General features: G+C 43.5%; 2 protein-coding genes across 8 annotated transcripts in view; one reads left to right on the top strand and one right to left on the bottom strand.

Annotated features, from left to right (window-relative positions):
* Sgcg (sarcoglycan gamma) overlaps positions 1-21,893 on the top strand; it is a 69,547-nt gene extending 47,654 nt beyond the window's left edge. For all 3 annotated transcript variants that reach the window (XM_036199589.1, XM_036199588.1, XM_036199587.1), the window contains exons 4-8: positions 351-438; positions 4,194-4,313; positions 11,146-11,218; positions 17,565-17,688; positions 21,103-21,893. In XM_036199589.1, the coding sequence (XP_036055482.1) occupies positions 351-438; positions 4,194-4,313; positions 11,146-11,218; positions 17,565-17,688; positions 21,103-21,276 (579 nt within the window). In that variant the 3' untranslated portion in view covers positions 21,277-21,893. The remainder of the gene's footprint in view (positions 1-350; positions 439-4,193; positions 4,314-11,145; positions 11,219-17,564; positions 17,689-21,102) is intronic.
* A 6,498-nt stretch (positions 21,894-28,391) lies between these two features.
* Sacs (sacsin molecular chaperone) lies at positions 28,392-108,412 on the bottom strand. Of its 5 annotated transcripts, XM_036199617.1 has the most exons (11): positions 108,148-108,412; positions 99,585-100,064; positions 69,612-69,762; positions 64,628-64,715; positions 59,765-59,850; positions 56,641-56,752; positions 52,662-52,808; positions 49,789-51,286; positions 48,877-48,968; positions 45,292-45,318; positions 28,403-41,198 (listed from the first exon to the last, which is right to left on the bottom strand). In XM_036199617.1, exons 2-11 carry the CDS (start codon positions 99,602-99,604, stop codon positions 29,641-29,643), a joined length of 13,779 nt encoding a protein of 4,592 aa, XP_036055510.1. In that variant the 5' UTR covers positions 99,605-100,064; positions 108,148-108,412; the 3' UTR covers positions 28,403-29,640. The 5 variants fall into 5 exon arrangements, with proteins under 5 accessions (XP_036055512.1, XP_036055510.1, XP_036055511.1 ...); XM_036199619.1 differs by lacking the exon at positions 45,292-45,318 and having other exon boundaries at positions 28,392-41,198; XM_036199618.1 differs by lacking the exons at positions 99,585-100,064; positions 108,148-108,412 and adding an exon at positions 69,847-70,155.
* Between the last annotated feature and the right edge of the window lie 35,767 nt (positions 108,413-144,179).

Raw genomic sequence — 144,179 nt, 5'->3', positions numbered from 1 at the left:
AATAGCTAACATTCTCTGATTTATCCCCCTCAAATGCCTTGAACATAAATAACAATGACAACAAAGACTGTGAATGTCTTGGCAAAGATAAAACACTAATTAGAATCTATTTTCCTTGAGAACTAATCAACATGTTAAGAGCAGTATTTTCAAACATCATAAACTCAAAGGATTATTATAATCTATTCTTAAAAGCCAATGCATTTATACCCTAAACATAATATAGTTTTGGTTATTTAAATGTTTTTGCTGCAAGTGTATAGGATCCAAGGATCTAATGTAGAAAGTATAAATGTAAATTATATACAAACGTAAAGGTATACTTTGCTAATTTTGGAAATCCTTTCCAGGACTCATCTCTCCTTCTGCAGTCAACTCAGAATGTGACAGTCAGTGCTCGCAACCCAGAAGGGGAGGTCACAGGCAGGGTGAAAGTGGGTGAGTCCAACATGCTTCAAGTCCACGGAGGGTGTTGAATAGAAAAAGTTTCTTCTAAAGAATTATTTATAAGTAATTAAGCATGAACTTTCTACCTTTCATATTGTGCATAGAGAACAGTAAGTACTAAGAGGCAGAAGGGCAGTGTGAAGGTTTGTATGTGGAGAGGGGATAGTGTTAAACCTGAAAATAGTGAGGAGAAAGACCAAATACACAGTTATCTAATTAAAGCAAGCTTTATTAAACCCTGGCCAGGATGATGGACACTGGCCAGGTCCATACCCAGGATTCCCAGTGAATGGCGCTGAATTAGGCTAGTTGGGTGCTCATAAGGCAAAAATTCACAAGGTCATGCACTTCCCACCTTCATCCAGCAGGGGGCAAGCACATATCCTGACGTACTTCCTGTCTACATACCTCTCACCTATGTGTGTAGTTGAGCAACCAGCCTTATTTATAAAAGTGAAAACACATGCCATGTTATTTTACATGAACAACAGCCCCCCAGCATTCCAAGAAGTTATCTGTCCTTGGGCAAGTGGAGCTTACAGATTAGAGGCATTTCTGTTTTACAGATTCCTTAAGTACAGTAATTTAAACTTGAAACATAATTTGAGCGCTCACATTTTCCTCTTGTGTTGTATCACGAGTCAAATCCTTGACTCTGTAGTGGGTACCTATACATACTGAGATCTAATAACTATCAGTTTAATAGCACCCAAATGGAAATTTATGTATCCAGTTAAGGCATTAATGAGCAAAGGCCAACAGTAATTATCAGAAACAGAAGGGCCAAAGGCTCTGTGATGGTCAAGATTAGAGCTTCTATGAGAATGGAAACTAGTCATTTTTCATCTTGGGTACCCCCCCCCCCGCCTTTTTTTTTTTGCAAGGTTCCTGAGTGATTTGCATAGAAATAACAATTTCTATTAAAGTCACACAATACCTCCTTGTTCTACATAGAGCAGACCAAGTACCCTATCATATTGCAGAACTATTTCAGCTGATTATTCTATCTGTTGATTTATCTGGGTCTATTTGGTTTTAACAGATATCTTTCCTGGTATGCCAATAGGCACTATAGGTCACCATTTTGTTCCCTATGACAAGGAGTTTCCTTTTGACACAGGGGTCACCTAAGATCATCAGAAAACATAGATATTTACATTATGATTCATAATAGTAGCAAAATTACAGTTATGAAGTAGCAATGAAAATAATTTTGATGGTGAGAGGGTCACCACAACATGAGGGTCTGTATTAAAGGGTCACTGCATTAGGAAGTCTCATTGGAGAAAGTGGGTCACTGTGGGTGGGACTTGGGGTTTTCCTGCCAAGCCCCACTTCCTGTTCACTCTCTACTCCCTGCCCACTGATGCAATGTGACCAGTGGCTCTTGCTCCTGCCCCAGACCTTTCCTGCCACAACCTCCTAGAAGTGCAAACCAGAACAAACTTGCCTCAAACTGCCTCTGTCAAGACATTTTGTGGCAGCCACAAGACAAGTAGCCAGTGGCCTTTCTAAGACTGGCCCATGGGAGAAAACGCAGGCACGTGAGGGCACCTGCTAGAACCTGGAACCCACTCTTCTGAGCACCAAATCCCAGAGGTTACAGAACAAATTCCGAAACTAAACTACTGAGGCTTTTGTAGAAGGGGAGTGCCGAACATGGCGAGTGGGATGCTAAGCACTGCATCTCAGAAGGGGAAATTCTGGAATTTGAGAAAGGCAGAGAATGGTGAAGGTAGCAATGCTGGGGCAGGGTGGGATGCTGAAGTGGGTCTGTGGAGATGCCTCATTCTTCCATGAAGAAGCAAGAGCTTGGTAAGGAGCTGGCCAGCACCCTCCCAGAGGGACCACCGTCCTCAGCCCCAGGAGAAGTCTAACCCAGGAAGGGTTCTAGAAACCACCTTATAAAAAGGGGACAAACTCAGTGCTGCTCAGTAAGCCCCAACGGAAACGCCCACATTGCAATGCGTGCCACAGATGGGCCAGGAAACCAGTGAGGTACCTTCACCCAAGAATCCCAGGTTTGACAGGAAGACGAGACCAGCAATGGCAATGTTCAGAAAGATTGGCTAAAGAGGGTCTGTGGGGAAGAAAAGAAAAAGGAGCCCATTTTCACTCTCACAAATAAAGAGAAGAATATTCTCACACCGCATTGTCTCCAGAATCCAGGTGCAAGGAATGTTATGGTTTCTTCCCCCCGCCCCTCAAGGGGAAAAGCCACTGGGGCCATGATGCATGCTTTTAGGAAAAACAAAACAAAAAACAGAGCTAATGGAGCAACATAATAGATGAGTGTATTTCTCATTCTCGGGATAATGCTGGCGATAATCCTTTATGTTTAAAAGTTGAAAGGGAGCTGGAGAACAGCTCAGTGCTTAAGAGCACTTGCTGCTCCTGCAGAGGACATGTTGCCAGCATCTGGAGCAAATGGTTCACAACTGCTTGCAACTCCAACCCTAGGGGATCTTATACCCTTGTCTGGCCTCTCTGGGAACTCACACACATGGTGTTTATGCACAGGCACACACACACACACACACACACACACACACACACACACACACAACTTTTTTAAGCTGAAAGGCAACATATTTTGGAAAACAGTACAAATGATTCACGGGAATTTAAATGAAGGAGAACTTAATGTTTCAATGGATGTATGTAAGGATGGAATATGCACCATGTCGCTGTGGCTTGCAGAGACACCTCAGAACAAATATGGTTCTGGTCATGTGATGGCTAGCTTCATGTTTAAAAGTATAAAATCACTGTGCTTAAGAGAACTACAAAGATAAAGCAAAATTGAATTTCCAAACATTAAGGGATGTTAAGGGTTGATTTTTGTAATTGCCTGGTCTTATACAATTTTAACAAAATGATTATTTATACAAGGTAATAGGTCATAAGGTCAACCACTGTTCCTGCGTCTGTAAAGAAAAGCTTGTTCTGCTCAACAGAACTGTAACTTAGTGTTCTTTGTCTTTACAAACCCCTGTCTGACATGGCTGACTTGGCTGCTGCAGCATTTGGGGATCCTTAGTCCTTATTGTAGACCTGGTTCCAGTATATAAAGGGAAACCTCTTTGTTAATATGTATTTATTCATGGTCAGACTGGTAGGTCTCTGAATGACCCTGGACCCTTAACAGTCACTGTAGCTTCCTCCTCAGTCTCTGCTCTGTTCCTCCTTTTCATTGCCTGTGGGGAGCCGGGAATCCCTTGACTGTCTGTCTCACCTGACTTTGTTTTCATGGAAGTGAGTGGATCCATGTGCAAGGCCTTCCCTCGTTCTCATGTGGGAAGCAGTGAGCCTGCACTGCATAAGTTGCCATATTTTTCCATAATTTTTTGTCAGAAAATGCCATGTTTCATTCAATAATAGTCAATATTAATATAACATATATCTGAGATGCTAGTGACCCTAGATCTCTGGGTAGGAAAAAATATATATATAAATAAATAAATATATATAAATATATAAATTATCTAAAAGTAAAACCACATTTTCTTAAGAAAAAGAAAATTTAACAAACTGAGGGCTTTAGTTTCTAACTACATCTGCCACCCAAACCATTTCTTCAAGTTTATGTATTATTATTGTGGGGGGGATGGGGAGATGCAAGCCATAGTGTGCCCGTGGAAGCCAGTCATATCCCGTGGCTTGGTAGTGACCCAGCAGTTGTGAAAACAGGGAATCCACGCTGCTTACAGTAAACATCTAATACCCTGTGCTGATTGGCCCTTCAGGTGCCGAAATGGTACAAGTCCAGAGCCAACAGTTCCAGATCAGCTCTGAGGACGGCAAGCCACTGTTCACCGCCGGGGAGCAGGGTGTCATGATCGGCACGGGCAGACTGCGAGTCACGGGTATGTGGAGACAGCCGGCTGCCGCGCATCCTTAGCTCTGCTCTGCACCCGGCTAAGGAACAGTATCTGGCTGTTGGTGTTTCTTCCTGCCATTTCCTTTGGCATTCTGTTTGTATCTGAAGGACGATGTCTTCCTCACAGAGCTTTGCCCACCTTCTTCTTTCTCCTTTATCTCTTTTCTAGACACAGTAGCCAACAGCTTACGCATCTCTCTGTGTGGTTTACATATCTGTTTTGTCCCCATTACGACAGATACTTGAATACCCCATGTGTCTACAAAACATCCACTTTTCCTCTGGATGATTCAAAAGTGGGCTCCAACTCTCACCAGGTTCACCTTTAGTTTAAAAAAAATCTATGAAAAACATTTTCAGAACCTGTTGTAAACTTGCTTGCTATGTTTCTGGAAGTCTAGAGGTACAAGCAGAGAGGTGTGTTTAAGCCACTTCCAGGATTTTTCTGCACTAATCAGAAGATCAACTATAACATTATTCTCTTGAACAGTGTTACCAGGAAGTAGACTCAAGCCCCAATATACAATTTTATGTGACATATGCATCATTTCCAAGCATGCTCGATAGCGGTGACCTAATGCTGCATGCAGACTATGCCAAGGAAGCAGCAGCTTCCTTTCTTTCTAAAAGACTCTAGGAAAGCCAAAGATAAGAAATTAAAGCTGGTGGGAGGGGCGAGGCATGTGCCTGCAGTCCAAACATCAGGAGACACAGGCAGAAGATCACGAATTCAAGATTTGGGCTAAATGGTGAGACCTGTCTCCTCGCCCCCTCCCCCCCCCACTTTCTGCTTAGTAAGTAAAAGGGCAAGTAGCTAAGTATCTGACATAGAATTCACTGACTCAAAGTCTCTGACTTCTGATGGTTTAGCTCATCTGCCTTGTAACGATGGAGACACGACACACATTAGCAGGCACCAACTGGGACTTTTAATGTGCTTACTTTCCTGGATTAGCAGTACATCATCCCATCCTCATGGCCGGAGAGCTACAGTGGCCAATACTATACATCTTACCCAGTCCTGGATCACACACGATTGAACCACCTCCCTCACAGTGGGCTGCGCTGCTGAGATGGCATGGTTGATAGTCAGGTAGATAGATGTTCTCTTCCACTTGGGATATTCTCAGCTTATGACATGGTTCTTGGAACACAGCACCATTATGAGTTGAGGGCCACCTGTGTAGGAAACCTTGGCTTTCTTGACCTTGATGCTATTTCTGTACTCACTGCATGCAAGTCGTCAGTAGGTCTGTCTCCTGATGTAAGAGCAAGTTGGTACCACCAATCTATTCTTGCTGGTGGATCAAGATTAATGTGCGCAAAGTCAGCATAGCCCCTGGGACAGTACCATTGGGCTGCAGGGTGTAGAAAAAAGAGTATAAACAGAAACTTGGATTTCATCAAACCCAAGCCATCCATCACTGAGGATGAACCATCCCTTAGCCTGGGGTTTCTTTCAGATTATGGTATTATAAGTGAAGCAGATGAGAAACCTGATGCACAGTTACAGTATACGTTACCTGTGTGCATCGGAACCACCTGGGGGGGGCGGGGTTGTTACATCTGTATTTATTGTATTTAACCCTAGAATCTCTGGCTTGGCAGTGCGTCGGTTACTTTTCTTGTCCCTGTACCAAAGAGGGAAGAAAGTCTTGTCACAGTGCAGGGGATGCGGGCCATCGTGGGAGAGAAGGCACGGGGGCTGAGCCTGCTTGCTGTGCAGCTGAGAGAGCTGAGGGACTGGCTTTACACATCTCATAGGGTCAGCAAACAGAGAGAGCTCAGACCAGAGATTAGATGAGCAATAATCGTCAAGGTCTGCCCCTAGCAACCCACCTCCTCCTGCTAGGCCAACCTCCTAAGGCTCCACAACCTCTCCAAGCTGTGCCAACAGCTAGAGACATAGTAATGAAATGCCTGGGCCTGGGAGGGCATCTCACATCCGAACCATCAACAAGTAGGCTTGGCACAGGACTTAAGACTCCATTTCTAACCAGTTCCTAGGGGATGCCAGTGGTACAGTTCCAGGGGCCACAATGAGGACCTTGTCCCCATACTAACCTGACCAGAATCGGTGTGAGAAGCAGCTTGTTAGTTGCGTATAAATGCATTCTCCAGCACAACCTTCAAGCTATTCTCTTAGGAGACAATCTGAGCCCATGCTTCCATCTCAGGCACTAATTTCTCCCAAACTCCCCCTTCTCTCCAGTGATGCTAACCAGGGTATGTGAACCTCATCACCTCTAATGACCGTGTTCCTTCCCTGTCATTACAATATGGAGGTTCTTGTTGCCATAGTAATCATGAGTGGGGAGTGAATGACCAGACCTGAGCTTGCTGAGCTTTCCAAAGTGTTCTCGGCTTTACCCAACTCTGACAAATTGTAGAAAATCCCACAATTCTGGTATTTCTCTTCTGGGTGTCTCTCTATATTTATTGTCGAGTTGAGGCTTCCTCAACCTTAGTACTATCACCATTTGAAGTGGATAGTGTTGGAGTCTAGATGGGGTGTACATAGGAAAACTAAATAAAACCATCATGCAATTATAAATATGTTGAGGTTTCAACAAAAGCCCAAACTTGCTTTGGTCTCTATTTCTTATCTATTCATAGTAACTATAGTTATGACCATGTTTTGTTAAATAGAAAGTTTAATAGGATATTTTCATAAACCTTAACTTTTCAAGATAAAGTCTCATGGCAGCTTTTCTCCACTACTTCCTGTGAAGGTCCAGGGTCCACTAAAAAATATGAAAACAGATGTATCTGGATCACCATGCCCGTCAGGCCCATAACCAAAAGCATAGACGCTTTGTGGTATGGCTGACAGCTGGCAAGCCACAGGCACAGGCAGTAGTCTTTCTACTGAAAGGAATGAGGACTCCCCTGCAATGGCTTAGGCCTCATGGACACACAGATGTCACATGGGAAGCTGGAAGGTGCACCTCCAGGTTGACTCACACTGACTCCAGCTTTTCCTGAGTGCAGGAGCTCTGACATTTGCCTTTAGATGCACCCTCCCCTTCTGTGCGACTTTCTCTGCAAACATCTATGTGAGGATCTCAGTAGCTTCTGGGGACCTGGCTCTGCCAGTTAGGCAGACTAGGCTCTGCCATAGACTCCTCATCTCATTTATTTTTAGTCAGTTTGGCAATTGCTCTGTTTGGGCTTCCCTGTGTCACAGCAATATCACGGCTGCTCTGTTTGAATCATTTTGTGTTTTGTGTCAGATAGTGTGTGGTGAGAGAGAAAGGACATGTCACATACTCACTGGCTGCAGGGAGGAACTCTCTTCAGTGCAATGCAAAGATGCTGAATTTCCTGGATGGTGGTGTGCCTTGATTCATGTTGTAGAATTCTGACCTCTGGGTACCATTGAAATCAGAACAGCTATTGTCACCCAGGAGAGAGACCCACAAGATTGGGCCGATTAATGATTTACAGTTGTTAGAAAGAGACCCTGTGGTGGTGTAACTGTGGATGAGTCAACCATGCTCCTGTAACTAACCCCTTATCCACACTCCTGTAAATAGCTTCAGTAGACTCAGTGGTTCACCAAGCTAGACTTGGATGGAATGATTTCTTTGATCCATCATTGGGACAGATAGAAGTGTAGTTCCCAAGAAAAGTCACAACAAATCCATCGTACATTTTAAGGCCAGTCTAATCATTACAGGGAAAATAGATTGTTTAGAGGCAAGAATTAAAGCATAGAGCCAAGAAGGATGGTGACCTGCCGAGGTGGTGGCAGTGTTCTGGAGGAAGTGGGTCATTCCCAATTAATGTCTGAGATAAGAAGCTCTGTCAGGGTTCAAGTGGGTGGCAGGCATCTGGGGAAAGAATCAAAGGCCATGCTTGTTGGTAGGTAACGATGTTGTTCTGTGGGTGATGGAGAAACCTGGGGGAAGAGAAAACACCACACAACAGAGGGAGCCCACAGATAAGATTCTTATGTTGAGGATCAGCCATGAGGATGTCACCTCAGCTATTGACTGTGCATCCATGGACACTCGGAGTAGAAGCCTTGAGTGAGCACATGTGAGCATTACACACCAAATGAGCTATGAGAATGCCCATGAGGGCACAAGTGGGAGAGTGGAGAGAGAGCAGGGGGGCGGGATTATCTCAGTAGCCATTTTCCAGGTGCCAGAAGAGCTGATGTTCCAGAATTTGAGTTCAGGAAAGATAGAAATTTTCCTTGGACATCATCATGGAGGTTACTACTATCTTAGAAAGAGCATTTTCTGGGGGCAGGGGGAGTGAGGAATTCAAGGCAAGAAGCAATTTGAATTGTTTGCTTTGTGAGTAGAGTGGGAGGTTGTACAGATGCCATGCAGTGTGGCCGTGATGGGAACAATGGGATTATTTTACATCATCTGAAAAGCCTGTGACAGTCCACAAATGCTCAATGAATGTATGGAATTGACCTTAATAAATACTGGGCAGCAAAGATGCAGTAATTTAACAAGTGTCTGTGTATGTACTTCCCCTATTCAAATAGAAGTGTTACTATTGAATTCTGTGTATTGGAGGAGTCTAAAAGGAACCTGTCAGGAAGAATGGAGCCACTTGAAGCCACCTGGTACTGGGCTCTGTCTATGAACTCCATGGTTGTTGGACTCTACTCCATGAACCGTCTCCCACCATCACCACTGTAATCAGTCTAGTGCTCAAGGCTTACTGCAGATCCTCCCATGACTATCATTCATTAAAAAACAGGTGGGCACATAGGTATGTCTGCAGGCAGGGTTTTCTGTCTCTCCTACCAGCTCCCAAGTCATGACACAGAGACTCATTGTTAATTATGAAAGCTCGGCAGATAGCTTAGGCTTGTTTCTAACTAGCTCTTATAACTTAAATTAACCCATTTCTATTCATTTGCTTTCTGCCTCGTTGCTTTATCACCTTGATTCTGTACTGCCCATGTTGTTTTCTCTTTGTCTGTCTGGCAACTCTTTGCGACTTTGCCCTTCTTCTTCCCAGTATCCTCTCTGCCCTGAAAATCTTGCCTAGCTATTGGCTGTTCAGCTTTTTATTAAACCAATCTCATTGACAAATCTTGACAGTGTACACAAAGATTATTCCACAACATACGTGGAATATAGGACATTTACTTGATTGATGTGGGAGGACCCAGCCCACCATGGCAGTACCACTCCTGGACAGATGATCCTGGATTGTTTAAGAAAGAAGGCTGAGTAAACCATGGAAAGCAAGCCAGTAAACAGCTTTCTTCCATGATCTCTCCTTCAGTTCCTGCCTCCAGGTTCCTGCCTGTTATGAACCTGGAATTGTAAGCTAAGAAAACTCTTTCCTCCTGTGTTGCTTTTGGTCATGGCATTTATCAAGGCAATAGAAAACAAGCTAGGTCAGAAACTGGTACCAAGGTGTGCCCTAGGCATGGGGTATGCCTACATTGAGGGTGGGTCCTGGTGATAGGTGAGGTCCAGGGAGAAGTGTATCCTAAACCGGGGATGGGCCCAGTTCGGTTGGGGTCTAGGCATGAGTGGGACCTAGGCAGGAACTAAGCTTTGGCCTGGCAGAACTTAGGCCAGGCAAAATCCCTGGGTAAATCTTAGTGGGTGTAATAGATAAAGCAGTGCTGCTAAATTCTAGGCATATGCCCATAAAACTTAAGAAATACCTTAAATGTAACCTGAACAATGGATTCGCGTTGCCTCTGTGCCCAGTACAGCGGATTACCCATTTGTTCTGCGGCCCTGCTGCTTTGCTTGAATCCTGACCTGCAAACTTTGAATGTCACAAACGACTTTATCACAAGGTGGATAAGGAGCTATGCTTTAACCACAGCAGGACTTTCCAGCCAACGTTGCTCATTTACTTAGGCAATGAAGCCCCACGGCATGCAGATTTAAAATGTGAATGCTGGTCTCAAGTGATAGCTGAACGTAGGATATGACAAACAGTGTGTTGCCTGCTCCTTGTATCTCTGCACCCTGGGCACGTTCTTGCCTGTAATCAAGTTCTCTGATAAATGAATTGAGAGAGATATGCTAGTTCCAGAAACACAAGGGGGCTATTTTAGATGTTTAGAATTCTTTAAAACTGTTCTACTGGGCCTTAGAAACAAATGACATAAGACATAACTGTTACACACACACACACACACACACACACACACACACACACACACATACACACACACACATACACACACACACACACACACACACACACACACACACACACACACACACACACACACCAACAGTATTACTGAAAAAGACAGATGCAATGTCAATGTGAGTTATTTCTCTTTTCATTTGGATGAGTAATATCATTCTCTAGTTTTAAAATAAGCCTGTTAGTTTGCAATAACTTGGGTCAAAAAAAAAATCACACTCTGTTGAGAAGCTATCTTGGTGGCCTCAACATGTACAGAAACTCTTGTGCCCCTTTTCCCTGAATTTTGAACCCATGGCAAATTGGGCAAAAAGGAATATACTGTACAGGCTGAGCATCCCTTACCAAATGCTTGGGACCCAAAGTGTTTGAGATCCCAGACATTTTAGATTTGGAACATCTGCCTATGCACAGCCACCCGAGGGATGAGAATTCCCTTGGGCTGTAGCGTGGAGGTAATCATCCATATTAGAGTGGGTTTCATGAGCTAGCATTTTGACTGCAGCCCATCACCTGGGGTCAGTGTTGGAACTTCTCAATGGTTAAGCTGATTCTTAAAAACTCTGGATTCTGGGATTAGGGATGCTCAGCCTTTTGACTGGACTGGCTGTTTAATTTGGCTGATTCCACGCCTTGTATTTTGTTCTGATGCATCTCTGGGCTTTGTTTAGGGCCGGAAGGAGCTCTTTTTGAACACTCAGTGGAGACACCCCTTGTCAGAGCTGACCCATTTGAAGACCTTAGGTAAGGAGTTTGCTTCCAATATAAACACGCTTTCTTACAGCGAACACTGAGTGGGCCTGCAGATGGATGCTCAGTGTCCCCAAATCACTTCTTCCTGCCTCAGTCGCCTTTACTTTTGAGGCTTTCAGCACATAACTAACTGGTTATTACTTATTAGAACCCAAGGCAAGTCCAACCCTGTTGAGTTTAAACTTTGTTATGGTTTCATGGTTTTTCCTCTCTTGTCCTTACTGCCTCTGTTCAGGCTCCATAGGACTGTAGGGGTCTGCTTGTCACACTCAGTCAGAGGGACACTGCTCATTGGACACTGTTTAAAATGCTCTGCTGCTTCTGCATCAGCGACGGGATGACAGGTGTGTGCTCAGAGCTCCCATGGGTAGGGCTGTGCCTGGCAGTTCTCCCCCTTCACAGGCCTCCCCGACCTGAGCATCTACTACCCAGGCTTTTGAACAAACGCTCCCCTCTGAGGGGGGTACCTTCTGTTACATTATCCATCCCTACCCACCTAAAACAAGCCAAAGGCTCATGGAAGAGGACAGTGCCCTACACAGACTTTGAAATTTGAAATCGGCATTCTTGAAAGTGTCTGTTTACTCAAGTAGTAGGTGCCCTCCTGTGTGTGTGTGTGTGTGTGTGTGTGTGTGTGTGTGTGTGTGTGTGTGTGTGTGTGTGTGTGTGTGTGTGTGTGTGTGTTATTCATTAAGGAAAGAATGGTATAAATGCAAGCACAGGATAAATTCATATTTGCAAAAAGTGTTAGAAAGCTTTGGAATCTTTAGTAAAAATCACATCATGTATAATTTCCCCTCAGCCATTTTTAGTGTGCAGTTCAGTGGCGGCGTTAAGTACATGCCAAGCGCTTTTTGAACCATTGCCACAGTCCATCTCCAAAGCCTTTTTTCTCTTTGAACTGAAATTTTACCCCCTTAAGATGGTCTTCATCCTCCCCTCCTGCCTTATCCCTGGTAGCCACCACACACCTTTCTACTTCAGTGGACTTGACTGCCCTCTGCACCTCATGTAAGAGGAATGTACTGTGATTCTGTTGTGACTGTTTCCCTGGGTACAAGGCCCTCAGCCTTTGATGTATTTGTGCATGATGCCTGAATAGTTTTGTACATAAGTTTCCTCTTACAGAGTCTATCTGTAATTCTGGACTGTTGGCTATCACGTATCCACTGTTAATTCCACTAGTACTTTTTATGCCAAAGGCCAAATAATATTTTTGAAATAAATGGTCTATTAGAGTAAGGATGTAGAATGTCCCCCACAGGTCCAAGCATCTCTGCGATGTGCTGACAGGATCCTTTGGGTGTATACTCCGGCATGGTCTAGCTGGGTCATGTGGTCATTTATTTTCAGAACCTCTGTACTAATTTCCGGTGACTGGACTATTTACATTCCTGCCAGCACTGTATGTGTGTTCCTTTTTCTATGTACCTTCACCATCGCTTTCTTTTCTTTCCCCCCACAAGGTCCGATCATTTACTTGTTACTATTTAAGACTTGCATTTTTGACTGGACTCAGTCGTAGAAGCTCTCAGCAAGGACAGTCTAGGTGTTTTGGCAACCTGCTCCTGCAACATTTCTCTGGCTCCCTTCATTTTCTTGGTCAAAAGTTTAGCATGTTCTGCAGCCCCCTATTCATTTTTCTTAGTGTGTTGTTTCTTCAGAGCAACATGTGGGCATCTGTGTTGCTTACAGGACATGCAGGGTAACAAGACACTGAGTCTTTGGTGCCTTGATCCTAGACTTCTTACCTTTTTTATTTAAGGGCTTTCAGACAACATGTCAGCAGACATCATCATCTTAAGAGAGACCAAAAAGTTTTCAGATTCTGCTATCTCTTTTTGGGCCCCAACTGCTGGTGTCCCAGAAGGAGATATTCAGCTTCATCTTGACCCAGTGGACCACCTAGGAAGCACCATGGAAAGGGGACTTTGTTTTCCTTGATCACTGTTCTGGTTGGAATCATATGTAGTTGTGATGCTATTTTAATTTACATTTCTCTTTGGGTGTTGCCTTGGTTTCTTGTCTTGTTTCTGTGATAGACTATCCTGACAAAATCAGCTCAGGGAAGAATAGGTTTGTTTCAGCTCGTAGTTTGGGAAGTTGGGGCCACAGATGCCTGAAGTAGTTGGTCTGATTGTACCTACCCACAATTAGGAAGAGGAGAGGAGCAGATGGCTTTGCTCAGCTTCCTGGATTCTTTGTATCGCCTAGGATCCACCCCAGGGAATGATGTCATGTTCAGTGAGCAGATCTCCCCACCTCAATTAACCTAATCAAGATAATCCCACAGGCATGCTCACAACTGCCTGTAAGTCCAACTCCAGGGGATCGAATCCCCTCCTTTGGCATCCTGAGGAAACCATATACATGGCAAACAGACAGACAGATAGGCACGCACAACCCTTCCCCCAACAACTCATCTTACTGGGTAAGAAAGTAGGTGTGTGGGCTAGAGAGATGGCTCAGCAGTTAAGAGCACTGCTGCTCTTTCAAAGGACCTGGGTTCAATTCCCAGTACCTACATGCTAGCTCACAACTGTCTGTAATCTCAGACCTAGGGGGATCTGATGCTCTTTTCTAGCTCTGCAGACACTGCACTAATATATGTGTATTCATAATCATGAACACACACTCATAATTTACATTAAAAACAATATCTTTAAAGATATGATTCACTGTGGAACATTTGATTTTATATGAACAACCTACTTTTCTTTCTTTTTTTAAATACTTTTCATTTATCTCACTGATCTGTATGATGTGGGGGTGGGTGTATTTTAACATAAGTGGGGATATTAGTGACTAACTGGGACCAGCAGGTCATGCTTGGGTGACAGGACCCTAAGGCAGCTGGCCAGAGATGAGAAAATAAAGAATATAGAAAAGTTGGAACCAGGAAATTCTGCATACACTGATGGTTTATGCCAAGCAAGTTGATGAGAAGTGCAGTCCCTTATATACAGTTTGCAGGAGGGTGTGGGTAGGACAGAGAGCAAAACACTGTCATCAGATGGGATGAGGTCAGCAGCAAGCTAATCAAGCAGGGTTGCACAAGGAGAACACATGTATCTCAAGAATGTCACACACGGAGCACGCAGCAGCCTGGAATTGATAACTCGGGTCTCTTCAGGGAGAAAGGCCAAGTTCCCAGAACGGAAACCTTAACTCCTTAAAGACCCTGTTCCCAGCACTGGAGCAGACCTTGGCAAGTCTGCCCCTTGGCAAGGATACAGAACTAGGTTCCCTTTATCTTTCATGGGGGCTCTGAGAACACCTGGGATCTACCTTGATCTCAGCAGGAGACCGTCTTCAGTCCCAGGGGCCCTGCTCCTTTGGTGATTCTGGAGAACCCAGTGTATGTCAACCTCATTCTCTGGAGGTGCTTCTGCCTTTACTTCTGCCCTCGGACTCCTTGGGAGAACAGGAATAGGATTCTGTGTGTCAGTGAACGTGGCTGAAAAAAGCGTCTTTCGTTTTCATGGATCTTCAGCTGGAGTTCCACGTGCCCCTTAGGTGGGTTTACAGCCACAATCCTCAGTGGCCTCATCAACAGGAGTCACGGGTATTTCATTTGAAAATTGTGGCGGGTGTCTCAATATGCTGCCTGGCCTCTGCATGAGAATTTTAATTTAACAAACCCCGCTGCTGAATGTTACCAAACGCATAGCTCAGTGAGCTCTCAAATCACCGTGTCATGATTTTGAAAATCTCAGTCTTGCACTTGAAAGTGTGCAAAGTCCTCTGCATTTCTGTTTTATTTTATGTATGCAAAGTATTAAATCCTTGGACTTCACTGGAATGCCGAAGACTCCATGCCGCACTGGCACCATTGCAGAGCCTTCCCCTAAAGCCACCCCACTCCTCACCTCCCTGGCATTGTAATGTTTTGGAACATGCTTTATCTGCACTTAGTAACCTATCTTAGGGAACAGACCCATCTTCACTTCTTCACTGAAGCTGTCAAGGTCAGGCGGGATTTGTCTGAAATGCAGCAGGCCCATAGGAGCTGCCTCAGTGTTTTTTCTCCGGCAAGAAAAATGCAGGTCACAGCAGAGCACCAGTGACCCAGACACGTGGACAAGCAGATGGAGTAAGCAGGAGAAGATTCACCAGCGCTCACACAAATGAAGCCAGACCGAATTAGACCAATCACCTCCATAGATGTCCTTTAGGGGTATGTTCATTTGCAAAGCAAGATTTCAACCTATGCAGGACTCAGATTTTACATGCTCTGATAACTGAACGAAAGTGAAATTTTGTCTTGTGTTATCCACAGTGATGGAGGGGCAGGGTGCCGAAAGAGGCTGATGGGAAGTGAAAATGATCAGAGCACATTGTAAGTGTGCAAAATGACATAGCAAAACCCACTACTTTGTGCAATTAAGACATGCTAATTAAATGTAGGAATTAAAAAAAAAGACAGAAATTTCCAATCTAACATGTATCCATCTGATTTAAAAGTCTCTCCAGGGCTGGGGCAAAGGTTCAAAGGTCAAGTGCTTGCTCAGCGTGCATGAGGTCCTGGGTTTCACCCCTAGCACTGAAAACACGCCACCAAATCCATTCCTAGGGCCTTTGTGAGGCTGTGCCACACCTTCCTGATCCTCACGTGGTCAGTGCTACCCCACAGCCGGCACAGTCCCTGAATGGCCCAGCTTTGCCTTGCCTGCTGTCCCTCTGCCTGGTCTGAGCTGAGATGTTTCTGTGAAATCAGGTTTGTAGCTGTGCGGCTGGACCATCCACCAACAACTGCATTGTGCCCCCTGGTGGAATCCATCCTTTTCCAGGTGGAGGCAAACACGAGATACTTTCTGGCACATATATTTATGGTTTGTTCTTACGTTTGGTCCAACCCCAGGAGAGCCTGATCTACTGTACTGAAGCCAAGCCGGGTGGGGCCAGCAGGCATCCTGTCTCCTGACCTCATCACTTCGGTGTTAAAAAAAAAAAAAATACTCCCAGTTACCCTCAGATCTGGCTGAACTTAAAGAGACTTTGAAGGGGTGGGGGGGGGGGCAGCTGGGGAGATAGCTATCAGTAAAGCATCAGGCAAGACAACGTGAGTTCAATCCCCAAAACTGCATCAAAGAACCAGTCACAGTGGCCTGTGTGCCTGTAACCGCAGTAATGAGGAAGTGGCGGGGACATCCGAGGCATCCTGGCCACCCAGCCTTCCCTAGTCAGTGAGCTCTAGACCAATGAAAAGTGAACTGTTCCTAAGGACCAACACCAAAGGTTGTCAGCTGGTTACCACCTTCATGTGCACACATGCTCCCTACTGTGTGTTAAGAGTGTGCCATCATGAGAGCATACACATGTGCACACACACACACACACACACACACACACACACTAAACAAACAAACAATTTTAAAAGATTTTATTTTTTAAGAAGTGAAAGCTAGGCCAAACATTTTCTGCTCTCATGGGAACATGTAGCAAATAATTTTCCTTAAATCTTTCTCCCTTCCTCTTCCCCAGGATTTTGTAAATTAACTAAGTGCTATCATTGTTTAAGCTGTTCACCAATGGCAGTTCCTTCTGCAGGGTCATCTGCACAAGATTACAGCTGTCTGCCGACTGTACCCGTGGACAGAGGACACTAAGTCCATAGGCTGTCACTTGTGGGGTGCTTATTTCTTTGCTACGCACTGTGTTGGTTAGTTGTTGTCAACTTGACACACACTAGAGTCGCCTGGGAAGAGGGACCCTCAATGGAGAAACTGCTTTCATTCGACCGACCTGTGAACAGTTGTGTGGGGCATTTTCTTGACTGATGATTGATTTGGGAAGACCCAGCCCACTGTGGGCGTGCCATCCCTGGGCAGATGGCCTTGGACTATGTAAGACAGCAGGCTGAGCAAGCCATGGAAAGCGAGCCGGCGAGCAGCATTTCTCCATGGCTCTGCTTGAGTTCCTGCCTTGAGTTCCTGCTCTGGCTTCCCTCAGTGATAGACTGTACACTGTAAACTGAAATAAACCTCTTCTTCCCCTAGTTGCTTGTGGTGAGTGTTTCATCACAGCTATAGAGAACAAACTAGAACACTCATTATTTCTGGATGTATGAGTACAGAGCACGTCAACATTCACGAGTGACATCCAGTTTCTTGGAGAGTCTGCATCCCTTGTTCGCTGCCCTTTCTATATTAAGCCATGTGCTGAAGGTTTGTGGGGTAGTTTATTTTCCTCCTTCAGTCTGCTGGTCCTTCTTGGCCCAGAACTGCTCACCTGGAGCCATCCTCCTGCCTCACGCTTCTGAGTAGCTTGAGCTCAGAAGCATCTTACTGCTGTGCCCAGCTCAAGGGTGACTTTTAACATTTTTCCCTCATTTCAGGTTAGAATCCCCAACCCGGAGTCTAAGCATGGATGCCCCAAGGGGGGTTCACATTAAAGCTCACACTGGGAAAATGGAGGCCCTTTCTCAAATGGACATCGTCTTGCAGAGTAGTGACGGAGTGGTGAGTATGTGCTGCTGAGGCATCTGAGTGTGGCATCCACCAGGGCATGAGGATGCAAGCCTTCTGCTGGCTTGTACTGAAACATGATGAAAGGCATAGCATAGCCAGTGTGGGAAGGACTGAGTTCAGGTAAGGACTGGGGAAGGGCACAGAAGATTAGATTCATGCCACAGTGAGCTCACTTTTGTACACTGGCATCTGCAGCACCAAATCACTCATTATTTTCCATTGTGAAAAAGCGCTGCAGACTTTCAGGACATGCAGACACCAATTTTTGCATTTCCTAGTGACTCAGTGTTTCACAGCATGGCTATGGTTGGGGTTATGTACAAATGACAAGTGTCCCCTGTTGTTGCCCAGAGCACTATGCTTGCTTGCACAGAATTTAGTGCAAAATAAAATGAATGAAGAAAAGAAACATTTTTCCAAAGGTCAACTACAGTAAGGTTCCTTTCTGGGACTCAAGTCCAGAATGACAGTATAGCAGATATACACCTAATAATAGAAGGCAAAAGCTCAGCTTCAGTCAGTGGGGAAACCAGGCACTCCAGACTATCTATGGAGTCCACAGTGAGGTGACAGGTTGGAGGAGAAGCTGACTGTAGTCATTACAGTGATACTGCACAGATTGGGACCTTGCTTCTATGTTCAAACAATGCACAGATTTACAAAGTCTCTTAAACAGACCTGCCAGAATGTCCTTTTGATGTGTAAGTCGAGCTGTGTGCTCTTGTGCTCCTGCTTCCTGGGTGTGTGTGTGGAGTGTTGTCCTAAGTCACTAGCACAGTGGGGGTACATGGTTAAGCGCTCCCTCCCCAGCTCTGCCCCAGGCTTGCCCCAGGAACAGTCAGCAGAAACTATAAAGCATGGTATAAGGAGTGCAGGGCACAGGAAAACCCAGAAGCCTGGGCCCTGTTGGTCACCAGTCCTCGAATTCAAACAGGGATTTGAGTTCTGGAAAGTTCGCTGGCCCTATGCCTGTCTCATTAGACAAATGGAGGAACTGTTTGCTTAATTGTGTCTTGTGGTCTGAAGGCACTAGTGTAGCATTTTGAAATGATGTTCATTTAAGAGGAACAGGAAAATGTAGTTGAGATGCACCTAAAGACAGTCATGAGAAGCCACTCTGGGTATATGGACAGAAGCCAGTCAATGATCACCCACAGGGAAGACATGAAAGTCATCTACAAACTGAAACTTAGAAGCTTATGAGATCCAGAGCTGGCAAAGTCAGAGATGAAGTCAGGGATACTGACATCTTAACATGGAGACACGGTGTCACCACACACTGCACAAGGCTTCAGTTACTATGGAGACACGGTGTCACCACACACTGCACAAGGCTTCAGTTACTATGGAGACACGGTGTCACCACACACTGCACAAGGCTTCAGTTACTATGGAGACATGGTGTCACCACACACAGCTTCAGTTACTATGGAGACACGGTGTCACCACACACTGCACAAGGCTTCAGTTACTATGGAGACACGGTGTCACCACACACTGCACAAGGCTTCAGTTACTATAGAGACACAGTGTCACCACACACTGCACAAGGCTTCAGTTACTATGGAGACACGGTGTCACCACACACTGCACAAAGCTTCAAGTTTTAAATGGTCGTATTTCCTTCTGTGACTCAGGCAGCATTTTTTCAGGTAGCACACAGTGGAACTTACAATTCCAGTTGCCCTTCTCCATGAGTAGGAGCTGGACACAGGGAGGACAGATGTCTGGACTCCAGCCTAACATGGCGAACAGAGAAACAGTGTGGGCTATCAGTGGAGGAAAAGAAACGACTGGACAAATTAACCTACTAACTACAAGACAGGAAAGGGCAGAAGGGCCAGTAACAGCCTCCCGGGAAGAGCAAGCACTGGAAGAATCCCTGGCATGGCACAGTGCCCGCTGGGTTGCCTCTGCTCTGCCGCGATGCAAGGCCACACAGTGCAAGGTGTCTGCCCTGCAGCCAGCAGTGCCCTAACAGCCCATTAGGAGATGGGAATTCATGGACGAGAGCTGTAGGAATCAAAGAGAGTGCTAAGCTGGCTGACAATGAAGACACTATGCCAGCCTACAAAGCTCTGAAACTTCTTTTGAATGAGTGAATGTTGGGAGAAAGGGGCAAGCTGCTCAAGGCGACTGTTCTCATGTCCTTAGCAGAGTGGTTCCCCTGCCTCATCAATGGCTCTTTCTTAGGTTCCTATTTAACAAACCCGGTGGTTTCCATGGTGCTTGCCCCGGCTTCAGTCTTGAGGCCTACTGCATTCAGCACTTGGTAGAAGACAGAAGGGTGTCAAATAATGGCAAGAGTTTAGGGAAATAGTTGGCAGCTAGTAAGGAGAATTCGGTTGTCTCTCCTAGGAAACAAATCACAGATAAAGTCAGGATAAAGTCGGACATCCACAAGCAAAAATAAAGATGATCCCATTTCTGTGGACTGCTTGTTATCCCAATGGGAAGGAGACAATTTAGCATAAGCTCCACAGGATCACAGTATGAACTGGCATAACAATTCTGTCAGTTTTGTCAGATAACTTCAAAAGACATTGTTTTTTAGGAGTGTGTAGTTGGTTGTTTTTACTTTTCTTTGGGGGCCCTCCACCCAGCTCCCAAATAAATACACAGAGTCTGATTCTTACTTATGAATGCCCGGCCTTAACTTGGCTTGTTTCTAGCCAGCTCTTCTTAACTTAAATTATGCCATCTGCCTTTTGGTTCTGGGCTTTTATCTTTATCTATTCTATATACTTTTGTTTACTTCTTACTCTGTGACTGGCTGTATAGCTGGGTGGCTGGTCCTAATGTCTTCTTCTTCCTTTTCCTCTTCTGACTCCTCATCTTCTCTTTCCAGATATCTCCTCTTATTTATTCTCTCCATCTGCCAGCATGCCTATCCTTTCTCCTGCCCAGCTATTGGCCATTCAGCTCTTTATTAGACCAATTAGGTGTTTTAGACAGATAAAGTATTACAGCTTTACAGAGTTAAACAAATGCAGCATAAAAGAATGCCACACATCTTTGCATCGCTAAACAAATATTTCACAACATTAAACGAGTATAACATATCTTCAACTATATTCCACAACAGGAGGGAAGCAACGCAGAATAGAAAAGCAATCTAGTTTGCTGAACCAATGGTAAAACAATTGGTCAGTTTTACCAGCTGGGGAGTAGAAGAAAATATGGCCTCTCTACACATTGGAGGAGCGTGTCAGCCCAGCCTGCACAAAGAATGGAAGAGGTCATTTTGAGAGGACTCAAGTACAGGCAGGACCCAGCTGCTCGGTACCCAGCTGCTTGGTACCCAGCTTGCATTCAACGGGAGGAAACCATCTTTCTAGAATATGCTGGGATTTCCCTTGGTGCTCTCTGTTCCTCCTTCCTCATGTCTCACATTCTCCCAAACAGCTGGTGCTTGATGCTGAAACTGTGGGTTTGCCCAAGCTGAAGCAGGGGACACCGGGTCCCTCTGGCAGCTCTACAGGGTCCTATGAGATTTGCGTGTGTCCTGATGGGAAGCTGTACCTGTCTACGGCTGCTGAGGCCACCACCTGCGCGGAACACAGCCACATCTGTCTCTGATCACTACCTCTTGTACAGAGCACGATGTCGTCTTGATGAGCGGAGAGCTGTGGCCTCAGCCTTCATGTCCATGGCAGCTGGATGGCAGCTGGAGGCTCACTGCTAAAGCACTTAGATGCATGAAGGCGGAGAGGGGTGTGTGCCAACAGAACTGTTGGGCCCAATCTGCCTGGTTTTGGAACGGCACGAAGAAATGTCAAGAACTTATTCACTGGATTTTCATCTTTCTATTCTCCCGTGTTGAACTGCTGTCTGGAAACAGGTTATAGTGCTCGGCTATCTCCTCACGTGCACACAGCTGGCTGGTGGGTTCTAAAATGCCCCAACTCTGCACAGCCCTTCCTTAACATTGAACCTCAAGTGCTCCCTTTAGCCAAGTATAGTGTGTGAGGTTTTACCAAGAGATCTCCAGGGTTTGAAGGGAATTTGAGGTTGATGGGCTTTCAATATATAGTTAAGGAAAGAAACCATACAAAATTAGTCATGCTTTTTATATACATACCAGCAATAAAAATTACATTTTTTTCAGACCAGAGTTTAAAAGTGTCTTACTTTCTTTAATCTCACAACTCTCCAGGGTAGGTATTAATTTTCCTCATATTATTTATGACAAAGACTCAGGCCAGTCAGTCATAAGGCACAGGGTCCCAGGTAACTACTGAGATTAACTCAAAATGTGACCCTAAAATTGTATGGCCATTTTCATTTGGAGAACTCTGATATAACTCACTCCACCCAAAACACCAACTATGGCAGCTGTACGCATAGATGTATAATGTTAATTTGACAGATTTAGAAGGTGCCAAGGGCTTTTGTCTCTAGGATCAGAGGGATCAATGGCTCCAGGGAGTGGTGAGCCTCTGCCTTCCAGGCCTAGTGCTGACTTCCACAAACAGGGGAGGCTGGATGCAGCGGCATGGGAGCAGTCATGCAGTGTGTGAATGCATGCAGTGCCCATTGTTGCATAGGTTGATAAAAACAAAACACAGCACATACCTAGGATTTTGTAGAGGCCACTCACTGACAATGACAATGTCCATCATGGGAACTGAGAAATGGCTCAGTGGTTAAGAACACATACTCCTCTTGCAGAGGACCAAGTTTATAGACAGCGGTTCACAACTGCTTGTGACTGCAGGTCCAGGGGTACCTGCCACCTCTGGCCCCCACCGTCACTCACACTCACATGCTCATACTTCAACACAGACACATCCAAGCACCTATAATTTAAAAAGTGTTAAGGTCTTTTTAAAATGCCCACCACTTAAAAAAAAAACAACAAGGTGTGGAAGTTGCTTGCTTATTTTTAACTATTTTGGAAGAATCTTTGACAGTTTAAGATGGAGTGAGACCAGCTGTCCTGTAGCTTCCTGACCACAGATCTATAACACTAACACAAGCCAAATGTGCCTTCTCATCTCAGAGTAGGAGAAAGAAGAAAAGCGAACTCTTTTTAAATGCTGTTTTAGTAAGGTGTTTATCTAATGCTCTCTTCCAAACCCCTTTTTAAGGGCTAGCATACACCACACAGGAAACAGCACAGAAAAAATACAGTGCTTTCTATGAAGATGGGAGCAAACACCTGCATGCACAGTGCTCCTGGATCACAGGGGTGGGCATTTTCATTTGGGTTAAATTTTGATTTTTTTTTTTTAAATCTCTGATTTCTGTGGCGTGTCTCTTGTCGAGGTCAATCAGTCAGCTGTTTTGTTGTTATTTACCTGGCTGTCCCATGTCCCATGCTTGTGCTTAACCAATGTCTTCAAGCCCACATGACCTAACAGGACCACATTTATAAGTGAACTTTTCCCTATACAAGTCCACAAAGGCTCCCGTGGTAAAGTGAGGTCAAAGAGAAAGCAGGAGGATGGAAGATAGATCTGGGGAGGTGGCTCAGAGGACTAGACTCCAGATTCCCAGAACCCACGAAATGACAGGTGGCCATCCACCTGTAACACCAGCCTTAGAATGCAGAGGTGGAACGCCCAGAGCAAGCTGGCTAGTGAGACTAGCCCTACCAGCGAGCTCTGGGGGCAACTGAGAGACCCTGCCTCAAAAAATACAGTGGCCAAACAGTCAAGGAAGATTCCTGACATTAAAAACTTGAGCCTCTACAGGCAGATGCACATGTACTTGTGTATATACACACACACATACATACACACACACACACACACACACACACACACACACACACTAAAAGGTATGAATAAAATGTTTAATTTTTTGTGCTCCTTGGCTTTAGAGACTCATTAGAAGATCCTGTGCATAGAGTCCATTCTCCAGAGTGTTAAGTACTTTATCCTTTCTTAGGATAAAAAATTTTAGATAGACCCTAATATAAAATTATAGATATATGTAATTTACAAATTTCTCACATTCGTGAACATACCCATGCTTATAAGGCCTAATACTTGCTCCTAGGTTTGTTTTCTTTTTTTTTTTCAACTTGACACAGGATAGCATTACTTTAGAAGAAAGAATCAGACCTGAGAAAATCCTTTCATAAGATTGGCCTGGGGGCAGAAAGGTTGTAAGAGCCAGAGATCTAGGAGTTTGCTATGAGACTGAAAGAATGTATGAGTTTGAGAAAGCAAGGAGGGACTGAAGAATCACCTGTGACTAAGAAGAGACCAGCATCACTGAGGCAAAATCTAGAAAAAACTTGCTTTGCTCCAGATCACTGTGTGCGCTGACACTGAGGAAACATCTCCTAGAAGATTTTGTTTCAAGTACGCCTCTGTCTGTCTCGGTCCCAGCCTCTGCCTCTGTCTCTCTCTTAAATCAAGATCAGCAAACAGAAGCTGTGACCCAGAGGAGGCCAGGCTGTACCTGTGCTGGCAACTGAAGTTGGTGATGTGTAAGAGTCTCCTGGGTCTCTTCTCCAAGGCATGAGGATGATACAGAGAACAGATATGGCTTGGTACCAGGAGAGGCCATTGGTGAAGGTGCATCCTTGATTGCAGTAGATGTCCCAGTATTTAAGGGGTCATAGAGAGAAGTTGAGGTTTGGCACTATGTGGCAGGGTCAGGGTCCCTGAGCAGAGCCCAGCAGAGGTTACTGATGAAAAAAGATACAACTCAATTGCAGTAGACACCCCAGAATTTTGGAGATGCCAGTACCATGAGACAGCCACCAAGGACAGCAGCATATGTGGAGTGGAGCCAGGCTGAGCCTAGAAGACAAGTCACATGTACTGTGGATGGCAGAGCTGAGATGGTTACACAGGCAGTGCTTTTATAACCCTATGAACACAACAGAATTCAGGCTCTATCTCCCATAGCATCCTGTGTAATGAGCACTATGGTGGTTTGAATAAGAATGGCCCACATAGGCTCACACCTTTGAACGCTTGGTCATCAGAGAGTGGCACTACCTGAGAGGGATTAGGAGGTGTGGCCTTGCTAGAGGAAGTGTGTCTCTGGGGGTGGGCTTTGGGATTTCAAATGCCCAAGCTAGGCCCACTGGCTCTCTTCCTGCTTCCTGTGGATACAGATTTAGAATTCTCAGCTACTTCTTCTGCATCATGTCTGCCTGCATGCCACCAACTTCCTGCCATGATGATAATGGACTAAACCTCTGAAACTGTAAACCAGCCCCAATTAAATATTTTCCTTTATAAGAGTGGTTGTGGTCATGATGTCTCTTCACAGCAATAGAACCCTAAGACAGAAGTCACTGACTAAGACAGACACACAGTTTTCTGAAAGCTGCCAAGTTCTATGATAGGGCAGAGCTATGCTGGCTAAGCCCTCCCTCAATTCACCCATTGGCCATCTTGAAGGCAGAATGCCTGACGATGGTTTTCAGTGTATCTGTTTTGTGTGGGTTTGTCCCTTCCCTGAATTAAAATAGCAGGTGGTCTAGACTGGCTTCAGTCACACACCCCCCCCACACACACGTTTTAAATTTCACTATCAACATTCTTATAGCTTGGAACACAATGTACTTCGCATCAAGTATAAGTCAACAGTTTAAATAGTGTGAGCAGTGTGTATGAAAAGAACACTGTTAACAGATTAGAGCACAAGTTCATTCCTGGCTTCTTAGAGGCTATGGCTTGTATGTAGTATCCTCTTTTTCCTCACAGTCCACTGGCCACCAGTCCCACAAGGACAAAGGGGCAGAAAAAGGGTCACACTAGAGATACATCAGGCATCCAGACCTAGAGACATTCTCCAGATAAGGTCAGGTAGAGAGCAGGAAGGCCCCCACCTAGGGTAGAGAGAGTCCCCCAGTTGCTGAGCTTGGAGAGAACTGCCAGGCCATGGTAGACTGTAACCTCTAACCAGCAGGGCCTCCCAACAATGGCTTTGTCTTCAGAGGATGTAGGAGAGGGTATTTCCTGAACCTTCTTCTACTATTTCCTACTTACATTCATAATCTTTAAATAAAAGTAAACTAATTTGGCTTTAGAAAGTATGCAGATTAGTTTTATCATGTTGCTAGGTAAATCATACCAAGCTTTGATCTGACTGAGACAGACAGGCTGGAATGACCTCACCATATCCTCAGATCTAACACAGGGAACACCTACAATGTGTTCAGAGGGTCTGTGTGATAGCTAATCTTGGTTGACAACTTGATTATATCTGGAAACAACTAAAATCCAAGCAGGTGGGTACATGGGGGATTTTTCTTGGATTATTTGAGGCAGAAGACCCACCCTGAATTGTGATCACCTTTGATCAGAAGACCCACCCTACATCTAGGCCACATCTTCTGGTGTTAGCCCACATAAAAGGACACAGGAGGAAGCTTGTATTTTGTCTGCTTACCCTCACTCTCACTGGAATGCTCGCCTATCCTGTCCCATCCCTTTGCTGGTGTTAGAATCTACTTCTTTGGGATTCCAATGTGGACTGAAAACTAGCAGCTCTCTAGGACGCCCCAGGGACTCCAGCATCAGATTGGGACTGTAAGACATGCAGTCTCGGGACTGAACAACTGCTGGATCACTGACCTTTCCGTAGAAGAGAGCCATTGTTGGACTACTCAGTCCACAGCCTGTAAGGCACTCTGATAAATCCCTCACATACAGGTATGTATTGGTTCATTCTATCAGTTCTGTTCCTTGGAGAACCCTAATACACTTCTTCCAAATAAGTGAAGTATAACCTTAAGTCATGTTAAGACAAATGGGCAACAAGTTTAGAAATCAAAGTGTTGAGAAATTCTATCTGTGGATTGTTCCTCAGCTTCTACTCAGCCTTTCCAGCCCTTAGGTGGATTCTAGATTTCTGCCCAGTTACCAGGCACTGCCAGGCAGTCAATCTCCTCACATACACTCTACTGGTTCCGACTAACACATGATAACTAAAACCTAGCATGACTGCTGCCATTTTCTCCCAGAACTACGGATGTATCATGGGGTTGCATAAGATTTCAAGAGCACAGCTTACCAGCAGTGTTGATGGAATAAATGTCACCCACACCCAAGTCAACTAAACATCTTACTGGAATAATTCTTGGGCTCAACACCTTTGCTCTCCTGTACTGACTGCAGTGCACAGACTTGCCTGTTACAGCCAGGACACTCATCCTTGCTGGGTGCCCTGTCTAATTCCAAGTGAAGGCCTTATTTCTACCCCATCTTAACCAAGAACAAGTCAGGAGCACCTGCTTCAGGCATTCAGTTTCCATTATCATAAAGAAAAAAAAAGAAAGAAAGAAAAGGAAAAGAAGCAAATAGGTATTTAAAAGCTTAAGCTAGTAAAAATATACAATTTTATTCAGGGCAGAAATTCTTTATTCTTAATTTCAAACTCTAAAAATATCTAGGGGAAAGACTTTTCAAATATGCTTGCTGCTGCTGTCAAGTTAGTGTTGGAAGCTGATTCAATTCTGCAAGGCTATTTATAAAGACTCCGTAGTCAAGTTAGGGTGGCTATTCACAGGCTTACTGCAGAGGACTGCAGGGTGTTGTCAAACCCCATGAAGAGTTTTCATTAGAAGCATACATGATCTCACAGACCTAGAGAGATGGCTCAGAAGTTAAGAGGCCTTGGCTGCTCTTCTAGAAGACCCCAGTTCAATTCCCAGTACCCACATGGTGGCTCATAACCACCTATAACTCCAGTTCCATGGGATCTCATTATTCTGGCCTTCATGGGCACTATACATACATATGTGGTGTACAAACAGATATGCAAGTAAAACACACACACACATAAAATAGTAATAAATAAATAAATAAATAAATAAATCTAAAAAAATTAACCAACCAACCAACCTAACATGCTCTCAGATTAGCTCACTGATGTGAAAATCTGAAACACATCTGGACCTAATACTTCATCTTAGGGATTATTAACCTGAGTTGTTTGGTTTATTTTCAACTAGATTAGCTATCACAAAGGCCAGACAGAGTTTTCTGTGTAATTTTAGCATTGAAAGTTCTAAGTGCTGAATCTAAGCATCAAAATAACACACACTTTTTAAGTAAAGCAGAATTGGGTAGCACCACAGCAGAACGTTTAGCCCTCAATCACTTACCTTCAGAAGTCTGGTGCCTGAGGCACAAACCATATTCCAAAAGTTAGGGCTCATATGTGAACCAGCCCCAAACACAGGGCTGTCCTGAAACACAGGAACTGTCAGAGATGCTTGATATGGTTCAGTTATTTTCAACCCCACCCCAACTAATTCTGTTCCCTACAGAGGTAAAGCAAGCTCTTAACTAAATCAGTGAATACCTAGTAAGGCTGCATAATTGTGTACTTTCTATCAGTTAATCACAAGGAAACCTAACATCTCAGTATGAAACACACAGGACAATGCTATCCTGAAACTCACAACGAACACATACAGATACATACCAAAACTCAAAACATGGGAAACACTAAGCTTGATTTCCACAAATTGTATTTCTCAAGAAATCACCTGAGACTGCAGAGATGCTCAGCAGTCAGGAGCACTGACTGCTCCACCAGAGGACCCAGATTCACATGGTGGTTCAACATAATTTTTAACTCATGTCCCAGAAGATCTGATGCCCTCTTCTGGACTCTGAGGGTACTGCATGCACGTGGTACGTGGACACATCCAAAACACCCATACACAAAAATAAAACTAAAATCTCAAAACAAAAAATTTTAAAAACCAAATAAAAATTATTTTCTATATACATTTTATTTATTAAAATTATGGCATTTAATATTAACAGCAGAAAATATTCATGATTCACATCCAGAAGCAATTAACATTCCTTATTACAAATGAAGTAAAAAAAATCTAACATGTTCTGTATTTAAGCCCTTAATTGCATAAAATATATTTAAGCATCATTTACAGCCAGTGCACTTATATAAGTTACTATTTCCTTTCTTTGACATTATGCAAAAGGATATGTTAAATATGTATGTTAGGACTTTCAAACATCATGAAAATTAAATGTCAGTTCTCAGTCATTCATGGGGGATAGAACACACTGATAATTCCCTTTGTAAACTACTGCATATCACCTCAACAATTTGAGCAATTTTAATGTACTTAAAATAAAAATTTTAAAATTCCCACTAAGTGCCATATTGAAAGACAGTTTTTTTTCACTGCAGCACCTTTAGACAACAAAAGATTGCATCCTGTTCAGCCATACTATACAAATTATGACATTTGTGGAAAATATGTACACAAAACATAACGCCAATGTTCTTTTGATAAATGTCATGTTGTTAAGCAGTTTTAGAAACAATATCTAGTAGTAGGAACCGGCACTCTGAGATTTCCATAAGTTATCTTCAGAAATCAGGAAGCTTGCAAACACAAGTATAAAAAATCAAAATAAAGATGTAAAGTGCACCCAGTGCACTCCAAGGACCATCTTCACACTCGTAGTCAAGTAATAGTCAGGATTAAATACTGTACCATTTTAAAATGTACAACTTAAGATTTGAAACTGCACCAAACGCACAATCAGATCCAGCTGATAAGAAAATCATGCATCTAAAGTGTCCACTTAGAAAGTGATAGGCTCCAAAGACCCAGTTCCCTCATATGTCCAGTGTTTCCTAATGTCAAAAACATGTTTAAAAACAAAACTACCTTCCTCCTAACCAGAGACGTGTGTAGACTCTTATCTAACAAACTGCTAAGCTTTGGTTACATAAAGTGCAGCTCAATAATGTGCCACCCAATTGTTCAAACACTCCTAGGAACTCTACAGTTCACCGCCATCTTCAAAATCAGTTTTCAATTCTGCTAAGGTTTCTATTAGGAGTCATACAGCTTCAAAATGTTTCCAGAACATTCTGCTGAATGCTTCACAACTCCCAGGTACTGGCAATGAAGCTGAATGAAGTACAGAAATTCGTATTTGTGCTATAACACATCAGACCTGGCTCTGCTTTTTTCTTTAAATACTTTCACACCTTTTGTTGTATAAAATTCTCAAGTTTTATGATAATACAGGCAGTACATTCCATCACCCTCATGGCAACCTCAGACGTGAACCTGTCGTTGGGGATCTGTGGGAAAGGAAGCAGGTCAGGGTATCTAGTTTTCAAGCTATCTACACCATAGGCTTCCAGTGTGTGCACATCATTCGTCAGCCCTTCCAGCTGCTGACTGTACTCCTCAATCTTCTGGGCAAGTGCAGTTGGCTTGACGTCTTTGTCGGACTTCCCCCGGACAGCATAGTCAGCCGCAATCAAGGCTAACTTGGTGGAAAGGTAGCACTTGAAGCACACCCACTCATTGGCATTCTTGTGAAGGTCATTCCTGGCAGCTGAGAAGTTTGCTCTGGCTTGTCTTAGCCATCTCCGGGCTTCCACCGGATTGCCCACAGACTTGAAGGTAGGAGGGACAAAGAACCTCTGGGAGTATGTCTGTCCAGCAGAAGGGGGGCATTTTTCTTTACTTTGCTGTTGCCTTTCAGATTTATGGCTTGTGGCTTCTTGATTCCATGAAGTATAAAACCTCTGAAAAGAGTACTTGTCTGACTGAAATCGGGATGCAGGTGTTGAAAATGTTCTTCTTGAAGCTCTGTCTGCATTTTGATCTAGAAAAGCCTGTTTTTCTAATCTGTTGATTTCATTCTGCAGATGTTTGAAAACTTCATTAGCAATATCATGATTCTCTGGATTTTTGTCAGGGTGCCATTTCAAATACAACCGTCTAATGATCTTCTTTCGTTCTGATTCTGGAAGCTTCCAAGCTTGCTCCACCACAGATGTCACTTCTTTTAAGATTTCTGGTAAAGCATTTACCTTGAGCTTTTTCGGGGAGTGGTGTTTGGAGGAGGGAGACTTGTGGCTCTCTCTGCCCGAGAAAAGAGGAGGAATGCTTCTTAGACCAGGAGTTGGGAATTCTGTGGGGCTTGTTGGCGTGGTGGGAGCACTGTCTCTGCTCTGAGAGCTTTCTTCGGGCCTTGAGAACTTGTACAGATCAAGAGAGCTGACTATCTTATACTCACTGTAGCCAATATCAATCTGATAGATCTTTCCTAGGAAACTGGTATTGTCAGCATCTTCTCTTTCAACTTCTTGCACAATAATTGCATATGTGTATGTTGGCTGGTATGACCCGTAGATATCACCACCTTCAGCATCCACAAGGTACCCAACATATTCCCCAGGATAAAAAACATTCATTGGATCCATAAGCAGTGTATAATGGATCTCAGCAGGTATTGGTGTACCAGGCATGGGAAGTTCCAGTTTTGATGGCTCAGAAGAGTCGTATTTTACCCCTAAACTATCAAGTTTCTCGCTGATCCTGTAAATGTCGTTGCATCCCAGCATAGCAATTAAATATGATGTGTCAGAAATCAAGTTGTCAGTTGCTGATTTAAGTGTCATTGCTAAGGCTAGCAGGAAGTTAATGTCTTTACTGTCTGAATGCTGGATGTAGAGCAAGATGACTGCGTTGCCAAACCGCTTCAGAAAAGCGAAAGTTTCACTCCTGCTATGGGGAATAGGATTAAAACCTTTAACCCTTAATGTTGTCTGAAGCTTTTCAAAACAGGACACTTTCAGCCCTTCTCTTAGAGCTTTGCAAAGTCTGATGGCTTTTTCTTCATTGGCCAGGAAAGCATTATCATTTTCATGTTTCATGATTCTAATGAGTCCTGTGATGAACTGCTCTGAAGACAAGAGAAGCTGCAGTCTTCCCTGAAGAGAGCACAATGCTCCAAACTGGCACACTTTGGGAGTCTCTTCATCAAGCTGCTCTTCAAGTATACTGCTCAGCAGACGAGGTCGAAGCTTTTGAGGAAAAAGCATTATCAGCTTAGTGTGGAAACCGTGGTCTTTCCCTAAGTAGCACTGGCTAAGATCAACTAACATTTGCACACCAATATTGCCTTGGATTCTACTTTTATAGTGTGGTGCATCATCAAACACCAAGATGCTTGACTTCACTAACCTACCGTCCTGGCTCGGAAGGTAGAGTGCCAGGTCCCGGGCATTCTCCAGATCACTCCTCACCTTGACTGAATCATTTTGTAGACTCTTGAATAGACCAGAAACCACTCTCTTAACTGTGCGCATTTCATTAGGATCTAACTGCTTTCCTTCAGAATTTTTGAATATGCGGCTTAATACTTCAACATATTGCTTAGTTGAAATAATATCTTCAGTGCCTAAATGTTTGAACAGCTGATGAAATGTGCCAAGCTCTAAAGGTAGCTTGTACAAGTAAGGTTTAAAATCAGCTTCATATTCCAGGTTTATCACTACTTCCTCAGGCTTCAGAAGTTTCCAGCCATCTTCGACCATCACAAAAGCAACACCCCGAAGCTGAAAACGGAACTCCCGTTTTTCTGCACTGAGAAATTCATATATGCTCCTTAGGACCTTAGCTCTAGTTTTTACCATTTCTTCATCCAAAGTTGTTATGTTGCAAATGTTTCTGCAATTATTAATGACCTTATCAAGAGGGGGGTCCAAGTTAACATTAAGCATATTTAAAACTTGCTCAAGCTGTTCCTGTGGACCAAGGTCACTGCCTTCTTGTTCTTTGATGCTCAAGGGTGTAGCTTTCTCTGGAAGAATAGGGCAGGATGTCCACAGCAGCTGGAGCACATCACACTGCTTGAACTTTGGATTCACTTGTGCTCCATTGAACTTTATGAGAGGAAGTGTTCCATTTACCTCCTGGTACTGAGGGTGAAATCGAATGTATTCAGCAGGGGCCCGTTCAGGACACAAGAATGGTATTAAGGATAGTTCCTTCAGAAAATTCCCAGATAACAAATCCACTCGTTCTTGGAATATGTGATGGAGAAGGATGTCAACTGTATTTTGCAGGGTTTCTTTAGACCAGTTTTCTGTATTTGCCCTCACACTGATTTCCTTAGCAAACTGTAGCAGCTGCTGCTGGGAAAGTACGTACTTTAGTCCAACATTTCTCAAGAATTCCACCCAGGATGTCATAAAGGCAACTTGATTTTTAGGTTTTATTACTTGTTCCAATTTTTTAAAGAACTCTTTAGGAATAAACAATTTTTCAGGAAGCATAACTTCAAAAACTCTCACAGTTCTATCATAGAAATGTTTTGCTTGTTTTAGTCGATTGTTGGCATCATGGATAATCAATAAGCTTTCCAGCTTTTCAAAAAGTTGTTCCTTAATCTCTGACAGCTCTTCAATGCTTGACAATCTATTCTTCAGATAGATCAAGTGCTCTAATTTTGCCTCATAAGAGAGATTTTCAATTTTTGGCAGAAGGTGTTTCAAATACACCTCCAGATCATCTACTGGCACACAGCCAAGCACCTCATACAGTTCTTTTAAATATATCTTTTCTTCAAGAAATGCAGATGATGATGACTGGGTCCATTTTTCCACTTCAGCTGAAGGAATACTTTTGGTAAGCACATAACATGTTCCAAATTTTGCAATGCTCATATAGCGGCCACTGATGGATTTGTAGCATGGAAGAGACTTTAAAATTTTTATGTCATCCTGGGACATCAAGTGACTCAAATTACAGTTGAAATACATTAAAAGTGCTTCAAAGTCATTTTCCACTAGTTTTTCAGTCCTAAATGTTGAAGTTTGAACCATATAATGTACAGCCTTCAGGATGCTTGTGGGACTCTCTATGTTTGCTGTGTGACTTGACAGCAGAGGAACTAATGCACTGTCTTTAGAGCAGATTTTGTTCAAAGCAAGCTGAATACAGCCGGCTTTCATTAGAGCGTGAAACACCTTATCACTCTGAGCATTTGGGAAAACGGCAATGTGCATGAGGCTCAGTGGAATCAGCACATCTCCCTCAGGAACAACAAGCTGACTGGCTGACACAGTGAACTTGGTTCCTGGAAGCAATGCCCAGTCTTTGAGGATGTCAACAATGACATCAAATGCTGGCTTGGGTTCTTCCTGATCTTCTGTGACACTTACAGATTCACTGATAAAATGCCAAGCATTCTTAAGCCAAGATTCACTGGCAAAATTGTCTTTCCACTTTGCACAGTTTTTGGTCTTATATTCACGAGGCAACACAGAAGAGAGTAAGTCAGCAAAGCTGGAAATGTCAAACACTTTTGCAACTTTGCAGTTCAACAAAACACTACTGTATTTCAAGTATAAGGTGTTCATAAACAAGTCTTTACGTGATGGAATTAATTCGTGGTATGTTGTTAGAAACTTGGGTCGTTTACCATCAAAAATCTGCAAAACGCTGTCCAGTGTGATGAGCAGAGGCAGTCCCTCAACTTCAAACTCACTTTCTTCAGCATCTTTAAAACAGTAATCAACTAAAAGTTTTAAACTATGAAAAAGTTTTAGGTTAGTTTGCTGAAGACGGCAAGGCAGCTTCCCAATATGGCAATTAGTATCAGGAGACGAGAAAGTCATTAAGAAGGACCTAACATCAGCTGGAGTCACATAGCTAACAGGAATATCTGCATCTATGAGACAGTGGTAAAGATTGGCAGTTTCATCACAGTTATAAACCAAGTTGAACCCAATTTCTAAAAGCAGGTGCTTTAGCCTGTAGACATTCTCTGCAACTGTTTTTCGAGTTGTGATGTTATAATCTGCATTTTTAAGGTGCTGTAATTCATCCTGTAGCAAGTTATCAAAAAATGGTCTAGTTTTATTCAAAGTAGACATATTGATCCAAGTAATTATAACTGCAGAGTGCAAATCGGAGCCATCAATATTTGGAGCACGAACAACAGGTAAAAGACGTTTCATGTCTTCATGAATGCAACTGTAAAGTGCTTTTACTAAGCAATATAGATCTGGCTGCAGATCAAGCCTGTTAACTGGAAAGAAGGACAGAAACTTCTTTAATGTGTCCTTTACAACATGAATGGGTGTGTTCTGTAAAACTGATAATGTTGGGTCAGAACCAGGGAAATACCGTTTTTTTAACTGGATTAGCAATTCAACATATGCAGGTGCTATTAATGCCGTCATTAAACTATTATTCCAGTCACTTCGAACACCAACCCCATTATCATCACGCCACAAGTTTCTTCTGGCTGAATCTAGAGCAAAGTGGCCGTTAACATGAAATGGCAGCCCTGTCTCCAGAGAGAGAGGCAGAAAGCAGAAGGCCCTGTGAGGCTTTTTGTAGTTGTGAGTAATGCAGGCAGCTACCCCACCACGTGGAAAGAGAGTGATGTCTTGGTTCTTATGAGCTGATACAACACTTTTGGATACTTTGTCCATACTTGAAAATCCTGATCTATTGCAGATCAGCCATGTGGTCAGATTTCCTTCAGAATCCTCAGTGTCCATAGTGTAGGTTATCTGTTGAACTGGGATATCCTTGAGCTGCCTCTTTTTAGTAACACTATCAATTACAGAGGCGTGGAATTGCTTCCTTTTCAGTCGGTCTCCATCAGTGATCTTGCCCTTCACTGAATAGAGCACATTCAAACCTCCTGTGGTCTTATCTATTTCACAAATAGATATTTTTTCCATGTGATTGAGAAACATCAGAAGTTCTGCCCCGTCAGAGCGCAATTTGTCCAAAAGATTCTGGACCATTCTGTCTGATGATGGAACGGAGGAAATTTCTGAAACTTGTGCCATTTCTGCATTACGCAGAGGAAATCTAAACATTGTACAATTGTCCAGTTTAAAATGGTTTCCCAAATAAAGATCCAGAACATCTGAGAACTGGGTTCTAAAGTCTGCATCCAAATCTCTAAACATACGTCCAGGACTAACTGATGTGGCTCCTGGTGCATATCTGGCATGGGGATCAAAAATACACAGGATATCATTGCCAGAAATAAAAGAAGGGCAGTCTGTAATGTGATACACAGAATTGAACCCGATTCCATATTGTCCCGTTTTGCAAGGATTTCCTTCTTTGGTGCCTTTCCCAAGATTCTGAATTCCTCTCACATCATCTTCTGTGAATGGCTGGTTGTTGTACACACACAGTGCTGGCCCTTGCAGTGGGGCCCACTTATCATCAAATATTCGGTCAACAGGATGCTGTCTAGGATCAAACACAAAGCAGATTTCTGTGGCCTTTGCATCATCAGCATTTTGAAGAAGCTCTTTCAGCATTTCCTTTTCTGAAGGGTAGGCATTGAGTATGCTCTTAATTCTGCTGGTCAGTTTTTCTTTCTGCCCAAATTCTGTGCCTAGAGCTGTGAAACAGACATTGGATGCATATCTTTCTAAGGCTTTATGTCTCTTTGGTATTGCTCCTAGTTTTACAGCTACTTCCCGGGGTATGTCAGCATGGCAATACTTAACAGTAGAATCCTTTACTTTTATCCAGGGACAGTCATTGTAGCATAATGACTTAGCAGGGAGAAGCAGGAGATTAGTGTCTGGCAGTAATATTTTGCCATAATTTTTCTCACAGAATTCTTGTCTCTTTTCTCTAATGAGACTCCAGATTCCTTCACTGACTATTCGTCGGCAAAGCTGAAAATTCTCTTCTGTTATTTGTTTTTTTCCTCTTTCTTGATCAATAGTCTCTAAAACTAGGGCAAAATCTTCAACTGTAAATGACTGCCGCACACCCACACTTTCAAAAAGTTCACGGAAATTATTTTTATACTTGTTAGGTAACTGATAAAGGTATGGTGCTGCTTCAAAATTCAAATGAAAAGAAACTCTTTCTGACTCAACATAGACATTCTCAACCAGAATGAAACGAAATGGTTTTAGCTTTTCAATAATTGCTGCCTTGGCCATTTCATTCTGCATCATTGCTTCATGGAGATACTTGTAGCAAGCATTGGTGATATTTTCCTGATACAATGTAATGCCATCGTCAACTGATTTTGCAACTTGCTTCAACTGGTTTATTACCAGATCAACTGTTGGCTTCTTTAGTAAACCCAAAAACTCCTTAACAGCCAATGACACTGAACCACAGCCTCTAAAGGAATGGGAATTTTCATTGAGAATTGGTTGCAAAAGGCAGACTATATCTTGATGTTCAGCTGTGTAAAGGTCCGTTGCTGCAAACATGGTTTCAGGCTTAAAACTGTTCCCTTTCCACTCTAAAGAAAAACCTGCTGGCTTTGTTAGAAACGGGAGGAAGGGGATTGTTTGGTATTTTGCAGAAAAATCCTTTGCTCTAGGATCCCTTATTTTTAGCTTCTCATCAATAAGGCTTAGGAGAATACTGCTCCTTAGACAGGCAGCAGCATGGTCACTTTTATTAATCTCAGCTACTGACTCAGCACGCTCTAGCATGTCATCCCATAAAATATCGTCTTTTGCCATGCCTAACTGAACTAGCTTAATCAAAATAATAGGATTGAGGTAATCCTGTGTAGAGCCATAAGGGAATCTCCCATCTTTAGTATCAAATAGCTTTGCAACTCGTCCTTCAGGGTGGATCAATCTTGATGGCAAAACCAAAGGATGGCCCTCCAAGGAGCAAGGAACACATGGGGTAACACGAAGAATTCCTGAGAATTCATCCAGTTTTTCATTTAGGACAAAATTCATTAAAGGATCTCTCAGTTCTGCTTCAATTTCCTGAATATTAGGAAAAAAGACTTCTGAAAAAAACTGTCTCTCTGAAAATGTATTTTCAAGCAGTATCTGTTTGCAGCCAGCCTCTTCAAATCCTGCTTTTACTGAAGAAGGAAGCTCAACAGCACAGAGGTTTTTGGAACCTGTTTTCTTGAGGTACTTCAGAAATATCTTGAAGGCTGCTGAACCAACATCTTTCCTTTGAAGTATAGAGTCATCTAGAAATCTCACATTCTTCATGGAAACCCAAGTAGAACCATCAGAGAAGACTCTGGTCAACTCCTTCCCCTTCCCATGAGCTATATCTTCATAAAATCCTTGGCAAATCACAGAGAAGTCATCATGAACTAGATCAGGATCAGGCCACACAGCATAGTAGGTATAATCAGTCAGCTCCCCACCAGTGGCAAGGTCCCGTAAGACACTGAGGGCTTGTAAGTAAGCTTTCACAATGACATGCCTCATGAATGTGGTATTCCATCGCCCTTTTGTATCTGTCTTCCAGATTTCTTTCCTATTTGAAGTAACAGCAAAGCACCCATTGATGTGAATTGGCAGCCCTGTTTTTATTCGGAGAGGTAAATAGCAAAACACCTCTCCTATGTGTGGTTTCACAGTCCACTTCTGCTCCTGGATTTCATGTAAAAGAACGCCTACTGCCCCACAAGGAACCAGCCCTAGTCTTTTTCCACTTTCATTCAAGGAAAACTTGAGAGCCTCTCCTGTATCCATGCAGGAGCATATAAGCCACGTGGTGCAATCTACCGTCTTTTGTGGCAACTCATCTGATGGCTTTTTTGACTGGCCAGACTTAGCCATTTCAAAGAGAGTAGCTGGGTCATCATCTGGACCTCTAAACAATGGTGACTGTAAGTCAGCAATCCTCCTAAACACATGGTGAAATTCTTCGACTGTGATCTGAAGAATGCAAGATGACTTTGGCACATCGGTGGGGAGCTTCTTGTTGCTGCTGCCACAAGTCTTCATGAGTTTAGCAGCTTCTTTTAAAACACTCAACACTGGTGCACTCAATGCTTTGGAGGGGCAGGCTTTTTTCTTAATTATGACTGTATCTTGTGCTAAGCTAGGGTTGGTTTCTTCTATCTTCAAGTATTTCAAATACATTGAGTTTACACTCTGAGTGAAAATGATAAGTCTGTGCCCACAAAGGCTAAATTCATCCACTAGGGAGTAAATATCTGCAGTGTTGTAACAGGTACTGCTAACTTCACTCACTTTTGCTTCCTGCTGTGTTCTAAAGGACAGCCGGAAAAGAGTTCCATTGTAGCTATAAGGGGCTTCTACAGCCAAAGGTAACTGACAGCCAAAGACATCTATAAATGGTTTGAACTGATTTGGAAATTTCCTAAGTCTTTTCTGCTGTTTACTCCAATTAATTTTGATTCCAGGATTAGATCTATCTTTTATGTGTTTACTGATATGATTTATGTTCGGATCAAACATAATCATAAATTCTCGACTCATAATGATGGGAATGTCAGTAATGTGGTATACCGAATTAAATCCAAGGCCAAATTTCCCAACTTTGTCAACTTCTCCCCTTTTTAAAGATTCTCCTAACCTGGTTATGTTTATAAAATCTGAATCTGAGAATTCAGAATTGTTGAATGACCACAAAGCAGGTCCATGGCAAGCTGCCATCCCTGGGTCTAGGAGATTCTCTCTGATGTCCATATTTCTTCTCATATCAATCATGAAACTGCATTCTGTAGCATTTGCATCATCGGCGTTTTGGAGAAGCTCTTTAAAAATATCTGACACAGAAGGATATTCTTCCAAAATATTTTTAATCCTTACAGTAAGAGGCTCTCTTTGTCCTGACTGCTCAAACCCCATGTTTTCAGGGTTGATCAGTCTTGTACTAAGGCAGGGAACTTTTAGCCACTCCGCAGTTTTCATGGGTATGTCCTCATGTACCAAAATGATTGGTTCCACTGAATCTTCAAGTAAGTCATTGAGGTCATCAACTTTGATATCACAATAACAGCACTCATGAATTGGCTTCATGACAAGTTTGGAAGGATTTTTGCTATGATAAATTGGAACTGGTGTATTAGGGCTTGCTGGAATCTGGTTGCTATAGAGCCATCGCATAATATTCAACATAAGATGAAGATTTTGTTTACTTTCTTGTTCACTCAACTCCTGGTCACTTGTGAGATAAACCTTCTGAATGACCATGGAAATATGATCTGATGTTAACTCTTCTATTGAGCCACAGGCCTTAAACAGCTGGTGGAATTTTGCCATTGTTTTAGGCACATTATATAAATAAGGCTGAAGATCCAGATCATGAATTGGTTTTATCACAGCCTGGGCAAGAGGACAAAAGTTTTTGCCAGTCCAAACCCATGGAAATTTCAAGGCTTTAAAAGAATCCTTCCCTTCATTCAGATGATCGTGCATGAACCCATAAATTTCAAGCAAAATATGTTGGAACTGGTAGTAATCTTCATCACTGAAGGTTTTTGAAGTATACCAGTCAACAACAATTTTAAAGTGTTTTAAGACAGCACTGATGCTAGGCTTTGTGAAGATGCCTAGAGCCTTCTCCAAGTTTACATGGACACTTTCCACAAGAGGAAGTGAGGAGCCCACTAGAACTGCATGTGCTGCATCACACATATCTGGAGGTGCACAAAGATTACAGAGATCCCCTTTCCAGACTAAGGAACCTGGATAATTTGGAGGCCTTTCCTTGCAGGCTGGAACCCATTTTATTTTCTTCAATGCCATCTTCCCTTCAGAAGACTGGAAGAGTGTATGGTTCTTATTCAAGACTAGTAAGAGTGTTTTGGCTTTCTTCAGGAGACCATCCTGATTCTGACAGGAACTGACTTGTAAAGCTTCAATTTTTTTTGCCACTTGCACAACATCCTTCTCTTTCAGGCTGGCTTCATTTTTTAAACCAATCTGTCTCAAAGAGTGAAGAATATCTGATGAGGTAAAAATTGCAGGTGGGAAGCAGGCTTCCTCCTCATTATAAAAGAGATCCCTTAGTACCTCTATATCAGGATCAAAGAGTTCACTGGCTGTTACCACACGCTCCTGTGACATAGGGATGAATTTTAATGGCATCAGCCAATCAAGCACATTTGGATTCTCATTTTTAAGAGAGGACAGATTCTCAAGGATCCACAGCATAAGATGTGTTACCTCTTCCTGTGTATAAAACGCATTTTCAATATCTTTTAAAACAAACTTTAAACAGCTTGTAGTCTTTAATTTTTCAATTTTCAACATGTTTGCCAAACGAATGGTAGCTTCATCACTACTATCTATCACTGAAAGAGATAGTCGCAGATCTGCTGGAAGTTTGGCAGTATGATCCAAAACTTTACATCCTTTTAATTTTGTGTAAGAGGAAACCCCTTGATCAGATGAGTGATTAATTCTTTTGAATATTGTCAATTCTTGAATTATTCTTTTCTCTTTTTCACTGGTATCAGTTAAGCTGGCCAGAAACTTCCTTAGAGCATCCTTGTGGGTTGGAAGTAATGATGCTATTTGGTTACATAACTTCTGCAGTGGTATCTTCTCCATTATCTGCAGAACAGCACTCGGTAGTGGTGAATGGATGTATTTTTTAACAAGTGGATGCTGAATAGAGGTATCTAACCTTTTCAGGACAATCCCCCCAAGTTTTTGTACAATATCTGCTAAGAATTCTGGAAGCTGCGCTTCAGTTTCATCATCTAAAATGACTACTGATGGGATCCTGAGTCTAATGAGTTCCACACACGTCTGATCTTCATCCAGTAGAGTTCTGGGAATAAGTGGCATCTCATCAAACAAAGTCAAATCCTCGGAAAAGTGTATATAGAGATTCTTCCAAACCATTTTAAGCCATGAAATGGATGGGTGATGTTTGTCTTCACTGAATGGATACCACTGAACCACCAACTCCCTGCCAGGCCAGAATGTATTCATTACTTCTTTAATAAGACGTGCAAATCGTTCTGGATTTAGAAGCTGCAGCTGAGTACATGGTCTTCCTGTAAACCACACACAGAAATGTTATGCACAATTCTACTTTAAATTCTTCTGGTCTCACAGTTAAGATGGCACTAGAAAGCTGTTTTGAGAAGATGCAAAAATTCAGTATAACTAAAGTAATTTTAAAATAATGATAGTCTATACATAAAATAATACTTATAATAACCTCTAAAAGAAGTCATTTCTTCACAAAGTGCTTATTTTAAGTAAATATAAAAATACATAAAATGTGAATTCAAAAGAATCTAGTGTTCTAGAGATGGAATCAACGTGAAAAACAATGTTTAGCTGTCCACAAGTAAAAATACCAAACAAAATGCAGATAAAATTTACATATTTTTCAGTTAATGGGTAAACATTGATAAGCAGACCCAATACAAATATCTTTGGGGCTTATGTATTTTCGGCACCTCACCTGCATGACTGTGTAGGAAGAAGAGAAAGGCTCAAAGTCAGAGCAGAGGCTGCAGTCTCCATTCAGAAGCTAACACTTTCTGAAATGCAGGTAGCAATGGTCTCATGGACTTTCCTGTGAGTTTCTAATCACATATGCAATCGAGTATCAGCTAATGTCTTAGAGCCTTGAACTCACTCATCTGGAAAGCAATGGGGAGGAGGCTCTACCCACAGACTGTCCTATACACAGCACAGCTACAGTTTGGCCAAGCTTGCTATTTATTAAAGTGTGCTCTGTAGAACCAGGGATTTTGTAGAAATGCTTCAAGGCAAACAAACTGAACATGTGGAGTGCGGCTGTAAGGGCAGATATTTCTTCCCACCAAAACAGCTCTATTTCTGAATGCTTGTAAACTAGGGAGAGTAACAGAATTCTCTCCCTTTGGTGGGGAAGGGGGGCAATTGCTTATCTTAATAGATTGCCTAGAAATGAACATCCCTTTAAAGTATATTTTGTATGTCAGAGTATTTTTGATATTTAATATCAGTAACAACAAAACAGAAAAGTATTCTTGTAGGTATATATTTGCCCACATTTATCTTTCCCCTATGTGCAAATGACTTCTAGATCCTTATAAGCAATTTTGGGAAACACAGTAACAAGAGGTATACCTCAGGCTCTTGGGGCTTTTGTATGTAACTTTTTTTTTTTTTTTTTTTTGAGAATGTCATATGTGAGGTGCTTCAAAGGCCTTACAGAGGGCATGGAGACTTGAGTGTGAACATTAAGAGCTGATTGTCTTCAGTACAAAGCAGCTGTAACTCAGGACTGCAGACTAAAGATACTGTATTCATGTCTTTTGCACCCTCCCCTCCCCCTACTCTAATACTTTTTAATCAAGGAAGGGCATCTTTGTTTCAAAGGCTTTACTCTCTACTCCAAAATTACCTCCATGCTATTTTCAAATCACTGACCTAGAAATCCCAGCAAAGACACACTTTTGAAACTTTAGGAGAGTGATAATACCCACATTCAGAACATTTTCAGTTTCTATGTCATGTGACAGAATAATTTAAGTAATATTTTAAAAATTAAAATGTCAGCAATACAATCAATGTAGTTTCTTTGAGCTATGGAGTGAATTAAATTTAATTTTATAATAATGTTTTTTAAAGTGCTTACAGACTAGAATTAGCTATAACTGAATATCCAAGTCATAAAGTAAAGCAAAGACATAATGTTAAAGATATAAAAATGTCGAAAATTCAAATTCAGAATACCCAGAAAGCAAAATCTTAAATATGTACCATGTATGTCCTATGTAAATTGCAATATCACATGCAGTCTAATGCTAATCCTGCCTAATATCCTGGCATAAAATTTGGCAATTTACAAAACATACTTACCTTTAGGAAAAATACTTGATATAAATGTGTAAATAAAATGTCAGGACACACACACCTCACAGATAGCATGCAACTAATGTGTCAGTCATGCTCAACTGGAAAAACAATAGAAGTAAAGGAGAGAGAAAATGTAGACAGGCACAACTCTAAGTGCATTAGTTAATTCAAGTGGAAGTCCCAAGTTCCAGCTACTCTGTTAGCTGTTAACCCTGAAGAATAAATGTTCACACAGTACTCTCCATGCCCTCCACTAGAAGGCCTCTAAAACACCGCTACTAGGATGAGCAAAACAACTTGTGGGCATTTTAATAAATGACTTCCAGGCTTTGTGGCTTTCATAATTTTCAGCAAGGTCAAACACATCTAACTATGCTTCTGAAAAACTGTTCCTAGGGACAGCAAACTATTACCAGGTACATTCAACTTTAACTTAGGAAGAATTCTTATGCATAAGTTTGGTTTGCCATAGATGAGTCCATCCATCTCTTTGACACTGGAAACAATATCGATACAACCGGTCTCTACTCAGAGACTGCTATTTTTGTTTCCATTTATTCACATGTCTGTTCCTTGCTAATCTGAATAAATGCAACATGGTCAGAAAGCAAAAGTATCAATCAACGTAAAAAGTCTCTTAACAATGATGATTTAGTTCCAAATGCTTTATGTAAACTCCTCCAGAGGTGCACTCTACTGGACAACGCTAACTCAAGGCACTGGGTACATGGCAGTTCTTTTTGCTTTTCGGGTACACAGTGGCAATGGCAGCTTTGATAGCTGGTGAGTTCTAATAATGGAAGATTCAAGTCCTTGTAAACACAGACGAACAGCAGATGTCCAATTAACTGATACACTCTATATAAGGCACATCTTTAAGAAGAAAAGAAAAGAATGAAGAAAAAGAAAAGCCCAATGTACGGGTTTGGGGGAAATAAAGGAAAAGGCAGCCTAGTGCCTGCCAGTCAGGACTCCACCAGCACCCAAGTCTAGATGTGGTGCTATAGGGCTCTGGGCCTTTCAGAAGCATCTTATTCTAGCTCTAACTGTCCACTGATTCCCAGAAAGTCTGCACTGATACTCTGCCACTGACATCTTGCCTTTGGCCTTTGGTTGTTTTTCTTGTAATACTGGGCACTGACTACAAGGTCTTAGACAAGCAAGGCAAAACCCAATTCTCTTTTTACTTTACTTTTCATAGATTCTCACTAAGTTGCCCCAGGCTGGCCTTGAACCCACTTTGTAGTTCAGGTTGGCCTTGAACTTACTACAATCTTCTTGCCTTTGCCTCAGGAGCAGCTGGTATTACAGGCCTCTATTATCAGGCCTGGTTGGACTTGAAAAGGAGATGCAGCAACAGAGATTCAGTAACCAAAATGGGACAGTCCCCAGGGCAGGCATTAATAGGGTAGCTACACATATGGAGACTTTGCTGCCTCTTTCACTATACTTTCCCAATACAAAGGCTATCAATTAAGCATCAGATACCTTTAATATAAAGTGAAGCCAAATTTAATATTTATAAAAATTGTCACTCTAATAACGATTTAGTTTCTAAACTAATTATATATGTGTGTGTGTGTATATATATGATTACATATATATGTGTGTGTATAGATATATATCCTGCTTCAAAGGATATGTATAAAAACAATTTCTATAAGTCAAAGCTTACATCCTTTAAATTTCCAAGTAAAACATAAACTTGGGAAAATAATACAAAAATAATAATAAGGATATTTATTAAAGCAAAACAACAAGAGTGGGCAATCAATAAAATGACACACCCAGCATTGTAAGATCATCTGACTGTCCCTAATGAAAGCAGACCAGCCACTTTCGTGCTCCTTGTAGCTAGACAGGGACTTCCTACTCTGACCAGTCTGCACACTGGGCTGCAATTCAAACAGTTCCCAGAATGTACCCCTCCTTCATTTCTCCTCTGAGCATTTGTGTGTATAACAGAAGTGCATTCATGTCACACTCCCCATTTAAGCAGAGAAAATACAAATTTCACATGTGCCTTTCATTTGAGACTAAATATTTATGAAATAAAGGTTTTCAAGTCATTTAAACATGTTTTTTAATCAATGTTTGCAATAACAAAGGCCTATATTAGTAGTTTCCTCTCTCCTTTAAGTTATTTCCAGCAGAAAAAAGAATGGTTGACATAATTTCTAGCTATTTAGGTTAAAAACAAAACAAAACAACAACACAGGGTTCAACAAACCAACAAATGACAATAAATCAATCAAGTTTCAAATGAACACAACATTCAGTCAGTGATCCTACCTGAGTATCCCCAGAGAAGCTGCTGTGCTAGAATATAATTAAATCCATTCTTAGAAAGGCCAAAATGTTCAATATTTCACAAGCTCACTACAGAAATTACTCTACATCTTAAGGCAATGCTGTCTGCAGAATTTCCACACAGCATTATGCAAAGAAAACAAAGCTCTAAACAGAATTAAAGAACTATTCAGATGCAAATTAACTCTAAGCGTCCTAAGAACCAAGACTTGGTTCAGAAAGTAGTGAAGAAGGAGAGGGCATGTTTATAAGCACAAAACACACTGTTCACAGCTAGCTGCAAGCTAACCATGGGCTTTTCACAAGCTATCATCAAACAGTCAAAGGGCCTAGAGAAGAACTGATAAAAAGAGAAATAGAATTTTTATAAATACTTCAGTATCTACACAACTTTATCAGGATGTACACTATTTATTGAAAAGATGATGACCTTGTATGTACAATATACAACTATACAAAGTAAATTACACTTAATTCTTGGTTTAGGAGAAGGAAAGGGTGAATTTATCAAACAAATTCTACTGCTTGCTTATGATAACCACCAATAATCACAAAGTCCTAAGAACTGCTCCAGTGGACAACTAACCCTTCTATGCCTAAGGCAAGTCATTTACTTATTATAATTTATACCACTGCACCTTTGTGGAATGTTTGTGCATTGGGGTTCCTTGAACTCAATTCCAAGGCTAAGTCAGGGACTGTAAGTCTCATCAAAATAATTACCTCACTAGCAGCATTTGTCAGTCAGGCAATACTAAGTGTAGATTGCTAGAAATAAACTCCTAGACATGCCCTCAGACTTTGTATCAAATGAGGAAGGCAGATTAGACAAATGATTATAAGTAACTATACAAATGCAGGTGTGTGGTGCTGTGTTGTTCAGTGTTATGGAAGCATGCAGAGATTGCATGAAATAAGAGATGAATGGGGAAAAATCAAATGCCTGTACTTAACAGAGAAAAATAAATATTCTTTAAATATGAAAATGATCAGGAAAAACAAAACCAAGGAAGGATATGGGTAACAGCAATCACTGATTTAGCATTCCTGTGTACCAAGCATCTTTATAATGCCCAAAATAAAATAGAACCAGGTAATAAAGAAGCCTCATGGACAATGGCAAAGACTGGTTTTTGTTTTTGTTTAATTAGAAAAACAAGAAGCCTTTAAAAGATTTCTGATAGAAGGTGGAAAGACAATGTCTTAGAAAAGCAAGTTCTCATAATGCTGTATAACCAGAGAAGTAAGAAAGGCTGCGAGAGATACCAAGGTTCTGCCTTCGTTTCAAGGAGAGATAGATGCAGTGGCCTGGATACAGGTGAAGGCAGGCTTAGAACACTCTTCCTTGCACACGGTCCTTTTCCCCAACAAGTAATTATGGGTTTGGTAGGCCCAAACACCTCCACAAGTCTTCTGTCTGTATGCTAGAGGCTAGCAATTAAAAGTTCAACATTTTCTGAAGATTTGTATATTGTACATACAAGGTCATCATCTTTTCAATAAACAGTGTACATCGTGATAAAGTTGTGTCAAAGTCATCATTGAAAACATGCTGCCCCTGAGACATGAAGGCTTAGTCTTTGCCCTGTGGGTGCCACACAGAATTCAAAACACCCTCCCTGATTTGCCACCCAAGTCAGCAGACCCAGTCCATTCTCAGCAGTACCCACTGCATGAATGGCAGTGTTGATTCACATCCATATCCTATGCAGCTGTGATTTTTTCATCTATTAACTAATTTCATTTGGCACAATGCTTGGTATACACAGGAAACTGAAACATTTAAGGACAACTCTTGAGTCACTAATTGTAACAAAGCATGTAAACTCATCTCATAAGAAGTATCTTGAAAATTAAGAACCATGTAAATAGGATCCTAGTTCCACTCCACTGGGAATTTGTCTACTCAATTACTTTTTGCTAGGTTTTTTTTTTTTTTTTTTTTTTTTTTAATCTAAAACCCATTTACTGGCAGAATTTTCTAACTATTCACTTCTCACCTAATTTCTGATAATCATCCATTTACTCATGTAATTTAAACCTCAAATAATCTAATTTGCAAATAAAAATGAAAAAGAACAAAACTAGAACTGTGTCTCCAACTCTGTATTCCAAGTTATCTAAATAAAGCCTTTTATTTCCTTGAGTTTTTTGAGTGGAGATGATGACAGAGGCTCTGCTACCTAAGGGTTGTGGCGAGCAAACAACAGGAGATACTCATCACAGATGATGCCTCTTACCTAGGGAAAGGAGAAGAAACTAAGACAAGGCCTTGGACTTGAAGCCCACTACCAAACCCACCATGATAGCATCCAAAGCCAGACAGAGCTCCAAGACCATTCCCCCATGCTACTACCCACAGACCTCTCCAGGGCCTGCAGAATCACATACTGTGTGGCTCAAGGGATGCCTCCAGGACTCCTCTCCCATACTTAGACAATAAAGAGTAGACAAAGACTCCATCCATCCACTAGGAAGCATTCTAGGAAGGCTAGGCCAGAACTTCACTCAGGCCTAGCCTAGTTCAGTGCTGGGTCTGTAATAATAAGACTCAGCCCCAGGCAGAAAACAGATGTCTCAGAGAGCCTTCCAAACACTGGGCAGCCATCTGTACAACAGTAATACGGACTAACATTCCAGCATGCTCCAACTGCCAGCCTTACAGCAGGACTTCTTCCCCAGCTATCTTTTATTTATCTATTAATATCTAGCTCATGAGTATCTCCCAAGCTTTCTCTGTGGTTACCAGATGCTGGGAGAGTGGGGGACGGAATGTGTGGGATAGATAGAGGTTGGTCAATTAGTATTGTTACAGGTCAGATTAAGAAGTTCTGAGTACTACTGCACAGTAGGGTAACTAAAGATAATAATAATATATTGTATGCTTCAAAAAACCAGAAGACTCTCCATCAAGAAATGGATAGAGGGGTTAGGGATTTAGCTCACTGGTAGAGTGCTTGCCTAGCAAGTCCAAGGCCCTGGGCCCTGGGTTTGGTCCTCAGCTTCAGGAAGCGGGGAGGGGGGCAAGGAGAAATGGATAGAAGGGAGGGAAGAAATCCATGTTTAAATAGCTCAAAAGCAGTTCTTTTCAAATATCCACCACCAGAGCCACAGCATGAGGTTCTCAATGACACTAGAATGGCTCCTGACACATCTTTTTTTTTTTAATTTTGGTTTTTCGAGACAGGGTTTCTCTGTGTAGCTCTGTGCCTTTCCTGGAACTCACTCTGTAGCCCAGGCTGGCCTCGAACTCACAGAGATTTGCCTGGCTCTGCCTCCCAAGTGCTGGGATTAAAGGTGTGCACCACTACTGCCGGAGATTTTTTTTTTTTTTTTTTTGAGCTGAGGATCGAACTCAGGGCCTTGTATTTGCTAAGCAAGCACTCTACCACTGAGCTAAATCCCCAACCCTCCTGACACATCTTCAACTGAACAATTCTCCTAGGCTGAGTCATATGAACTCAGATTACATGTCTAAAATGGATGGTTTTAGAAGAAATCTTATAGAAACCATTTATCGTTTTATAAAGAGGGTTGTTTAAGAAAAGCACTAACTGGATAAAATACCTCGGGTCTGGGCAGCTTCTTTTAAAGCAGCTAGAAGGTGAGGCTTCAAGTTCTCCAAAATAAATCTTGCTTCAAGACCTGGGAAAAGGGACCTAGAACGTGAGAGGTGCACAGCAGTTACAATTCTAACAATCCTATGGTTAAAAAAGTCCACTACATAATTTCAAGTCAGTAAAACATGCTATTTCATTTTACATAAATTACAGTATACATATCAAACTACAACATTATCTAGGCTTTGCTTTAAAATATGAGGGTATCATACACCATGTCAATTTAAAAAGTCTAAATACCTAACAATAAAATAAATTTTATTCCATAAAATGTTATAGCCTCAGCTATAAAAACTTAGTTGCTAAAGCCAAGTAGGATGATGTACATCTGTAACCCCAGTATCTGGGAGGCTGAAGCAAGAAAACTGCTTTCCAGGCTAGTCTGGGCTACACAACCACATCCTGTCTAAAAAATACAAAGAAACAGTTATCTCATATATTATTTTAATTAAAATTTCATCAAAATAATTCTACTAACTCATCTTACCTCTATTAGTAACATATAGTAATTGTTTTCCGTTTTGTGACTGAGAAATAGCTACTAGAATGATCGTTTTTTTTAGACAAGCTATTACTATGTTGTCTTGGGACTCCCAGGTTCAAGTGATCCTCCTCAGGCTCCCAGACAGTTGAAACTATAGACACAAAGCAATACACCCAGCTTTTATGTAATCTTTTAATTGACAAATGCCAGAATGCCTTTTCCTTTTAAAATATAACATTTATCTTTTAACATCTCATGAAAAGCCCTCCTAACCACACAATCCAGATACCTGATGGACCTGGCAGTCAAGGACTCTGTGGATGGGACAGTCCCCACTCCCTAGATCAACCAGCGTCTGAGCCACCCTGTATCTACCTTGGGAACTCTTCTGAGGTGATGTAAACAACATCTTGATCAGAGACAGACGAGGAGAAGGGGACAAAAGCCCCACTTTGCAAAGGCAGCAGCTCAAGCCCAAGCAGCTCGCTGTAGGCTTGATCAGAAAGCACGAATTCTAGAAGATGAAGCTTCTCTTCAGCACTGCCCAGGTGTGCACACTTCCTCAGAACCTGCCGCACCCACGCAGGTGTCACCTTCCTCACAGGAGTTGCACTGGAGGTAGCAGAGGCTGCACTGAGCTGAACAGCAGCAGCCAGGTTCCCTGGTACCTTGGCAATCTGCTTCCCTGAGCTCTGGAGGTAGTTGAGCACTGATTGTGTGTATTCTAAACTTTCATCAAGTTCTGAGAAGTACACCTGCTCCAGCTTTACCCACTCACCACTAATTGAGGAAATCACAGCATGCTGCAACAGTTCACTAAACAGAGGCCCCAACACCGGCTGCCAGTGTGCCTTGACTTTGCAGGCCTCAGGCCAAAGTTTGTAGATGGCATCAACCGACAAGGGGAAATCGGAACTCTTTTCTGTCTCCAGGCGTTTTATTGCATCTAGGATCAGAGTAGCATAAGCTTTGGGAACAACATTCACAATAAGGAACTCATTCCACAAGGCTGCGGGGTCTCTCCATTGGTCCAGCTCTCTCCATTTTATGCTCCTGCGGTTGTCAGTCAGGCCAAAGAAGCCACTGATGTGGACTGGAAGCCCTGTTCTGCTTTCCTCACCGGGAGGCAGAGGAAGAAAACAAAATGCTTTTCCTGAGAAATCAGATATTGCTCCATTTTCTTCATCATCCCTGCCTGATAAAGGCATTGCTAGGCCAATGATTGGCACAAATTTCAGCTCATCAGCCAAAGAATCCAGTTTACTACTCATGCCTCGCCCACCCACACTGTTACACACCAACCAAGATGTCTTCTGGGCATCCTTTGTACTCTCATCCTCTAGAACTATGTTTATATGATATGTTACACAGGTGACACTGTTGCTTGGGATCTTCTTACAGTAGTTGCTTATGGCTGTTCCCAGAATCTTGATCGAATTTGGCCGTTCGTGTTTCAGGGCCTTATTCTCACTAGCAGTCACTCTAAATACCAGTTTTTCTGTCCCATCAGCCTCTCGGACATGTAAAGATACAGCCTGCACACTCTTCAGGAAGAGCAGCACTGTGTCTGCATCTGCCCTGAAAGAGTCAAACAACTCCAGAACCTTCTGCTTAGTGTAGAGATTGCTGCTAAGCTGAGACGGCTGTAAGCGAAGAGGGAAACGGAAAAATGTCCCTGGAAAGCTGCCATTTGCAAATGTTTCCTTGGTGCTTCCAAAAACGCCAATGAAGGGTGCAAATTGATCTGGAAGCTCATTCATTTCTTTGCTGTCCTCTTTGAGATTCCAACACTGGCCTGATTCATGGGGGCCAAAAAGTGTTTGATGAGGATCTAGCATTCCTATCTGGTCACCACTAAAGATACAAGGAACATCTGTAAAAATGAAAACCAAGGCATAACCAACTCAGAAATCCAATGAACAATTATAATTACAGCCATAATAAAATGATAACTACCATCAAAATATTACATAAGAAATAGTATGCCACATAAAATTCTTCAAAAACAAGTGACTTAATACTTTGAAAGTGAGGCATAATAAGTTCTGGTTTGAGCCAATCTAACGAGAGCCAGTTATAGAAAATTCCCTGATTTTTGTGAAAATCTGTGCTGTATCTTTAAATTCTCATCAAGTGGAAGGTATAAACACTATTTAGATACTTATACTCAGTGCTCACTGCCACATAAGCCCAGTTAGAAAGGAAAGAGATGCAATTTATTTCAAAATTAAAGATTCTACTATTGACTAGACAATGCAGCTGGCTCCACTGTCACATAGCTCAGCAAGCACAGACCCCATAGTGAGTGAGAAGTAAACCTTCCTGGGGAAGGACTCACAAGGTATACAGCTACAGTTCTTAAAATCCACATCCGATCACATGGCCTCTAGACTGATGTCAACTGCTTCTTCTGTTCCTCAGCTAAATACAGTGATAGTTCAACACTGGCAGAACTAGAAGTGTCAGATTTATTATTCTGAAAGAAACTTTTATCCATGATACTACTTAAAGGACTTCCTATGGGTAATTCTGATATGTTTTGTCTCCCATGCAGACTTTAGCCCCTAATCTTCATGCTCAATGTAACTCCAGTAAAGTCTGTCATCTCTTTAATATCTGTGGTTGTCAAGTGCAAGTTCAATTGTGACTATCACCAACTCCTAAATTCTTATGTATCTTAAGTAGCAAATATATGTTATATCCATTAAATTCATCAACAGTACAATCTAGGATCTGTTTGTCGCTAGTCCCTTTACACAATGCCACATACCCATACTGAAATCAGATCAGAGAGACTCTTGATAGTGTAAAAGCATGACCTATGGTTTTCTCAAATCTTCAGATTGCAAAAGAGCCTTCCAGCAAATGGTCCCCATCAATGTGCTCACTGACAACTAGGGGACAAAATAACACTGAGGTGCACACACAGGACAATTGACCTGCTCTAAATTCCTGCATAATCGTCTACAGTTGCACAATCCTCAACTGTGCTTCAACATTCATAAACCATCACTTGGAGCTCTGAAGGTGAACTTCCAAAAGGTGAGTACATAAATACAACTTTAAGATTTGTGTAGGGGGCTGGGGAATAAAAAAAATAAAAAAATATTTATGTGCATCATCTACATTTTAGTATATAACACTATAATTTTAATATGTAGTATATTAATGTAATACAGTAGATTTACTAAAATTTATCTATAGTTTGGCTGAGTTTATTCCCCACTTGCCCACAGCCAATACTGCACCTGTTATATGGTAGACAGAATTAAACCCAATTCCAAATCTTCCAACCTTCAAGGGATCATCTTTTTTCCTGCTTCTTGCTATTTCTTGAATGCCATGCCAATCCTCTGGGGTGAAAACTGCATTGTTGTACACATAGAGAGCTGACCCTGGGTATTGAAATGCACAGGCAGATACTCAGCAAGAAGAATGGTCAGCTCTGTTTTAAGAGCTTCATCCATTAAAAAAAAAGAACCCACAACAAAATAAATGACACCGAAAACGTATTTGATGAGAAAACGGAGACAAGTGAGTCCAGTGACTAAAGTCTGCATTATTATCCCAATTGTTTTCACAATAAAAATAAAAACCAACTTGGTAAAAGCTAACAACCAGAGAACGATACTGTTTGTCAAAAATCCTGAAAGAAGAAGTTAAGAGAATCACAGAACTTAAATACCAAAAAATACAGATCAAACAAGGACATTATCACAGGGTACCACACTCTGTTTAAACTCTTCTAAATAGCACATTTAAATTATTCTTTGTAGAGGGAATTTCTTGACAATGTATGCAGGGTACATCAGATTGAGAATTGTTATGTGCTGTTTGAGCTCCCCAAGAAGCTGGTTCTGGGATCAGTGCTGCCCCCTTCCATTTTAGACCCAACAATGCTTTTGTCAGGGTCTTATGAGGATGGTCTGAGACCCCTAACTCTCTGACAGGTGGATAAGAACAGCAAGACAGAGTAAAAACACTATGTCCTGGAGAAGAGCTGGAAGGCAAATGTTTCTAACCAATGCTACTACTGTTTATCCCTTATATAAAAAAGGTTTGAAGTGGGAAAGAGAAGCCAGACCCACTGTGAAAAGCTCATCCATGGAGAGAGCATTCGGTGGGGAATTCCAGTCTGACAGTCTCAATTTCCCTTGTCATTTTCTGTTGGATGTTGTGTCCAGTTTGATGATGTCAGCTCCAGTAGTTGCTATTTCTTCTTTTAGTTCGACACCCATTACGAGGGGAGACTCTGCTCGGCCTGGGACTCTCTGTTGGGAACTCCAGCTGGCTGCTCTAAAGAAGCTTCCTCAGTGGATTGCTGCTGGATGTTTTCAGTAAGCAACCTGATGTTTTGTTGTCTGTCTGTCTGTCTGTCTACCTATCTATCTGTTGCCATTTATCCTTTTACTTTTTATATACACTGAATAAATTCATCCATTTAAAATGGAAAGTATGACAAGCATAGATCATGTTCTAAGACATATAGAACAATGTACTAAGGAAACCTACAACCAAAAGAGACTCTGTCACTGTAGTTTTCATAAAGTAGAAATTAATCCCTTACTAATGTTAATAATCATCTTGTAATATTTGGGTTGTATGTTTTTTATTTTGCTTTACTTGATTTCTATTCATGGCACTGATGGTGTAATTTAACGAGTCATGAATGTGGTAAATATTAAATAAATTATTGGGAATTATAATGCTATCTCCAAAGTGGTTTATTTAACAATATATTGTATGTACAATTCTGAGTAAATATTTCAGCACTCTCTTTTGAGCCCCGTTTTCAGAAATCCTAACATTCTCTAAATAGAGGCAACTATATCAACTCATTATTCTTTAAATATTATCAATGTTTTCCTCTGAAAAGTTGCTTAGGAATAACACAGATACAATTAAGCACAGACTCTATATATGTACCCTTGGACCTGTGAAACCTCTATACTAATGAACTATATGGAGATTCCCAATACCCAAAGAACATCTCCTTATGCTTCTTTAAATATGGGATGTTGGCCTGATCTTTTTTTTTTTTTCTTAATTAGTGCAACTGCTACCTTTATAGTAGTCAAAGTCAGAACACGAAATTGGTCAAGGCTGAAAAGGTTATTCTGAAAAGGACAAGTAAACAGCTTTGAAAAGGTACTGAGGAGTCAAGGGAGTCTGGTGTCACCAGATTCACTGTTACCAATTACAGCCACAGTCTCAGCTTCTTCACTGATACTGAGATGAGAGAGTTATCTCCCCACAGAGGAGTGCTGAGGATCCACTGTGGTATTAAAGGCTCACCACAGCACACACCATAGAAAAGAGCCCTTAAAATATTAGTTATTTCTATTATGATACAGTAAGTCTTCAATATAATATCCATCTTTATGTTATATCATATGTATATGCAAAAATAGCAATGAGACTTGTTATTATCTAACAGCTAACCACAGTTCATTTAAAATGGCATATGTTAAAAACTGTATGGTTCTGCCTGCTCCCTCTTCACTAAAATACCAGATATAGAAGGAAAGATCATAGAACAGGCCCAGGATGAACTTCTTGCCAGAATCTAGAAAGAACTATATAACTTTAAGATCTATAGAAGGGAATTAAGACGTTCTCAGTTACCAGTACTCCCTCCTAGAATCAACAGGAAAGATAAGAGCTCCTCAGCTAGGGGTGGGACTTCCTGACCACCTCCCCTCTCTATCCTGGAACACCATCAGGCTTGAGCTTGCGCATGCAGTCATGGCTGTTGTCAGTTCATGTATGAATGCCTGTTGTGTCCAAAAACACTGTCTTACTGTCTCTGGTTCTTACAATCCTCCTACCTCCACAGGAGGCACAGCACTGGGGGAATCAGACTTGTTAGAACAGGCTATTTCTTCAAAGGAAGAAAGATGGCTGACTCCTGGTCACTGGAAAGCTGGACTGGATGCTGTTCTATGGAGGCAGTCTTCCCTGAGTCCCCCAGATCCTGAGCACTGTTCAGGCCCTTATCCTGAGCTTCGTCTCTCAGTGAGTAGAACCCATCCTTAAGAACGAGGTTCCATGTACTTTGCATCCTCCTCCAACAGAGTCTATCCTTATGCTTATTACAAATGCTTCCTCCTTAGGCCCTTGGCCTGAGCTCTGTTTATCAGTCAACAGACTTTTCTTATTCTATAGGTCACAGGTGCTTTGCTACTTTGCTAGGAGTTTCTGTGTAGCTATATCTAAAGCTTTGTTGTGATCACTGTCACGTGGAAACTTTTCCCCAAAGTTTTACTGTTTAAGAGAAATAAAGGCTAAAGTCAGACTCTGGAAGTTCTGACCCATTGCTTAGGAAGGTGATGCTGGCTCAAGTTTCATTCTCCACCTTGGATAGATCGTTTCCCTCCCAGCCATGACACTTACCAGGTCCCCAAATCCACCTACTCTTCTGAGATGACCCCTGAGCCATGGAAGGAAGGTGTGTGACTGTTTAAATCTTTTGGTGGTAGTTGTGGTGGTGGAGTGTTGAAATAGTAAGTGAAGCTCTAAGCTCTGACTGACCTGGAACTCACTATACAGATCATGTTGGCCTTGAACTCACAGAAATCCACCTGCTTCTACCTCTTGTGTGTTGGGACTAAAAGTGTGCATCACTATACCCAGCTATTTTAATAATTTTTTAATGAAGATGGAAAGCAAAAAAACTTAAGACACATGGCAGAATTTTGAAGCAAAATGCCTCTAGGATCTCTACATTCTTAATGGCACAGTAACCCAGGACAGTGAAAATAAAAAGCCCCTGGCATAAGCATAACCACCATCACATCTAGGACCCTGTTCTCTCCTCAGAATAACCAGAAGAAAAACCGCCCTTTCTGTCACTAGTTTGTGGGCAGGGAGGAATGGAAGGCTATGTGAGTACATTGCCATCCACTTTATTTGTTTGTTTGTTTGTTTATTCTCTAAAGACACCAACTGGCAGAAACATCTTCCATCAAAAGCAGAAAAAATGGGATTGGGGATTTAGCTCAGTAGTAGAGCACTTGCCTAGCAAGCGCAAGGCCCTGGGTTCGGTCCTCAGCTCCAGCAAAAAAACAAAAGAAAAGAAAAGAAAAGAAAACAAACAAACAAAAAGGCAGAAAAAAAAACCCACCTGAATTAAACATGCCAAGAAGTACAAATGATAATTACACTGTTCATCAAATAAAATACTGTAAATCATTAATTAGTACAAAAAATAATCCAAATTATTCTTACCTTGATATTGTGCCATATCCTTTGACCAAAGAGTCTCCGTTCCATATTGTGTTTCATCATATAAAAATTTAACCTCTGTGGCCCCAGCATCTTCTGCATTCTGAATTAATTCCTAACCATGAAATACACCAAAAAATGACATTAATACAGTAATCTACTGTCCAACTTTGTATTTACCTACAATATCTAAAATGTAAGTATGTTAAAGTGAAGAAACCTCACTATCTCCATGAGGAAAGTTAAGCTCTGTAAGATTCCTACTGAAAGTAGTTCCAACATACACAGGAGTTGGGAAGTCTGTCCAAGCAATTCACACCTGCAAGTCAGCTCTAAAGTTGCTACTATCATTTAGCCTCTAAGTACAAATCCTGGAAGTATGGACAAATCTACACAAAGCCTTTGTTCAAAGGAAAGTACTCTAGTTCAAAGATCTATACAGATTATTCTGAGATAGCTTATGCTTGGACAGCTTCCAAATAGACTATTAGTTCTCATTTGTTTACCAAACTTAAATGCTCTTAGAATAAAGGATACTCAATGGTATTCGTCTACATATACCCTAATGGGCAATATTCTTGACAGCCTGACATGCCTGAGACAGAAAGCATCTTAGTGATGAAAACTATTCAGAAAGGGAGTAATACTGATCATTTGTTGGATTATGGGTGCGTTGGTGGGTGCCCAAACACTTGTGATATAGAAAGGAAAGTGTAAGTAAGTATTTCAGTCCTAACCACCCCAAATACCTCTAAATACCTAACAGAACATCTGGTCAACTAGAAGGGAGCTACAGCTGAAATAAGATTCAAGTCCTAGAGATGCAGCCACATCAGCGAAAGTTGAATGGAACCAGAGAGCCACCCCAGCTTATTTTTCAGAGCCTGAATACAGTAGGCAGAAATCATCAGATGATAAACTCTTGAATAGGTTCCTACTTAAAAAACAAAGCAAACTGGGGGCTACTGCTTTAAATAACTGTGTGGGTAGTTAGAAAAACACACATACACAAATCACCCTGTATTATCAAACTCATCAACATCTGACTTTGAGGAAAGGAACCTTTCATCTCCCTGGAACCTTGGAATCACTAAACTGAAGTGCACTTAAGCTGATACTAACGCAATGCCAACAGGAAAGCCTCTAGAAGAGTACAAATGTGAAACAAGTTGGGGAAAAAGACAGACTTAAAAAAAGCTAAGCTTGGACTGGGTTGACCAGGTTCATCAAGTACAGCCAAAGGCCTGGCGGGTGCTTTGGTGTAGCTCAGGGGTACAGTGCTTGTCTAGCACATGGAATACCCTAGGTATGAACCTCAGAAACAAAAATGGGGGGCTGGGATGTTTAGACCAGCAGCCATACATCTAACCCTGAATATGAACACCTGAACATCCTCTAACTACCTACACATCCATTAGTAGCTATGGCTCCTATTTACACAGCTGCCCATTTCTCATAGGTATTTTAATGGCTTAGGCCTCATTCCTTCTCTGTTCAGTCCAAGAGAGTCTTTAAAAAGGAGCAAGCTGTGGACAGTAAGGACTAAATGGTAGGCAGAATAATATGTCAACTTACAAAAAAATTAAGGACACTTCAGAGATTAGAATTTGTCTTCATGATGTATATGCATTATAGGAAGCAGGGATTAAGAAAATTAAAAAACTAAATGTAAAACACTATGTTCCCGGCCCCAACTACCAATTGTAGGTTGTACAATAAGAAAAGATATAAAAGAGCTCCCCTAAGGCTCTAACTCTTAGGAAATTACTCCCAAATGGATTCTGGGATGTCCCTAAAATCCTGCCTTAGCAAACACCATAGAAGGTAGAGGTTGAACTGCAGGCAATTCTGCAGAATCCCTACAGAGTCCAGCACTGAAATATCCAAGGAATAGATATGCTATTGAACTGGCTACAATACAAACATCACAAAAAGAGCCAAGGAAGCCAACTACAGGCTACCTGCCATGAACCTTCCTGGAAGCTCAGACTCATTCCTAGCAAGAGTCCTACTCACTCACTTCTGACCCAACCTCTGTAACAACTGAATCCTTACTCTGAATTCATGTACACCATTCAGTCCTCCTCAGCCACAATCATACCCTTCATTTCTCTAGCAATCAATATAAAAAACAGGTTTCAAATTAGCCTTCTATGAACCATCCTGGTAGTCACACTGAAGCTGCTCCAGTGTCTCTGATGATGGCACAACCTTTATTCTGTGCCTATCTGAACATGACTACATGGGCTAATAGACTTTAAAACTTTCTAAGCTGGAAGAGAAATAAGCGCTAAGACATTGAAGAGAATAACAAGAAAGATGCATAATAATTCATCTACGGACATTAAGGAGGTGTCTTATTAAACACCAAATCTAATTTTCACAAAATCTTCTTTCATTGCCTTTTTTGGGATATTTAACTTTTGTTTTATTAATGAGTATCTTCAAACTCAAAGAAGCCAGTCCATAACCTTAGCACTAAGACTGATGTAGAAATCTTAAACTGACATGGTAGTTTAAGATTTATCTCACACGGTCAGAGAATGCTGCAGGTGCTTAGTAAAGCCAGGTCCAGACACAGAAAACCTCTAAAAAAGGTACAGTATGTTTAAAAATGTGCTTCAATGCTAAAAAAAAAAAAAAAAAAGGAAAAAATGGGCATAAACAGTCAAAAAAATGAGTTTGAGGTCAGCCTGGACTACACAGAGAGTTCCACTCCATCCTGTGGGAAAATATATGAGTATGTTAAATATAAATAAACAAGCAAGTGTCCTATTAAAGTAGACTCTCTCATAAAAACAAACCTCTAGATCCAGAGACCAAACGAGTCCTCTAACATGGACTTGTGTTAGGCTGCTGAAGTTACTGGTTGCTTGGTTGATGGCTGGTGCATGACAGCAGGGCTCAGTGCTCTACAAAAGCATTCCTAGAGGATACTGAGTTTAAAGAGAGCATACGGCAGCTTAGTGAAGTCCTATACCCCCAAATCTTCCTCCCTTCATACCGCTGTCCTCTCAAATCTACTCTATTCAGCTATGCACTGTGGCTGTGGAGGCAAGATGATCAAATCTAGATCAAATGTAAACACTAAGTTATTTGTCCTGAAAATAAACCACAGATAACCTACCTTAAGGATTTGTCCTCCTTCTGGATATCTTCTTAAAATATCCTTGAGAAAATCAACAAGTGGAGGAGTTGTTTGACCAAATCGACCTAAAATGCAGAATATATTTTAAAAGGTTTAGAGAAACAGGATCTCCTGACTTAGCACCTGTTTGTGATTTGGTTCTGCCACATGATTTCATGTGTGGCACTACAGAATCCTAGGACAAAAATCTAACGGGTTAAGCAACTCAATAGAAAATAAAGCCCCAATTAAGTGTTATCTAATCTCAAGATTTTTACCTAAATGACACATTAGGTTCCAAAGGATTTGTCCAAGATATTCTATCGCAAAAGGTTAATTCAACAGCAAGCAAGCAACACACAGAGGGACAAAGGTGCCGCCAATACTGTTTATTGCTCCCCTGCTGAAAAACAAGCCAGAAGCAATGGCACTTATTGCCACATTCTCATTACTCTCAAACTCAACTGGTAATCTGCCGGGGGGTGGTGGTGCATACTTTTAATACCAATACTTGGGAGGCAGAGGTCGGTGGATCTCTATGAGTTCAAGTCCAGCCTGATCGACAGAGTAAAATCCAGGAAAGTCAGAGCTGTTATACAGAGAAACCCTGTCTCAAAAAAACAAAACCAAAAAAAAAAAGAAAGAAAGAAAGAAGAAAAGGAGGAGGAGGAGGAAAAAGAGAAGAAGAAAAGGAGGAGGAGGAGGAGAAGGAAGAGGAGGAGAAGGAAGAAGAAGAGGAAAGCAGTCCACACTGTTCTATACCAACTAACCAGGCCACCTTCAGATAGGTAGGAGGAAGGTGTAAAGAGAAAGATGGAGGAAAAATTCCTTAAGAACAAGCACTTTTCAAAATCTGCATAAAAATAAAAAGTAATGAATAAAACGTACTTACACAAAGAAACCATCACCATAGGCTGGACACAGTATTTCATACTTCAGACTTTAGAATATTTGCACTAGTTAGTGAGATATCTTAAGGATGGAACCCAAGACCCAAAATGAAATCCATGCATTTTTAATACATACCTTATGCCCATAGCCTTAGGGTAATTCTATATAAAATTTTTATTGTTTTTACTATAAATTGTCATATGAGGTGAAGTATTGAATTTTTCATTAATGCCATGTGCTAAGCTGACATGTGCGGTGGCTGACACGGCAGTTTAAAATTTATCTCACTTGGTCAGAAAATGCTGCAGGTGCTTAGTAAAGCCAGGTCAAGACACAGAAATCCTCTTAAAAAGTACAGTATATTTAAAAATGTGCTTAAATGCTAAAAAAGGAAAAATGTGTACAGTCATTAAAAAATAGTTTAAAAATAATAAAGTCTCTAAAGAAAAAAATAAAGTAATGGGAAAAAATCCATGCAAAGATAGGAAATACACAGGGTGTCTGGATCCTGTATGGTGTTTTGTTGACTTTGAATTTTTTAAATGCTAATGTACAAAAAACAATAGCTGCTGAGAGACATTGTATTATAGAAACTGATAAAATAAACCAACCTATATATTTTAAGAATGTCTTCACTTCAGAATGGAATTAAAAAAATATGCTGCTTTGAGGGAGAGGTTATAACTCTGTTTCCACAGGAAACAAAAAGTTATGGTTCCCTTCAAAGTTAATAGAGATTAGATCTGATCAGGAGAGACCTCCTGAGGATCTTGGCTACAGAAATGAGGAAAAAAAGCCAAAAAAAGACTAGGACAGGTGACATATATACTGACCCCTCTACTATGGTATCATCTCTGAAACTGGATGAGAAATGAAAAATCTTGTTGGCTACAGAGTCCTCATGACTTATTATACATGCCAACCTTTCATATGGCATGGATAGAGGTTTGGTTATACAGTCCAAACAAACTTATAAAGTTAACATGTATTTTACTATAAATTTAACAGATGCCTTTTACCTGCTCAAACATAAAACAAAAAAAAATCTTTAACTGACTTGTGCACACCACACATTCCATACTTGTGTTAATACAGATATATATGTCACCATTAAAAGTTTATGTGTTTTCAGAAAAAAAGGACCAGACACCAATAAAGACAAGTATCCCAGGTAAATCCAGTCTCTCAGAATGTTATAGTTTCCTCAAAATTCTGCACCCAGAACAACTTCAAAGCTGCAAGTTGAGATGGTCCAGTCTCACAGAATATCCAGCCAAGACTTCAGATAAGCTCTACATTTCCCCATCACACAGAGACTAAACAAAAAATAATACAGCTCTCCCAGGACTTGACCATTATCCCAATTTTCTCAGGGTCCCCTGAAGATGCTGTTTCCCCCAGACAACAGGAAGTAATTTTAAATATATGACACCCACATTCCCAAGAGGTGGGTTGGGTAGTTTTTGGTCATTTGGTGGGTTATAGATGTTTGTCAGCATTTAAGAGGGTTGGTTGCAAATTGTTACTGATCATGGTAAGGGAGGTTAGATTCAAAGATCTCTTTCTGAAAAAAAAAAGATATAAGGAAATGATAGGAGAAAAGGGTAAATTATTGAATCCACTTTTAAAAATCAACTACTATCTCAAATATTTTACATTGGTATGGATTTTTGTATAGTGATACAAAATATAAGGTTTTTTTGTTAGAACATATGCTATATATGTTTCTACTCTTGTTTAAAATATTTTTTGATATTATATCATTTATATTGATTATATACAATTGATATATAATATCAATTATAAATTGCTACAAATTTAAGGTTATTTTTGTTATACTGTATATATGTTTCTATTCTTATTTAAAGTATTGTATCTATGTAGCTCATTTAAAAATGTAAAGTTCTACTCCTTTAAAGTTGTTATTATAAACCATTTAGGATAATTAAAAAACACAGGTTAGTAGTTAGTCATCTATAACAATCAAACTTGTAGTCATATTAGGTATGTTTTCAAGGTCATATAGACAAATATTTTAGATAGATGGTGTTCAAACACTTCAGAGACCTATGTAATATGGCATTTAAGATGTTTTAATAACATAAGGTTTTTCATGACAGTGAGGCATATCTGCTTCTGGAAGTATCAATCTACTTCAAAAAAGGATACTGGAGCCAGGCAGTGGTGGCACATGCCTTTAATCCCAGCACTTGGGAGGCAGAGGCAGGCAGATCTCTGTGAGTTCGAGGCCAGCCTGGTCCACAAAGCGAGTTCCAGGAAAGGCACAAAACTACACAGAGAAACCCTGTCTCGAAAAACAAAAAAACAAAACAAAACAAAAATAATAGGATACTAGGCATTGAAGAACCTCCATATGGATTTTGCTTTTATCGTGGCAAAGTTAGCCACTGGGCAAGAAACTGCCCTTGCCTCAATTGCTGACAGTATGCTCCCCAAATCAGACAAGCAAGACACACAAAAAAGTTACTGCCAAACTTTACCAAGACATGGTAGGACAGTCCTTCAAAATTTTTGCTTCATACAAAAGTCTGTCAAATATTTTAGGCCTGCAGGCCAAAGATGGACACCCCAATATTACAGAGGAACCTTGAGTGACTGTCCAGGCAGCCAGATGTCTCTGTCGTTTCTATAGTTTTGCAAGTTGCTTGTTCTGCCTTTCCTGTTTACTCAGATAATATTATTTCCCTCTCAGGTCTCTGATGGAATTGAAGATGTAATAGCTATAGTTTTACAGTTTTCCTTGTTATCAAATTCAGAAAAGAAACTTACATAAGAGATATAAAGTTTATAGGGTTAAAAAACATAACCTTAAGTTGTTTATCTAAGAAGATGTTTTGAGGTCTAAAAAGATAGTTTCAGGATGATAATACAAGTTTTAATTAAAAAAAATGGTTTAGGTATAAAATTTTAAATTCATCAAGATAAGATAAATAATATTTTATCCAAATATGCCAAATATAAAGGGACTGAATATTGTGAATGTAATTCTTACCTGATAATATATAATTTTACTATATTAGAGCTAAAACCTTTCCTTTTTATTTAGATAGAAAGGGGGAAATGTTGTAGGATATTTGTACACTGTGTGAAGGTGTATTTTACTGTGATTGGTGTAATAAAACGCTGAACAGCCAATAGCTAGGCAGGAGGTATGGGTTGGATTTCTGGGGAGAAAAAAAAAAAGAGGAGATTTGAGGCGCACAGGAGATTCACACACACTGAAACAGAAGATACAAGATGGAAGAGAGATAGAACATAGATTAATATATATGGGTTAATTTAAGTTATAAGAGTTAGTTAGGAACAAGCCTAAGCTTTGGGCAGAGCTTTCATAATCAATAATAAGTCTCTGTGTTGTTATTTGTGAGTTGGCAGCCCAAAGGAAAGTCCACTACAGAAGTACATACCAAAAGCTATATTACTGAATGCATTAACTTGAATGTCAGTATACACCCAGGAAACTATCAAACACCATTATCACTACCACACCTTATCAATCAGCTCCAAAAGTTTCTCCCAACTCCCTTTCGTTTTGACTTTATTCCTTTTGTGGAAAAGCATTTAAGATCTTCCTTATTAGCAATTTTATTTACTTGTTTGTTTGCTTATGTATTTAATTTTAACTCAGGGTCTTGCTAGATAGTCTAGGCTGGCCTCACACTCAAAAGATCCTCCTGCCTCAGCTCCCTATGTACTGAGATTACAGGCACCCATCCCCATGTTCCACTCTTCTTAGCAGGCTTTACATAGTACAGTACGGGCACTAGTCATCATAACTGGGATCTCCAGATCTCATTTGTTTTGCATAGCTGGGATTTATACTCTTAGACCAACACCTCTTCATTTCACCCTCCTCCACTTGGCCACCACCCTCCTCTCCATGGCTGCATTAAAATAAAATCTTCGATGGACTGAATTATGGCATATGCTTCTGGTAAAGTCGATATATACCTCCCCCGCTCAAGCCTCTTGATTGAAGGTTCACAAAAACATGACAGGTTTCAGAAGTCAGATCTCCAATCTTGATCCAGTCAGGTAACTGGAAAAGAGAACAGAAAATGTGTAAGAAGCAATGTGACATCCAATACTGTCACTTCAATACCTTACCTCAAATGTTTTTCATTGTAAGTAACACTTGTTAACCATTCTAACCAAGAAATAAGTTGCTCTGAAGGGAATGTTTGAAAAGACAGAACAAAATGCTAGTTAAAATATTTATGTAATAAATACATTATTTAAATTTAAGAGCTAGAATTTTTCTTTAAATAATTATAAATAAAAATACACCTGCCAGGCGGTGGGGGGGCATGCCTTTAATCCCAGCACTCGGGAGGTAGAGCCAGGCAGATCTCTGTGAGTTCGAGGCCAGCCTGGGCTACCAAGTGAGTTCCAGGAAAGGTGCAAAGCTACACAGAGAAACCCTGTCTCAAAAAACCAAAAAAACAAACAAACAAAAACAAAACAAAACACCTATTTGTCTTCTACCATACAATTCTTCCCTCCTTCTCTTTTACAAGCTAGGCAGGTATTCTTCCACTGATCTACACCCTCAGCCCAAATCATCTCAAATTCACAGTTGCAAATATGTATAGGATCCTTAACATAAGCAAAAACACCTTTTTGATCAATGCTATCAAATGCATTTGGTGTGTGGCATAGGTCCAGGAAACTGCAATAGATCAAAGGACAAACCTGTGGCATATTAATATAGATGGCGGTTTTCTTGGGATTAATCTATGCAGCATTCCCCTGAATTAGCAGCTTATTTTTCATTTTTTTTCCCCGTGGTATCCCACAGAATCATGTTCCCAGGCATTCCCTTTGAAAAGATGCCTCCAATAGGAAGGGAGTAAGCTGTAAGCTCCCTGAAAAATGCCTCAGTGCTTGCCTCTCTGCTTCTCATAAAGGCAGGTATAAGATGGATTAATTCCATGACCCACAGAGTAGACTTCAAAACCAAATTACCTTGCTTTCCATCTGGGTCCACTTTTCCATCTACCTATATGATCTACCTGCATCGACCTCTCCAACAGTCCAAAGATCACAGACATGACTCCAAAGCTTACCTGGAGGACTGCTTTTCTAAGGTACACTCACTGACAGGCCAACTGTCTCTATGCACGAAAACTGGACCTGGGGAAAGGTGAGCTCACTAGCTTTCCCTCTAGCACCAACCCATCTTTATTTCACAGTTCAACCAACAGTGTCAGCACCCCAGTCACTGGGGAGGGGGGGGGGCATCTTTCTCCAAAGCTCCTCTGCAGTTACTTCCGGGTCCAAGCGCATCATCTCCTGCCTCTCTACCCTAACTCGCATTTCTCCACTCCCTGCAGCAGCTGCTCCATGTCTCCTGGGACTTAATAACCATCTCTCATTTGATCGCCTTTCTGTATGTAATCCTTCTTCTGCTCCTCTCTTCGGGTATACTGCTAATGGCCTTGGTTATAAAGCATGCTTACATCCCATACCTGCTGAGCCTGGGAACTAGCCTGTGAAAACTAGTTACTTATGACGGGCATAACCAAAAAAAGTAAATGTAATATTATTTGGGTAATATTACACATACATATGAAATACACATATACATATACACACACCTATAGAACTATTAAGACAACAACAATAGAGAGGCAACAGAATAGACACAGACATGAAGGAGAAAGACAGGCATACAGGCAGAGAAGAGCCACAAGGACATCCATAACAGCATCCATGGGTAATCATTCCACTGGTTAATTAACCATCTAATTAATTACAAAAAGAAAGTAATATATAAACCAATGATCATTAGTCCAGTTTAGGATCACTAAGGTGCACTGAAAGAAAAAAATTCCAGAGCAAAGGAAGAAAATGTAAGAAGTTTCCAGGTTTTAAAGAGAATCAATTAAGAAACTAGACACCAAATCTAAGTGCATTAGTTCAACCAGACATAACCAAGGGTCCACCAATAGACAATCTGGTAGACTATAATGTGTGGCTATCCAGGACAGTCATTCTCCTAGAGAGCAACTGGGCAGTAGAGATAGCCTCAGAAGTACTGTCTCCTCAGAATGTGCCACGATTTGAGGGCTTCTATAGGTCCTCTCCCTTCTCTCCCGGATACCACAACAAAGCAAAGCAATGTCCCTATTCTCCCCCACATGCAATGTGCCCCCTATTCAAAGTGCCCATCTCACTGTTTTTAAAATGATTATAAGATCATTAGAATCTTGGTCTTGCCAGCTTCATTCTCCCTTACAAACCTCAGAGACATGCATCTTCCATTACTGGCAAACAGTAACTCTATCCAAATTATCAAACACTATGATACTATAACTGTTCAGCAGATCACCTCTTCCTTTTTTCCAGTGTCAAAGCCATAGGGCGATGTGCAGGAGTCACAAGCTGGGGTTTGGGGAACAGGGGACTAGAGAGGGACATGACACACTTGTGATGACTGAAAAGCTAAATCACCATCTACTATCTATTATCATCTGCTGCTCACCCCGAAATATTCAGAATATAGTAATGTCAATCTAAAAAGTTCTGAGCAGCATGGGACCGAAAGGTAAACTCCACCTGTGGAAAGAATGCCAACACACAATGCCTCTTCTGAGCACTAAGTGAGGCTCTAAGTATAGAAGCCACAGAACAGTGTCTGAAGGACAGCAGGGAATAGAGGTCATAGAACAGGGCATAGGAGCTCAGTTGGTCCATCCCTACACCTTTTCCCAAATACAGAAGAGGAGAGGTGCTAAGCATCAGCCATGTCCTAGAATTCCACCTCCAACATGGACCTCTCGTTCAGTTTCAGAGCTGCAGCTGTGAGCTGACTTTCACTCTCTTTAGAACTGGCTAGACTTAGAAGTGGGAAAGCAGAAACTAACACATGACTTTTGCTCTAGTTGCATACACATGGCAGCAACACGCAGGATCTGGGTCGCTCACTTCTCTGTTATGTGCATTTTCCTAGCTGCTTCTATGTCTCACCATCAGCTGAACCACACATAAAAGCAAACCAACTTCCATACTTCTTCCAAAATGAGCTGCCTCTGTCATCTGCTAAGGAACCCTTGCTGTCCTCATCTGACTCCAGACTTGCAAACATGCTCTTTTGCCTTATTCTCCACCCACTGTCCATCCTTTAGGTTAGTGTTTCCCAACCTTCCTAATGCTGCAGCCCTTTAATACAGCTCTTCATAATGTTATTTTTGTTGCTACTTTGCAACTAATTTTGCTACTATTATGAATTGTAATGTAAACATCTGATATGTCGGATGGTCTTAGGCAACCCCTGTGAAAGTGCCACAAGTCTGTCCTTTACAAAAGTATCCGTATAGCCTTTCATTTCCTTATTTATAGTGTATGTGTGAGAGTGTGTGTGTGTGTGTGAGAGGGGGGGAGCGGGGGAGGGGAGATGGAGGCACACTCTTGCGTGGAAATCAGAGGACAACTTTGTAGAGACAGTTCTCTCCTTTTACCTCTACATGGGTTTCCAGGATTACATTCAGCTGTCAGACTTGCACAGCACCGAGCCATCTCACTGCCCCTACCCCAAGCTTTCCATTTCACCTTCACAGCCAGAGACTAGAAACCCATGACCTCAAACCAGATATCATTCACCTCCTAACCTCCCTACCCAGACAATGTGACCACTTCCAGCAATCACCCGAGCTCTGAGCTTTGCAAAGACACCTGCAAACAGGCACACTTCCCACGGCAAGAGCCACAACAGAGTCATTTGAGTATATGCACCGAGGAAACACAATGACGAAGTAGGTCCAGGAGTAAAGTGGACATAGACTCAGAAGAATAGACCCGCAGAGGTGGGCAAGGCACGGAGATGACACACATAAAGAGAGCGATAACAGTGTGTGCTTCTTTCCGGTTCTGCCTCAACTCTTTGGGCAAGCCCATGTCTGTACACCAGCAAACACCTCTGGGGAAAGTGATATGGAATGACCTATCTGTACAGGCACATAAAACAGGTTCATAAGAAATCTATGTTTAAGTGTGCTGAAAATGAGAAAACTGACCCAGGCATATAAAGAGTCAAGAACCACACTGGAGAGTTCTGAATCTAACAGTATGGACATCCAACTAGAAATGTCACCATGTCGCTCGTTACTCTTGCAATTTCATTTGACACCTTAAGTCCTGGAAATGGCGTTCTTTATCGAATAAGAGAGGAAAGATGTTAGAATTCAAGAATGAGATTATTTTCAGTAAAAAGCCATTTAAATTTCCCATTCAAGAAAACTGTAGGATGTGTCCCAACATTTAAGAAGACATTTGAACATGTGAAATGTTGCTATTTTCCAAAGCTGTGATCTACTAAGACATTCATTAGCACTTCACAAGTTTTAGATTTTCTCCTCAAGACAGCAGTTTGGGTATTAAATAACGTCTGAAGTTCCTTTTCAGCTGTAAATGTCTGTGATTCAAAGAAATTAGTGTAGAGTGCTTGCCCAGCACGTGCAAAGCCATAGGTTTTAGCTCCAAAACCACAAAGCGAGTGGGAAAGGCTCCAGAATAGGCCGTTGTTGTTTTTTTTTTTTAAAACAGTATTCTTGTTAAATTTAGGAACTGAAACATGAGTGATGATTCCGTCCCATCAATAGAGATGTCTGTGAATATTACAAAAAACTCCTCGGTTCACAATGACTACCCGAAACAAAACAAAACAAAACCGTTCGTTTTAGGCAGTGAAGATGCACAAATGTGAAAACTGTAAATGCAAAACCAACCAACAAGCAAGCCAAAAACAAAAAACAAAAAACAAAAACCCACGACTACCGGCAGGCACATGCTGCCCTTCTGCTCCAGCCCTTTACAAAGCTCTAGTGAATCATCCGAGCATCAGTCTTCCGTGACAGACAGGAGCCGGAGAGTTTCCTGCCGCCCGCGTGCGTCTGCGCCCATCTACGAGGCGGGGCAGGCCTGGGAGCCCACCTACCTCCCTGTCTCCGCGCCACAGCCGCTGCTCCGCCACCGGGAAGCCGGTCTCGGCGAAGATGCGCTCCTTGAGGTCCCGCGCCGTTGCGGTGGCCGGCACCGCCACGGTCCTGCAGCCCACGCAGCCGCGGAGCACGGTCACGCGGACCCACCTGCGACAGGCAAAGGGATGGTCAGCGGGGTTCGCGCGGCCGGCCGGCCCGCCCTCCCTCCCTCCCTCCCGGGGTCTCGGTCACCTGTCCCCCATGGCGGGCTCCCCGGGCCCGCAGGCCGCCGCCGCCTCACGCCCAGCCCAGCCGCTCCGCGAGGCCCGCCGCCGGCCCTGACGCGGGGATCCTCATGGCGTAGGCCTGCGCCGCCGCAGCGCTCTGCCGCAGCCCGCAGCAGAGGCAGAAGAAGAAGGCGCCGCTGCGGAGGCGGAGCGAGCCCCGGCGCGCCGCGCGCTCCCGACCGCCAAGGACCCGGCGGGCGTGGGCGTCGCCCGCGGGCACGCGCGGCCCCAGGACCGTTAGCTGGCGAGCGGCTCCTCGGCGCTGCTACGCCTTCCTAGATGCGCTACTGTTCTTGGAGGAGCCTCAGGCCCCGCCCCAGTTCCGCCCACCTCCCGGGTGGCCAGGGACAGCCCCGCCCCCGCCCTCAGGCCCCGCCCCTCCCAGACACACCCCGCAGACTGCGGCCGTTCTGAGACGCAAGCCTCACCTTGGCTCCGCCCCTCTCCGGGGAGGCTAAGAACCGCCCCGCGCCCTGCGCCAAGACACGCCCCCCCAGGAGCGTCCGCAAATTACAACCCTTCTAAGGAGCCTTGGGCCACGCCCCGGCTCCGCCAGGCCACGCCTCTCTCGACCCCAGAACGCACAGAACCGGACAGCTGAAGAGCCGCCCCGGCCCTACCTAGCCCTACCAGACTGAGTAGCTGCACAACCCCACAGGCTACGCCCCACCCCGCCCCGTCCAACTCTGGACAGTTAATTGACAGCCTTCCACCCTGCCCACCTGCCAGGCCCCGCCCAGTCCTGCCCAGCCCCCTTCTTCGGGGATTTCAAACTGTGGAATTCGCAGGAAAAGAGGTGTATTGCCCTGGTTAGAGTTAACTCTGAGGATCAAACAACTCTAAAGTGTCTACGAAAGAGTCTCATCTCCAAACAAGAGGGAAACGCTGAATTGCAATATGGTTTTTCCTGTTTGTTTTCTGAGACCAGAAGTAGGATGTTTTAGACGTGGAGACAATCATTCCTGTAAACCTGGTTCTCGGGAAGCTGACGCAAGAGGATAGCCCCGAGTTTGAAGTGAGCCTGTGCTCTCCAAAAACCAAAAGGGGGTGGGGCAGCAATTCATACATTAGATTTGCTGGAGGGAAGAGAGCCAGAAGCAATACAAGAGAACACACATAAGCTATTTTAACAGCAAAAGTACCTTATTTGGGTAGCATTATCTTGTACTCGGTGGCATAAGTCTCCCTCAATCACATCTACAACACCGTGGAAGTAGGAGTGCTTTAAACCATTAAATAAATGGTATATAATAGGGTAACCCCACAGCTTTAACTTAAGTTGCCTTGTATTTGAAAAGTGAGGAAGGCGTCTATGAGTACCAGGTGACTCCTTCCACTTATTCTCACAGATCTTGAATACCACAAAGCCAAACCCCTCATCTATTACAGCTACGCAAAAGCTCCATGGTGAAATAATAAATGGGTGACTGTTATTCTCACCGGAATAAAAGCTCCCTTTTAGCGTCAACCCTAAAAAGTGGTATTAATTACCACTTCTCTTTGCTCCTCCCAATATAGTCAGAATTCATCCTCAGAGTAAAAACATAGACTACCCTGAGAGCCGTTCAGTTCTCTTAATGAAGCTAATGGAGACACTGATGCCAGTCAAGATTGTCTTTTGCTATTGGAAGGGTTCAGTTCATCAACTAGAGAAAAAATACACTAACTCAGCATAAAGATCCTGCCAAGAAACTCCAATGGCCAAATATTTTATTTTTCGATTAGAAAAGCCTGTACAAGTGAACGCATTGGGTTACCAACAAATAGAAAAACAGTAAGAGGTTTTGTCTATCAAATGAGATCTCTTCCCCCCCCCCCACTTCCCCCCCAATGCTCTGCACCTATGGCCTGTCACCACCCAGACCCCAGGACAAATGCTCAGGTTAGAAGACTTCAGAGTTTAGGGTACACCTCCTATTCTACCTTTTCATACGCTCTTTCCCTGGGCACCAACTGGATGTGGTAACAGTAGAACCCAGTTGAGGAGTGAACAGCCTAAAAGGAAGGAATGACCTCAGCCACCAGGCATGCCACAGGAGAAGCAGAGTCAGCCTGCAAGGATGCTGGTCGTAGGGAGCTTGAGCATGTAGGGCAGAGTGACTTTGGGATACATCTCACAATGTTATTACTCACGGGAAATGTGGATCTAGAACTCAGGAGAGGTGTCAGCACTAGCTGACAGTAGGCTGAGGACTCTCTAGCTTTTTCAGATAACACTGATACAATGTATGGAAGCTGCTGCATTCCCAACTGGATACACTCCTGAATGACAAGGACACCCAAGGATTGAGACAAAGTACCTAAGCAACTGTGTGAGTAGACACAGTTTCAATTTTACCAGAAAGAGTTCTGGACATGGACATGCTGGTGGTTACACGATATCATGGCTATAATACCATGGAACTGCACAATTCAAAATGATTCTGAAGGTAAATCTTAAAATATATGTACCACCATATTAAAATATAATACTTCTGCTGGGCAGTGGTGGCTCACACCTTTAATCCCAGGACTCGGGAGGCAGAGGCAAATGGATCTCTGTGAGTTTGAGGCCGAACTTGTCTATATAGTGAATTCTAGAATAGCTAGGGCTGTTACACAGAGAAGCCCTGTTTCAAAAACCAATAATCATAATCACAATCATAATAACAATAACAACAACAATAATAATAATAAATAAAAACCAAGAAGAAAAAAATAAAGGACAAAAACAAGCCATATAGGCCTCCACGTGCACACACAGGGACATGGACACCGCATATGCTATTGAGGGGGATCCACCCTTAGTTGAAGACCTTTATGGATTTGAAGGGTAAAATGATTTTCACAAGTTGAAAATCATGCAGCTTGGAAATGGTAAAGACAAGCCAGGAACTCAGGCCTGATTTCACCCTGCAAGCTCCTCCCAAGCAGGAGAGAGTAAGACTAATGGGGATCATGGAAATCCTTATTTTAATAAGCAAGGAAAGTAACTAAAGCTGCTAGCTTTATGCTTACATTCTTTGGCAGGAAGAGAAACACTAGGCAAGGAGAGAAGGAGAGCTAAACCCTTTCTGGAACGTCAGGTAGCAGGACACAGCATTTAAGACAGTCAGCAACGGAGGTGAGTAGTTGAGGTGCTCCCCTCTGAGATGAGCCTTTAGTTAGAGGCCTGAAGAAAACAGGTCACACAGGCGCATGAAGAAAGAGACCCAGAGACACCCAAGTAGACGACACTTTCACACTTGGACTAGTTGTATCATCACTCCCTCCCCTAGAAGCAACTCTGCTTTCTTTCCAAATCTGTCCCTTCTTGCCACACAAGCAGATTTTTAATTGACACCTGTCTTAGTTAGATTTCTATTATTGTGATCAAACCCCCTGACCAAAAGCAACTTGGGGAGGAGAGGGTTTATTTTGCTTACATGTCTTCATCACAGACCTTCATCAAAGGAAGTCTGGAACTCGAGGCAGGAACCTGGAGGCAGGAACTGAAGCAGAGGCCACAGAGGAGTGCTGCTTACTGACTGTCTCTATGTGGTTTGCTCAGTCTATTTTCTTATACACCCCAGGACCATATGCCCAGAAGTGACACCACTGACCATGGATGGAGCTCTTCCACATCCAACACTAAGAAAATGCCTGCAGGCCGGTCTTACAGAGGTGTTTCCTCAACTGTGGTTCCCTCTTCTCAGATAACTCTAGCTAGTGTCACATGACAAAACACCAACAAATAAAAAACTAGCCAGTACAATACTTATTTTTTTAATCAAAAACTTCCCATAGCATGAAGCAAGTCATATCAAACAAGTCCTCAAAGAATAACATGAAAGAGAGATGTAAGAAAGAGAGAAAAAAAGTAACAGAGGGAAAGGAAGTGTAGAAGGAAGAATGGAAAGGGGAAGAGGCTGGGGTGAGGACAAAGGAAAGATGGGGAGATGAACATGGAGGGGCAGAGAGGGAAAAGGAGAGGGAAGGGGGAAATGAGAAGGAAAGGAAATGAGCATGAAGGAATTGAGGGAAAAGGAGAGGAAGGGAGGAGGGGAAGAGGAGGAAGGGGAGAGGGGAAGGGGAGGAAGGGGAAAGCGGGAGGAGGGGAGGGGGAGGAGGAGGAAGGGAGAGAGGGAGAGGGGGAGGAGGGGAGAGAGGGAGAGGGGGAGGAGGGGAGGGGGAGGAAGGGGAGAGGGGAGGAAGGGGAGAGGGGAAGGGGGAGGAAGGGAGAGAGGGAGAGGGGGAGGAGGGGAGGGAGAAGGGAGAAAGAAGAAAAAAACAAGTGGGAAGGGGAGTTAGAAAGGAAGGAGTCCCTGAGGAGTGGCCTTCATGGTGTCAGAAGATGCCATGAAAGCATCCAATGGAGGGGACAACCAACAATCCTACGCAGCTAACTAACTAACCTAGCTAACTATTCTAGCTAGTGAAGTCACAGTTACTGGAGGAGAATCTACAACTACCAATTTACTAATCCAACATAATCCCTAACGACAGTCTAAATATTTGTCTTTACGCCCACAGATAAATGCAGTCTTCACCCCTCATCAAGGAAACTTCTCTTTGCCACAGACAGAGGCCATTACAGAAAACCACAACCAACCAATATGCAGAGTTGTGGTGCCTGGTCCCAGTGGATACATCTACAAAACACTCCAGTCCCTAAGGCTCAGGGAACATGGTGGAAGCGGGTGGAGGGGCAGAAAGACTGTAAGAGCCAGAGAATCAGACTCTGCTGTGAGATTGTGTCTCCTGGTACGTTCAGGAGCCACAGCCACAAAGTCTCACCAATATGACCGCCCAAATGTGAGCCAATCAAGGACGACATCAGCACACCTATGGAACTCCTGGGGGGCAGGGGGAGCCCAGGCGGCCTGAGCTCTACACAAAGAACTACAGAAACTGAGAAAAGCTGGCAGTGGTTCTCCCCAGGGAGGAGCACACCAATCGGTTGCCCAGTGTCACAGTCAGCCCTGAAAACATACACACAAGTAGCATTATATGGATTCAACAGGTTCTACTTAGGAATGTGTATGTGTATATACAAATCTATACGTGCATGTGATAACGAAGAAAGAGACCATGGATGGAAGGAAAGGGGGAGGGGAGTATGAAAGAGTCTGGAGGGCCAGGCGGTGATGGCGCACGCCTTTAATCCCAGCACTCGGGAGGCCGAGCCAGGCGGATCTCTGTGAGTTCGAGGCCAGCCTGGTCTACAGAGTGAGATTCAGGAAAGGCACCAAAACTACACAGAGAAACTCTGTCTGGAAAAACAAAAGAGAGAGAGAGGGAGAGAGAGAGAGACTGGAGGGAGAGAGAGAGAGAGTGGAGGGAGAGAAGGGAAAGAGGAAATGTAATTATAATACCAAAAATAAAATTTAAATAAAAGAGAGGGGGGCTGGGTGGAAGACGGCAATGGGGAAAGAAAAGGGGAGGAAAGAAGAGATGAAAATCAGAGAAGTAAGGGAAGGAAGAGGGGAGAGTGAGGAAGAATAAGAGAGTGAAGGGGAAGGAAGAGGGAAGCAGGTGGAAAGAAGGGAAGCGGAAGGAAGGAAGTTGGGGAAGGGAGGAAGAACAGTGGGGAAAGGGGGAGGGAATATGGAAATGGAAGGAGGGGGGAGACAAATGGAGGGAAGAGGAGGGAAGTGGGGAGAGAGGAAGAAACAAGTGGAAAGAAATAGAAAGGGTGGAGGGAGTGAGGGAAAAGTGGAGGAAAGGAAGCAGAGTGGGGAGGAAGAAGGGAAAGTCACAGGAAGGAAGGGGAGGGAAGGGAGGGAGAGGGGAGGGGAGGAAGAGGGAAGGGAGAATGGAGGGAAAGAAATGTACACGAAGGAAGGGGAGGAAAGAAGGGAGGAAGGGGGTAAAGGAGCGGTGGAAAGGGAGAGAGAAAAGATGAAGAGAGAGGGAGGGAGGAGGGGAAGTGGGGGTGCAGGTGCGAAAGTGTGGGGAAAGGGAGGGAGGAAGGAGGAAGGGAGAGAGGAAAGGGGGAGAGAGGGAAGGAGGAAAGGAAAGAATGAAATTCCCAGAAAATGTAGAAACATTTTTTTAAAAAGACTCAAAATAGACATATTTCTTCTGTTTGGAATGAGGAGGAGAGAGACGCCCAGGAACGTGGTGTTGAGGGTCTGTGAGTTGAGGCTCACTGTGTGTCTTCATGACAGAGAACCATCAACTCTTCCCCTCACAGGTTAGGTAGAGACAAAATTAGAACAAATTGTTGTTCCTTTGCTTAATGAGCCAGCACAAGGCTATTCCCTTGAAAATAAGAAGTGAGGATGTGCTGCAAGATGATTCGAGGTTCAGAAGGTAAAGACTTTGAGTTCAAATCTGATGACAGGGTTCCAATCCCCAGCCCATGCAAAAGGAGAGAGCCAACCCTGCAATATTGTCCTCCAGAATCCACACACGTTCCGGGACATATGCTTCCAACATATATAGTATTCCTTTTGTTTGTTTGTTTGCTTGTTTTCGTTTCCCGAGAGAGGGTTTCTCTGTGTAACAACAGCCTTGGCTGTCCTGGAACTCACTCTAGAACCAGGCTGGCCTCAGATACCCAGAGATCTGCCTGCCTCTACCTTTGCCTCTGCTGGGATTAAAGGCTGTGCCAATACCAACAGAGTAAAATAGTATCTTTTAAAGTAAAGATATCCTGCTAAGTCCTAAGAACGAGAACGGTGTCAGTCACATGCGCAAAGGGAAAGCCCTTTAAGGCAAGGGGCGGCACCTATGACACCATGAAGGCCAAGAGCCCACTTGGCCCGCGGCAGGGCAGCTCTGCAGAGGAAGGGCTGGAGACTGGGCCCAGTGGAAGTTTTGGGTCTGATTTCTTGAACTTGCTTTCCCATGTCCATCCTGTGTGATGGCCCTCCCTTGTACAAGTCCCTGCCTAGTGAGATCAAAACTGGCAAGTGCTAATTTTTCTCACATGCCCAGCAACTGTGGGAAGGCCACCCCTCCACCCCTCATAACCAGAGACTTGGTGATATGTTAAACCAGTCTCTCTTTTTGTCCTAAAATAGCCAATACCAGTTAAGGAGGGTGGTTCACACATGTAATTCCATCACTTGAGAGGCTGAGGCAGGAGGATTGCTATGAATTTGACATTTCCCTGGGTTATATAGTGCCAGGCCAGCCAGGGATATATAACCATAAGCTAGTTTAAAAAAAAAAAAAGAAGAAAAGAAAAGAGATCGAGGCTAGCCTGGGGCTAGAGTGAGAAAAAAGAAAAGGAAAAGAAAAGAACCAGAGGCTAAGGGTTCAGATTCACCCAAACTCAATGTAAGGAGCAGCAGAGTCTGAAAAAAACAAGAACATTCCCAGCAGCCTCCTGCTTCTTCTGATTGGCCAGAACTGTGTCACATGATCAACTTTAGCAGCAAGGTCTGCAGCGGAAGTGACTGATAGCTTTTCGAGCCTGTGTAGCAGACAGAGGCAATGGGAAATGCTCGCTGAATCATCCAACTGGGCCATGTTCAGTGTTGCCATAGATGGAAACCCCCAGGGAAAATACTTTCAAAGTGTCTACAAGAATATCAGAGAGCGGGGCTGGAGAGATGGCTCAGAGGTTAAGAGTGCTGGTTGTTCTTCCAGAGGACCTGAGTTCAATTCCCAGCAACCTTATGGTTGCTCACAATCATTTATAATGAGATCTGGTGCACTCTTCTGGCCTGGAGATATACATGCAGGCAGAACACTATATGTAACAAATAAATAAATAAATAAACAAACAAACCTTAAAAAAATATCAGAGAGCAGTACCTGGAACACTGTCAGAGCTGCCTCATAATATAAAACACGATGTCAGGGAGAGAGGACTTTTCACGCTGGTGACTTAGGCTCACCTTGGGGCAGAACCTTGGCAGACTATGTTTTTGTAACTTTTTTTCTGGAATGACATTTCAGTTCTCTGACTAGAGCAAATCCAGCCAAAGTCATCAATTCCAACCTCCCATCTCCTTCAAAGATAACTTCTCCTCACTCTGGCCATCTCCACCCTGGAAGGAGGCAGCTGTCCCCCAGGCCAGAGCCGGGAAAGGAAGGATAAAGCTGCCCCTACCTGGCCAAGATACATAAGGTTAAAATGGATCCTAGGGATAAACACCGTGGGTAAAGTAACAGAAAATATCCACATCGATTAGGCCACTCTGATATGCATGTCATCTGTGAGGACACCTATAGAAAAAAGCACTAAGATGATGTTGGTGACTTTGGAAACACAGCTTGCCCAAGGTCATGGGCAAGGGAATGACTTCTCCATAAAAGGAAATTATGAATAGCTACTCTGGTTCATTCAACTTAATTAGCCTCATTATGTAACCTCTGCTTAAAGTACATAACATTGAGATGACAATCATACTAGAATCCCACTCAGTACAAATTTGTTGCACAGAATATTAAATTTTCTGCCTGCTTCAAGTTTCTTTATGGAATATTAAGTTTCATATTCACTACAAATCTCTGCATGGAAAAATCTCTCTACAGTCAAATAACCTACTTCATTGAGGAATTCTTCAAACTGATGTGTATTCCTGCATAATGTTAGTTTTTGTTTTTAGGGATGCATTACTTGACAAGACACCAGACATAAAGAAGGGAGGGTTTGTTTTGGCCCATAGTTTGAGGTTATAGTCTGTCACAGAGGCAGAAGCTGGTCACATTACATCCACAATCAGGAAGCAGAGAGAAATGCATGCTGGTGTTCGGCTCGCTTCTTCTCTCTCCCCTTTTTATTCAGTCCAGGACTGCAACCCATGACAATGTGCCACCCACACTCACGGTGAGTCTCTGTTCCTCAGTTAAACATCTCCGGAAACACCCCCACAGGTACACCCAGAGGCTGGTCTCATAGGTGGTTCCAAATCCATTCAAGTGGACAATGAGGACTAAGCATCAAACACAATGTCTGTCTCTTTAGGAGGAAGAATTTCACATGCATTTGTCCCCGCAGGACTGCTTGTGTGTACAAGGTTGTGTGTACACACGTGTGAGCGTGCTTTGGAATGTGGAGATGATTGTCACTGTTGTCTTAGCATCAAAAGTCTTTGGGACTCTAGACCATTGTGAACTGTTAATACCGATAGAAGCGAGTTCAGGACCAACAGCTGGACTTTGAACCATCAGTACCAGATGCAGATGGTACATGTGGGTGAGAAGAGGCCACATGGGTGTCCCCACGAGTCCTTGCCATGGGCTGCAAGGCAGCACCCAGACCCATGACGAGAAGGCAGGGCCAGGGGCTGCCCAGTTACAGTGACAATAGTTCACCTTGGCCAGTGTGCAGCTATGTGTTTGACTTCTCAGTCTTCTGTCTTCCTTCCCTTTGGGTCTAACCTTGGTGTTTGACCACTCTCCATCACAGCTCTCCATCAGACTCCTGCTCTTCAAAGAACCATGAAGGGCTCCCTTCTCTCAGGCAGGCTGGGCCCCTGCCAGGTTTTTCTCTGTGCTGGCCTGCGGCATTCCCACACCTTCCCTCTGCCTCCCCACAGCCCTACCACTCCCCATCTGTGCCACCCACAGCACGGTCAGCATCTCTTTTCTCTCCACAACAGCACTTTCTGGATGAATACTCAGACATAAATGCCCACTCGGACAAACAAGTTTGAGTTCAGCACGTGACTCCGTGCAAAATTGTTCGGCAAATCCAATGTCCACACAGAGGCATGGCTGAGAAGTGCAGGTGGTGGCGGCTGGGGTCTTTAGGAAGATGTGGCTTCAGAGAAAAGCCAGTGTGGACTATTACACAGAACCAGAGTCAGAGACCTGATTGGTCCTATGGGTCTCGGCGGTCAATCGCTGCTTCATACCAGCTTCCTAGACTGAGCATGCCCCAGCTCTCTGAGCTCAGCCTACCAGTCACCACACTTGTCTCCAGAAGTCTCAAATATCCAAGCATGGTCTCTTCACCCAGGTCTTCACTCATGTCGGCCTGATCTTCCAGAGGGCCCTTTTCACTCCCTCACCAACTTTTGTCTACACTTAGGCATCATTCTTTGACGGTCAGAAAGCCGTTCATCACCCTATAAAAATCAGAACATCCCCAGTGCACTTCTTTCCAAATTACCTTCCTCAAATACCCTACCTTTGAATACTACTGTGCTGGCAGGTATTAGGAAAAGCTTTGTTACCTGGGACCCCGCACACACTGTATCAATCCACATGCTTGACTTGATTAATGGAAATAAGTGATTTCCCCTTTAGCAACCTCTTGATAATACCCATTTCTACTCAAACATGCTTCTAGGTATATCTGGGATTGGGAGATGTAGGGCAGATCTGATCTAAACTGATTGAGGATACATGCTCAGGAAGGCAAACTATGTCTTCTGAATAAACTCTTTAAAGACCCTCTGTTTGCCATCCTATGCCCATGAGAGGTGTACATACAATAAAAATTAGATGCAACATGGACTGTGATAAGTCTTTGCACCCTGAAGACCTCTCCACCAACACAGCAAACCAAATCAGACGGAATTAGAAAAACCCCGGTTTAATGGGTAAAGCATCCGGGGATAATTCCCCAGCCCTGCAGAGAGCAGACAGGGATGAGACAGGAAGAACCACATGTCTGTTTTCTGGGATGCAGCTTATATACCCTGTGGGAATGGTCTTGAACCTCTCTGGGGGAGGAGCTGTGTTTGAAGAGCTTTGAAGAGGCGGATTTAGAAAAGAGATAGAGGAGAGGAGTTGAGGTGGATCTTCTACCAGACTCCTTCCAAACAGAAGGAAAATGCATAATAATAATAATAATAATAATAATAATAATAATAATAAAGTTATGTAACCCAAACCTGCCAATCAAAACAGAGAATCACCAGAGCTACCCTCCTAGAAATCAGCTCCTCCTCATCTTGGATCCCATAAATGGAATTCTCGATAATATCCAAAGCCCTTGAGTATTCTCTCACTCAGGAGGTTCAATGCCTTTCTTGGCAGTGTATCTAAAATGTACGCTTTTGCTTCACTCATAATAAAACTTCTTGCTGCCTCTCTCTATCTCTCTGTCTTGGTCTCTGTGTCTCCATCTTTCTGCCTCTCAGTCTACTTGTCTCTCTCTGTATCTCTGTCTTTGTCTTTCTGTCTCTGTCTGACTCCATCTCTCTGTCTCATGTGTGTGTGTGTGTGTATGTGTGTGTGTGTGTGTGTATGTGTGTGTGTGCATGTGCGCGCTTGCATGTGTGTTTCAATTCTCTAAACAAAATATCAAGAATCAGAAAACACAGTCCAGACAGTGACCTCCATAACACTATTACCTTGAAGGCTTGAAACACATAAATTATAAAGAGACACAAGCATTAAGTCAGTCCATAATACCAGAAATGCTCAATAAACATGGCTGAACAACTGGCTGGATTACTGCCGACTGCTGCCCGCATGCTGTACCCCTCACACAACATGCTGAGGGATCTGTGTCAGGATCCTTTTCCCCCTTGAGGGCCCTGGTGGAAGATCATAAACTGGTAGAGCTCTGTGGGTTACTGAGTAACACAAAGATGACCGTGAAAATATTTCGCGAAGTGAAAAATCCAGTGATGAGTAACCACATACTGAACTGCTGCATTTGTTTATATGTCCAGAATTGGTCCATAGCAACCAAAAGCAGATGGTTGTCAGAGACCATGGGGATTGGGAATGACATGTGGATGTTCAGGAGTTTGGGGTTCCTTTGCAGGGTGGTGAACATACTCTAGAGTTAGAGGGTGTTAATAGCTTTTGTAATGTTGTGAATAGTCTTTTAAAAAATGTATATTCATTAAAATGACATTTTATAGTGTGAAATAACATCTGAAAAAAAAAGAAAGAAATAGGGGCTGGAAAGATGGCTCAGAGGTTAAGAGCACTGACAGCACTGACTGCTCTTCCAGAGGTCCTGAGTTCAATTCCCAGCAACCACATGGTGGCTCACAACCATCTGTAATGAGGTCTGGTGCCCTCTTCTGGCTTGCAGTCAAACATGCTGTATACAGAATAAATAAATAAATCTTGAGAGAGAGAGAGAGAGAGAGAGAGAGAGAGAGAGAGAGAGAACCCATAGCTGCTGTGAAAGCAAAGACTGTCCCCAGGCTACCATGTGCAGGGTCTCTTGGAACAAAACATTCTAACTTAGCTACACTGGCTTTTCTGGGGAGCTCAGTGGCTGGTGGTGGTCGTTATTGTTGTCTTTCAATATTCTCAGTCCACTACCAGAATAGTCAAACACAGGCATCTTTGCTCTCTCATGCACACACAGCAAGCTACAACAAACCCAACTATCTCCTCAGCACACTGGGTCCTTTCAGGCTTATGTCCTGCATCCCCCAGTGTCTTCCTCTCCTCCTCACTCCATGCTGGTCCGCAGGACATCCAGTGCCCCAGTTTTCCTACACAGCCTTTGCATGCATTCCTCCATCCCTCTCGGTCATTTCTTCCAACTCAGGTGCTTCAGGAGGCATCACCCAGCACGTCTTTCTCTCTCTCTCTCTCTCTCTCTCTCTCTCTCTCTCTCTCTCTCACCTACTGTTTTGGGTCATATTTCCTCCCTAGGTGGGATCTGTCTCTCAGGCATCAGCATCAGCAGCTTGGCAGGCCCAGAGGACCTAGGCAGAATTCATCTGACAGGCCACACTCAGTGCCTAGTAAGCCAGACAAGGGGCTGGACTTCCCTTGTCCTTGTGCTCATGTAGACACAGTCACTTAAGGTTTATTTTTAGTCTCATTAAGCATGCCTTGGGAAATGAGGTCATGTTCCTGAGTTAGCATTCCTGCCTTTTCTACTTCCAAAGAGGGGCATTATGAATTCCCTGGAGTGCTGTGAAGTCATCTTAAGATAGGATGGTACAGACTTTACATGAGGCTTTTGACTATACTGTTCATTTTAATGAGAGCTAGTTGTTTGGATGCCAAAAACCCTGAGTAAGCCATGAATCATGCTCCCAGACTTTGTGGGGTGACACATCTTGAGCTGTACTAGCCTGGGAATATTAAGCCCAAGTGTGGCATTTGAACTTATGATGGATGCTAATTAAACACCCCCCTCTGAAATTATTATAGGAAATACAGGACTATAGTGAGCTAGCTCCACAGGAATGGAATGAGCTGGCTGAAGCAGGAATGTGTTCAAATGAACAATGTATCATAAAAGAGTCTCAGCCCAAGGCATCATCACAGAAAAGTCCTTCCATCATGAAACTGAGCACAATGTAGAAAGGAGTATAGGCCAAGAGTCCCACAGCTACCCTCCTGCTACCCTTTCTCCTGTCTTCCAGATGTCCCCATGCTGCACCATCATACTGCTTCCTAGCGAACATGACCAAGCGGGTGACAAGTTCCATGTTCTCTTCTCACTCTGGACCTCTTCCTCCCTCTTCTCTCTAGCTGGGTTATTGACCAGTTAACACTAATATAAAAGTAGGCAAGAGGGTCTTGAGCGCCTTACACCCTTCATCTCAGCTGAGCCTCTTTTCCCAGCGTGCCCTGCTCTTTGTCCCCACCCCTCCCCAGTCCTGTTGAGTTCAGTAAACTCTGTACATTGCACATACTGGCTCTCTGCCGGTGGCTAGGAAATCTAAAATGGTGGTGATCCTAGCACCTCCTCTGCTTTGTGCATGGGAGACAGACAATCCAGTAACCAGAACTGCCAGACAAAGTCAAGTGCAGACGTCAAGGAAACCCACGTGAATCCTCAGCAGCTCTTCAATGCGCAGAGGGTGTCGTCCACTAACAGGGCTGTCCTGGAGCAGCAGCTACTATCCTGAAGGCTGCTTCGTATCTGAAATGAATCTTTCCTGTCTTTTCTTCCCACATTGCCACTCTTCCTAAGCACACTGCAGAGCCCCATCTGGGTGTCATGTCTCGTTGGTTCTGACCATCAGTGCCCTCATCAAGATCAGGCTTCAGTTCCTCAATGTCCCTCCTGCTCAGGGGCCAAGTATCCCTCCAGAGTGGCTCTGGTATTCCCTTCTGGGAGTGTGTGTGTGTGTGTGTGTGTGTGTGTGTGTGTGTGTGTGTGTGGTGTGTGTGCCTGCCCATGGGTACACATATGCATGTACAATCAGAATTGACATTTTTCTCTCTTCTTTGAACCATAGGGTGAGATGGAGTGACTGCCATTAACGCTTGTCATCCTCTGTGGCCCTGGCAGTGCCCTTCAATCACTACACAGGAAGACAACAGTCACCTCTCTTAGAAATGTTTGTGCGTCAACAGGAGATTTTAATTTCTACTGCTGTGTGGAACATGGGGTTCATACTTTATAGGTTTTCCGCCCACTTGCTTCTGAAGTCGCACTGTAGAGGTGTTCATTTCCAGCAGCAATGGAAGTAAGAAACTGATGGCCGGGCGGTGGTGGCGCACGCCTTTAATCCCAGCACTCGGGAGGCAGAGCCAGGCGGATCTCTGTGAGTTCGAGGCCAGCCTGGGCTACCAAGTGAGTTCCAGGAAAAAGGCGCAAAGCTGCACAGAGAAACCCTGTCTCGAAAAACCAAAAAAAAGGAAAGAAACTGAGAAGAAGACCCAATGAGAGTGAAACTGATGTGATACCCGCTGTCCATCACGCAGACCCTTCCTATTAAATCTCAAGATGCTCTGTACACAGCTTGTTCCCACTATACAATGAGGTATTCACATTTTACAGCCGATAAAAGAGAAATTCACGAATTTTGGGTTCAGTTAAGGGAAAACATGGCAACAATGAGGACAGTTCTCAGTTTTAATCATTGACCACTCAATACATTCCAAATCCTCCACACTCACATTGTCATATTTGATTCCCAGAAAACCCTGCAAGGAGGTACTGTCGTTACAGGCATAGCTAAGGCTCAGCCCCCAGTGTGAATGAGCGCTTGTCTCAGCTTCCTGGCACGTGCAAGTGTGAGAGAAGACCTGGAGCCTGGGATGGCCCCATCTCTCCTCTGTTGTGCGGCTTTCTATTTTGAGGTGATTGCTTACACTCCACTTAGGTTGCTGGGCACCAGAGTCAGTGTTCTCTAGGGTCAGCAGCATCCTAAGGGCTCCCCTTAGGGCTAATGACAATTTAAATTCCCAAGAACACCACACTGTTATAGTCTGGCTGGATGTAGATAGCATGAAGCCCTCATACATGCCATAGAAAACATGTCTACAGTTTATGCCTTACAAGCATTACTTGGGACCCGAAGTGTTTGAGATCTGGGGGTTTTCCAATTTTGGAATGATTGTGGCACCTATAATGAATTATTTGGGGATACAACTTGAGTCTAAACAGGAAATTCATTTGTGATTCAGATCCATCTTATATATATATATATATATATATATATATATATATATATATATGCTAAAAGTAATTTCACAAAAATCATTTTAGCATGTCTTCCTCTGACTGTCACCCCAGACCCTGAAAAAAAATGATTTTATAGCATTTTACTTAGGACTTTATAACTTTTTGATTAGAGATTATCAACTTATACTTCATGTAGGATAAATGTATAAGTAGAGATTACAAAATAGAGATATTCAGCAAAAATCTTACAACCATCTACTTACCTAAAAGATCTTACAACTGCCTATTTCTACTGAGCTAGGGAACTTGTCTAAAAATACACTCACCTCCACTTTGCTGTGAAATAGCATATCAGAGAGAATCCCAAGAGTGTAAGTTGATTAAAGATTCTCTGGTCAGAAGTCACTAAAAAAGTGAGGTTATTTATAAAAACAAAAGTCACCTGTTTTTGTCATCTCTCTTTTTAAAAATTTCTTGCTTATGTTCACAACAGGGATTACTGTTGGTGTAGAAGGGTCTTGGTTTTACGGTTGGGAATCAAGCTGAGGGCTCTCTGGTAGGCAAATCCCTACTGCTCAGCTACACCCTGGTCCCAGCTATGGATCTTTCAAAATGGTATACCAACCTGCGATGTATGCCATTTTTCAATATCTGACTTCGTCAAGAAGCAGATCAAGGGATCCTAGCCCATGTCTTGCAGACCTGTTGCCATAGTAACTTGAAACAATGAATTGTGGAAACCACACACATAGAATTACAGACCCGAGGAATCACAGGTCTGATAAAAAGGAGAGCACGGGTCACCACCTTCCCCACATAACCGACGGGGGCTGTACAGTGCATGCATTTGCTGTCTCAGAACAGGTACAGCCGTTGGCCGGCATCCACTAGAGAAGAAGCCAGTTGAAAATAGGTCAAGGGAGTTTTATTTTTTTGTTTTACTAAGGAAAACTGGGGACGAAACTGTAAAAACCAGAATGACTGGATCTCTTGCTATCACTGCCCTCAAATCTCATCATTAACTCACTTCCAAAGTTGTTTTTCCACAGGCTCTCATTGTTCATATTAGATAGTTGTAAAACAGAAAAAAATATCTATTTTCTCACTGGTGACTAAAATAAATGTTTCTGAAGCACCAAGAAGAAGGTTTCATATGGAGGATGCAAGCTACAATGCTTCAATCTGTATTTTATTTAAAACTCACTCAAAAATAAATCTATCATTGTCTACCACCATTTCCTTACTTATTATAAACATAATAGTTAAGTAATTTACACAAAGAACTCACCAACAAGCCATCATTTAAGAAAGAGACTATAGCTCGGAAAAAATAATTGTTTAATTCACAGAACCCCTCAGAGACCAGCTGATGCCTTTGGTCATCCTAATCATTTCTTTCTGCTTTTGGCATATGGCTGGTGTTCAGCTGTTAATCCGTGACTGAGTGTCTGAGTAGGGTGATGGTTTGGTGCAGTGGTACAGCTTATGGGTAGGGTCTCTGTAGTCCATTTGGGGACAGTAGGGTTCAGAGACTGCTGTCTGTGAGCATGAAGTACAACTTGACTTGACTTTAGTGATCAACTACATAGCTGATATTTTAAATGTCTATACAAACAACCTTTTGTAATCAGACAGATCTTTAAAAGGATTAAAAAACTGTAATCATCAGTCACTTCTTTTTCAATATTTAAAAGCAAGAAGAAACCACTAGCAACTAGACATGGTTTAATCAGCCAACTGACTGGTTCCAGAGTGTCTAGTTTATCATTAGAACCTACCTCATGAATCTCGTGGGCTGAAAGAGCTATCGTTTCAATAACATCCTTCAAGTTTCTCTAAGGGATTGTCAAGAAACACCAGTGGGATTTGCTTTAAAACTCTTAGTAAGTGCTCCTTTTTGTGAGCCAAGGAAGAGAGGAAGAGAGAATGTAAGAGCTGAAGGGTGGGGAGAAGTGTTGTGAGACATGACCTTGTGGCTACAACATGGCCGCTGCACCTCACTGCAGCTGAGGCTACCTGCACAAGAGCAAGCCAACAACATCAGTCCCATTCCAAAAGGAAGCACTAACTGAGCCAGGGGTGGCGGCCCATGCCATTAGGCCCAGTACTCGAGGAACAGGCAATGACAGATCTCTTATGATTTCTAGCCACCTTGGCCTATACGAGTTCCAGGTCAGCCAAGGCTACATGGTTAGACCCTGTATCAAAAAAAGCAAACAAAAAGAAAAATAAAGAAAAAAGAATTACTTATTAGAATTGGTGGGTTCCAAACGTTTTTAAAGGAGGACTCAAATGAAGGTGAGGAGAGAACATGTTGGGGTAGGAATATCCAGGGGGAGTTGGGAGTGGGTATGACCAAGATACACTGTATACATGTGTGAAACTGTCAAATCACACTAATTAGTAAAGTGTAAGTAGATGATTCTCTGAGTGTTCGTGTCTTCTAGTGGCCCTGGTCAATAGATGGAAGAAAGGACAGTGGCTATTCTTCTGAGTTAAAGGACTGATTCTGTAACTACCCTAACTTAAAAAGCAGTGAGTACATGATTCTCTTTGAAGAACACACTTATTCGCTTTTCTTCTCCACAAATATAAATGAACAAATAAATTAGTGGCTGAAATCTGTCCTTCCTGGACTTTGCATTTAGTGTCTTTTCTCTTCATATGTAACCAATGTTAGAGCTCCTCCAGCATGGCCCCCCTCCTGTTCTGGGGGATGGTGGTTTCAGTGAAGGAGAGGAGAGCATTTCTGTCTTTTGTTAAAATGCCAGATTGTTTTGTCTACAGTTTCCAAGTCTCAGTAACATGAAAATCTTTTTTTCTCATTCTCTCCACAGTGATTTAGGAACAGTTTTCCTATAAAACCTGTTCATTCGGTCTAGGAGTTACAAACTGTACAGACCTTGGCGTGGCTCTCTAAAAAGATCAGTATCTTGTTTGCCTACTAATTGCCTTATTTATACTTGTTTGGGGCTTTTTGATGGAGATTTTTGGGGGACACCTTGGCCTTGGGTGGTTTTGTTGTTGTAGTAGTTTTTGTTTTATTTTGTTTTTGTTTGGTTATTTGGTTGTTGTTTGTTTGTTTTGAGATAGGGTCCCACTCTATTGCTCAGGCTAGCCTGAAACTCACTCTGTAGCCCAGGCTCCCTTTAATCCCCAGTAATCCATCTGCAGTTGCCTCCCCAGTGCTGAGATTACAGACATGAACCACAGCACCTGCCTCTGTTTTTCTTATTACCACACCGTTAAACCAAACAGCATAGCACAAATGAGATTAACTTGCATTAAAGAATCACAGAGAAATTATTTTCCCCACCCCTGCAATACTCAGTTTGACTCACCATTTCTAAACAGGATTCCTTCCCCCAGGAGAGTCAGCGAATGAGTTCAGTTAAAATCCTGGTGTTTTATGCTGGGAAATACATGCATTTTTTCATTATTCTTACAGAAAAGTTGTTTGTTGATTTTTTAGTGGCGGTGTCCATAGTTGTGGAGATGGCTCAGCCAGTAAAGGTTCTTACTGGTAAGCCTGAGGATCTGAGTTTGATCACTAGGATCCACGTGAGAGGGGAGCATCAACTCCCGAAAGCTGTCCTCTGATCTCCAATACCATGTCATGCACATGCCCACACATACACACAATTAATATGTTTAATAAAAGAGTAAAGACTGGGGCTGAGATTGGACTCAGTGGGTTCCCAGCACTGACAAGAGTAAAGATTCCAGCACCCTAACTGAAATGGCAGATGTGATTGTGTGAGTTATCAGCCCACACTCAGGGGTCTGCTGTGAACTTACCCTGCTCCACAGAGTCCCTTCTCCAGTTTGCAGCCTCCCAACAGGAACTCCTCACACTCCCGGTGACTGCCAAGATGTGCCTCTAGGCATATGTGTTCCAGGGGCCTGGTCATGGAGTCCAGGGCACTGTACAATGTCTAAGACTTGCTTCAAAATGCAGAAGTGCAGAGGCAGAGCTTCCGTGGGAGATGAGTGTGTGGGTGCCCCTTGGTAGGAGGTGAGCATCTGGGTGCCCCTTGGAGCATTTTTCCCTTTTTCTATAGACATGCCTAAAGCTTTTCAAAGAGGTAAAGAGGCACCAAGAACAAGCACAGGGTTCTGTCCAGTCCAGCTGAGGGAGAAGTGTATCTCTCTGGTGCACATGACCTCTCTACCCTCCCTCGCCCAGCTAGCCTTCAAGGACAGCAGGGACACTGGGCATTCTGTTAAATGTGGACCATGTGAGGTCTCAGAAAGTGAGTTCATGAATTCACTGCCCAACACCCACCATGGGCTTCATCATGGCGTGACTTGGACCTCTAAGTCAAGGTGGCTGCCCTTCTCCAGGAGCCTTGCTCTTCCTTAATACATCTGGGCTTCAAGTTCAGGCTGAGCACCCTTTATCTGAAACATTTGGAATTGGAACTATTTCTGATCTGGGGTATTTTCAATTTGGAAACACTAGCATCTACACAATGTACCTTATAGAGAGACACAGTTGTAATGGTTTGCTTTTGTCAACTTGACACACACTAAGGTCACCTGGGAGGCAGGAACTTCAATTGAGGAAATTTCTCCATCAGATTAGTCTGTAGGCCTGTCTGTGGGGCCTTTTCTTGACTGAAGGTTGATATGGGAGGGCCTAGTCTGCTGTGTGTGGTGCCATCCAGGTTCTATAAGAAAGTAGGCTGAGCAAACCATGGGGAGCAAGCCAGTAAGCAACATTCCTCTATGGTCTCTGCTTCAGTTCCTGCCTCCAGGTTCCTGCCTTGAGTTCCTTTCCTGACTTCCCTTGGTAATGAATTATGTGACCTGTGTGGTGATACTGTGTTCCCCAATATATCATGCACCCTAATAAATTTATCTGGGGTCAGAGAACAGAGCAGCCACTAGGCAGACATAGAGGCCAGAAAATGATGGCACTCACACCTTTAATCCTAGCCTTCTGGAGGCAGAGATCCATCCGGATCTCTGGGAGTTCAAAGCCACACTGGAAACAGCCAGGCATGGTGACTCACACCTTTAATCCCAAGAAGTGATGGCAGGAAGCAGAAAGGTATATAAGGCATGAGGACCAGGAACTAGGCTGGTTAAGCTTTTAGGCTTTGGAGCAGCAGTTCAGCTGAGATCCATTCTGGATGGGGACTCAGAGGCTTCCAGTCTGAGGAAACAGGATCAGCTGAGGAATTGGCAAGGTGAGGTGGCTGTGGCTTGTTCTGCTTCTCTGGTCTGCCAGCATTCACCCCAATACCTGGCTCTGGGTTTGATTTTATTAATAAGAACTTTTAAGATTTGTGCTACAGACCTGGAAGTTGTAAGATGAAACAAATCCTCTCCCTCCCCAAGGTGGTTTTGGTCAACATTTTATCGTGGCAACAAAAACCTAACTAAGACGTAAGTTTAAACTCAAAGTCACTGTATTTCAGATATTTCTCATGCAGATCGCTTGGCTGTGATTTCATGTGGTTTGATTTTGTTAATACACTTGCATTTTAACTCCACACCTGAGGTCATGGGGAATTTTCTATTGATAATGACCTTTCAGATTTCACATGTTAGATCAGGAGTGTTCAACCTGTTCAGCTCCTATGCCTTGTCTCTAGAGGTCCAAGAGGTAAGAAGGTGGCTGCTCTTGGCTTCCGGGAGCACAGGGATGCTTCCTTGTGGCTCATTTCGGCCTTTCCTGATGAACCATAGTTAATCCCACATTCTGGGGGTGCAGCCTGAGTGTCCATTCAACATCCAAGGGACAAGGGGAACAAAGTCACTGTTCCTTTTCTGGTCATGGTGACATGGTCTGGCAGAGGTTCTGCTTCATGGTTTCAGTCAGCCAAGGCTGGAATGTGTAGCAGCTCCTTCTGTGGCTCCAGACCAGGAAGCAGGAAGATCGGGTGGGAGCCAGTGGCAGACAAAGCCTTCGGTGTTTGACTTCTAGCTGGGACACCCCACCCCACCCACAGAGGTTCCATGACTTCCCCAAACACCACCGCTAGCCGGGTCAGGAATTCAAACTTGAGAGGCAGGGGTGAATACTGAGCGCTTCCACTGCTTGTCACTGTTAGGACAAGGAGCCCCAGGAGGACAGGCACTCACCTGTGTGGTGTCACAGGGCCCACTCAATGGGACCATGGGGATGATTTTTCTTACAGTGAGGAAATAGTCACTGATTCATGGCCACCGTACTACAAATGGCGAGGCTGAGATCCAAAGCAAGCAGGGCCAGCTTGGCTTACACCATTGCACGACACTGTTTCCCAGAGGAGGAAGGGTGCTTACAAGGAGTTTGTTTTCCACCGTTTGGAGGTGGCTGTTTCTAAGGCAAAGAGGAGATATGAGGACAGGGCAAGTCCCACATTCCTCTTTCCTGGGACACACAAGGCAATGGCTCTGAGCCTGGGACAACACAACGTGAAGCCACAGTGCCCAGGACATAAGGGACAGAGATGTGGAAAGACAACTGTCACATGTGTCCTCTCACATGCAGAATGTAGATGGAAGAATTATATACATAAAAGCAGAAAGGGGACCAGAGGGACGGGGACGAGAAAAGCAGTGGGGAAAGCGGCTATGACAAATTTTCATGGGAAATGCTACGATGAAACACATTATTTTCTATAATAAATACGTAATAATAAAAAGTATTTGATAGAAAATAAATAGTGGGCAAGACTAACTTCACATGGTACTACCACAACGGCCCTGGCCACTGTGCCCCCCAACACACACACACACACACACACACACACACACACACACTCATACACTCACTACAAGTAGCTTTGGGCTCAAGGGCTCCACTGGGGACATGGGAATGACATCTTGCCCAGGACACCAGCTGCAGAAGCATGGTACAGACTCCAGGGCCAAGGGACGCAAGTGGAAAGAACATGAGCAAACCTATCCCTGAGCCCCTGTGAGTTATCCCTGCCCCAAGCATACCCAGAAATAGATGGGGGAAAATGAAGCGGATGTCAGAGGCAAGGGGCTTTGGGTCCTGTCACTCAAGAGAAGGTTTGGACCCAGCAATTATGCAGTGCACACTAATTGCCCTTACTTGTACTTGTGAGCTTCTGCGACCTAGGAGGTATGGAATAAAACCACTGACCCAGGCTTGCCCCCAGCACTGGGCAACCATGGCGTCAAGCCTAAATGACTTCTGTGCCTGTCCTTCATCAGGCATGCTGGCTTGGCGCGGTGTCCTGGCCACCTGCTCCTCCCTGTCTGTACTTGTTTCCAGACACTAGAACTGCAGATCTGCCTGCCGTCCTGAAGACCATTCTGCCATCTGCATATTTGTTATTTACATTTGCGGATCATATAAATATAGCTATCCCGTTCCTGACACAGAAACACCTAAAACCCTTGAATCTTGCTGAGTAATAGGAGGGTGTTTAGTTATTCACAGTGGACTTTGAGTATAGATGCAGAGGTGACTCTTAATGACCTCAAGTTGGAGGCTAGTGGCCAGAGGAACAAATCATGTCATTAAGTCCCCCTCTCCTCTCCACCCTTAAGAAACCCCAAGTAGAAAACATGGGATGGAGATTGAATGCAGGCACCAATGGCCAATGACCAAGTCATTTCAATGTAATAGAAGTTTAATACAAACTCTGAGGCAATGGAGCTCAGGAAGTTTGAATATGGTGAATGTATCAGGGTTCTGGGAGGATGGATGCTCAGAGGGAAACAGCAAAGATCCATGCCTGCACCCCTCACCACACCATACCCTCTGTATTTCTTCTAGTTGGCTGTTCCCGGGACACACAGAATAGATAGAATCCTTTATAACAAACTGCAATCTTAGGGAAAGTGCTCTCCTCAACACCAAGTTATTTCAGCAGATTATTGAAACCCAGGTTAGGGCAATCTTAGGCATCCTCCAATTTGCAGTTGGTTAGGCAGAAGCCTAGGTGGTCTAGGATCCCACTCATCGATAGCTGACATCTCAAGTAGGTACAGCCTCGTGGGACTGAGGCTTTGATGTCAGGGTTTGTGTTAGCTCTGGGTTGCTAATGTCAAAATTGAATTGTGGTCCATCCAACTGATACTGGAGAATTAGGGAATTCATAACCTAGTGCTGAGATTCTTCTTAGACATGTCAACATTCTGATGCAGACAGGGTATGGAGATAGTTCTCTATGGAGAGATTGGCAAGTGGGCCAACACACAGCCATCAGGTGAGTATCTCCAATACCCACCCTGCTGGCCAGAGCCACAGACTTCTTGTCTGGAGTGTTACATCTTGTAATGTGCTCCACAACTTCTACCTCTGCTCCCTCAACAGACCAGCTACATGGACTCTTTGAGAACAGTTTCCTTCTCCATCACAGACTCAGATCCTGGTTACTGAAACATTCTTCCCCACACAACTTATGACCAAATCTCTTTTTGCCTCAGTGCTCGCTCAGATGTCACCTTCTCCGGTCACCAGTATGTCCTGACCACACTGTTTAAGACTCTTGATCCCACTGAGACTCAGAAGGTGTCTTCCTTTGTCTCATCATCCCCTACATTGTATAATTTCTTGTTTTGTTTTGCTTTACCCTGTGCCCTTGTTTACTTTCTATGGATGTGATGAACACCATGACCAGAAGCAACTTAGGATGGTACAGGTTGATTTGGTTTACATGTCCCAGTCACAGTCCATCACTGAGGAAAGCCAGGGCAGAAACTCAAGTAGGAGCAAAGGTGAGAACTATGGAGGAGCGCTGCTTACTAGCTAGCTCCAATCCACATGGCTTGCTTAACCTGGAGTGAGCTGGGCCCTCCCACATCTATCAATCAATCAATCAAGAAAATGCCCTATCTGATGGAGGCAATTCCTCAATTAAGGTTCCTTCTTCTTAGGTGTCTCTAGTTTGCATCAAGTTGGTGGAAACCAACAGCATACTCTGCTAATATGTAAGATTCATAAAAATTTGTGTCTGCATCAGTTTTATTCCTATATATAACCCATGGTGCATAACCTTTAATCTGTGACAAGTGAATGCATGGTTCTGAGGACAGAGCTGGTCTAGAGTCCCAGCATGCTGTGGCCCTGAGATCAATGGCAAGTCTGGTTTACAGGGATAACCTATGGAAAGACAGGAGAGGAGGCTGGGAATGCCTCTGTGTGAGTCTAATGGGGTGCTCTTCTTGACCAAACCCAGTAGCTCCTTGACCAACTACAGGTTGACCGCTACTCAACAGGTCCCATCAGTAGGCTGTCTTTGTCCTGTCTAAGGTCAGTCGTGGCAGGAATTGTTCAGTTAGTTCAGGGAGAATCCCCTAGTCTAGAGAGACTCATCACTCTGCTTCCTGCCTCAGGAATCCCATGGAGTCCATTTAACAAGAATCCCTTCATGGTTTTTCATGGCTCCTCCCTCAGCCCATTGACTGGAACGCTCAACTGTCTTCATGTGTTAGAGGTCAAGCTGACATCCACCCCCATTTTCAAAGTCTTGGTGCCTGTCACTACAGTCCTAAATAGCCTTCCTTGCCTATGTAACAAGAGCCAAAAACAATTTGCTCTTTAACACACGTGGTACCATGACTTGTGCAAGACCAGATTCATCGTTGGGCTCTCAGAGCCCTTACCCAGGACCCCAAATGCACGTTTTTTGAAACCTTTGCCATCTTTCCTGACTGATCAGCAATAGATGGGAAACCACACTCCTGAGCCCCTGCTCCCCATGACAGCCCATGGAAGTAGCATGCAGAGTGAGTCTCCTTCCTACAGTCCTGAGTGGAACACTCTAGAGACTGTGTGGAGTCTTGGGCAGAGAGAGGCTCCATCAGAGTCCCAAGCTCATGGAGGCAGCTGGGCTTGTGCATCGAGACAGCTGGGTTGGTGTCCCAAGTATCTCTGTTTGCACAGTACCCTTAGTTAATACAGGAAGCCCTCTGAGGTCTGAATTCTCCCCCCATTCTGTGGCCTGTGTACTCCACGCTCCTACCCCTCTCACTGAAGTTTCCTTCTTGTGTCTGATTTTACTAAGGATGACTTTGTGTGCCAATGACCTCCTCAAACTGCCTCCTCTCAGACCTGTCCCTTTCTGGTAGCTGTTCCCACTCTTCACACCGAAGCCTTCTCTTCAGTTCCTTCCACTCCTCTGACTCCCACTTCCTCAGTCCACCAACAGACACCCTCCCTCCTACGCCAGCCCCTCCATTCCCCGTCATCACTGGAATTAGAGATTACTGCCACCAGGGGTTTCCAAAGGACTCAGAGACCCCCAAAGCTAGGCATCAGGACAAACAGCATCTCCAAAAGGCCGTCCATGAATAACAGCAGAAAACCAACGGCTTCCTCTGGGCATGTGACAAACACAGTTCATATTAAGATGAAAAGTGGCATGAAAAAGGAAGGCAGCTATCTCACACAAGCCAGTGGCTGTCACCTGTTCTGCTTGCCACGTGTGGATAAAGTCTTAGGACAACTGCTGTGAGCTTTAGCTGCACCTGTGTCTTTACATGTGTTAGGCATGCGTGTTTTTCTACTTCAGCAAGTCATTGCCAAATTAGTTTATGAAGCCCCTTAATGGGGTGCTGTTAAAAACTGGTTTAGCAACAGTGAACTACATGGGTGAAATTCTCAGCTCCCTAAAAAAACAGAAGTGAATTCAAACGTTTTTCAGGTTCAAATGATTTAAGCAAATTTTTAATAAACAAGGTCAGCTTGGGATTACTGCTTCCGTAAAAGTGGGTATGTTTTCAGTCGTCTGTGTTAAGTTTAACACAAGGACTGTACTTGCATTCACTAGCCAATAATATGGTAAAGTGCTTGAAATTATTTTTAAGGGGATGACGAGACGGCCCAGTGGTTAAGAGCCATCTTAACCTTCCAGAGGACCTGAGCTCAGGTCCTAGAGTCCGCACACTGTGGTTTACAACAAGCGGTAACTCAGAGACCCCAACACCCTCTTCTGGCTTCTGTGGGTACCTGCACTGACGTGGGCATACCCATACATATACATACACACATCTACACAATTAAAAAAATAAAATAGATCTTTAAAATTAAATTATAGATTTAATCTAGAACATAAAAGATGAATTGCTGGATGCCAGCTACTACACACAAACATCAAGAGCAGAAAGGAAACTAACCAACATGGATGCATTTGGTTTCTTCATGTTTTTTTTTCTTTCTCTCTCCCACCCTTCTGTTTCTTAATATTTGTCTGACATACATATGCTGTATACAGTTAACTGGGTAGTAACTTCGGGTGGTAGTGAGAGTTTTTATGTTATAACATGCCTGCTGAAAAGGTTCCAAAATCTCTTTGCAACTTCCAGCCTTAGAGTTGTGATAGGTAATTTCTAAATAAAACACATCACTGCTGACACACTAATTATTACGTGCAGGTTTCTGTGGGTTTGGATTATTTTTATATTGTGTAGAGATGCCAGCTGTTTCTTAGTCTCTTGAGAAATATGAAACCTTGTATTACAAATTAGCCTGCCTACAAAAACTGTGAGATGGTGTTGGGGAAAAAATTAGGTAACTTACTCTATAATGTTGGCTAACAGCAGGCCATTCACAATGTGTACAACCTACTTTGTAAAAAAAAAAAAAAAAATGAGAAGGGTTACCAGGGAGCTGAAATAGCTCAGTCCATAAAGTGCTTGTCATGCAAACATAAAGACCTGAGTTTGCTCTTCAGAACCCATGTAAAAAGTCAGACATAGCAGTGCCCGCCTATAATCCCAGATCTGGATCCCTGGTGCATGATGGGAGCCAGTGTTGCCTACTCAGCACACTCTGAGCCAAGGAGACCCTGTCTCAAAAGAAACAAGGTGGATGGCTCCTGAAGAGTAATGCCTGAAGTTCACCTCGAGCCGCCACATGCATGTGCTCACATGTGTATACACACAAACACATAGGTACATGGGCATGCACACAGTAAAGGGATTATCAGTTGTTGAAAGTTATAAATAATTTGAGGCTGAAGAGGTGGATTAGCAGTTAAAAAGCATGTGCTACTTTTTCAGAGGACCTGAGTTCAGTTCCTAGCAGCCCTGTTGGGAGGTTCACAACTACCTCTAACATCTGCTCCAAAGGGATCTGATGCCTCTGGCTTCTGTGGACACCTGTACTCTGGTGCACATACCCCTCACATGCACCTTGTGGGTGGTGGGACCCAAACCCAGGTCCTTTGCAAAAACATCTGGTGCATTTAACCATTGAACCATCTCCCAAACCTCTGGAGAGCAGTTTGTTTGTTTTTCACATATAACTGTTACCTCCTTTTGAATCTTTGTTATTTTGGTTCAGTAGACAGACAAGAATTTCATCACAGTAACCTAGGATCCTATTTAGTCAAATGTTCAAAACACATTTTTTTTTTTTGCCTGCCCCAAATTAGATCCTAAATGAATCTAGATCTCAAACTGACTTTGAGATTTCTTGAGGGGGCAAAGCAACCCCTCCAAATGTGTTCTTTTGCCTTATGAAATGAGTGTTCATTATTAGAAGACTAATAAAGGTTTATTTGGCATGTTGAATTGAGTACAACACATAATCAAATCTTCTTTAAAAAAAAAACTCCTACTTTCTCTAATCTAGACAATATTCATATGGAGAGGTAATACGATTTTCACAACTCTGCAGAAGTTCTACCACAGGCCAAGAAATTTTCTTTTCTGCAACATGTCACAGCCTCATGCTATTCACCACAATTCTCATCATTATTTGCAAATGTTAGGTGCTACAGAAATAACATTTTTCTCTTGTTACATAATCTCTGCCCTTTAACTACATACAGCAGCCCCAGTCTTTTGTCGCTCACTCAGAACACCAGCAGAGACACGAGAGGTCAGCAGCCAGTAAGCTGAATGAAGTGGATGCACAATGGTGTATGTAGACATATGTATGTGCTCACATACATGTGTGTATTGCTGGTCACTGATATTTTTTAGTGTTTAGCAAAGTGAGAATTCTGAAGTATCTACAGCCTATATAATGTCCTTCTCTGAAAAAAAAAATACACTCAAATTTAATTCATCTTTTCTTTTAGACATAAATAGAATTTATCACCCGTGAGTGACTGCAAAACAGCCTACATCATTGGGCTTTGTCCTGATGATTGACAATTTGTCATTAGTGTCAGGACCGGTGAGTGCTCTGTATGATTATTGCAGATGAAATTTCTCCAAACAAATCAGCTAACTGTCAAGTTAAACAAAAACAGTTCACTTTTCATTCACCTGCTTCCAAACTTAAGGGGGCAGGTACCACTGTGGAAGTGCTTGAGAAATCCTCTAAAACTCTGCAGAATATCGCAAGGTAAAAGTTATGCACACACCTCTGTCTAATGGCAACATCAGTTACAGTGAAGACATTAGTTCCCGGTGATTCCTCTGGGTTCCAGCAGACACAGAGGATAACTGAATGTGCCTGTTATTTGATGGTACCCACATACATTCATACGCTTTAAAAGCAACCAAGTGTGATGGCTCAAGTGTGATCCCAGCACTGAGTGGGGTGGGGGGACAGGTTCAAGGCCAGCCTGGAATGCATTTCAAGATTCAGTTCCTAAGTGCTCCTGGGAATGCTAGGGAACAACAAGAACAACAACAGAGCTTCTATTTAATGTGCAGTTTTCAGGAGCTGGTAGAGAAACACTGCTATTATTGTTTTCTAATCCCCTTAGTATTTTAAGTTTGGAAAACAAAATTTGAAGACTCTTTTCATCTGTTGATATCACTATGTTAAGATGTGAAGTCTTTCTTGTGTTTATGGTACTAAAAATTCTTTTTTTGTTGTTTTTTTTTGTCTTTTGGGTTTTTTTGCACATCATTCAAATAAAAGTAGCACTCTAAGCTGGCAGAGGTGACACACACCTTTAATCCCAGCACTCAGGCAGCAGAGACAGGGGGATCTCTGAGTTCAAGGCCAGCCTGGCCTACAGAGCCAATTCCAGGACAGCCAGGACTACACAGAGAAACCCTGTCTCGAAAAATCAAAAAAGGAAATAAAACAAAAGAGTGCTTAGAGAAAAGGTATGTTTATATAAATATATTTGTACGTACACATACATATGTATGTATATAACAATAATCATCAAAGAAAAAGAGGCTATTTACATGAGGGGGCATGAGAAGGGGTGAGGAAGGGTAGCTGGAATGGGCTGGAGGGAGAAAAAGGAGAGGGCAAGTGATGTAATTCTATTTCAGTTTAAAACATTCAAAAAGAGAAAGAGCACATACAAATTTCAACAGTAAGAGATAAACATAATTTTGTCCAAGTCCTTAAGCTCCTAAGATCAGGCACAGACTCATAAAATAGCAACCACGGGGACAGCACGACAAAGGTGCCCTCTACCCTCTACCAAGGCTAATGACCTGAATTTGATTCCTAAAATCCACATGGGAGAAAAAAAAGGCAACTGACTTCTAAAATTAGTCCCTCAACCTCCACACTCACGAGTACACACACACACACACACACACACACACACACACACACACACACACACAAATAAATGAACAAATTATCACTTAAAATGTTAACTATTTACCTAGTCTCCTGGGTCTCCATGCTTCCTTCTTCTGGAACAGCTGTCCTTGCAAACCACTGACGTTTCCCGTTTCCTTCTGCTTAAGGCTGGTGTGTGTTTCCTTTCAGTGTGCTCTCTGAGCGAAGCTCTTCCTGGCTGGTGAAAAGCCAGTTTCCTCCGGCATCTGTCATCATCTGACATCAGAAAACATTGGGTTTTGTGCCTGTGTTCTGAATGCTACTCCGGTCTGATAAGGTCGAGTTTTTTAAAGCAAACCAGTATTAGCTGGTTGGGAGTTTCCGGCTTTCCCCAGAGGCAAAGTTAACTTCTTCTCATCTGAGGCTCTTCTGTCTTCCTTGTGGGAGGTGCACGGTGAAGATGCTATCGAGGTTCTGGGTAGGGCATTGCCCACCCTCATCTCAGGAGATAGAAAATGCTTGCTGTTGAGAGCACTTCTCCAAGCTCATAAACTACAGGCATTTTTGGCTTTACTTCGAGGACCTTGAAAGGAAAAAAAAAAAAAAGGTAAAAAGTAAGGAGAACACAAAATGTGCGCACTGAGAACACAGCCTACATGAAAGATGGCCAGGTCCTTGGCTTCGGCGACTCATCAAATATAAAATATCATTGTGCTGCACCTCTGCCAACCAGCATGACATTCCCCTTGTCCCCAGCCTCCCAACAAGACACACACCAACAAACACACACGTGTTACTAGACACAGAGAGAGGCCTCTGAAATAATAAACGTTTGTATCAACCTAGCTCATGTGTTCGGTTTCCCTGATTTCTTCCTACCGTGAATCCTACTTCTCACACAATATACCTTCCTTGAGGAGCAACAGTCTTTAAAATCCAAACCTACAACTTAACACAGATAATATCTTATGTTTGAAAGACAAATATTAAGTTAGATAGACAGTTGAGTGAGTAAATTGTCTGTTGACCCTGAAGACCTGAGTTCGGATACCCAGGACCCATGAATAAAAGCATGGACATATGGGAACCTACATATAGTATACGCACAGGCACACACCACACACACACACACACACACACACACACACACACACACACACACACACACACACACACACACACACATGCACACACATGCACACCAGAAACACTTGACTTAGAAATAGAAACTGTGCCTGTTGCCTACTAGCCCTTAAAACAGCCTTGCTTTTAAAGAAATATAATAGAGAAATGACAAACTTCTACAACAATGATAAGTCAGGACACAGGAGACCAAATTTTCTATTTTTACCAATGTCTCGGTTATAAAAATACTTTGTAATTTCAAAGCCTTCTTAGACATGACCATATATAAGAGCTGTCTGAAGGGAGGTGGGATTGGTAATTGGGGTTGAGGAAATTTGGGTTGGGGATTTAGCTCAGTGGTAGAGTGCTTGCCTAGCAAGCCCAAGGCCCTGGGTTGGATCCTTAGCTCAAAAAGAAGAAAGGAAGAAAGAAAGAGAGAGAGAGAGAGAGAGAGAGAGAGAGAGAGAGAGAGAGAGGGAGGGGGAGAGAGAGAGAGAGAGAGAGAGAGAGAGAGAGAGAGAGAGAGAGAGAGAGAAAGAAAGAAAGAAAGAAAGAAGGAAAGAAAATTGGGAAATAAGTGGTTTTGTTGAAACACATTCCAGGAGGAAGGGGACAGGCTGAAGCTATAAAGAATCAGCTCCTGGACCTTCCGCTTGTGCAGCCCAGCATCTTAATTTATTTCCTTCTATTGATGATGCTAATGGTAGAATCCAGGGCTTCATACATGCTTGGCAGGCACTCTTCCCCTATGTTACATCCCAACCCACCAACCTTTCCACTGGATGAAATGTCTGCAGTAATAATCACTCAAACTACAATGAGTCATCGTAGGTTTTTGGATGACCAATAAAATCTAGAAAAACTCAAAATACAATGTAGTCCCATCCCTGCAAACAAATTCTCAGCAATTTGCTATAATTACATTTTTTTAACAGGGCATGTTGATTGGCATCCATCAAAGCCAATCAGTGCAATTTTAAAAAGCTGGCTGAGAAACTGTTTTTCTTTTCTTAAACAAAAATGTTTTTGTTCCTTAATTTTTTTATTTTAAATGCAACCATACCATAGAGCAGACTCAAGTCTGCTAGAGTTTGGAGCTGGCTTGCTCCCTCTACAACACATGCTGAAGTTGCATCCATAGAAGGAAGAGACTTAATCCAGCTGTGAGTTCAGAGGGGCCCGTGGGAGCTGACGTGGTAAATAGCAAGAGTGGTATGCTGGTGATTGAATGCTAGAGCTTTTATCAGAAGAGGAATAGAACACAGGAGACTCGCGCGCTCCTTGTCTCCTCCTACATGACGGCCTGAGCAGCCTTGGGACTCTGCCAGCAAGAAGCAACAAGGTCTCTCCAGATGTGCCACTTGCCCTTCGACCCAATCTGTGAGGTTCGGTAGAGCTCTTTTCTTCATAATTTACCCGGTCTATGGTGTTGTGTTGGCAGCAACAGGAAGGAAATGCACTGAAGAGCTCTCAGCTCCAGTAACTGTATTCTGCATGGAAATACTCCATCTTTATCTGCAGAAACACAGAACCATGTGCCACAAACAGAGAGCACCGAAAACTACCTAAAACGAATGCACAAGGATCTGTACATTCAGCCTGGATACACATGCCCTCCAGAGACAGTCCTCGCATGCGGAGTCTTCATTAAAAATTGGTAGCAGTACATTTATGGGACAACTTATGGTCTTCAATGATTTTATTCAGAAGGAAGAATGATTCAAGACTGGGTTAAGTTTTCATTTCAAGAGCTGAGAAGTAGGGTCATGGGATTAACACCAAAGAAATGATGATTGGAGATGGGAGGTAATCAGTGAAGGGGGAGCAAAGGGGCTTTGAAAAACAGCACCTGTGGGTTCTGGAAAGACACTACTGCCATTGGCGGACTCTGTGAGAGCTGATCACAAGGAAGCAGGAAGTTAGAATAAATGTGGAGGACGAAAACTGGGTTAGTGCACCAGAGCTCCATCAGAGAGGACCAGTTCCCTGGGAACAACAAATCATTTAGAGGACCTCTTGCCCTCCCCTACCTCCCTCAAAGGTAAGAGAAGCCATTGGTCCCTGTCATTTAGAAAAGAACAAAACATCACACAGCCTTCTAGAGCCTTCACACCACTTGCAAATTCTGTAATCTCTTTGTGCCTAACTTTCCACATCTGTAAATCAGGGCTTGTGCCATCCATGAGCAGTGTCTCCATGAAAACCAAGTGAACTGTGTCTGAAAGCACCCAGCAGTGTGGGCAGTGTGTGCAAATTCCAGACACCACTGTCTTTGCTCATGTACGTTACATCACATGTACCTATGAAATGGCTTCTGTCTACCAATTCACACACTTTCCTCCGGCCAAAGCAATGGGCGCCCTGCAACAGCCGCAGGGGAATGAGGCTGGATGCTTCTCCTGGCCAGCTGCTGAATCAATCATTCGTTTGGCTCAAAAATCTGGAGCTCCTGTTCATGATTGAGATTAGCACCGTGTCTATTCTGTGATCTCTTCTCCTTCTCAGCAAAAATATCCTATTTTGGCAGAACTGAGCATCACGGCAAGATTTGGCACTATGTGGTTTTATTTGGAGAGTAGGAAGAAAGACATGCCAACTCCACTCTCTAACTGATGCAAAAGTGTCTGTGAATTGCGCAGCTTGAAATAAACAGCTATGAGCCCAGGCGTAAGGCACAATCACCAAACAACTGGCTAGGACCCCTTAATCCAAAACTGTGCTTCAGTAGAGGTGAGCAGAGAACAGAGCGTGGAAAACAAAAGGGATGTAGGCTGCAATCAACTGAACTGAAGCAGCAAGGTCAAAGCAACCTCCTAGGAGTCAGAGCAGACACCTGGCTGTTACCATGGAAACGAGAAGAGGGGCCTTCCCACACAAACCAGGGCCACCTTAGTGCTTTATCCTATATAGGGTTTCTGTGACATTAGAGAGCCTTTTGAATAGACCCGAAACACTTAGGGCCAAGGGAAGTGAAGGCTCTGTGGAAGGACGTGGGTGGGACGCCACGGCTGTCTCCTCCTGAGCTCCTCATGGTGCTGCAGTACATCTGGGCATCCACAGCTCTCTGCAGCTTAACCTCAGTGGCCCCAGAAACAGTTGTTTAACCCATTTATAGCCAACAGGCATAGCACGGCACCTGGCCCTCTCCTGAGAGCAGAGTACACATTCATCTGTGAATGAGAACTAAAAATCACCACTGCCAACAAAGTCATGAGCAGTAAACCTCCAGGCATGGCAAACACTTGCCCTGGAATATCTTCAACACAGAAACAAGGAGCCACATGCAGGCAGACTTCTAGCCCTCCTCCTCCACTGATTTACCAAGAGGGACCACCCCATCCTCTCAGGTCAGAGCAGAGCATGAGTCAGCAAAGAATGGACAGGCTTGAAACAGAACCTATGCAAAATGGAAAAGTCAGACAAATTCACCCTCCAAATCAATAGACCAGGATCTAGCACAGTAGGTACTGTCTGTGTCGTAAATGGCAGTACTATGGGCCATCTGCTGTAGAAAAAGCCATGGTCACCTTTGGCCTCAGAAGCCTCTGCAATCAAATGCAGAAAAGAAATGCATTTACACACCACCACAATGGGAAGCTAAAGGTGAAGGGTACTACTCAGTGTGCACACATGCACATAGGGATTTCCTTGGAACACACACAGTTGTGAAAACACCCTACTTCAGGTCACAGGAGAAAAAACACCCAAGTGTTTTCCCTGGAATTCTGAAGCCTGGTGTGTGAACCAGGCCTTTCTCATTTCCTTTGCTGCCAATTCCTCAAAGCTGTCTGGCTCCTCTTAGGCTTACTGGATCACAGATATAGGAGGCATTCAATAATGTGAGCAATTCAGCCCGTTCCACCAATGTGCACATAATCTCTTTTGCAGGTCATAAGAACAAACACCTAGTTTTATATCTTGAGTCAAGTTCAAGTTGATCCTGTGTCATCGTGTTTCAGTCAACCAGCAGAGTTGACTGTGGTAGGCAGGAGGTTCCAGGTCTTGCACTGGCCAAAAAAAAAAAAAAAAAAAAAGCCGTCTATACTCACAGATAAAATTTTACATAACTCGGAAAAAAACTGGATGCCATATGGATAATACCTCAGCAAAGCTGCTAAATATGGTTGAAATCTACCAAACTTGACAAGAGTTGCTGAATAATTATGTACTTTTGGAAGACATAAAGAATTCATTCACCTTTTAAAAAGCTACCTTGTTGGAGAAGCCTACCACCATGTGCCACCATGTGCCACTGTGCCAGGGGCTTAGGCACAAGGTGGGATTGTTGATCTGTTCTCAGCTGCTTTTCAAAAGCCAGAAGCCTGGAGTGCCACTGCATTAAACACCAGAATCACTATGGTGAGACGCGGCTTTTCTGAGCAAGCCTGTCTTTGAACAAATCCACTAAGTCCTGGGCTTTTTTTTCTTTTCTCTTTTTTAAATGAGTCTGAGGAATATAATAAGGAGTTAAACAAATACGTTCTTCAGGATTACAATTTTCCTAAAGCAGTCACTCAGCACAGACATTTTATAAAAAAACAACAACTGATAAATAAAAATAAAGGGGGTTTTGATAGGAAGCTGACATAAACTGAATAGAATTTACAGGCTGAGCTTCAAAAATATAACAAATTCATAGCTTTCAGGGCAAAGCAGCTATTGTTTAATCCAATAATTACATTTTTGCTTCTGCAGTATTGTAAGACTTAGAAAATGAAAGTTAAAAATATATGTATACCTAGTCAAGTTTCAATTTCAGATAGTGACTAATATTTTAGTGTGTGTACGTACATCTTATCCAATATTTTCTTTGTTCTACTGGGAAATTTTAATGATTAAATGTATCATCTTGTTAAACAAGGGAAACATTAAATCTACTGTTGTGTAGATGTATACACACATTCCAGCTACATACAAGATTGGCATGCCCGCTCGCTCCCTTCTAGTACTCAGTAATTTGATGAAATAAAGATGCTTATGAAATTTAAACCACCACTTATAAGGTGACTGACTTACTTTAAGCTTTTCTCTTTTTGGGAAAAAGCGAAAGACTATGCAGACTATGGAGATTGGAAGGAGAATTTTTGAAACAAATGTCTGTTGGGGCGCTACATTGCTGTATGGGAACCAAAGATGGTTCCACCCAAACCTGGCAATCTCTCTGGTCTCTCAGGCTTCCAATCACCCTAAATCCTACATGCAGTGGGAAAATACCACACCAAGAACCAGGACTTGGGGTTTGGGGGTCTAAGAACTCCGCGATCTTCGGTGAGAAAAGCTACTACACTCAATCAATCTCTCCCTTTACAAGTAAGAGTGTGCTGGGCATCTATTGCATTTTGTATTTAATCTCGCATTTTGTAACCCACAGAATGGGGCTATTGAATCATTTCTGATTTTGATCCCACAAGTGAAAGATATTTTATTTGACTGACTATTTCTGAGACAGTGAGGAGGGTCCAACAAGAGCTGTCCAGATCATATACTTAGGACTCTAATGAAAGTTAAGAAGTTCCCCCACCCCCAAACCTTATCTCGACGATGAGGATAAATGGATTTCTGATCAGCACAAAGAGAAGTGAACAGAGCCAAGGCCACACTTTCTGGTCCCCAATCCTATGCTTCTTCCAGTTTCTCTGTGTTCCATCTCTCAGGGAAGGGTACAACATCTCCCTCCTAGACACTGAAAATCCAGCACATGTTAAGCATAGAGTTTAAGGACGATGGCAAAGAGAAAGGAGGAAGACAGACAAAGTAGAAATTAAAAATAGTTGTAGGATTGGCAACGCCTTTAAAGAGTGAACGGCTTCTGAGCTGTCCAAGATCGGAATAGCAAGGGAACGTATTTTGACTTCCAATTTGGCACATTTGATCACATTTAACTGTCCTTACTTGGGTTCCTGATGGACATGCCAATATAGTCATTGCTACTGCCACCATGGTGTGTTTAGGGAGAGATATGCAAGAGGAATCAGCCTTCCTTCCCCCCAGAGAACAGTCCTGTGGCAATGAGGAAATTTCAACATTGCTTTCATAGGTCAAAGATGTAAAAAACAGATTGGTAGAACAGTGGATAGCATTTAGCCCAAAGCAAGTTTTTTAAGATGCACTCAGCCAAAAGTCCACTTCTAAATTCAGTTTTTGAGGGAGAACTAATATACAAAGTTATTTGGCTTGTTTCATAGATGGATAGATAGACATGTGTGTGTGGATGGATGGATGGATGGATGGATGGATGGATGGGTGGATGGATGGATGGAATGGGAACGAGTCAAATACTAACTAGCCACACTCTGCCTAGTTCCAGCTATCTATCTTTGCAAACATTTGGTGTCTCAATGATCCCACCATCCTGTGAACAATGACCGTCAGTGTCTTGAACAGAAGGGAAACAGAGACTGTGACTTCTGAGGGGCTGTGGCATGAAGATCAGTTGAGCTGACCGTTGAGTCCGGAGCTGGTGAGGGCCAGTCCGACAGAAAGCAAAGGACACCTCCTGTAAGCCTTCTTTGTTCTTCAAAAGCTGTGACTGGGTTTTTCTTCTTCTGTGAAGAATAGGAAACACCAGAGCGGCACCCAACAGTTCTTACAGCTGCTCTTACAGGCTGAGCAAAACAGGGGGGAGACAGGAAGATGGAATAAGCTCGCTTGGTTCCTCTGAAAGGGACACAGAGTCTTGAGGATCATGGGGGGTGGCGGGGGGAGACTTGGGCAGCCAAAAGCCAAGAGAGATAAAGGATAAAGAAGAAAGTGGCAAGACAAAGGAAAGCAAGCTGGTTAGTCATCAATGAAACTCAGGAGACAGGGGTTCACTCACACTGCACTAATCCATATCTGGGAGCTGGTGGGCAGTTTACAATTTGTCATATGACAAATAGATGAGACTGGGTGTGAATTACCTGGGTTGGTGCAGAAATAAAGAGTTTCCCATCAATGCAGGTTTGTGACAGCTTGTGCTTGGAAAACACCTGGAATCAACCCCGACCCTGACTTTGGCTGAAATGGAAGAGACTTTTTTTCCATTTTCAGAGACACAGGGAAGAAGATTAAAGCCAACATTATCCTCATATCATCCTTAGGCTTGAAGGCAACACTCTTGACTGAGATACTGACCTTGTTTTAAGGAAAACACAGGCAAGCAAAGGGACAGCAGTGCGGGAGAGAATTTTGCTAAAATTACAGAACTCTTTCTAAGAATTTAATTATTTACTAGAACGAAAGAAAAATAAGAAAAACGGTTTTCACCAAAAGGCTTTCGAGTATCATTATATAAGGTAACCGAGAAACGGGCTGGTTAAGAACATGCTTTTAAAATTAGGGCGACTACAGATTAAGCAATAAACTATTCTGAGAATACCACTGTGTAAGAGTCCGGACACCACTCTTCATTACAGCAGTGGGCCCATTGTGACCACCCTCCACAATATGGAGTGGAAATTAAAAAGGCAAAGCCTGCGTCAGAGCCTCTCTGGAACTAAGACCCCAAGGCAGAGCGGGCGTCGCCCCACCCAAGAGTGCAATGGTAAGTAACAATTCCTCACCGGTGCGCCTGGGCCCCACAGCCGGAGCTGCTCTGTCCTCCCGGGGCACAGATGCTGAGTACTGTGGTCCACAGCCTCGGGCTAGCAGCTGCTGCAGGGGTGACTGCACCGCCCGGCTCCAGCAGGACACAGCGTCCAATGCAGCCGCACCGGAGGGACCCCCAGAGACTCGGGGAGGCCGGCAACAACCCAGCCGCTGGGCCTTTGTGAGTCTTTTGGACCATCAGCAGGTCCCAGCGTGACCGCCACTGCATCCAACGCAAGGCCAGGAGAGTGCGGCAGTCACAGCTCCCCCTACCTAGCTGCTTTTTTTTTTTTTTTTTTAAAGAGATAGAACCAGATCAGCCTCAAATAATGTCATAATGCCACAGACGCAGTGTTATGGGTCACTGAGGTAAAGAGTCACGATGGAAGCTTTGTTTTCTTCGTTTTGCAAAGATTAATTTTAAGGAAGTCACGTGGCTTAAAACGAAGACACACCCACAGCAGCTGGGGAACCTTGGTCCTCTCACATGGGCTTCCTCAGCCTCCCTAAGAGTTCTGAACACACAGTGCCCAGTGTGAAGATTCTATAATATGCCTAAAATAAAACAAAATGCTGCCGTGGTGATGCTTGTCTGTAATTTCAGCTCTTGGAAGGTGGGGGCAGGAGGATTAAGAACTCAGTCATTCTCATACAGAGTGCATTCAAGGACAGCTGGTCCCAAGATGGATGGATGGATGGATGGATGGATGGATGGATGGATGGATGGACAGACAGACGGATGATAGGTGATAGCTGGATGATACTGCCATATTCGCAGATAAAACAGCATGCTGTGTGTTACATCCCATGGTGCCTTTGTTCACTATTACATGTGGACATGTGGTTCCAAATATCAAAAAAAAAAAAAAAAAAAAAAAGCATTCACTCAAAATGTGCTGCACATTGTCAAATGCTCTACAGTTACAAACTGGTGTCAATGTTAATTGTTTCTGTCAATGTAATAGTGAACATACGGGGGGGGGGGGGGCATAAATATCTGCTTCTCACAAACCAGGGCATGGAGTCCCAATAGCGCCGGGCTTTGTGTGCAGATCTGCTCCACTGCCCTGGGATGCACTGTGTTCTAGTTATAGCATCAGGTAGAACACCCTGCTGTGTCCTATGAATGGGGAGTGTAGACCAGCTAAAGCTCCAGAGATCGGAAGCTCCTGTTTGCTGTGCCCTTGGGGAAATTACCTAATTCAGCTCTGCCAGCTCCAGACTGTACTGGCTCAAATGATGTCTCTGGGGAGAGGCTTCAGAAAGGGCACTCTTCCCACAGGGCCACTGAAGATATCAAATCTACCAGTACTTCTTCTACACCATGGCCTCTGGCTGTTGTCTCCCTTATATCTACAGCAAACCTTCTCCTCAACCATACCTAGGAGCAGCCGTGTCCTCTTTTTTCATTCACAGTCCATCATGAAGCGGAAGCCCTGGGGGATAAGGGTTCGAGACAGCTGCTCCATTGGATCTGCAGTCCGAAAGCTGAAAGCAGTGGATAAACAGAGATAAGCTTTCTGCTTTGTGTGAAGTCTAGGACCTGAGCCCAGGGAATGTTGCCACCCACTTCTAGGGGTGAGTCTTCCCACCTTAATTAACCTAACCTACATACCTCCACCCCCAGAACACAGGCACACCAAAAGCCTTGTCTCCTGGGTGATTCTGGGTCCTGTCACATTGAGAGTAAACACAGTTGGGTGAATATGGCTCTGTTCTTGGGGTAGAACTATGTGTGGAATGCCCCCATGACCCCTACCACAATGGGCACCCCAGCACATCATCTACTGTTGCAGGATATTTGATCACACTATGAACCCCGAGATTGTGTTATTTAATGGAAAAACCTGTTTCTAGTTATGGCGTGGTTCAACCCTATCACACCCCTTCAAAAGATTAAATAAAATCAAACATAGATTGAGAGGCAGGAAGATGGATAGAGAAACACATAGGAAGCAGTGGCGAGGGACTTTTGAGTTGGGTGGTCTGTTTTGGTTTGGAAGAGAAGCTCTCTTTTGTGGAAGGCAGCGAAGGAGGAGCCCCATCATCCTCTGTGCTCTCTGCTAGAGAAGTAGAACCAAGTCTCCAGCGATTCCATTCCTGGTGGGGCAGATGGAAGACAGCGCTGCCCTGCATCTCCCACCAGCAGGTGTGAAACAGCCTGCGCCCGCCTCCTGATGCAGAGGGGCGGTGCTTTCTCAGAGTTGTTAACAATGTTACAAGCATGTGTTCTTTGCAGATGATGACTGAAGCAGCTCATTTTGAAAACAGTGTCAGATAACGGTAACAACTGTGCTGTTCTCTGGGATTTTCTTTGTTCTTTTCTTTTAATGGAGTACACTGGGTGTCTCTACAATTTTGTTCAAATAACTGCAAAACCTGGAAAAGCTGCTGCTGCCACTGGAGTATAACATACTACTGCTCTTTTACACACACACACACACACACACACACACACACAATTTGAATTTTTGAAATTTTAGCCATGCTGTTAACTTGGGCAAAACACATCCCAATTTACCATGTTGTGTTAGCATTACATAGAAATTGATAGCCATATTGGTCTTGAAAATTTAAACTTAATTTTTCCCATTTGTATAAGGGTGACATACAGCTCTGAGTATGTGAGATGCTGTCTACCTGAGGTTTGATTACAGAAACTAATAAAGTATTCTTCAAATTGGAAACATAAACGCACTGAATAAGGAACAGATTATTTATACCTGAATACTCACACCTGATTTTACTTTCCGCTATAGTTCAAATGTCTTTCTCAAAACTTTATTGGAAAGTGAATCTCTGTGTGAGTGTTTAGAAAATGGGAAACTACTCCCACTACTGTGCTCCGTGATGGTGCCTTAGTAGAGACTAAGGTTCAGAGAGTCCAAAAAGATGGGGGGATAACCCAGCGGGTTCATGGCTTTCTGATAAGAGGGAGAGAGGGCTGAACTTGTGTGCTGTCTTGCTGTGTGCTGTTCGGTCACTATGGAACCCCGCAGAGAGTCCCCACCAGCAAGGACATTGCAGCCTTCTCTCAAGCACCCTTACATTGAGACCCACGAGCCAAATAAGTCTTTGTTCTTTACAAATTATTCCACTTACAGTAATAATCAGCCATGGAGGCAGGAAGTGGACCAGGGTACTCCCTCAGAAACTGTGAAGTTAGCAGTTGTCGCTTCCCTGAGATAGTGGCTTCTGGTGGCCCAGGAGCAGCTGCTAACAGGCGTTAGTGAATCCCTCTACCAATGGCAACCTGGTAAGTGCTGTAATAAAAACTCATCGGTGGATGAGTGTCTGGGACTAGAGAAGACACCCTTAGGAAAACACCAGCCCAAGGCCGGGACACAGCAGCTGCAGAATCATGTGAAGCCTGGGAGAAGCCATTGAGAAACCAGGCCAGGCCAGCCGAGCAGCCTCAGTCTCTCCTCTGCACCTGCCCCAGCCCCAGCCCTTCCCTCTTCAGCCTGCTCTCTGCTCTGGACTCCTTTAGCAAATGTCCTGAGACCCCTTAGTACCGAGAGGAGTATGACTGGTCCCTGACCCAGGGAAGTCCGGTCTCATGAGAAAGAGGCCTCAACAGTAGCTGTGGCCTCTACAACCGTACATGTTTACCAAGTGCTAGGGACGAGCTACATAGAGGCAGGTGACAGCGAAAGATAGTTAAATATCCCCAGGGGTGGTTTGCACACACTAGAATATTACTCAAATACTATTTCTGTTTTCAAAGTGAATATTCATTTCATTTGCTACAAGATTTAAAATCTGATTTTCCTTTCATTTGTAATCCAGTTTATAAATCTTATTTTAGAAAGTGAATAGTAGGACTCTAGTGATTTTCAGTTCTCTACTGAGAAAACATTTACAATTAAATGATAAACAGTTCTACCTCATAAATATAAAAATGCAGCCATCTTTATAAGCACTATAGTGTACTTAAAAAAAAAAACTCATGTGAATAAGATAAGCATGGGATGCAAGTCACAAATGATCTTAAATGTGTATCATTTGAGTAGAAATTGAATACACTAGTGTGAGTTTGTTCAACAGCACCATCAGGTTTACATGAAAGTGCCAATTTAAAAAATATTATACCTTTAAACATTCCAACTGTAATTGACCCTCCACATCTGTGGGTTCCACATTCATGAAGTCAGTCAACTGTGGATCATAAATATATACAGGGAAAAAAAATCTACTCTGCACATGTCCGAAATGAAGATGCATATGGTGAACATGTACATAGTGAACATGTACATGGTGAGCGTGTACACGATGATTGTATCCACAGCGAACATTTCACAGTGAACCTATACACTGTTCTTTTCTTCTTAACCATACTCTCCAAATAAGACCATGTAACAGACATTTACAGCTCATTGGCTTTTCTCATGACTGATAAAAACACCTGACAGCAGCAACAAGGTTGACGTGACTAATTTTGCCTTGTGATTTCAGAGAATACAGTCCAGTGTGACAGAAAGGCATGGGGATGGGGGTGGCTCTGCCATCATGGTGGGTACTTACAGCCCAATTCGTTTCTTGTCAAGCTGATAATAAATATTAACCATCCTAGCAGGATTAAGAAAAGAGGTGTGCAGCTGACTTCAGCATCTCATAGGGTCCACCTGGACCAACTAGCAGACAGCAGGAAGCCACCAGAGTGATGGCGTGGAGTCTCCACCTAACGCACCCAGCACCTCCCTCTCTATACACCCCGCACAGTGTCTCCTCTTTAAATGATCGAAATGTCAGATACAAACTCAGTTAGGTGAAGTAACAACTAGGGCTAGAGATATCTCCGAGTGAGCAAACACATCGGTTAAGGGGCTAGACCAAGCCAAAGCCCACGTGTGTGGGCTGCACAGACATCCCTTTCCATGGATGGTGTAGTCCATCTTCTCAGGACTGGTGTCTGGGGTCAGAGGGCAATTAATCTGGATGTGTGGAGCCTCTCAGCCCAGGTCCCTATGCGTCTCTGAGTGATCCCATCAAAATGAAAATTTACCTCCAAGAGGGTTGACCCACTAAGAAAACAATTTTGCAGCTGCAGCCATTTTATATGAGAGACTTGAGCTTCTGCAGATACTAGTATCTGTGATGAGCCCATCTCCATTGGAAATCGTTCTTAAGACGCCATACATGTACAATTTATTTTATAGCACCAGTATCGAGACAGTTATTGGGTTTGATATTCTGAAATATTTCTATAATTTACATCTTCCTTATTTTATATTTTTTGTCAGCTTGACAGGATTTAGAGTTACCATGGAAACATATCACCCAGTGCACTTCTGAGAGAGTTTCCAAATACATTTAACTAAGGCAGGAAGACCCACCCTGAACATGGGTAAAGATTAATTATTAATACTGAACCTACGCAAGCCCTCTTTAAGTTATTGAGTAGGTGGGGCTCACAGAATTTGGCAGAATTCTGTAATCATCCACAAATAGCACCACAGGTGACAGCTGATACGTAATCAGCACCCATCAGCCAGATCATTAGTTACAATAGGTTACTTTTGCTAACATCTTCCTTGTTTGCCATGTCTCAGGTACATATAACATCTCATTAGACACTTTCCGCTCTATGAGGCTCCATTTTTCTGATTCTTACAACCATTTACTGCAGCGGTTGTGAGGTTACACAGAACAATTTTAATGGAAATCATCTTACCTCGAGCTTTGTATATTTCCTTATATTTTTCATAACTTTTGGGGAAAGTATGATCCACAATGAAAGTCACCAGAAAATTTATAAACTCACTTGAGGAGTTAGTTGCTTTCTTTAATCATAATTTTGGTTTTAGTGAACTTTTACTATGAACAAGAAAGCAGCAGATGTTCAATGAGTTCAAGTTAACAAATGTGAAATGCGTTACCTCCATGCTATCTTTAAATTTTGTTTTATTATTAACATGTGCTTATGTGGGATGTGATGGGGATAGGTGTGTGCCACAGTGCATCTCTGGGGGTCATAGAACAACTTTGTGGAGTCAGTTGTCCTTTATGAGGTTCCTAAAGATTGAATTTGGGTTTTCAGGCTTGAGCTGCAAGCTCCCTTACAGGTTCAGCCTTCTTGCTTGCCTCTTGTGCTATTTTTATTAAGGTTTTTAGTAAGCACACAAAGTAATAGACTTCATTATAACCTTTTACTGTGTATATGCCATTATACCTGCATGACTCCATTTTATGATGAGAATGTTAGTGAACATGCAGGTAAAGGACCATGTCTGAAGTGAGGCGAGCCCAGGTCCCCATCAGCTGCACAGTTTTAGCACCCTCATTCTCCACGGCCTCACTGCACAGCTTCATTATTAACACTCACAGTTTTGCTCAAATCATAGGCAATTTTAGTGACAGTTTTAGAGGTCTGAAAAATACATTTCTTAAATGTTATTTGGGCATCAATCACCAAAAAGCAGTCGGTGCAATATAAATAAAGAGAATAGGAGATTAGAGACAGATGTGGCTGTGTATGTGGCCACATCAATCCTTTATGCCCCAAGGCCCACTGGCTTTCTCTCTCTGAGCTGTACTTCTCTGGTGGTGAAATGGGATAAAACCACAAACTTCAAAGGTCATCTAAAATCTGTAAAGCTCCTGGCTCAGCCAGTTGCTGTGTCTCTTCCTCCTCTTAGGGATACAATAAGATTGACTGACATCTTGCCCAGGTTATGTGAGCTTAATGGATCCTGCTTGTAGATGCCCGCCATGGCTGGTCAGGCTCTGCTTGGTGCTTATAATGCTAATTCTTCTCTGACCTGCTGCTGCCACAAGTGGATTGATTTTATTCTGAATGTCCAGGTCATTACTTACCCCAAGGTCTTCTTCTCAAACCAGCTAGGCCACGGCAAGTCAATGCACAGCATCCTTGGAGCAGAACATCCAGCTACTGAAAGACAATTCAAGAATTTTTAACTAGATGGCAGGATGGAAAATTCATTTTCCAATTTTGGAAAGCACTCTGGTCATTTTTATTCTAAATGGAGAACTTGTCTCAACTGCAGGACTTGTGAGACTGCAGAATACTAGCAAGGCAGGTCCTGATGAGCTGTTAGAGCAAGAAACAGTGTAGACCAAGATGGCAGTCCCAGGGTGCCTGACCAGCTTGACAACCCTGGATGGTGTGTGCGTGTGTGTGTGTGTGTGTGCGTGTGTGTGTGTGCGTGTGTGTGCGTGTGTGTGTGCGTGTGTGTGTGTGTGTGTGTGTGTGTGTGTGTGTGTGTGTGTGTGTATGTGCATATGCATATGCTGAGGGTGGAATCCATGCTGGACAAGTGCTCTACCATGGAGTTGCACCCGAAGAAGTGCCTTAAGCTCTGTAATTCTATTTTCTCATTCACTAAACAGCAATTGCAATGGTGCCTCCCCTTCCGATGGCAATCAGAACTAAGAGGCAGGGCGCTAGGCTCAGCTGCCATGGAAGCCTGCCTGTCTTCTCCATCTATGTTTAACACGTACTCAGTGTAAGCACAGGACCACTTCACGGCTAGAAAGGCAAGTGTATTGGGGGTCCAACTGCCAAGGCCTCTGGGGGCGGGGGTGGGGCAGAGAGAAAATCAAAATGGTGGAAAAGCAAGGGGATTTTTCGAGACAGTCAGCAAGGGTGGGGTCTTTGAGCTGATACAGGCTGCTTGGGTTGACCCAGAACTAGATGCCCTTGCTCATGGTAGTTGACCTTTGGGGAGGATCAAGGGATTTAAGGGAGGCTCCTGGCAAACAGAAACCTGCTTTTAGGCCCCTGTTTACCCAATAACAACCCTTCTGTTGACCTGGCCAAAGTCTTTCTGTTTAGGACATTGTCACCAGCACGGCCATTGGGGGGCAGCTTTGGACCTAACACAGTCTCACCCCAAAGCAGCCGCAGGTGTCTGCCGAAGAGAAAGTGTGTTTGACAGACAGCGCATCTGGTGAGAGGCAACAAGTCCTCCAAGGCTGCCTTGAGTCTTGGTAACAAGAGCCAACTTGGACCAAGACTTAAAGTCATCTTTCCTAAAACCTCCAGCAGTCTCCTGAAAATGAGAGCATGTGCACTGTAACCCCAGGGATATCACTGCAAATGAGAGCATGTGCACTGTAACCCCAGGGATATCACTGCAAATGAGAGCATGTGCACTGTAACCCCAGGGATATCACTGCAAATGAGAGCATGTGCACTGTAACCCCAGGGATATCACTGCAAATGAGAGCATGTGCACTGTAACCCGAGGGATATCACTGCAAATGAGAGCATGTGCACTGTAACCCGAGGGATATCACTGCAAATGAGAGCATGTGCACTGTAACCCGAGGGATATCACTGCAAATGAGAGCCATGTGCACTGTAACCCGAGGGATATCACTGCAAATGAGAGCATGTGCACTGTAACCCCAGGGATATCACTGCAAATGAGAGCATGTGCACTGTAACCCGAGGGATATCACTCTGAAATCTCCTCCACTGCTTCCTTTGATTTTTGTGGGGAGTAAGTTGAATACCTCAGCTGCTTTAATGGGTGGTTGTTTAAATTACTGTGTGTAGGGAAATCTGGGCAGAGGTCATTTTTTTCTCAGATTCCAACTTTGTGTGCCCTCTGCAAGGAACTTTCTGTAAGGGACTTTCTGGCATGTGATTAATTAGTTAAAAAATGTAGTTCTGGGTACTTACATGGATTATTTTATATCCTGTGCAGGAGGATATATCATCTTTTAATTCAGTATGATACCCTATACATAATGCTTTTGCATCCTTTAAAATAATTGTACTAAATATTAGAAAACTTCATATTCCTTGAGTATGAGCTTTGAATGGATGCCATTATACATTACTTCTCTAATTTTTTCCCATTTATTTATTTATTCATTTAAGAGGGGCATATGTGTGCCACAGTACCCATGTGAATAACAGGACAACTTTGTGATCCGTTTTCTCCTTCCACCTTGTGGGTCTCCAAGATCAAATTCAGGGCCTCAGGCTTGGCGCCAGGCATCCTAACCTGCTGAGCCATCTCATAGCATGAAACCTGGAAATCTTAGGGAAAAAAGACAATACAAAGTGCTTTCATTTGCATTAGCAAACAAGAGTGGATACTGAAGGAAAGGATAGAAATGTAAATTCAAAATACATTAAAGAAGCGAGAGTGTATAGAATATGATGAAGTAAAATACAATATAATACAATGCACCAGAAGAGTCTGTGTGGAGGGTGGTATGCCAGTGACACTCTGGCTGATGACGTCATGTGAGCATGATCACAGGAAATGTGAGTCACATTCAGTATATGCAACATATAGTAAGTAAATTATGACTCATAAAAGTTGTTCCAAGTCAAAAATAATAATACAATAGCTGATAGAAAGAGAGAGAGGAAATTTTAGCAGTGGGAAGAGAAATGTCCAGTGTTTGGGTGAGACTCCGTCTTAAATTTTTTTTTTTTAAAGATTTATTTACTTATTATGTATACAGTATTCTGCCTGCATGTGTCGCTGCAGGCCAGAAGAGGGCACCAGATCTCATTACAAGTGGTTGTGAGCCACCATGTGGTTTCTGGGAATTGAACTCAGGACCTCTGGAAGAGCAGTCGGTGCTCTTAACCACTGAGCCATCTCTCCAGCCCCGTCTTAAACTTTTATAATCTAAAATTAGAGCAGGGTGGCCCAATGAGATCTTCTGTTTACCTAAGAGAGAAAACGCTGCAAATGTCATATGCATCAGAGGAGCAGGTGTGCACTATGTGCTCCTGCAAAAAGAACATGGGCTCCCTGCAGTCTGAGCATGCGTGGTGGGTGCCTGGATCTCTGCATGGGACTAGGGGCTCCATCTGCAAAGAGAATGTGGCCTCTCCACAGACCATGCCTGCCTCTCCCAGGTTGTGTGTCCAAGAGGTACCCTGTGTCTGATGCTTACCTGTGACCCTTGAATCAGGTTTGGGAAAATGATTGGATTTTCTCTGTGGTGGCATGTTGGTAATGCCTGGTTGAATGTTGCCAGTCTCCGGGCCTGGTTAACTGACCACAATGCGGCCCCTCTTCACGGCCACTGATGGCTCCTGACTTTTCCAATGGTGTTTTGACTTTAGGGCAGGGAGCCCAGGGGATGGGGCCCTGAGGAGGCAGAAGCCTCTTCTCTGTGCCGGTCCTCGACTCATTACAGGGAAGATCAGACCAAAGAGGAGTCATCTGAGCACACAACAGATCACCCTATGGCCCAGCTAAAGGTGTGGTATCACAGCCACCCAGGTCAAGTTCTCACAGACGCGCTTGCCTGCGTTTAAGGCCTCACTGCTGAGGACAGCGGGTTATGGAACTGAGAAGTGTCCAACAACAGAGGGACGGATGGGCAAGATGTAGCATGTATGTGAACAGTAGAATTTGTTTTCAACCACAAAAAAAATGAAATTCTGTTTTTTTGTTCGTTCGTTCGTTTGTTTGTTTGTTGTTTTGCAGGGGGAAATGGATGCTGCTAGTGACCTTCGTATTAAATAGGTTAACCCAGTCTCAGAAAACCAAGTATCATTTGTGTCTCTCGTTTGCAGTTCCTGGACTTTAGATAGATACATAAAGCCATACATGTGCGTATTACATGAAAGCAGAAGTAAAAACTGGGGAGCCGAGGGTGGGGAGCCCACAATAGGGAATCCGGGGACATAGTCCATAATTGCAAAGACTAATTGCTCCGGGCGGGTTTGTTGCCGGCTTCAGGGACAGCTGCCCACCTGACGTCTGGCCACATGGCGGCGCTGCAGGATCATTTTAAGAGCAAAGCGGCGGCTGCTACAAGCTCAAACTGGGATTGTTGAGAACGGCAGGGTTCCTAGCCCCTGCTTCGCCAACTGAGAACAGTGCCGGGAAGCCGCCCCATCCCCACGCTTCTCAGAGAACCACTGAAAAAGCCAGAGCAGACCCTCCTTGGATTTCAGCAACACTTGTGGTCCTGGGAGAAAGGAAGCGCAAAGGCTGGGTCGCAGCCCCAGAGGGCCCTCCAGTCAACCATATGCATTGCTGCCCTTGTCATAATAGATAGCAGCTGGAAACAGCATAGATGTCTGTCAACAGATGAATGGATAAAGAAAACATGGTACATTTATGCAGTGGATTATTATTTGGCTATTTAAAAAGTCATGAAACCTGCAGGCAAATGGTGGAGCCAGAAAAAAAAAAAAAAAAATCATCCTGAGAGAGGTAACAGACGCAAAACCACAAATACGGTATCCATCCATTTATATGCAGCTGTCAGCTGTTAAGTCTCCAATAAGTGGGCTACAACCCACATAACCACAGAGGTTAAGTATAGAATAAAGGGCTGGGGGAAGGAAGGCCCCTCTGAGGAAGGGGAAACAACAGATAGTTACGGATGTCCCGAGGAGGGGAGGCGTGTGGCAGACCTGGATCGGTAGGATCGAATGATGTGTGTGTGCGTGTGTGTGTGTGTGTGTGTGTGTGTGTGTGTGTGTGTGTGCGCGCGTGCGTGTGCGTGTGTGTGTGTGTGTGTGTGTGTGTGTGTGTGTGTGTGTGTGTGATAAATTCCTAGATCAGTGCCTTGCTCAGCTGTCACCAGAGAAGCTTCCTCATGCAGCAGATAGGAACAAATGCAGAGACCCACAGCTGGGCGATGAACAAATGCAGAGACCCACAGCTGGGCGATGTGCAGAGAGTCAGAGACCACGGAACACTCAGTCCTAAATGGGATGTTTCTATCAAATCACAGCCCCCCACCTCCCAACACACACACACACACACACACACACACACACACACACACACACACACGGCTCAGGGAACTCTGAGGAAAAAGAGACAGAGAGATTGTAAGAGCCAGAGGGGACAGAGGACACCAAGAAAACAAAGCCTTCTAAACACTAGTGGGCCGACACACATGAACTCACAGAGACCTGTGGCAGCATGCACAGGGTCTGCACAGGTCTAAGCCAGATGAGGTTCCAGGGCAGAAAGGAAAATTAGATGCAAGCCCCGATCCCTACCCCAGAAGCTGTCTCCAATAGATAAAGCCCTGGCAAAGAGAAAAATCTGTTTTCTCCAAAGCAGTCTCACTGGGTGGACAAGGCACACTGAAGAGCAGGCCTCACGCACAGCGGTCAAGGGCAAACACAAGGTGAACTCAGTGGTACTTTTGGAGGTTCTTGTCTCTCAGCGCTTTCTCTGGGCTTTCCCCCTTACCTCACAGAGCTTCTGCTTATAATGTTATGGTCTCTGATTTTGTGGTCTATGGGTTTTCTCTGTGTGTGTGTATGAAGGTGTATGTGTTTCTTGTGATTTTCTTTGGCTCCTCCCTGCCCCCATGTTTGTTGGTATCTTCTTTATTATTGATTATTATTATTAATTGTTTTAGATACTTGTTTGTATTCTAATGAGAGAGAGGAAGGGTGTGGATTTGGGTGGGTGAGGAAGTAGGATGAGCTAGGGGAGGTAGGGGAAGGAAGACCATTATCAGAATATAGTCTACAAAAAAAAAATACTTTTAATAAAAATAAAAACAAATTAAAAATTAAAAAACAATAAGAGCAGTTCTTCCAGAGCTGCATGGTGGCACATGCCCTTAATCCTTGAACTCGGTTGACAGAGGCAGGTGGGCCTCTGTGAGTTTGAGACAGCCTGGTCTCTATGTTGAGTTCCAGGCCAGCCAGAGTTGCATGGTGAGACCCTGTCTCAAAAAACTTTGTTCCTGGAAATTGGATGTAGAAAGCATTTCTCTGAGTAATGACTTGTGTATAGTTTTGAGTAAATAAGCCATAAAGAATATTCCTCTGCAGGGCTTGTATGTGAATGGAAAGGGTAGGGATTTTCAATTTCCACTATAGTATAATGTAATGACATTAACCTTGTGAGAGGTGGGTTAGCCTGAGCAAACCTCTGGAAAAGAGGCCTGGTGACCAGAGGCCTGGGAAGGAAGATGATGCCCCAGCTATGACACTGCTACTTGGGTCAGTCCCAGCAGCCACTCAAATGGGATGGCCCAAAATGGAGTCTGTATGGACTCAGCGCTGATCTGAGATGGTGTCCGGGTCTCCTTGGTCCTGTGTCAGTCCCAGGGCTGTGCAGTGTGCCGTCTGGCAACATTGCACACGAATGGAGGTTGTCAACATTGATGATGTGTGATGCGGCTTTGTGTCATGGTTACATCTCTGGGTTGAATTTTGACCAGATGTTCGCTGTTTCCTTTATAAGTGTTTGAAAAGTCAAAAAATAAAAAATAATAATAAATAAATAAATAAATAAATAAATAAATAAATAAATAAAAGTAAGGTGCTGGGGTTTTACATTAAAAAGCAAACTTTCAAAAATCAGATTTGGGGCCAACAAGATGGCTCAGTAGGTAAGAGCACTTGCTGTGCAAATGTGACAACCTTAGTTCCCTGATGAGAGAATTCTCTAGAGCTCTGGGGTCAGAGAGCCAGGGGCACAAAGCATGACCGATATGAGAGACCTTCTGCCTCCATGAGGAAGGAGAGAGCTGATGCCCAGGAGTGCTGTTCTCCACAGAAGTGCTGAGGCATGCCTGAATACATTCTCTCTCTCTCTCTCTCTCTCTCTCTCTCTCTCTCTCTCTCTCTCTCTGTCTCTCTCTCTTTCTCACACACTGTCTCTCACATACTCTCACACTCACAGGCACACTCAAACATAGTCACGTACATACAAACAAATGAATAAATATCAATTATTTAGGACTTTCCACTCCCTGCTCTGTGCTTTAATGTTCTTTTCTTTGCAGAAAAATATTCTATTGAGAAACCAACATGCCCATCGCATTCCTACCAAAAAAAAATTATGTGGGAAGTTTGCACTAACTAGACAAATTCCTCCCAGTTCAGCTGTATTTCTAAGTAATCATTTTGTTATGTTGTATGCATTTGTAATAAATTAGCCAGTTGTCATGGTTTGGATAATGTTGCTCAAAGGCCCGTGTGTTAGTCTTGGTCACCATACTTAGAGCCTTTAGGAGGGCTGGTGGGAAGAAGTTAGGTCATCGGGCATTTAAAGGGATTTTGGAGCCCTGTCTTTTCCTCTCCCTTCACTTCTTGGTTACCAGGAGGCCAGCAGTGTCCTCTGATAGATGCTTCCCACCACAGTGCACTGTCACCTCATCCTTGGGACCTGTCTAATACCATGGACTGAAGCTTCTGAAATCATGGACCAAAATAAACTGTTCCTTCTTTTCACTTGTTTTTCTCAGGGATTTTGTCACAGCAGCAGAAATCTGGCTACCATACTAAATAAAAAGTGAACCTAACTAGGCATGGGCTAAACTAAACAAAAAACAAAACAAACAAACAAACAAACAAAACCCCCACTTTATTCCATTCTCAAAGGTGCCAGACCTCACGGAGAGCTGAAAGCGTGTGATGTACTAGCAGGATGGGGCATCGTGGGAGGGAGCTCGGGGAAGAATGCCCAGTGTTCTGCAGCCGTGATCATCCTTCCGGTTAGAAGAAGTAACTCTCTGCTCTCCACTTTCCTCCAATCTGACAAATATCTATTCAGATCCAAATTAGCATCTCAAATTTTACAGTGTGGATCTCTGTTTCCTGCTGGATCTAAAAGACAAAACAATTTTGCATGAACTGAGTCAAGAGAAAGTCTTGTTTGTGGACAAGACCTAGGCCCCCAGCTCATCATCCCGGCATGGCGTCCAGAGTACTTTCCCATACTCCTTGCTTCTAATCCATGCTCGGCGCCCTTTCACTCAGACATCATCTTTTGTGCAGGGAACCAACCAGGCACGGTTCTCATTGTCATTAATCCTGCATTTAGCACACACAGGCTGGGGCGAGTGCCCAGGATGGGACTTTCTGCAGCAGAATGACGCTTGGGCTGCTGACGAAGTGTCAGTTACAGCACCTATGCCACAGCACAAGAAGCTGTACGGTAAACGGTGGGTGTGTGTCCTAGAACACAGACTGCACCAGCTTCAGCTCACACCTCTCTCTCCCTCTCTCTTCCTCCCTCTCCCTCTCTCCTTCTCTCTCTTCCTCTCTTCCCCCCCTCTCTTCCTCTCTCTCCTTCTCTCTCTCACACACACTCTCTTACATACACACACACTCTTACACATACACTCTCTCTCTGTCACGCACACATATACAGTCTCACACACATACTTTCTCATATTTTCTCTCTCTGTCTCTCTCTCTCTCTGTCTCTCTGTCTCTGTCTCTGTCTCTGTCTCTCTCTCTGTCTCTCTCTGTCTCTCTCTCTCTCACACACACACACACACACACTATAAAAAAATAATGTAAACTAACAATGACCCAAGCTCAAGGCCTGAGCATACACAAGCGTATTCCTTCTGTGACTCTCTCACAGGTCAGATAGTAAACTTGTTTATAAGAAGAACATCTTAACTTCCATCATAACCCAGGTGGCTTGGCTTGGAACTGCCCAGGGCTCCCCTTGGACTCTCTCTCTCTCTCTCTCTCAAAGATTTATTTATTTATTATGTAAACAGAAGAGGGCACCAGATCTCATTACAGATGGTTGTGAGCCACCATGTAGGTGCTGGGAATTGAACTCAGGACCTCTGGAAGAGCAGTCGGTGCTCTTAACCTCTGGGCCATCTCTCCAGGCCTCACTGGAGTCTCTTAGCAGCCCTTTAAGACGTAACTTCAGAAGTCAGCAAAGTCTGCAGATGACAAGCATAAAGACACTCTCTTAAGAAGACTGCAGCCAAGCATGGGTGTTTTTTCCTTTCCCTGAACACCCCTCTTTCTATTAACCCCCATGTTTTTGTTTGTTTGTTTGTTTTTGTTTGTTTGTTTGTTTTTCCAGACAGGGTTTCTCTGTAGCTTTGCGCCTTTCCTGGAACTCACTCTGTAGCCCAGGCTGGCCTTGAACTCACAGAGATCCACCTGCCTCTGCCTCCCGAGTGCTGGGATTAAAGGCATGCACCACCACCACCCGGCCATTAACCCCCATGTTTAAACCTATGTTTTAAATTTTTCTTCTTAATAAATCACAGTTGTGCTTCACACTGGCTCATCCTGAAATTCTTCCCTGTGGTCAAGTCAGGAATGCAGGCCTCTCTGAGCAGTGGAGCACAGAATTCCTACCAGAATGAGAAGTTAACGTTGACGATGGAGATGTCACCTGTGTGCTGTGCACACTGGTGTGCATGCCGTCACTCTCTGCCATAGTCTGCTAAAACAGGGTCTCCCGCCGTACCTAGAGCATGACGGCCAGCAAATGCCAGCCGTGGTGTGGCACCCATGGCCACACCCAACCTCCCTGTTACTGTGGCAGATGCAGACAGCTCCTCAGGCTTGCAGAGGAAGTGGATGGAGCTCTTGCTGAGCCAGCCATCTACTCAGCCCCAGGTGCAATGTCAGCCACTAAACAGCAGACCTTATGTGAATGTCAGCACTTCTGTTCCCAGACACCGTCAGGACCCTGCATTCATTTACTCATGTTTTATGAGTCCCGTTGAAGAGAGAAGAAAGCTCCAGAATTGCAAAAAAAATAAAAATAAAAAATAAAAAAGAGCGACTGACCTTCAGACTCCATGGAAAAGCTCTGGTGTCTGAGGGCAGAGACTGCTCAAAAGATGGGGTTTAATGGGTAAAGCTTTGGGTTCAACTGCAAGTCCCTGTAGTTGCCAACAATGACCCCCACCAGACATCATATCAGGAGTGATAGTGCATGCCAAAAGGCCGAGGCAGGAAGATCACAAGTTCAAGGCCAGTCTGGTCTCTGTATTACGTTTTATTTTGTGTTGTATTTCACATTTTCCCAATGTGAGGGACAGAGATCAGTCTTCCTTGCTAGGACAGTACTGAACATCATTGGTGTCCTCGTTCTAGGGAGTGTGACTAGTGGTCACCTCTCCTTGGGCAACAGCAGTTCTGTGAAGCATTGTGGAAAGGTGAGCTCTGACAAGGTGGCCCTGAAGCAGAGGCCTGTTCTAAAGGTAAGCCAATTCATGGAGGAGGAAGGAGGGTGGGGGGAAGGCTTTGGAGGACAAGTCTTTCAAAGGGAACAAGAGGAGCTGTGGTGGTTTGAAAGAAAATGGCCCCCAAAAGGGAGTGGCATTATTAGGAGGTGTGGCCTTGTTGGAGTAGGTGTGGTCTTGTTGAAGGAATTGTGTCACTGTGGAGGTGAGCTTTGAGGTCTCATATATGCTCAAGATACCACCCAGAGCCTCAGACCACTTCCTGTTGTCTACAGAGGGTAGGACTCTCAGCTACTTCTCCAGTACTGTGTCTGCCCACATGTTGCCATGTCCCACCATGATGATAATGGACTGAACCTCTGAAATGTAGACAAGCCACCCCAATTAAATGTTTTCCTTTATAAGAGTTGCCATGGTCAAATGGATGGAACTAGAGAAAATCACCCTTAGTGAGGTAATCCAGACCCAGAAAGACAGACACGGTATGTGCTCACTCATAAGTGGATATTAGATGTAAAGCAAAGGATAACCAGGCTACAATCCACAGCCTTAAAGAAACTGGGTAATAAGGAGGACCCTAAGAGGGACACATAGATCACCCTGGGAAGGGGAAATAGATGAGATCTCCTGGAGAACTGGGGGTGGGAGGTGGGATGGTGGTGGTGGAGGGGATGGAGGATGAGAACATGAGGGAATGGGATGGTTGAGTTGGGGGAGGGATGGAGACAGGGAGCAAGGAAAGAGATATCTTGATAGAGGGAGCCACTATGGGTTTAGAGAGAAACCTGGTGTTAGGGAAATTCCCAGGAATCCACAAGGATGACCCCAGCTAAGACTCCTAAAAATAGTGGAGAGGGTGCCTGAACTGGCTTACCCTGAACTGGGTGCCAGGAGTGGTGATCAGGTTGGTGACTACCCTAATTGTCATCATAGTACTGTCTTCATCCAGTAACGGATGGAAAGCAGATGCAGAGAGACCCACAGCCAAGAACTAGGCTGAGCCTCTAGAGTCCAGTTGAAAAGAGAGAGGAGGGATTATATGAGCAAGGAGGTTCAAGATCATGATCGGGGAAACACCCAGAGACAGCTGACCCTAGCTAGTGAGAGCTCACCGACTCTGGACTGACAGCTGGGGAGCTTGCATGGGACAGAACTAGGCCCTCTTAATGTGGGTGACAGTTGTGTGGCTTGGTCTGCTTGTGGGGCCCCTGGAAGTGGGGCTAGGACTTATCCCTGGTGCATGAACTGACTTTTTGGAGTCCATTCCCTATGGTGGAATACCTTGCTCAGCCTTGAATTAGGGGGGAGGGGCTTGGTCTTGCCTCTATTTGATATGTCAGGCTTTGTTGACTCTCTGAGGAGTGGATGGAAATGGGGTAGGGGAAGATGGGGGGGGGGAACCAAGCGAGAGAAGGAGAGAGAGGGGGAACTGTGGTTGGTATGTAATATGAAAAAAATTTTAGATGAAAAAATAAATTAAAAAAGAGAAAGAGTTGACATGGTCATGGTGTCTCTTCATAGCAATAGGAGCCCTACGGCATGAGCTCAGCAGGGCCTGGAGAGAGCCAGGGCATATGGAGAACTGTAGCTTTCTACAGGACTGAGTGCAGAGCACCCAGGACTCCTGTGAGAGAAAGTTGGAGGCAGGGCAGGACAAGGTTTTGGTTCACACTGGATTTTTCCTCCTTCAGGCACATGGAAGCCATTGAGAGTCCAGATGAAAGCAGTGTGATCAGACCTACCCTGGGAAATACCTGCCATGAGTTCACGAACTCCGTTCCTGCTTGTTAACCTTGGTTTTCAGGTTTGGTCCTCAGCTCAGTTACCAGTTGAAAGTCCGTAGTGATGGGAGTCAAGAAACCGGGCCTCTTAACAAGCCCAGGCTACTGTCACATTTGCTTTTAGAATGCTGGTTGGAGTCTGCGCTTTTTCGTACTGGTTTAGTGGAAGACTAAGGTAAGATGGAACAGAGAAAACAGTGTGTGGAACTATTGCTGCCAAACTCCATCAGCTGATTGGTGTCAAAATGATTACAGACAAGGGCTGGGAGACAGCTCAGCCCTCAAGGCTCTCCCTCAACAAGCATGAGGACCAGAGTCCCGCCCCTTTAGTACCGCCGAGGTGGTGGCAGGTGTACTAATCCCAGCTCTGGGGCAGAAAGACAGGGAGCGCAGAAACCTTACAAGTCCTCGACTCTTTCGTTTTACTTTACATTTTAAAATGAAGGCTTCAGAATTAGGGCTGTAGCTCAGCTGTAGAGCACTTGTCTGGTAGGCATGAAACCACAGGTTCACTCCTCAGATTCAAAACAAACAAACAAAAATAATAAAATGCTCACATCAAGCACTAATTCAGAGTTTCTGGAGTCACTGTCTGCAGTATGTCATGGGCACTGGGACTTTCAAAGACTCCAGGACAGTTTTATATGCAGCCATGTGTAAGCCTCTCTTCCAGCCTGGGGGACTTCACAGGTCAATTCCTGTAACTCCATCGGTGGCAACCGCTTCACCAGTTACAATGCTAATAATACAAGAGCAAGACAAAGGAAGCTCATGGATCCCCCTTTGTGTGTCAACCATCCCAGTAACAAAAGAGGGACATCTTAAAGGCCCCAAAACTATACACTGAAACTTTATGAATAAAGGTGTAGAAATGATAAAGTAATGTAGAAATACTTCAACTATATGAGAAAAGACCAAATGGGATTTTTGTCAAGATTTGAAAGGTGGAGGTAGGCGTGGGAGCTTACGCTCAGCATCTCAGCACCCAGGAGACTGAGGCAGGAGAAGTGCTTGGGTTTGAGGCCAGCCTGAGCTACAGCGCCGAGTTCCAGACCAGTGAGTCATGAACGTAAAGGAAGAGAGGACCGAACCTCTCACAGCTTTGTGGAAGGCAGATAGACAAACGAATAAAGATGAGCAGATTTGGTACCGAATACACATAAGGAAATGCGAAGGTGAAAGGCTGGAGAGTATGTTAGTACTCAGAGACACATCAGTGAAAACGGTAAGGAAGCCAGCATGGCGGCACACACCTGTAATCCCAGTAGGAGTCAGGTTGAGTTTGAGGCCAGCCTGGGCTACATAGCACGTACAGACTAGTGAAGGCTACAGAGTGTGAGTGTGGGTCAAAAACAAGACAAAAGAAAACCAATCATACTAGACTGTGTCTATTCACGTCAGACAGCATCAAAGCCAGACCCACTCCATGCCAGGCTTCCTAATTCCAGTACTTCCGGAATTTTCTGTGCTGAAAGACCAATTTTCATTTTCAAATTGCTGGTCTATTGTTGAATATCCCTTTCTAAAATACAGTCTTACAAACCCTGGAGAAATTCTTCAAAGGGGAAACCATGAGAGGCCAAGTGCAAGGCTGAGAGTACAGCTCAGCAGGTGTGATGAGAACAAGCCCAGGACACAGGAAGTGTCACAGAACAACACACCTATGGAAAGTGTGCGCACAAGGGTCATGAAAACCCTTGGGTTTTACATTAATGTATGTGTGTGTGTATGTGTGTGTGCGTGTGCGTGTGCGTGTGTGTGTGTGTGTGTGTGTGCCAGGTATGGGGGTGGCTCAATTGTAAACCCTGTCTTTGAGAAGCTGGGTCAGGAAGACCAGCCTGGGCTACAGAGCAAAAGCCTGCCCCACCCCCAAGTGTGCCCATGCTCACTCTGTGACTTAGAGCACCTATGTGTATTGTTGACGGTGCAGTTCACAGAAGAAGACGAGGCTGAATTGTCTCTGAACAATCCTTTTTCCTTCGTGCTTTGAACCTCACACACTATAAAATCTGCTGGTTCGAAGTCTGTGCTTCAGTGGTCCCTGGTATGATTCACAAACGGCCACACAAGTACCGTCTCTTCAGGGTGTTTTCGACACCCAGCGTCTCATGCTTAAAAACACTTATTCTCTATCGTCCCCTTCCCCCAACTCCTGATCATTGCTAATGTATCCTCTGTCTTTGTGGTTTTGCCTATAACATTTATGAAAATGTTCTCTTACTGAGTGGTTTCTGACTTCGTGGGACACAGGACAAGAGTAGCTACAAAAGCACGTGCTGTCCAGTGTAATGACTCGAGCTCAATTCCTGGGACCTACATGATGAACAGGGAACTGACTTCCGCACATTGTCCTCTGACTTCTACCAGTGTATTGTGGTTCATGCCCCCCCCCAACCAAATAAATAAATATAATACATTTTTTAAAGGGGGATAAATGTCAGGACACAGGAAAAGTATATTGTTCCTTTTCTATTAGGAATGATTAAGAGACCATTAGAAGCTGGACAGTGATGGTGCATGCCTTTAATACCAGCACTCAGGAGACAGAGGCAGGTGAATCTCTGTGAGTTCGAGGCCAGCCTGGTCTACAGAGTGAGTTCCAGCACAGCCAGGGCTGTTACACAGAGAAACCCGGTCTCAGAAACAAAGCAAACAAACAAGCCATTAGAAACTGGAGTGGGGAGGCAGAGAGGTGAGAGGATAAAGGGGTGGTATAAGGGAATGGCTTGCCTGCGACACTTGCCTGAACTGTGAAATGACCGGAGAGTCCAAAAAGGACACAGCAAGGGGACACACTGGACTCTGAGGTGGGCACACTGCCCTTGGAATGTGACTGCACCTTCACTGGACACAGAAAGAAAGAGATGGCCCCTGGACAAACAGCTAGCCTGCAGACCCCCAGGGTGCCTCTGTCTCCACCTGGCCAGGGCTGGGATTGTAGAATGTGCCGCGATGCCTGGCTTTTTGTGTGGATTCCAGGGCTCAAACTATGGTCCTTTTACTTGGATCACAAGCACTTTACCCACTGAGCTATCCTCCAGTCCTCGAAGAGGTCTGCTTTCAAGGGCCCCCTGGGATCTCTGGGATGGTGGAGTATGAAAGGCAGGCTGCCGCTTTTGAAAGTGTTCTGTAATCAATGATTTTGCTTATCAGTGCATGTATTGCTGTGGTCTATATTTATGTTTTTATTGTTTATAAGAGTGTAGTGTTGGGCTGGAGAGATGGCTCAGAGATTAAGAACACTGGCTGTTCTTCCAGAGGTCCTGAGTTCAATTCCCAGCACCGATATGGTGGCTCACAACCATCTGTAATGAGATCTGGCGCCCTCTTCTGGCCTGCAGGCATACATGCAAACAGAACACTGTATACATAATAAATAAATAAATAAATCTTTTTTTTTAAATAAAAAAAAAGGAGTGTAGTGTTTGTATGTATGTAAGTGTGGTTTGCACATGCCAGAGGCATGCGCTCTATCATAGGACAACTTTCAGGAGTCAATTTCTTTTCACTATGGACTCCAAGAACCAAGCCTAGATTGGCAGACTTGTACAACAAACACTGTAACCCACTGAGCTGGCTAGCCAGCCCTCTACTGTGAAAAAAAAAAAAAAGTTCTTTTTGATGTTTAGATGCCTTAATGCAGGAAGAAAACATTGTTTTTAATCCTTAAAATTGAAACATGGATAAGAATGCCCTTGGGACAAGTGAGCAGAATTGACTTTTTTTTTTTTTCTTCTATTATAGTTCAGACCCAAGTAGACCGTTTTACAAGGCGCCATTGGTGACTTGGTGGGAGCAAGAACTCAGGCCAGCGTTGTTGAAACTCTGCGTCTCTCCCAGAATAGAACCGTGAAACGGGGAGTGAGCAACTGCTGGTGTGGGGCGGGGCACTGGACAGCCGTGTTGTACGGTTGCCATGGCTGAACACAGCAAACACAAATAATTCTCAGAGAAGCAACGGCCGCAGAAAGAGGAGATGACAAGCAAAGTCGCTAATGTTACCGCCTGCCGTCATCTGTTTGCACAAGAACACTGCCAAAGTCACCTCCAAGGGCTTGGGGTTTAGGTCTCAGGAGAGCCTTCTAACTTGAGCAGAAATTGAGAAGGTGCTGGCTGAGGGCTGCTGGCCTTGAGGCTGGTTTAACAATGCGCTCTGGGCACTACAAAGCTCCTGGGAAGCTTCCAGGACCATTTTGGGTAGCCAGCTTTCAAACATGGACTCCCTGTCAAACAAAGTGGAGAGGGAACTAGTGGTAATAAAGCCACAGCCGAGTAGGTGCTCCCTTGCAGCTTTTCTAGGTGGAAGCAAATGAGGAGGAGTGTGCCTGCCTTTTGCTCAAATCCATCCGCACTCCCCATATAAAGGTGCAAGCTTGCCTTCCCAGGACTGTTTGTCGCTGGAGTCGTCGGGAACCAAGACAATTAACTGTCCATCTCTCTGGGCTTTGAAGCCTCTGATCCAATCATCTGTAAGTTAAAACTGAAAAGACCTGAGTCAGCACAGGACACCCCAAGAAGATGTTTGTGCCCCAGAAGGACAGAGGGCGGGGAATAAGAAACAAAGACAGGAGACAGAGAATGGACAAGGGAGAAAGGGAAAAGGAACAAGAGAGAGGACAGGATATTTGCCCCAGAGGGACAAAGGACTGCCTCTGGATAGACGTGGCCCAGTTTATAAAGGGAAAAGGGAAAACCCTGGGTTAGGATGAAGTATTTAATTTTGATTAGGTATGTTAATTAGATGAACCAAAGGGGGCTTTTGATTCCTGGACTTCTGTACTTGGATAGCTGGACCGTGGTGGTAAGCCTGAGGAGGAAGAAGTAGCCAAACAAGGAAACAGACCTGGGGGGGGGGGGGGGGCTTAGTGTTAGGAATGGCTTATCAAGCAAGAGGGAGTGGGGGAGGGGCAAGGCCTGCCAGAGGGTCTAATAGAGCCCTTCAAAAACCAGTTTTTAAATATTAGCATCTGCACAGAACATACATAGTCTTTCCTCTTGTGGGTTTTCGTTTTTGTTTGGTAAACAGTAAGGTGTGACAGCCAATCTCATAGCACTCACATTACATTAGGCATCGGGCTTCATGTAGTGGGTTTAAAGTTTGCAGGTGAGTGTACATATGATCTACACAAACATTGTACACCACTTCGTTTGAGAACCTTGGGTGCTGGTGGATGTTAGTGTCTGCAAGGGTTCTCCAACAATTCCCCTGTGGATATCAAAGATGATTCTGTTTTCTGAAAGGTTGGCCTCATTGCCTGGATATGCTAAGTCCTTTAGCCACTGAGGATAAGGCCGAATTGTTCTTGGTGTGTATGCTCCCTCTGGGTCTCTGTTCTGGGGATGCATAGGACAACAGCACACCTGAAAAACCAGGCTATCCTTATCCCTGGGGTTATTAAATGTGATGATTAGTTTTAATTGTCCACTTGACACAACCTAGAATCACCAGAGTCTCAATGAGAGATTGTCTAGATCACATGTGTCTGTGATCTGTCTTGGTGATGTTAACTGAGGTCATAAGGCTTGCCTGTAATGAATGCTGTCATTCCCCAAGATTGAGTCCTGGACTCTCCAAGAGTAGAGAAAATGAGCCGAGTACTAAAAAGCTCCACACATCCATCTGTCTCTGCTCTTGAGCATGGATGTGACCAGCTGCTTCTAGTTCCCACCTTGACATCTGTAGTTGGAGTTTTCCTGCCTGGCCCAGTCAGGACAAATCTCTCTCACCTGCCAGACCCACAGATACTCAGACCCAACCAAGTAAACACACAGAAACTTATATTGTTTACAAACTGTGTGGCCGTGGCAGGCTTCTTGTATCTATTTCTTCTATCTTAAATTAACCCATTTCTATTAATCTATAAGTTGCCACGTGGCTCGTGGCTTACCAATACCTTACATCTTCCTTGTCATGACGGCGGCTGGCAGCATCTCGGTCTTCGCATCTCGGTCTTCCACTTCCCAGAATTCTCTTCTCTCTTGTCCCGCCTGTACTTCCTGCCTGGCTACTGGCCAATCAGCATTTTATTTATACAGAGTGATATCCACAGCAGACATCCCTACAATGACAGACTGTAATCTGGAATTGTGAGCCAGACAAACCTTTTCTTCCCTTCTCTGAGTTGCTTTTGGTTAGGATATTTTGTCACAGCTACAGAAATGACATTAATACACAGGACAAAGTCAGTGGTTATGAAGAAGAAATGTTCCCCTCCAGGAGAGAGAGGAAGCCACCAATTTCATTTACTTGTGATGGTAAAATGATTCAAAAGAAAGAAGGGGAAAAAATGTCCAGGACTTTTTCAGTTAGGCAATAGTTACTGATTTTTTTTTTTAATGCACTCCACTTCTGTGGGAGAGAGAACCACAATTAGACAGACAGACAGATATAAGAAAAAAAAAAAAAACAATGGATATTCAATGAGGTGCAAATATAGGACATTGTTTGAATCTTTCTTTTGCTGTCAGTACTTGCTGATGAGTGGTTGTCTGAGCTTGGATCGCTGTGATAAAACACCACGAGCAAAAGCAACTTGGTGAAGAATGGATTTATTTCAGCTTAAAACACTCAAGTCACACTCCATCACTGAGGAAAGTCAGGCAGGAACGGAAACAGAGGTCATAGAGGAGTGCTGCTTACTGGCTTGCTCCTCATGGCTTGCTCAGCTTGCCCTCTTACAGAACCCAGGACCACCTGTCCAGAGAAGGCACCTCCCACAGTGGTCCAGGCCCTCCCACATCAACCATCAGTAAAGAAAACACCCCATAGACTTGCCTACCTGCCAGTCTGGTAGAAGCAATTCCCAGTGGAGGGTCCCTCTTCCCAGATGAGCCTAGCCTGTGTCAGCCTGTGTACTGGACACCCAGATTGGGGTGAGATAGTTATCAGTAAGTACCTCCCATAATATCAGCATCTAAAGAAATTCTACAAGAAGTATCCTATCAATACAGTTAAAACTAAACCTTTCTCAGTCAAAGTGAACAGATTTTATTACAACACACGGGAATCGGGAGGGGACTTCTTATTTCTGAGAGAATGACAAGTCCCTGAAAGCCACTGCATGGAGGCAGCCGTTGTCACCTTTCTTTTGGCCTCCCTGGGGGCTGCCAATCACTGAAACATTCACACCCACACTTAGTGGCTGAGCATGTGTGCTCACTGACTGGCCTGAGGACGGCCATGGCGGCTGACTTACTGTTACAGGGAATCTCTCTGTTCTTAGCTTCTTGAAGGAAAGAATTCAGTTGAAAAATACGGTTTAGGCAGATGCTTGTTTAACAAAGCAGAGTAAAGCAAATACTCCAAAGAGAGCAGAGCGTCATGCCTCCAAACAGACGGGCCACTCAGTCGGTGCTGCATTGTGAATTTAAAGAAATCGTTATGACTATTCATGAGATTCAAAGGTGTTCATGGGGTAAGGTAGCCCCTCTCAAACCATGGAGGACCCACGTCCCTTTTAGAGTATTTTTTCCCATGATCCTGTAGACCAGTGATTCTCAACCTTCCTAATGCTGCAACCCTTTAATACATTTCCTTATGTTGTTGTGACCCCCAACCATAAAATATTTTCATTGCTACTTCATAATTGCAATTTTGCTACTGTTATGAATTTTAATGTAAATATATGCGTTTTTGGATGGTCTTAGGTGATCCATGTGAAAGGGTTGTTCAACACCCACCCCCAAGGTGTTGTGACCCACATGTTGAGAATCGCTGCTTTAGACAAACCCATGGGGGTGGGAAGGGATGTCAGAACCCTAATGCAAATAATTAAGCCACTTTCACGGGCCGGCCAGAATGATCTAGGGTCTTTGTTGTGCATGTGTGCCAAGTGGGAAAGCTCCTCCATGGCTGAGTTTTCAGTGTAGCAGGAACCTACCTGCAGCACCAAGGATGTCTCACCACAGAGAGCATCTGAACTTCAGGAGACAGAGCCACCAAGATGTAGGAGTTTCCTGGGTTACCTCAAGTCTAATTTCTTACCTACCTAGTATCATTGCTGTTCACTAGCCGCAGGGTCTCATGGGAGGGTCTTTACATTTCCGGGCTTTCGTTTCCTCTATCTTTGCACCTTACACCACTGTGCTGAGCTTAAATGAGAGTACATCTGCAGGAGGTAGCACAGGAATTGGAAGTGGAGCTCAGCTGTAGATGTTTGCCCAAGGTCCCATCAGCATGGTAAACACACATTAACCAAAAGGCAGGTGAATGGTACCTGGGAGGCTGCAGCCCGGCTGAGCCCACACCACACCCACGCGGTCTTCCTAGAGCTGGCAAGAGCTGAGCAGATTCATCTCTTTAGCTCCATTTCTTTCAAGATATGAAGCACAATGCCTAAGATTTCTAAAGAGAACATTGATCACATTCTGGTGAGGGCTGCTGGTGAGGGCATTTCTGAAAATGCTTAGTTCCTTTAAAAGTGACCATTTCGATACAGTTTAAAGAAGATTATTTAATTACGCTACACGATTTCTCCTAATAACAGTCATAATTTGCTCTTCTGCCTTTTCCCCCTATTCTAGAATCATGTCTACTTAAAGTTGTCCTTCCACCAGTTGTGAAACTTAACCAAAGGCAGGAGTCTACTAGTTTCCTGGGTTCGTGTGTGTGTGTGTGTGTGTGTGTGTGTGTGTGTGTGTGTGTGTGTGTGTGTGTCTGTCTGTCTGTCTATCTATCTGTGTCTGTGTATGTGCGTGTGTGTGTGTCTGTCTGTCTGTGTCTGTGTCTGTGTCTGTGTGTGTGTGTGTGTGTGTGTGTGTCTGTCTGTCTGTGTCTCTGTGTGTGTGTGTGTGTATGTGTGTCTGTGTGTCTGTACTTCCCCCTTCTAAGAACTGAGTCTAGCGAGCAGAGACCTTTCTGGTCAGCAGCTCAGGCCCTGGAATGCAGGCATTCAGCATCTGCTGCTGTCGGTGCCAACTCCCTGTAGGCCTCTCTGCTCTCCCCAAACCATGCCTTCAGCTGCCTGCCACGCTCTTTAGCCTTTTTAAACTTCCCACAAGGAATTCTTCACATAACAAGTTTCTCGGTTTTGCTCACTATAGTCACAAACTCTTTCTCATGTGGTGGTCTCAGAGAAGCTGTTCAGGAGGACAGAGACCCAGGGAAACATCCCCATCAATGAACTGCCCTGGGCCAGTCATCCACTCATGTCCTACTGTAATAGGGGAAGTGGCTTCCCTACCAGCACTTATCCAGCTTGGAAGCACATTTTCACCTCTTGTGGTGGCTGGAATGCTGTTTGTCATCCAAAGGACAAGGATGGAAAAATTTACTCCAAATGTGACATCAGTGACAGGTCACTGTGACTCTTTCAGACCTAAGGTCCACAGGGAGATGAGCGGGTGGGTCACTGAGCACTTTCCCTGGACTGACTTGATAGAGTTCTTCTTGAGCCAGGTCAGTCACCAGGAGTGGTTTGCTATAAAATCATAAGCCCAGTTGGCCATGGTGTCACACCTGTAATCCCCGCCTATGAGAGGCTAAGACAGGAAGATCCCAAGTTTCAGGCCAGCTTGAGCCACATGGCAAGTTTAAGATCAACCTGGGTTACACAGGAGGGCCCTGTCTGAAAAGCTGGCGGCCCCTCCACAGCCTCTCTAGTCTGGTCTCTTGCTTCCTGACTTATCATATGCATCTCTCTTTCACATGCGCCTCCTTCATGTAATGTCCCCTCCCATGTGGTGATATTTCCAGAAGAATGTCACCAATTGATAATAGTGACTTGATTTGGAGCTTCAGAACTGTGAGGTCAATCAGCCTTTTCTTTTTATTGTTTTTTTAAAAAGATTTATTTATTTATTATGTATACAGAAGAGGGCACTAGATTTCACTACAGATGGTTGTGAGCCACCATGTGGGTGCTGGGAATTGAACTCAGGACCTCTGGAAGAACAGTCAGTGCTCTTAACCTCTGAGCCATCTCTCAGCCTGCCTTTTCTTTTTATAAAGTACCTAACCATGGGTATTTTGCTACAGCAACACTAAATGGACTGAAACATTCATCTTTGATTACCAATTATGCTTCTCATGACTCCTGACAGACTCTCCGGAAATTGGATTGACACACCAGGCAAGCACTGAACCTCTTCTGCTGTTCTTCAACACAGGAGATTATAGGAGCTTGTGACCGACCACAGAGCATTGCATGAGGCATAAATGATGCCTTGGTTCTCAGTGGCTTGGTTATACAAGCTGCATTAATAATGAAGGTTAGAGTATTGTGTCCAAGACAAGAGTGAGTCAGGCTCAGTGGTGCATGCCTATAATCCTGGCATTTGGGAGATGAAGGCAAGAAGGTCAAGAGATCAAGACTATCCTTGGCTACATTACAAAATGAAGGCCTACCTGGGTAATGCATCTCAGAAAGCAAGCATGTGCTTTGCTACACGTTGAGGTTTGTCCAGTCCTTATTGGATCAGCCATGTGAGCATGTCAGTGTGTGTGCATGTGTGCATCTGAGACCGTGGTCATGATGCTGAACATCTTATGAAACAAAAATCAAGGGGAAAATGAATAACCACCAAGGACAAGTGTGGGTCTCTCTTATTTAAGGGTGTCTACCTCTCTCTGCATGTCACTTCCTCCTAAGGCCCAGGAACAAGCAATTGCTGAACTCAAAGATTTAAAATGCTTAGCATAGCCATTCCACAGTTTCTCTAGGGGTAAGCTCCCATGAAAATGTGTTATTGTCTGTAAATCCTAAAGACAGGTGAAGATGATGGCCTATTCCATGCACCTCCACACCTCTCCATGCCCATATGAATCTTTAGAAAGGTGCTCAAAGGCATTTGGCACTTGGATTCCAGTCAAATCCTTTTTTTAAAAGAAAGTAAAATATCTGGACATTGGGGCTCATACTTGTACCCCTATCATTGGGAGTCTAATGCAAGAGGCCTGATGTGTTTTGATCACAGCTTGGGCTACATAGTACAGCCTATTTTTGTTGATGTTGTTGTTTTGTTTTTCAAGACAGGGTTTCTCTGTGTAGCTTTTCGCCTTTCCCGGAACTCACTCTGTAGACCAGGCTGGCCTTGAACTCACAGAGATCCGCCTGGCTCTGCCTCCCAAGTGCTGGGATTAAAGGCGTGGGCCACCACCGCCTGGCCAAGAGCCTATTTTAAATGAAAGAAAGGAAGGAAGGAAGGAAGAAAGCAACAAAGAAAGAAACAAAGAAACAAACAAAGAGAAGAAAAACAGTTAAAGGAAAAGAGGCCACATGAATTTGAGACAGAACAAATGGGGACACATAGGAAGGGTTAGAGGAAAGAAAAGGAAGGGGAAAAGATTTAATTATATTTTAATTTCATAATAATATAGATCCAACAAAGCTCCCAAGCAATCAGACAGTATAATCACATCTGAGCATTATTAAGAGTTTTTACTATTAGCAAGTAGAAGATATAAAACTGGGCTGAAGAGGTAGCTTAGTGGGAAGAGTGCTTGCAAGCATGAGGACCTGAGTTCAGTCCCTAGAAGCCATGTAAAAGCCAGGCGTGACACATGCAACTGTAGCCCCAGCAATGGGGAGGCAGATAGAGGTGGATCATGGGAGCTTGCTGGATAGCCCATCTAGCCAAAATGGTGAGTTTCAAGTCCATTGAGAGGCTTTGATTAAAAAAAAAAAAAAAAAAAAAAGTTGGCCTTTGACCTCCATATGCTCATGCTGGTACACCCATGCACACACACATGTACATACTTGAAGTGGTGGAAAGGGAAGGGGGAGGGAAAGTGAGTGAGAGAGAGAGAGAGACAGAGAGAGAGAGACAGAGACAGAGACAGAGAGAGAGCAAAGTAAGACCTGGAAAGACCATGTAACTTTATCATGTGAGCTTTGGTGAAGGCCTTAAGGAATGGAGCAATACTTGTGAGATTCTAAGGGACAACGTTTTCCATCTTAGAATCATACATCAAGCCCAACTGTAGATCAGCTGCGAGGACATAAGGAGGACCTTTCAAAACTTGCACACCCTCAACACAATGGCCGTTGTCCTTAAAACATATCAAGTGACGCCTAGACATTAATTTCTGTCCCAAAGACTAAACCAGTAAAGGAGGGAGTCAAGAGGGGCTAGGATGTTGGCTGTGCACAGGTACAAAGTGCAAGCCCTGGACATCAGTGGGACCACAGACACTGCTCCAGAAAAACAATGGATAGGAAGCCCAGGGAAAGACAAAAACAGCCTGTGAAAAACTGAAGCTGAGTTAATGTGGGAGCCCACAAGATTCCAGCTTTATGGTTTGCTTCCATCTTGACTCAAGGTCAGAGAGTTCAAGCTTGTCTTTGCCCTTTAAGGCTGGATGACAGGATGTTTGGTCAAAGGCATGGCTCTTAGATGTCTAACAAGGTTGAGTAACAGGATGTTTGGCCAACGGTGTGGTGTGGTGTGGTGATATTTTATTTATACTGAAATGTGATTTTATTTCTATATTAATAAAGTTGCCTTGGGATCAGAGCAAGCCATAGCAGAAGCTGGGCAGTGGTGGTGCATGCCTTTAATCCCAGCACTTGGGAGGCAGAGCTAGGCAGGATCTCTGTGTGTTCAAGGACACAGCCAGCATGGCGACACGTGCCTTTAATCTCAATACCAACCATAGAAGACCTGGAAGTCTGTACAGACAGGCAGTGACGAAGAGGTCATGTGGTTTGGTTTACAACTAATGAGAAGGCAGAACAGAAAGTCTATAAAAAAAGAGAAAAGCACAGGAAGTAGCTCTCTTGCAGAGAGGAAAGACAGAGCAGCAATGAAGGGTAAGGTTTTCAGCTCTCAACTATTGCTCTGACCTTTTGGCTTTTAACTCTGCAATTGGCTCTGTGTTTCTTATTTAACAAGATGGTTACATCTACAGTGTGGTTACCAGGTGTCTTGAGAATTAAAAAGGTGTTTACACTTGTTTGTACCTGAACCATGGTGTTTTGCCCCCCTTGCTTTGGGTATAAAAAGGCCCTGAGAAATAAACTTAGGGTTGCTGTGGTATTGATTCAGAGCCCTCCCAATGCTATCCTGTGTCTCTGTCCTTTTCTTTTACATCTATGTCTCTGTTTTTCTTATCTATTATTTCTCAGTCCTCACTCCCCTATTCAGGACTGTTCAACAGGTCAGGTGAGACCTGGCAAGTTAGCATGATGACCAAAAAAAAAAAAAAAAAAAAAAACAAGGAAAAAAAGAAGTTGGTACAGAAGTGAAACAGTAGTCTAAATTTACTGCAAGGTCCAGAAAAGGATAGCATGTACGTAGTTGTGAGGATCTGAGCGTTGAACTAGTTGTCATTTCGGGAGATGAGAGAACTGGAAGAGCCTGGGTTGGTGCACAGATGGGAAAAGGAAGCGGAATAGCCAGCGTTGCTAAGGGAAGGTAGCCAGCCATGGGAAAAAGAGCCGTTTGCAGGGCATTTGGAGAAATAGTGTCTAAGACCAAACCGCTCAGGCACACACAGATGCCTGGCTGGTGAACCTAAGAGTGTCTGTAGATCCGACAAAAGCTTTAGTGAGGGCAAATATAGGCAAAAAGGAAAAACACCAACAGTGCATTTGTGCCTGACACCCTAAAATCAGGGAAATCTGGAGCTTACGCTGGTAAAATTATTCTCCAAACTGTCTCAGAGTGTGCAAAAAAAATTAGACATATACACTTAAAAGTCATTGGAATGAGAAGTTATTAGAATTTTCTAGAATTCAAAACTTTTGGAACTTGTGGAGATTATGAAATGTATTAGAAGAGGAAATAAGAGCTCCCGTTATGAAACACAGCTGACTAAAGACTCACATGGTTTCATGAAAATACAAATCGTGAGTTCAGGTTGGACGAGGTTTCGGTGTTTCCGGTGGGGTGTTCCCACAGAAAGCAATCCAGGCTGCAGGCTGTTTCTGTCCCTTCCACAGCATGGTCTCACGTCTGCATAACAAGGGGTGATGTGAGGACTTGGGCCATATCAGCTGCTTCTCTAATTCTGTGATCATTGGTGTTTTATTACTATTGCGTGTCTCTGCGTGTAAGGCTGTGTGCCACAGCACATGTGCGGAAGTCAGGGGACAACCCTGGGAAGTGGGTTCTCTCATCCCACTATGGAATCCTGGGATCAAACTCAGGTTGGCAGGTTGGGAGGCAAGTGCCTCTACCTGTGGAGCCAATTGGCAGCCCACTTCTTCAGTTTCTGATTCATGATAGACGCTCCTGCCTCAGTTTTCGAGAAAGCTCAGAGAGGGAACAGTCGTGAGGGTGGGGGGGGTGATCGCAAGAGAAAGATGAGTCATTCGGGACCCAGCATAACTCAGGCTCCATGACTGACAGCGCATCCTGTCCCCATCTGTTCGGGTTTACTGCTTTGCACTCTGCCAGCAGAGTTGGAAAATGCATAAAACAACCCCGTCCCATCTCTGGCAAGGAGGATAACCAGAAGGAGAATATAATGAAGCCGGTCATGGAAATGGCGGGGGCGTATCCTGTAGAAATCAAAGCCAGCAGGCATGAGCCAGGACTGCCTCTTTACAAAATACTGCTGGGATTCTCAGCGCAGCATCCTGAAAAGGCCCTGGGAAGAGAATTCTGGACCACTTCCTAATCCTGAAAACTCTGTGGCAGATTCTCCTAGAGAGACTGTCGTTAGAAGTACCCGGCTGGGATCTTGGTTGATCTCATTGGGAGTCAGACACCGAGTCAACTGGAAGTGGGAAATTAGATAACGGATGCAAACCTTTGGACACTGGAGAAATCAGTCTCCAGTACACCATCCCTTCATCTTTTGTGTTTCCTACTCTTGGACTCCTAACTAGCACTGTGTGTTTCCTCAAGGAAAGCAGGAGGAGAAGCCAAGCCTGGTCCCTTGCCAACAAGTCTCAAAGGACACAAAACATCACTGAAAGGATCTCTTTACTAGAGAGTTTTCAGGGACTATACACAGTTGAGGGTCAGATTGGACTTGGATAACTGAGCCACCCAGAGATGAAAAAGGTCTGCTAGCCACTGTGGCCTCTAATCCTGATGGAACAAGGAGAAGAAAACGTGACCAGAACACAGTAGCTACAACTTAGAAGTTACTGCCTGAACTGCCGTGCTGACATTGGGGGTGGGAGGGTGGGGGGTGGGGTGTATCTCAACTTCTTGCTACTTGCACTCTCTTGCCCAGACTTGGCAGTCTACTGAGAAGCAGAAACTGAAACATGGAGGGTCAGTTTCCCTGGTTCCAGACAGAAAAGTAAAGACTGGACCTGTGAGGATGAGCCTGAAACGGGAAATAACTCGTGTACCTTGTTTTTAGACCAAAGCTGTTGATTTAGGCTGCTTCTGAAGTGAAATGGAAAGGTCCATAGGTGCATGTATATGTATATGTGTACATATAAGAAAGAGATGTTGGATGGTGATGGCACACGTCTTTAATCTTAGCACTTAGGAAACAGAGGCAGGCAGATCTGTGAGTTTGAGGCCAGCCTGGTCTACAAAGTGAGTTCTAAGACAGTGTGGGCAACAGAGAAACTCTGCCTCAAAAACAAAAATGAAAAAAACCTCAAAGTAATAATAATAATAATAATAATAATAATAATAATAATAATAGATGTCATTGGGCACACACCACACATACACTAAAACAAAACAAAACACTAAAAACATTTGCGTAATTAAGCATCTCAGCTTTCACATAGTCAAAACACAAGCCATTTTAGGTTACAAAACTATGGGGAGTCATAGCATACTAGGCTCCCCACACCCTTCAAGATTCCTAGATCAGCATAGATTCAGGTGTCTGTGTTATTTTCCTCCAAATGAAAATAAAAAGCCTGTCATGTTGAGGCCAGCTTGGTCTACACAGAGAGTTCCGGGCCAACCAGAACTGTGTATGTATGGCTAATATTGTATTGAAGGTCTTATGTAAGGGCAATTTAAATAATTTTGAAACTCTAAACACTGCAAAGACAGTGACCACCTGCCAAGAAGGACTAGATAAGAGCAACTCCCTCACTAGCAGACTAAAATCCACTGTAGTGAGAGAGAAGTAGAAATAACTGCTTCTAGGGCTGAAGCAGGGAACACACCCCTGGAGCATTCTGTAGTCAAGGAACAACTTTGAATCACAATGACTCAGAGGCTAGCCTGGGCTACCTAGAAGAAGCCTGTCTGAAAACAACAATCATAAAATATAACAAAAAGTTGGAAGCCCTTACCAGTGATCAGGTAGGTTTCTTACTGGTACTTACATGATCTTACACGGCTGTGAAGTTTCTGTTCTTGGCTGGTGGACTAGCCATAAGAGCTGGAAAGAGCAAGTGAAATAAATGTACATTTTAGTGTATTACCTTTACCAAAAAGACCAATCTCTGCTTTCATGAAGTTGCTTGAAGATTGTAGGAAAAATTATATTGCTTTGAGTTTGGAAGAAAGTTGTCTTACATTTAAACAATTACAGACGGCTGCCTTATTTCTTAATAACATTATTAAAACCGCAGTGATAGCATCAATGTACCACGTGCTGCCATGATTCCTAAAACTTTTTTTTTTTTTGTCTTTTAAATTATAAGCATGAAAAGTCAAATGTTTATGATCAGTTCCTGGATTCTGATATCACAGGCTGCAAAACACAAACCAGGGCCTTTGTCATGGAATACTGTAGCAAATAGGTCAGAGCAGAGCTGGAGGCAAAGATCTCAGGCAGCTGTGAATGTCATCTCAGGCTTGTAGAATGTCACCAGGTGCCAGGTGTGCTCCCACAGGCAGGACCCCTCCAGGTGTTCTCCCCCCAGGGGCTGCTTCCTGGGAAAGGCCGCATGGTGTTGTGGCAGACACCTAAAGCCTCTGACCCCATTGGTAGGATGCAGCAAAGGCTAGCTTTCCCTGTTCCCAGCTTTGCAGCTGGTGGTAGGAGGGAGCAAGAATGCATTTCTGGAAGCCAACCAGACCCAAACCCAGAGAAGGAAGGAATGCCATTTTTTTAAATGTCAAAAGTAAAATGAGAAGCCAAGTATTCATTAGATAAGAAATGTCTTTTAGAGGGAAAAACATGCCAGGTGGAACCACATTCTACCTAACCCTGACTAAATGGCCAGTGGTAGCCCTGGGACAAAGAGTTGCTAACAGGTCATCCAAGTTCCCCATCTCATTCTCCTGTGAATGTGTCAGTCAGCTGGATGTATACTTACTTTTTCTTGATCATAACTATTCAGAATGTACATATTTTGAAAAGCATAGGATTATCTTATATGGTTTTCCTCAAATTTTTTCATTCACTTAAAAAGCAATTAAGATTTTATTTGATCACAAAGTTTCCAGTTGGCCAGAAATATAAAATTTTAATTTTCAGAGAAAATAGATTCCATGCATTTCCTCACCTTGTATGTCAGAAAACAATTGAGATTTTCAGC

The sequence above is a fragment of the Onychomys torridus genome, chromosome 9, assembly GCF_903995425.1.
Source record: "Onychomys torridus chromosome 9, mOncTor1.1, whole genome shotgun sequence".
NCBI lineage: Eukaryota > Metazoa > Chordata > Mammalia > Rodentia > Cricetidae > Onychomys > Onychomys torridus.
This window is presented reverse-complemented; position numbering and strand designations above follow the sequence as displayed.

What these genes read in the sequence shown, in the direction of transcription:
- Sacs (XM_036199617.1), bottom strand. Translation starts at nt 99,604, where the DNA reads ATGGAGACCCAGGAGACTAG. An exon ending in TGTGGCGCGGAGACAGGGAG is followed by an intron (nt 64,716 to 69,611) that starts GTAGGTGGGCTC and finishes TCTCTTTTCCAG; the next exon opens with TTACCTGACTGGATCAAGAT. An exon ending in TTCTGTCTACCATATAACAG is followed by an intron (nt 51,287 to 52,661) that starts GTGCAGTATTGG and finishes TCATTTTTACAG; the next exon opens with ATGTTCCTTGTATCTTTAGT.